This window comes from Limanda limanda, chromosome 12 (assembly GCF_963576545.1).
Source record: "Limanda limanda chromosome 12, fLimLim1.1, whole genome shotgun sequence".
NCBI lineage: Eukaryota > Metazoa > Chordata > Actinopteri > Pleuronectiformes > Pleuronectidae > Limanda > Limanda limanda.
Window position 1 is genome coordinate 20,915,131 of NC_083647.1, and position 144,179 is coordinate 21,059,309.

Below are 144,179 nucleotides of genomic sequence, written 5' to 3' on the forward strand. Positions count from 1 at the left end.
GAAAGTAAGGAAGGAAATCTGGGGTAAGGTAGTAAAAGCAGAGACAGGGATTTGTGATGAAGAGAGAGAGAGAGGTGTCAGGAAGAGGTCTGCAGTGAGATGGAGAAATAAGTAAAGCTAAATAAAAATGGAGTAAAAAAACACAGTAAAGCAGAGAGACAGAAGTGCAGAGAATTGAAATATGACAGAGTCGGGAAAAGCTAAACGCAGCTCGACGGCTTTCAGCCAATGACTTTCTTTAAGGATAATATTTTTGGGGGATTGACGCTTCAGATAAGCAGATTTTGTGCTCACATTCAATCTGCTTTATTGTGGCCAATCGGGTGCCAAAGTTAGAGGAAGTTGCAAGTAGAAGACGTCCCTTGCACAGTCACGGGGACCAAGAGCTCTCCAGCGTAACCAACTCTAAATCCTGTAAATAATTTGAGTTGAGACTGCGACTTGAGGTGGAGCAGGTTTCACTGAATGTTTCAGACACAGACAGCCCCGAGGCGCTCCAGCGAAACCGCATGCTCTTGCAGTTTGTATTAAACTCGATATTGACCCGACAACAGAAAACCAATATACACCAGAGTTGGATATTCGCCGAAAGGAGGGAATGATAGAATCCTACACGAGAAGTGAGGGGGAAAGATAGATAGATGGCGGGAAGATGGAGTGATGCATGGGGACAGTGATGAGTAAAATGGGACATGAAGAGGTAGAGAGCGTGAGATTGGGAGAGAGCGGGAGAGGAGTGAACTGGGTGGAAGACAGAGATCCAGCGATAGGAGGACAGGCAGAGAGAGGGAGCGGTGAATATTTAACTCTGTTTAGTTTTCCATCTGGGCCCTTGGCTCCTTCTCCCCTCAGGCCTTCTGATCGCCTGCAGGTCAGTGATGACAGGAGACGTCTCTCTGTGTGTGTGTTTGTGTGTGTGTGTGTGTTTGTAGATTTCACCATCCCTCACTTTTCAACACAGTGCCTATAATAACCTTTAATCACCTTGTGTGCGTGTGTATTTGCACAGGAGGAAATCAGGGTTATTAAATGTTCATGTGCAGAATTATGGGTCCAATCATCGCCGCTGTGTGTCTGTGTATGTGTGGTTATGGATAAACTAATAAAACACTTCATTACCGAGCAACACTTCAACGAAATTGCTCATAAATTCACTTCAACGCAAGGTCTCATTAGTCAAACGAATTCATTTTAATTTGCGCAGTATTACAAAAAACCTATCAGCCTTCAGTGGCAGCCTTTGGAAACTTTCTGAACCCGTCTCTTTCAAACGCATCCAGGCCTGGCAGAAGTTTCCACACGTTTTTTTTTTTTGATGCCTTCAGAAATGGTGATTCTGGAAAGCCATGAAAGTGCAGAGAGACTCATCACTGGCTTGTCTCTGCAATCTGTCGTCCCAACAGGCCTCGACTGGTCCCACCCCAAGATGACGTCTCCCAAAAACAAAGCCAAGAAGAGGCCGCCCAAAGACAGCATGACGCTGCTGCCGTGCTTTTATTTTGTGGAGGTATGTGTATATAGGATTTATTGATGAGTCACCTTTTTATATATATATATATACATATGCTCTATGTGTGTATATTGATTCACTACATTAACTGACCCGACAGATAAATGACTTGTTTTATAGACTCTGAGCATCAGTGTTTTGTGTTGATTGTATCTGGTTGCGTTGACCTCTACTCAAAGCAGTTTGTTGTCTTCAGGAAATATTATGGTGTCATCACCTTCTGTGCGTGTGTGTATTAGTTATTGTGATAAGAGCTGAAGATAAAGCAGTGGATGACTCACTCCTTTCCAAGCAAATATTAATGCTGGTCTCAAATGTCCTTGATGTGTCTTTGTGTGTGTGTGTGTGTGTGTGTGTGTGTGTGTGTGTGTGTGTGTGTGTGTGTGTGTGTGTGTGTGTGTGTGTGTGTGTGTGTGTGTGTGTAGCTCCCAATCGTCCTGTCCTCCTTGGTGTCCTTGTACTTCCTGGAGCTGACAGATGTGTTGTCCCCGGCAATGGTGGGCTTCCGTTGCCATGACCGCGACCTATCCATGCCCTACATGGAGACGGGCGACGAGCTCATCCCGCTGCTGATGCTGCTGAGTTTGGCCTTCGCTGGTCCTGCGGCGTCCGTAAGTCCGTCAGGAAGGGTTGTTGGGTTGGATATCGAAGGGAGTCACGTGCACTGTGATAGTCCCAGTGTTGGTTCCATAGGCCAATTTGTCCTTGTTACTCATATCTCTGCAAATTAGATAGATAACGACTGACTGTCACTTGTCATTTGTAAAGACACAAATAACTCATCACCTTCTACTTAGCTGAAGCGAATAAATGTATAAAACACAAATTCCAGCATGTATAGAAATCTTCCAATAGCAAGTACAGAAACTTAAATCCTCATCACTGGTAAAGACATTGTTCATCGAGACCATTAATTCCACAAATACACACAAATTCCTTTATTGTTAGTTTTAAAGGTTATTCTGGCAAAACAATAAGCAATTATCTACCTATTTTATCAGCCAGCACATTAGGAAGAATATTCATTTTCATTTCGACTAGTTTCTAGGATTTTCGGCTCTACTGAGTCACCAGCTAGTCCCTAAAGTCGCCTCTTGAACAAATGCCACTGCTGGAAATTACACTGACGCAGGCGTTTCAGACAGAACCAACAAAACACGGAGCTACACAAAGCTAAAAAGCTTGTCGAGTAATAATTCCCCCTGGATTTGTCACTGAGCAGCGTTTGATCCGTCCTTCATGCAGAAATGATTTAACGGGAATAACATCTTCTCATATTGGAGTCGGATAAAATCGTACGACAAAGGATCAGCGGGCTCCTGTGGTTCTGTTTTTTTTTTCCAGGGATGGTGTCGAGGTTTATGAGTTTTACGTCACACGGAATCATCCACACACAGATCACACAAACACGTAAACGTACAGCGTCCAGAACCCTCACAAAGCAAATTCAATCTCCCCTCGAGGAAGGAGGAATCGATGGACACATTGATAAATACACACCTGGACATTCCAATACACACCACAGCTCCCCCCCGACCCAGTCAATACACACACACTCATCCATCAGCAGCATGGAAAGCAGCAGACCTCTCCAACACTCATCTATCACCCTGATTGGAAGTGATCACTATTCGATAGCAGCCGCGCCTGCATTCTCTCGCCCAGGTTCTCGCTCGCTGTAGATCAGCGTCACAGATGTAGAAATCTGACAGAGCACTTTTCAACCTCCTTCTCCTCTCCGTCCACTTTCTATTTCAGTTTCTTTTGTTTTAGTCTTTGTCCTCCTTTATATTTTCCTCTTCTGCATTTTCAAACACAGCATTTTTTTTTTTAAATGGGCTCATTCCCACTCTGTTCCTCTCTCTCCTCCTCCATCTATAGATCATGATGGGCGAGGGACTGATGTACTGTATGCAATCCAAGCTGAAAACTTGTCCCAAGTCAGAGAGCAGCATCAACGCTGGAGGCTGCAACTTCAACTCCTTCCTACGCAGGACTGTGCGCTTTGTTGGTATGTGCAACTTTTCTTTTTTTGGGCGGGGGGGAAGAGGGGGGGAGTCACTGTCACAGTCTGATCCACAGCATTGAACAAGGCACAGTGTTAGTGGTGGAGGCGGCAGGGACTCATTTGGCTTTATTTCCCCATTGACCCTCATTTGGTTGGTGAAAAAATACCGTCTGAAACTGCATTTATATACCACACTATCAAAAATACTGTATTTAAGTTCATAGGTCAATGAATTTGCAAATTGTAGATGTGTTTTTCCTCAAATCAATTTTTGTTTGTCCTTAGCAGGAAGCAGGGTATTGTTTTTTGGCCCTGCATGTGTGTGTATATACAAAATAAATCAAGAAAGCATGGACAGATTTTTACCAATCTTCCTGTGGTCATTACTTGAGAGGGTATCTCGGGATGATTAACATTCGGAGCTAATCGGTCAAAGGTCAAAGGTCCAAAACCCCCATTTTCCAAGATATATCTGCAAATAATAGACAAATGATCAGAAAATGATTTCGAGGTATCACTGCCTCCTGTCGGACGATAAAAACAACCCGCAGCTTCTGTAGTAATTTATGCATGACGTCATCATCATGATGTCACTATGAAGTCAGTAAATGACCAAGTATAGTGTGGTACATCATTAGCTTTAGCAAACCAATAATGTTAGAAACACATTGACATTTTATTTCGATTAACCAACCATTCGTCATCCCTTCATTTTAAACGACATGATCACAGTATAAAATAAGTGCAACCCCTCCAATGATGTGATCAGTATCCAAACAACTGAAATGAATTATGCATGGGGCCACTAGGATTACAGCGTCAAAGCTTGATGGTGGAAAATATATTTTCTTATGGTATATTTTGGTTTTAACTAATGAAAACCTGTTTTTATGATGCAAATCAGTTTACGCTCAGACAAATTATTCCCCCTTACCGCCTGTGCCCCCAACTTTGATCCTCTTTAAAGTGGGGAAATGAGCTAATTACATGTATTAAATGAAGGGTGACTTGAAACGAGCACGATATCATTCTTCACGGGAAATACCCCGAGGCAGACTTTGAGCTTTGAAGTGAAAAGAGGTAATTAATTCACCTTGCCAGATTTCACTGTCTGCTGAGAAACTTCATAATGGAAGGAACTCGGCGGCTCGTGGTGTCACTTTGGGTTGACTGCCGGTATTCGCTCAGACAAACAGCTCGATCTGAGGAAACCACCGGGGGGCTTTCGGAGCGTTTACCATCTCTCCCTCTCTCAATCTGTCTCCCTCTCCCTCAAGGTGTTCATGTGTTCGGTCTCCTGGCAACGGCCCTGGTGACAGATGTCATCCAGTTAGCAACCGGTTACCACGCCCCGTTCTTCCTCACCGTGTGCCAGCCCAATTACACGGCGCCCGGAGTGTCATGTGACAACAACGCCTACGTCACGCAGGACATCTGCATGGGGAAGGACCAGTACGCCATCATGTCGGCCAGGTGAGACGTGCACATGGGAAACAACAGCAGACGTTTGAGGGCGCGGCACAAAGCTTCCATATCCCTGCAGATGATATATAAGTATAAATAGGCTTTAAAGCAGCTGCACAGTATTACTCCGTGTACTACCTTGAAGGAGTAAAAGCAACTACAAGGCGAGGAGTCATCAAAACGAATTTAAATTTGAAGAGGATTACAGGAGATTAAAAACCTATTAGGAGTCAAACTGTGATTTTTATATCTTACGCAATATTTACTTGTTAATAGAATTCTTCTTCATAAAGTTAAGTGTATATTTGTCCAACAAGACGAACAGAAGAACTGATGCTTTCCCATTGAGCCGATGCTGCAGTGTCTCACTCAGTTTGGCTTGTGAAGATGCTGAGTAACACAGACACGGGTCAGACAAGCAAACAGGCTCCAACACATTAGAAAAAGATTACAGCTAAATATAGTTAATACAGGAATAAGCCTCGTACCACCAATTCACATTTATATGTCTACTTACTAATTAATTCCTCAGATCCTCACCTTCAAGGAATAGTTTCCCATGCTCAGTTTGTGTTAGAGTCGGTTAACTTAGAGGTAAATGCATTTATACATCTTTTTTTGGTATTGATGAGACTTCGGCACAGGATGCAGGATCAAACCACCGACTTTCTGCTCAGTGGACGGCCCACTCCCCCCTGAGCCCCCATACAAAAATGTTTTATAAGAGCTTATGTGACTGACTGATTTCAGACAAGCACCGAACTCTTTTCAAAACTTAATTTGTGAGAACACAGATGTCAGAGTCAGTTGTGCTACAGACATTTTCCAGAACGATTCCTGCCAGCCGCCTCTGAAAAATGTCCGGAAAATGATAAAAACAGAAAGTATCGCTGTGTGTGTTTTGTTTTGAGAAACATTCGACTCCCCAGATATCCACTGTCTACACCAGTAGTCCCAAAGTGTAAGTCATTGTCCCCCCAGAGGGTTAATCATCATCAGACGATAGCTGATGGGTTTCTATAAAGTCTTAAACCCCAGTCTTGACTATCAGAAGCCGTTTTCAGACATATCCTGCAGAGGATCATGGGGAAAATTGGGTCCAGACTTTCTCCAGAGTTTGGCTTTCACACATGAATCCTGCTGTGTTCTCTGGACTATCTGTGGACTTTATATTCGGGGGCAAAGTGGAGAAGGTCTACAGAAACTCTGGAGGCTCTCACTCACATTTGTGTTCACACTTTCACACATTTTGATATTCTATTTTATAGTATTTTATACTATTTATTCAAATTTTGTTTTAGTTTTATTGGTTGGAATTACTTGAGCATTGCTAGAAGAGAGTATTTGACTCAAGCATTTCATTGCCAGCAACTGCTTAATGTTACTGTTGTGCATTTGATAATAAACTCTTGAATCTTGAATTTTGAACATACACCGGAGGATCTGCGAGGTTCAGTGCAGTTCAGCAGATCTTTGGAAAACAAAAATGTAACAAGTAATAATCTACTCACATTTAAAGGTTTAAAGTTAAAATGAGTCCTCAAAAAGACTAAACACACAAAAGACTTAACACACACACTCACACACAGACACACAAACACACACACACACACACACACACACACACAGAGAGTTGTAGCTCGGCTTTGTAAAAGGATAAACACTCAAGAGGCAAATTTAATGAGATTTTCTAAAGTCTGAATGAGCGTCTTTGACCTTGAACCCTTCACTCATTCTCCCCAAATGTTTCCACTAATGCACCATTGTGTTCACGTTGTGTTTTGCCGATGCACACATCCAAGGACGCTCCCTCAGTTTGACAAACACTAAAGTCGGGCAGCAGCACGGGTATTGTGTCAAACACAATCGCAGACAACTGGAGCAACTGTGACAGTTTCATTCTGGTTTTTTCCCTCTGCTCTTTCATACCTAACTCTCCCTCCTTCTCTCCCACCAGGAAAACCTTTCCATCCCAGCATGCAACACTGTCTGGCTTCGCCGCCGTCTACATCTCCGTAAGCACTCGCCCGCCTCCTGTGTTTGTGGAGCTTGATGTATTTGCATCATATGTTTGCACGTTGCGACTGTGTTTGTGAATTATGTGGTGTATCGGATGTACGTTATGAATAATTAATTTAGTGTAACCAGTGAATCCAGTTAGATTTATATTCTTTATCGTTTCTTTCAGGCAGATTCTGGGGACTATGTTCTTTTCTCTATCTGTCAAATTATCGGCGCTCATGAAAACTATCCAGAGGCTTTTCTTATTTTTATCTAACATCGCTGCCGGCGTCCTAAAATAACTTCCTGCATATTTTAGCAGGAATTAAATCACTGTCATCTCGTACAAAAGATCGGAATTGTGTTGCATTATTTGCTCACGGAGAGATTTTCCAGATTGCAGAATAACCCTCGGGCCAAACCGCCATTTAAATCTCACATTAAAAAATACAACGTGAACTTTTGAGGTCAGAATATCAATTTTTCGTTAACCACGTTATCGTTATCGTTACGTTAACTGCTGACCTTATTCTGAATGAGGCATTATCTTGATAAGGATGCTTACATGAGTTCCATTTGTAATCTGGTACATGTTTGTAGTCTGATTTAGACGTCAGCAGTGGGTAACTTGTCATGAAACTAAGGGGGATGGATGGAAATGAGTAAATTAGAATGAAATTAAAGGTATTGTTAAGTAATAGAGTAAAAGACTTTGGTGCTCAGACAGCAGCAGGAAGTAGAACAGCCGTCCTATGAACCTGGTTGTTTGAATATGAAGGAGACACTGGTAGTGATGATGAGGAACAGAGTACGAAGATGGGACGTCTGACGGAGGCTTCTGATAGGACGGTTGAAGTTGAGTTATCTGTTATCCAGAGTTGAGGCGCTGCAGGTTCCGGTGGTCGTCGATCACGAGCCACTGAGCCGACAGCTGAACGACGGGAGGGAGAGAGGACATTTAAAACTGAGACAGCTTAGATCGACTCCAGGCGAGTGTGTCAGGTCGGGATCGGATGGAAAGAGACACTGAGGTAGAGGAGGAGGAAGGATCTGTGCATGTGACCAGAGGAGGCACAAAAAGTCAAAGATTTCCTGTCTCATCTTTCACTAAACTTCATTCTAATGCGATTGATTTGAACATAATACATTATAATGAAATTTAAGTCCGAATAAAGCAAACGTCTTCATTTGGTGGTCATCAGAATACGATATTTATATGGAAGTGTCCTATCCAGACTATTGTCTTAATCAAGTTTATTTCAAAATCAATCCATCTGAATTGTATGAAAAGCACTTTGAGCTGCATTTCCTGTATGAAATGTGCAATATATAAATAGATATGATCATTATTATGAGAACATTGCTCTCCTGGCAACAGTGTAGTCAGTGTTGCATCGTAGTGCAGAGTGTGGGAGCATTCCCCATCCTGCAGTCCGGTGCTGACAGCAGCAGAATGTGAACTGTACAGAAGAGCAGCCCTGTCATTTCTACATACACACACACACACACACACACACACATGATGCACACACACACTCCTCCACCAACGCCTGTATTCCAGCGAGCTCCTGTCCATGTTGCTGCTGCCTCCCTCAGCCCAGTGTGTGCTCATTAAAGCTCAGCAGACAGATTTGTGATCAGAGGGAAAAGGCAGCAGCGGATCAGGAAGGCAGCTGTTACAGTTACAACTCTGTGCTGTTGTCAAATATCAAACAGGCTGTTGTTCTGATTATTTATTTTTCCCACACACGGAGACATGGATCTCCCGTGTTCAGACCTTTGAAGGGAAGTTGTTTCACTTGTTTCCTTTTCACAATCAAAGTTTTTCTCTTCTTGATAATTGTTTGATTGCGTAAGGAAGTAACCGAGATGTCCTGACATGTCGCCCGGCTGACATATATATTTTTTTCCCACTCTCCCTTCGAGGAGTTTTATGCTCAGCACCAGACGGACACGCTTGTTATTTCTGCAAAAGCTGCTTTTCTGTCACTCAGCTGTCCCCCACTTTATATAATGGAAATGTGGAGCGCATACAGAGAATGGGACTGCACATATATATTATTTATCTGCCTCTCCTGCTTCTCACTCCGGTTCAGTTTTTACTTTCCAAGCAGTTTCATCGCAGTGACCTAGTGAACAATTTCACGAAATCCTCAAATGAGTTGCGTTGGAAACAAGTGAAATCATGTCAGCTGGTTGGATTTTAAAGGTTTGGATTTGTCTTTATAGGTGTAGTTCAGGGCGGCATGTTGTAGCAGTGGTTTTCACCCACCAGGTTTGTCTGTATTGAGTTTGCCTGTTCTCCAAAGACATGCAGATCTGTGTTTGGTTAACTGGAGATTCTCAAGTGGCCATAAGTGTCCAATGCTGTGATAGATCAACATTTTGGAAAAATTCACTTGCTTTCTTGAAGGGGAAAACAACCAGTACCACTCTCATATCTGCGTGTTAATTCCAAACGATTGAGTTTCTCTTATCATCCACGGGAGCAAGGGGCCACAGCTCGCCTGGCTCGGCCTTACGGTAATAAAATCCGCCTCCCAGCTCCTCTCAAGCTCACTAAATAACATTTTATATCTTGGCTGAGCACACTGAATACCTCTGGGTGTTCTCAGCACTGGGTGGTTGCCAGGAATCAGGAGGAGGCCTCAAGAAATCCCTGCTCAGGGACAAAGAAGACTCCTGCCATCGAAGATCGCAACTTTCTTGTTACAGGAAAACTGTTGAGATATAACATGACAATTACTTAGTTTTAGAAGAGCGGGAAGGTGGATTCTTTAAATCAACAGAGTTAAGCTAGCTGGTTCCTTTGCTCTCTGTTTTTAAACTAAGCTAACAGTCTCCCACCCAGAGTTAAGAGCATCAAAATGCTCATCCAAACTTATTCTAGATGAATTACTACATTAATAACAAAATTAAAGATGCACGGGAAGACATTTCCGTGAGATAATACCTCCTCCATACTGTTATTGTGTGTGTGTGTGTGCTTCTTGCCGCAGTGTGTCTTCACGCCTCCTAATCTGCCCGTCTCCATTTTGTCTAAACCCCTCTTTTCCCCACTTTCTGTGCTCTCGTCTGTCTCCTGCAGATGTATTTTAACGCCAGCATCAACAGCACAACCAAGCTGCTGAAGCCGCTCCTGGTGTTCGCCTTCTGCATGGCGGCCGGCCTCTCCGGCCTCACGCAGATCACCCAGCACCGCAGCCACCCCATCGACGTCTACGTGGGATACCTCATCGGAGCCGGCATCGGCGTCTACCTGGTCAGTTTCACGGGGTTCACGGGAGAGTGTACGACATCAGACAGGAATCCGATTGGCTGGTTTCACGATAGACGAGTAAACAAGTGAAAACGGGCTGGAATTAGGGTTGCAAAGGGGCAGAAAGTTTCCGGTAAATTTCCGGAAACTTTCCATGGGAAGTTAAGCTCGGGAATTTTGGGAATTTTGAAAAAAAAAAAAACTACTGAAAATTAAATGCTGAGCAATAAAAACATCATTCAAAACTCTATTTTAAAGATGTATGGAATGCAGCACACACTGCACGTTGAGTTTCAACCCTCCACTGTGCATTCTTCCATCACATGCACAGATAATTCCCAGCATCCTTCACTCTACAGCAGGGCTATTGAGGCCTGCTGTAGTGTGCAGGACTAGTCAGGTAAGTTTCCATGATATTACTGGGGAAAATATATTAGCATGCTGATTGAGGATTGTTCATCTGTTCATCTAGCCTATTTCCATTCAACAATCCATCAATTGTAAAATATGTTTACAGACGATTCCAATTGTTTGGCTAACTATTTATATCTCTGGCATTGCATTAGTGTTTTTTTACAAACTTTTTTCTCATCTTATTCTACAGAACAATGCCACGTGCACTCTCTCATGTGTGGAGACATTTCACCCAATCCAATGTAGAAGGAAAGGCTGTGTACATTTGCAAATACTGTGCAAAGACCTATGTTAAGAATGACACAACGATGCAGAAGCATATAGTCAAGTGCCCAAAGTTTCCTCAGGGCTCAAATCAGCCTATGACAAAACAAAATGTTTATATTTATGTCTGTATATGACAAGGTAAATACAGTTAGTATAAATCAGCCACAACATTTCCAGTTTATTCCCCTTAATTCCCGTATATTCCCGTTTATTCCCGTTAATTCCTATGGAAAGTTTCCAACTTTGAATATTCCTGGAATTTTGCAACCCTACGTGTGAACAAGTGAAAACGGGCAGGAACAGATATCAGGCTTTGGTTTCATCAGCATACGCTTTGTGCGTTTAGCAATTTGTTTCGTCCCTGGGGGAGAAGTTAACAGTCAGTGTGGAGCGTGTTGGGAATCACACCACACACGTAAATAGATTTTATTTAATGTCGTTTTGCTGTGACTGAATTGTGCGATTGTTGTTGTGTTCTCACACCATCACACCATGTGCTAACAACCACAGCTCTCTCTCATCACCTCCCCTCTCTGTGTGGCTTCACTTTCTTTTCTCTCAGCACTTTTTTTTTTTTTGGCAAGTTATATATAGCCTTTTTCTATTAAAGCAGGGAAGAGAGAAAGAGAGAGAGAGGGAGAATGAATAATCCGATAAGAATTCTCCGCAACAATTTCACACTTCGGTTTGAGAAAACTTGTCGTTGCTCATTTTCCTTGCTCGCCCTCCTCCTCTCCCTCTTTCCCTCTTTTTGCTTTTTTTTATTCATGTCATTAAAGGATGTATTCTAAAAGAGAGAGAGGGGGGGGGAGAGAGTGATTCATGCTGACCTCAGACTAAACAAGTGGAGGGAGGAGAGATGCCTACTCATGCACTTACTCCTCGCTAATAAGAATATCCGACTTTTTTCCCCCCTCCGAAAAGATTTAAGGAAATACGTTTTCATGCTTCATTCTTAATTGAACATGCTGAGTCCTTATATATCCTTTTCTCCTTCCTGCCCCCCCCCCCCCCCCCCTCTGTCAGGCGGTGTACGCAGTGGGAAACTTTAAAGCGTCGGACGAAGATTCTCCGTCTCTGCAGAAGCTGGCCCCGGCTCTGCAGAAGGACAGCCTGCGGGTGCTGAGCCAGCGGAGCCACGACTCCCTGTACAGGAAGACCCCCCGGGTGTCGGAGAGCCGGGAGGAGCTGGGGGCGGGGCTGGGGGCGGGGCTGGGATCCGGGGCTCGCAGTAAGGTGAGGAGGGAGAAGGCGTCCCTGGCCTCCCTCAAGCGAGCCAGCGCTGACGTGGAGCTCCTGGCGACCCGGGGTCCCATGGGCAAGGAAACCATGGTGACCTTCAGCAACACGCTGCCCCGGGTCGCCAACGGCAACAGCCCCATCTCCCCCTCCGACGAGCCGGTGGGCACGCAGCGCCACATGACCTTCCACGTGCCCTTTGACCCCCAGAAGTCCCGGCAGCTGGTGTCGGAGTGGAAGCAGCGCTCGCTGGAGCTGCGCAGCCAGAGCTCCCGGGACGAAGAGGAGGAAGAGGAGGAGGAGGGAGGAGAGGAGGGAGGAGCCACGGCAGGAGACGCAGGAGACATGGGGATGCCCTCCTCTCTTTACCCCACGGTGCAGGCCAACAAGGGCATCGCCACGCCGACGGGAGTCAGGATGGTGGTGGCCCCCCCGCTGGTTCACATCCCCGAGGAGGCCTCTCGACCGCCGCCCGTGTCGCCGAAGAGCGCCAAGACCCGGGCCAAGTGGCTGTCACTCACAGAGGGGGGGTCGGTGAAGGAGCCGGGACCGGGACCCATCGCCGTGTCCACCCCCCGGGTTCCCAGCATGCAGCCCACCCAGCCGCCCAGTCAGCACCGAGTCACTCAGGTGAGGAACATTATTATAACTTCATCAGTCATGTTGTCATAATTCAAATTCAGCTGGAATGGAGAGGAAAAATATAATTTGTTGAGGAGAAGAGATTTGCTGCCACTATCAAAACGACACGTCTGTGATTTATTTAGTTGAAGTCGACACAGAACAACACGAGTCGCGGACGTTTCACTGATTAGTTTCTGATGTCAAACTCTCTGACAAGAGTTCAAACGCTCATTATATCAGAGTTAAATCTTATTTAAAGGCTCTTGAAGGATATTTAGTATATTACACTTTAAAGCAGAGGTCTTCAACCCTAGGGGGTCCACGGAGGTACTGCAGCGGTTGTCGCAAAATTGTTGGTTGATTAGACAATTCTTTTTTTTTCAAGCAATTTTTTTCCAACAAATTGAATGGTCTTTAAATACACATTACCATGAATCCAACATACTATAGCAAACTGATAAATGGAGGCAGAAGACGTAATCTTTCTGTGTAATATTTGAATAGCTTTGTATTGATTGCACAATAACAGGGTAGCTATGTTTATACATGGCACTAGGCCCAGTTTACTAAAAATGCACAATTTTATACAATATATATAGTAGGGGGTCCCGGGTCTATCTCTCCATCAGTTTGGGGGTCCTTGGCCTGAAAAACGTTGAAGACCCCTGCTTTAAAGCGTTAACTGTAATACAAGTCCCCGAACACATGAGTTGATATTGAGTTCATAGGAAATGTGTGATGTTCTGTCATTTTAGTTTGTTATTTCCGTCTCTTTGGGTTTTCGGCTTCCTGTTTTATTTTGTAGTCTCGTGTTCCTTGTGTGTTGTTTCTGTCTGCACTTCCTGTCGGTGATTATCTTCCTCAGTCCTCATGTGTTTCACCTGTGTCTAATTGCCCTGCCTTCCCTCTGTGTATTTAAGCCTCTGTGTTCCCCTTTGTCCCTGGTCGGGTAGTACTCGTTTAACACGTCTATGGTTAGTCTCGTCTTCTCGTCCAGCTTCCCCTGCTTCTCTTTCCTTGTTCTCCGTGCGCCTTGTCGCCAGTGATTACCTGCTAGTGTTCCTGTTTTGTTTTTTGTCTTGTTAAAAGACTTTTGTTATATTAAATTACCTTTTATTTTATACCTCTGCATCCTGGGTCCATCTCTCCCTCAACTTAAGGCCGGCGCGTGCTTCTGCGTTTTCACGGGCCCGGAAGCGCAAGAGCACTTCCGGCCCCTTACGTGCTTATGTGCGTCGGCCAATTTTTCTAACTAGACGGCAAAGCTCCGCAAGCGTCACGTAGCCGGCAAGGCTGTGATTGGTCTGCTAACTACATCATATCCGGAGTCGCATTTCCGGTTCATGCCCGATAATACCGGCGGAAACCACGGAAGATTTAGAAGAACGAATATGGACCAAATAGAAGAGCGTTTGGCAGAAGAGATCCGAAACTATGACCACTACTATAACCCGTCACTGACCGGCGGATTTGTCTGCAAGAAAAAGGCTCTGAGGAGCCGCTGTAGCGATGTAAATAAACGACTTCGACAAAAAACATTACTCTGCCTAGTGGTCTGTCGGGGAATTGCATGGCAACACGCGCAACGGTTGTAAAACCATGAATGACGAGTCCTGCGTCCCAACTACGTGAAAAGCCGCAGTCGCCGTTGCAGAAGCATGCGCCGGCCTTAACCATGACAAAATTTGCAATAACAATTTGCAGATTTCATTGAGTTGATGGTGTTTCATTCTGACTGATGAGGTTTTTCTGTCCTGCAGGTGATAGCGATGTCGAAGCCGCAGAGTCACGGACCAATCAGCTCGTCCGCCAAGACCTCAGAAGGCGGCTCCTCCTCCGGCGGCGGCTCCAACTGCTCCGAGTCTCCGTACTACCGGATCCCGTCGGACCGGGACAGCTGCAGCGGCAGCAACCCGGGCAGCATCGCCGGCAGCGGCAGCATCGTCACCATCGACGCCCACGCCCCCCACCACCCGGTGGTGCGCGTGTCGGCGGCCAACGGGAAGCCGTGGGAGTGGAGGAACACCATCAGTGGGAACATGCTGGCGGCGGCGGACACGGCGGGGGGGGGGGACAAGCACCGCATGTCGCTGCAGCGCCAGGACAACCTCAACCACTACCGGGACTACCGGACGCTGCCGATGAAGACCGACTCGCTCGGCTCCTCCTCGGCCGAGGGGGGGCCGGAGCTGCCTCCTCCTCCTCTCCCCACCTCCACCTCCCCCCTGCCTCCCCCGCCTCAGATGTGCTCGTCCCCTCTTCCACCACCTCCTCCTCACTCCTCCTCCTCCTCCCCCCTGCCTCCTCCTCTTCCTCACCCGAGCGTCTCTCCGCTGCCTCCCCCTCTCCCTCACCCTTCCTCCTCCTCTCACATGCCGCCACCTCCTCACCCGTCCTCTCAGATGTCCCCGCCCCCCCTCCCGTCGTCCTACCACATGCCTCCACCTCCTCACCCGTCCTCCTCTCCCATGCTCCCCCCTCCTCCTCACCCATCGATCTGTCCGATGCTCCCACCTCCTCACCCCTCCGCCTCCATGCTGCAGCCTCCTCACCCGTCCTGCTCCTCCGGCATGCTCCCCCCTCCCCCCCACCCCGACCTGCTGATGGAGGCTCACGGCCAGACGCTGTCCCGCTCCTCCACGCTGCCGCGCCGGCCCTCCGCCCGCAGCCACGCCGAGCAGGAGCACTACTACAAGGCCATGCAGAACGAGAGGATGTTATAATGACGGTGACACCGCTGCCATATAAGTGATTGTACTTCAGAAGACTCGTCTGACAGAGACAGTGGAACATTGTAGGTGGTGGCGGAGTTAGAGAGTGGTGATGGAGAGAGTGACTTTGGGGGAAAAAATGACAAATAAGGTGAAGAGACTCTGAATCCAGAGCGGCAGCTTGGCTCACAAGGCTGGAAATGGGGTGGACAGCAGGGGTGGACGACTCTGAGGGGGGGTCTGGCAGCTCACACACTCAGCAGGGGATCTGGTTTACCCCCCCCGCTCGCTCGAACTGCCCCACAGCGCCGGCTCAACAGCCCAGACTGGGAAAAAGAAGGGAGGGATGAGGGAAAAAAGGGGGCGTAGAGAGAGCGAGAGCATTAAGATCCCCAGTTCACCTCTGGTTCCAGCACACACACTTCCTCCTCCTCCACGCTGCTTCCAGTCCCGTTCAAAGCCAGGAGGGAGGGAGGAGGCTGCAGCTGAGAGAGAGAGATATCACAATGAACAGTCAGGGATACGCTAAATCCAGTTTCCCCTGAGAGGGGTAAGGGGGGGGTGATAAGACTGAGAAAACAAAACAACTACAGGCAATACCAGCCCTCCTTAAAGTAGTGCAGCTGTCTGAGGAGAATTCACCCTCGTACCAGCCGAGAAATCTCATTCTTCAAAAAAAACACCCACGAGATAAATGAAAAAGGGAAGAATGCGATGATGACAGGTTCAAGTGTCAAGAGAAATAAATAACAGCGACAAAAGCAAATCGTTTTACCTCTCTGAATAAACACGCCAAATGGGAACTTTTGTATTTGTTTGAAAGCAAATCTATTCACTAGAAAGAGCCGGCTAATACTCGCCTGGCGTCCACACTGCAGATGCTGAAACGGAGAAGTTTGGAAACGCCACTGAACCCGGTGCAGCATCTTAGTCTGGTCAGGCAGAAAGGCAGATGTTTGGAATCCCCACCCGCCTCCGAGCGGAATCAAATTTGCCTTATTAGAAAAATGATACCAAGACTTCTGGTTCTCATTTTGTGCCGTGAGATCAATTCCCAAATTTATTTAGCAAAAGACTGTTTAAAAAACGATCTCGATTCCAGGCCCACCTGCAGGTTTTACTTTGAAGCTTTCAGCTGCGTCTCAAGGTTTTCACCAGCAGATGCAATTATCTCAGTTGCCATGGAACTGTGTGCGTTGAAACCAAGATGAAATGCAGCTGAAAGCTACAACACAAACAAGCAGGTGGATCTGGAGCTGAAACTGTTTCATCAGCTGCTGTTCGAAAAAAGTCAAGAATGGATTTTAAACCAAAAAACTGTAAAAAATTCTGTGAAAATTCAGAAAATTATCGATTTTAGCTTCTCAAACATGTTTAAAAAGATGTGACATTTACTGATTAATAGCTAAATTTATCTATTACTTCATAACTTATAAGCTACTGCAAATAATCCGTATTTGCATATATATATATATGAAATCCACTCTGAGCCGATAACTACACGTGGAAATGAAGTGTGTGTTCTTCTCGCTCACCTCTGCCTCTTGTGTGTATTTATACCATGTTGTATAAAGTCCTCATCTGATATTGATCATTCCATATGTTACCCCTCCATCATTTTATACATCCAAGTTTTTTATTCTTATTTAAGAAGACATTCCATCCAATGACAAGTGCTTTATTTTAAATCGTACTTTTAAAAATGTTAATGGCCGACTCACAAACACACACAAGTGAAGAATCCCCCCCCCCCCCCCATGTACCACAACCTCTGGAAGATGTGAGCCGTTTTGTAAAGTTGTGCTGAGAAGAGGAACAAGTTGTGTTTTGTAGTGAAGCCCCTGAGAGGAGGAGCAGGTAGATAGCGTTGCTTGTCAGTTTGTGCTGCATGTGTGTGTGTACGAGCGCGTGTGTATTTTTTTTTTTAAATGAATAACTTCTGCGCCGTTTCCGTCGACAGGAAGACGTGCTACATTTTTCAGTGCTGGTGATTATCGTCCTGGTTTTCCCCATTTTGACTGTAAAGATACTTGATATTACCTAATATTATTAATACGATTATTATTATGATTATTATCCTGCAGTCCTTTTTATGGGCTTGTGTTTTTCTATCTGTGGTTGATGTGTAATATTAATATCCTCATTGAATAAAAAAGACTTCTTAACTCAGGTTTCCTGTTGTGTTACTGCAGCAGACACACAACTCCACACGCTGGGATCGGGCTCGTTACTGGAGCCACTCTGGTGAAAAGAATCTTCTCCATCGATTCCTCTGTTTTCATGCTTATTCATACTGTCGTGAACACATCTACATGCCAACATACTAACTCGCACAAGCGCAGACACACACACGCCAGATGGATGCAACACATGCACACTGGCAGTGCAACATTCGCTCCTTTCCGGCAGTGGACTAGTGTCGGATTTCCATAATGAAATCTGCCAGAATGTTGGTCAATCCCAAATGACCTGCAGGGCTGCAGCAAGCACCACGTGTGCGTTTGTGCGTTTGTGCGAGGAAACAATTGTAGAATTGTGTGTCTGAGTCCATGCACAGGCTTTTTTCTTTTTATAAAAATGTTTTTTGTTGATTCAGATATCAATTAGAGCATGATTCATGTAGGTTAATGTGGATTCATTGTGCAGATACTCACTGGGGTTTGTGTGTGTGTGTGAAAGTATAGTGCACGGCCAGGATGTCATGAGGTCATCTTTTCTTCTCCGATATGTCAGTTTGTCGATTTTGTTTTGTTTTTGTGTTTGTTTCGGCATGTATGGATGCACGTGTGCGTGTGTCTGTTTGTATTTGTGCATGTGTGTGTGTGTCTGTTTGTATTTGTGCGTGTGCTGATTCTGTGGAGCATTGAGCTGTGTGATGAGGCTGTAGAGGCAGTGGGGGGTACAGATGGTGTACTGAGGCCTGAGGACAGTCGGTCTGTCCGTGACTCACACTCAGCAAGCCAGCAGCTCTCTCTCTCTATCGCTCTCTCTCTCTCTCTCTCATTTTGGTGGCCCAGAAAGCCTAACACAACAAGTGTGTATGCGTGTGTGCGACTGTGGGAGGCAACAGAAAATGCGGACGTAGCTGTACGCACGTGTCTATTTTTGTGACTTTGTTCCCGTGTATATGCTTTTATCGCTCCTGTGTGCACATCTTTCCGTGTATGTGTGTTTGTTAGTGTGTGTGTGTGTGTGTGTGTGTGTCTCTGATGTCCTTTTCCAGACTGATTTACCGCCACGGAGCAGCACAAAGGTCTTTTGTCCGCGGCTTCACTTTTATCTTCCGCTCTGTGTCACTATCCCTCTACCTACTGTCATCTCACCCGGCTCCTCCAGGACCTTTACACATGGAGGAAGAGGATTTGGAGCTTTGGAGCTTATATACTGATTTTCCTCCAGCTCTGGGTTTCCTGAGTGACGGATTAGGATGCAAGAGGGTCACAGGGATCATTTCACTCTCAGTCGGGTTGATGTAGGAGCTGATTCTCCCCAAAATCAAGTATTGATCCCTTTATAGCATGAAAGATTGTCAAAATACAGCTCTCTATACAGGGATTGGTTATAATGACAATGCACCCACCCATCAAAGAGTCTGTATCAGGGTTCATTCCTGAAATGGAAAGTGTTAAACACTTCAAGGGCTTCACCAATTATGAAAAAGGAGCTAAAGTGCTGGTTTCGTATTCCCTCGGCGAAATGGTTGTGAACATTTTCAGCCTCAGTAAATTAAATTCGGTCTCATAAGGGCTTATTAAGGCCATGTTACAAATCCAGTCATTTGTGGAACCACCAGGCGCAGACCTTGCGGTGCAGAACCCTTTGGATCCCCGACGATAACCGGCCTTAATGTGCCAGGCAGCTGTCTGCCGCCTCAGCCGGGGGGGGCGGCCGCTGACATTTGTCGGCTGCTGCACGGAGTCAGGAGCTGTCGGTTTGAATGCTTGTTTCTATTAAGAGGTCTGTGGCGAGAAGGTACTTTCATCTCTTAAGAAGCGGGTGAAATTCGCCTAAAACGCCTGTTTGAGGACACCCAAATTATATTGAAAGCTGTTCTTGAACCATTTGCAGTACATGCATGATATTGGTCTCTTTTGAAAGGTAACATTCTGATCTTCCCCCCCAACAGATCAGAATCACTCTAAGTGCTACTGGCATTGAGTAATAGCAGTTGGCACACAGTGAGGTGGAAGGTTTTTATTTTCGCCTGAATATTTTTGGTAAACAGATGCCTGCTAGATGACTCTAGCTGGGACTTATGAGCTGGAAAACACACTGGGACCCTAGCATGAAGCCTTGACTAGCCCAAGTTCAAATTTGTTAACAATACCACAGAAAATGTTGATATCCAGAGAGCTGCTTTGTTTACTTGCTAACAGAAGTTATAACGGAAAATAAGTCAAAGTTGGCACGTGGCTGCTGGCTACTCTGAGATTACGCATCAGCTGACTGTGGCTATTCTTTGATGAAATAGTGTGTTATGGAGTGATTGTGTTACTGGATTGGATCGTCTGGACCTTTGGCAATGTACCAACACCGTTTTTGTTGGAATGTTATCGACCTGTGGATTAATATGATGCTTCATAGGTGAATGTTGTTGACTATCTTAATTTTTTTTGAATGTAAGTTGCCTGACTGTTACGCTGATTGTACCGGGTGTGGTGATTGGATCTTGATATGGTTTACTTCAGTGGAATCAGAAGAATCTTAGCTTTCTAACGATATGCATTAGTACCTAGCTGTACGACGCAATTCTGTAAATAACAATGTTTGACGCTGATCAGTAAAACAGCGCCTGCTAGGCGGCCGTGGGAGGGGTGTTTGCTACTTAGTTAAAAAAAAGGAAAATATCTACATTTGATTATTTCTGATGTGTGCAAACACACTGAGGCAGCTGTAGATTTCCCTGAGCGCTACTCTCAGGATGTGTGGCCTCGTGGTCGGTCTGTAACACGCAGGCTGGAGGTGATAAATGTCTCACCAGGCCACAGGTTACACAGTTACAGCCCAGCAGGGACTCTGAGTTTTACAGGGTTGTCTCCACCTCACAGAGCTGCTGCTGCTGCTGATTTAAACGGACTTGAATTTTTTCCGACCACACTGATTCCCTCGATGGTCTTGACATGCTCCATTTCTATTTTCTCACCTGAACCCGAGCGGGGGGGTCAACTCGTAACTCTGGGAGTCGGCAGCCATGTCGGCAGCTCTGCGAGGCCGGAGCAGTGCTGTAGGCAAAAAGCTGATTTAACCATAGACTGTTCATAAAGATGGACGACATCTCAGCTTTCCATAAGTGAAGCCAAAGCATCTCGAATGCCACCTGATGGCTAACCGCAGTCTAGGTCATTAATTCCACCTCCTCCATGTTAGTGGATGGGCTCAAAACGAAAGTTCTTCCCCTTGGACCAACATAAAACATTACTTCAATTGGAAACACACCAATTAATCAAGTTTTTCTGATTGAATTCATCCAATGTTTTATGATAACTCATTAACTTTCATGTGTGTGCTCTTGCAGAGTATTGAACATCACGAGTCTCTGCAGGGACGTGAATATCTGTAACACATCTCACAGCAGTCAATCTAGTAATTATATTTAAAGACTTTCACTCAATACAAAGTCGACCTTCGTGTGGTGCAAGAGGAGAATTCAGCGTAAATCAAATCAATTATGATTAATCCTCTTGGGGCCGTGAAATATAAAAGCAATCCATGTAAGAAGTGATAAGATATTTTTCATTCTGGACCAAAGTGACTCACATTCCCATCACTAGGAGCTGAAACTGAGCCATAATTGTGCTGTAGGCAAAAAGATGATTTAACCATAGACTGTTCATAAAGATGGACGACATCTCAGCTTTCCATAACTGAAGCCAAAGCGCCATGTTAGTCAACAGGTGGCCTTTGAGCCACCTGTTAGTGTCTAGGTCATTAATTCCACTTCCTCCATGTTAGTGGGTGAGATCAAAACAAAAGTTCTTCCCCTTGGTCCAACATAAAACATTACTTTAATTGGTAAAGCCCGCTCCCAGAGCTGGTTTTCATTATATCTGCCTCGTGTTAAGATTAACTTGGGGAAGACAGCTTTCTGTTATAAGGCACCCTACATTTGGAATGAGGTCCAAAAATCTTTAAGGTTGTGCTCATTTGTTTCATTGACGGAGTTCTTGAGTCTGGTCTCATGTACAGCTGACTTCTCCTGCAGTGATTGTAACTGCTAGTTGACATGGCCATAGTATTTTATACTGACGAATTGTTTTATACCTTGTATTACTGTATATATATATATATGCATATTTATTTCATTCTTATTTATTCAATGTATTAACTCTTCAATGTATCAACTTTTTATTGTACCCTCGGCACCATTGTAAATGAGGGTCTTGTCCCTCAATGTGTTTTCCGAGGCTTAAATAAATATTCAATCAATCAATCAATACACCAATTGATTAAGTTTTTCTGATTAAATTCAGCCAAGGTTTTATAACTCATTAACTTTCATTTGTGTGCTCTTGCAGAGTATTGAACAACACAAGTCTCTGCAGGGACATGAATACCTGTAACACATCTCACAGCAGTCAATCTACTAATTATATTTAAAGAATTTCCCTCAATACAAACTTCAACCTTGATGTGGTGCAAGAGGAGAATTCAGCGGAAATCAAATCAACTATGATTAATCCTCTTGGGGCCGTGAAATATAAAAGCAATCCATGTAAGAAGTGATAAGATATTTTTCCTTCTGGACCAAAGTGATTCACGTTCCCATCACTAGGAGCTGAAACTGAGCCATAATTTCAAAAAAGATAAAAATACATGGCTGAAAATCTGCAAATAGGGATGCTTCTAAAAAAATCCTCGAGTCCTGACTTTCATGTGACAGCGAGAGAAACACTCCACCAGGCAGAGGATGAATTCAAGTCTCTCACTCGGCTCCTCCAATTATACTTCATGTGTCTGTCTCCTCCAGCTCTGACAGTCGAGGAGATAAAGCAGGAAATGGAAAACTTCTCCTGCAACATATTCACATATTCCCCATGAACGTACACAACAACGCACTCAAAGATGTATTATATATGAAGACAAACAATCCTCCTGCACACGCACACACACATAATCATGTAACGATTTGCATACACAGACACACACTCCCATCCCTTCTTGTCCCCCCCGAGCTGTTTGTCTGCATGCAGAGATTCGGTGCAGGGTCTTTGAGCTTCAGTGGGCTGATGTGGCCGTGGCCTCACACATGCATGAGTACGACTTTACAGTACGTGGCTTCAACCCCCTAGAGGCGCAGCCATGGGTAGTAACACACTGACACAGTTATCAGACCAGACTAATTGGGTGTGCGACTCTGTGCGTGTACACGTGTGCACTGGGAACCTTTATAAATGCATGTGTGTGTGTGTGTACAGGCATGTTAAATGGTAAATGGTATTTATATTGCGCTTTTATGGGGACTTGTCTTCATTATGGGGACAAAAAGCAAGTAAGTCATTATATTTTAAGGGGAAGACATGTTTTAAGGTTTGGTTAAGGTTAAGGTTAGGAAAAGGGTCAGTAGTTACTATGGTAAAGGTTACTAGTCTCCAAGAAATCAATGTAAGTCACTGCAATGTCCCTTGTAGTCATGGAGACACGACCGTGTGTGTGTTGGGGTGTGTGTGCGTGTGTGTGTGTGTGTGTGTGTTACCCTTTCATGTATTTCCCGGGAACCCTGTATACAGTACAGGGCTGTCTGTTCTCCTTCACTGCCCCCTCATCTCTAAACCCTCTCCAAGGTGGATTCAAGATATTGTGCGGTTGTGTGTGTGTGTGTGTGTGTGTGTGTGTGTGTGTGTGTGTGTGTGTGTGTGTGTGTGTGTGTGTGTGTCTGTGTGTGCACATACAACCATCTGCTTTAGTATGTTGTGTCCTGTCACGCATCGATAACGATCGCTCATGAAACATGATCACCTCTGTCCCTGTGCACCGTCGTACCTCTGCTCCTGTTCATCTTCTCAAGTTTTATAAATACACCCCCTCCCCTTGCCGGAATAATAAAAACTGTCAGATGTGTCAGAGTGTTTCTGTGGAAGCTCTTGGCAGAGGATCACGCTCTCTCACAACCGTCTGACCCACTTTTCACTCCTCACATCCCCACAGTTAAGATGCTGAGGGATATTTATGCTTTAAAATATACCAAAAGAAAAACACAAACATTTAGCCAAGTCTGCAAAGCAAAGCTGCAAAGCAAAGTTTCCCTGTCACAAACAAACGCTACGCTTCATCAAATCTGCAAATAAAAACGCCTGCACGTATATAACGAAGCTTGCACGAGTGTTCATCCCAATGAGCAAAAAAAAATTAAGTATGAAATTAAAGAAAAGACAGTCTCATCGTTAATCCAGTCTAAATCAGTCGGCCTGGGAGCGTGGATGTAATGAGTAAATCAAAGCGCAGCTCCTCTGTGCTTGTGCCCGGGATCCATCCCATTTCATATCAGCTGCAAGCAGAGGAGCTGAGACAAAGATTGCATTTGAATACAACTAAATGTGTCGCACTTTTTTCCTTGTAGGCATCACATCAGGAGAAGTGAATGAGGGTATTGGTTTGCTGCAGAGACAAAGAGGGAACCAGAAAGCATACAGCACAAGGAGGAAGGATGGGAAGGAAACCAGTTATGAAGAAAAGGAAGAAGATGAGAAGAAGAGAGGAGATGGATGTGGCGCACAGACGAAATAATGATCAAAAGTGTGATGCACGAAGTATGACATGGATGCATGGGCGAGAATTAAAGAGGGATGATGGAACAAATGAAGGGGAAAGAAAAACATTGAGGCAAACGGGACAAGAGAGGAAGGAGTGGGAGGAACAAACGAGGGGATAAGGAAACAAATGTCTGGCACAAGGAGGGACGAGAGAAACGGAAAGGGGGATAGATTTAAAGAGAAATGCAGGAGGGAATAAAAACAAGAGGCAATAACAAGGAAAGAGCAAGTGGGCGTTTAGATGTATGAACCGAAACAGCAGGAGCCAAGGAGCAATGAACGTGTATGAATAAAGGTGGGAGAAGCTAAATGGGGATGAATGGAAGAAATGAGAAACTGTAAGGAAATCGGAAAAGAAAGAGAAATGGAAGCGAGAGAACAGAAGTGGCTGCATGAATTGGGCGAAAGAGAGAAATAAAAGAGCTGCCACTCCGCCGTGACTCCCAGTCGGGTCCTGTGATGGATCACTGGCTTCACCACGATTCTCACTGACCTGCATTAAACTAACCAATTAACACGTTGTCACATCTGAGGCCAACTGGATCCACCTCCGAGAGGTGGAGGCCGCTGATATCATGGTGATGGTGTGTGAGAGAGAGAGAGAGAGAGAGAGAGAGAGAGAGAGAGAGAGAGAGAGAGAGAGAGAGAGAGAGAGAGAGAGAGAGAGAGAGAGAGAGAGAGAGAGAGAGAGAGAGAGAGAGAGAGAGATTTTTTTTGATTTTTGAAAAATAACTTTATTAGGTACTATTTTTTAAACAATACACATTGAAACACCTAATAAGTTATTTTAAAATACACATTTGGCCATAAATAAATAAATAAAAGAAATCACACAAGATAATCAGCATAAACAAGTTCTTGATTTGTCACAGAACATAAAACATCTTGAAAACACCACAGATCGTTAAAAGAGTCCAGGTCACCTGCTGCTTTATAAAAAACGAAATCAACCAATATTCTGGATTTTATCATGTTGACACAGACAGGGACCGACTCAATGTGGACGTCTTGCTCTACCTTCCTCTTCCTGGTTATATACACGGCCATCTTAGCCTGCCCTAAAACAAAGTTTAAAAGCTGGCTTTTGTGTTTTTGTTGGCGAGTGTATTTAAAACCATAAATAAAACCCTGCTTGTTGAAAACCTCTTTAAAACTGGTAAAAACAACTTGTAAAAACAGAAACAAACCAGAGAGACGGTGACACTCATAAAAACAGTGAAAGAGAGTTTCCTTTTCATCACAAAATGGGCATTTGTCTTCCACTGTGTTCTTGATTATTGATAAGAAAGTGTTCACCGCCATGATGCCGTGGAGCAACCTCCACTGGAGGTCTCCGTGTCTCTTGCTCAGTGGAGGTTTATACAACGACCTCCACTCAGGTCCGGTTTCCTGGGCTCCAGTAAAGTAGCTCCTCCAAGGAGTGTCTCTCCGTCCGTCCAGTTTTTTAATGTTAAGTGTTTTTACCAATAGTTTGTATAGGTTTTTTCCGGAAGCTCCCTCCAGGGAGACCGGGCGAGCCGGCTGTATCAGAGGTCCAGAACATTCCTTTAAATCCAGTGCCAGAAAAGAGGCGGGGAAAGGGTCCTCAACATTGGGAGAAATGGACCCATCTTTAAAGGAGTTTAAAAGCAAGATGTCTTGATCTGTGAGTCTTGTCTTCCAGTGGTCCAGCACCCTCTTCATAGTTCGCTCTGATCTGGTCCCCAGTTTGTTGGTCAGCCCTGTGGGATCTTCTAGTTCAGGACCAGTTAGCTCCACCACCTGGCCCAGCGTAGAGATCCCGGCAGCCTGCAGCAGTCTGGAGAGGGTGCCTTGTGCCCAGCGGGGGGGATCTAGAATGGTCCCATACAGGACAGGCTCCTGCAGCAGCCAGTGCAGGGAGTCCCCCTGTAACCTTCGCTCTTTTTTTAAAAGGTTCCAGACTTTAAACACACTCTTATAAAAACCAGGAAGAGATGGTGAGACTGTGTTGTTATTGCTCATTAAAAACAGGCTAAAATCTAGACCTAGGCTGTTAAAATGTTGCAGGATGCACCGGGATAGAGGTCTCCACAGAGCGTCCCTTGGCCCGGTCAGTAATCTTTGGACAAACTGAAGGCGGAAGGTAGCACCCCTGCTGGCCAGGTGGACCAGGCCCTGCCCCCCCTCCTCCGTAGGAAGGAAAAGGACACTCTGTGGGATCCAGTGCATCCTGCCCCAAAAGAAATCTATTAAAACCCGTTGTACCTCTGCCAGGAGAGAAGGTGGAGGATCAACACAGGCCAGCCGGTGCCACAGGGTAGATGAGACTAGGTTATTTATAATTAATGTCCGGCCTCTGTACGACATTTTTGGCAAAAGCCACTTCCATTTTTTTAATCTACCATTAACCTTTTGTAGGACATTGTCCCAATTCTTCCTCATGTGGGTCTCATCTCCCAGGAAGACTCCGAGGTATTGGAGTCCTCCTTTCTGCCAGGCCAGACCTCCAGGCAACCTGAGCCGATCCCCCAGCTTCTCTCCAACCATCAGAGCCTCGCTCTTCCCCCAGTTCACCTTTGCAGAAGAAATCAAATTAAAATCATTTACAGTATCAGATAAAAAATCAATGTCTTTTTGTGTATTCACAAGAACAATAAGATCATCTGCATACACAGATAATTTAAAAGATACACTGCACCGGGGGAAACACACGCCTTTTAAAACCTTCCTTAACCTATGGAGCAGAGGCTCGATGGCCAGAGAGTACAACATCCCAGAGAGAGAGCAGCCCTGCCTCACCCCTCTGTTAATGTCAAAAGGAGCACTCAGCCCCCCGTTTATTTTAAGAACACTCGCAATGTCTGTATAGAAGACCCGGATCATGGCTATAAAGCCTGGGTTGAACCCAAAAGCAGCCAGAGTCTGCCATAAGTACTGGTGTTCAACCCGGTCAAAAGCCTTTTCCTGGTCTATGGAAATAAGACCAGTCTCTATTGCCAATGAACTGGAGAGGTCCAAAACATCTCGAATCAAAGTGACATTGTCACTTATGAGCCTGCCGGGCACACAGTAAGTCTGGTCAGGGTGGATGACGGACGCCATTACCTCCCTTAGTCTGAGGGCCAGAGCTTTGGACAGGATTTTGTAATCCGTGCACAACAGAGAGACCGGCCTCCAGTTCTTTAGCTCTTGTAGGTCTCCCTTCTTCGGCAGCAGGGTGATGACGGCCCTCCTGCAGCTCAGAGGTAGCCTTCCGTTCTGTAAACTGTCATTTACTACCTCTAGCAGATCTTGTCCTACGATTTCCCAGAATGACTTAAAGAAATCAGCAGGAAGGCCGTCTATCCCCGGAGCTTTGCCGCTCTGCAGGCTCATAGTGGCTCTGTGCAGCTCTTCCTTTGTAATTTGTGCGGCTAGCTCCGTGTTGTTGCTCCTGCTTACCTGAGGGAGACCATTCAGAAAGCTGCTGTGCACATCTGGATTACTTGACCACTCACTCTTAAAGAGGTCTCTATAGAAACCGGTAGCACACTTCCTGATCTCAGACACGTCTGAGACTTCAGAGCCGCTACCCGTTCGTAAACAGTGAATGGTCTTCCTTTGCCCATTTTTCTGCTCCAGACCAAAGAAGAACTGGGAGGGGGCATCCATCTGCGAGATGTTCATAAACCGGGACCTGACCAGAGCTCCCTGTGCTGAAATGCCCAGCAGGTTGGCTATAGCCGACTTTTTGGTCTTGAGGGAGTCTAAATGCCCTCGATTTCCTGTAGAAGCTACTAAAGATTGTAATTCTTCTACCTGTCTCTCCAGATCTTTCATTGTCCGGGTTAAATCTCTACTGACATTGCGAGTGAACTGCTGGCAAAGTTGTTTTATTTTAGCTTTTCCAATGTCCCACCACTGCTGAATGCTACTGAAGGCAGGCCTGCTCTCTCTGTGGGAAAACCAAAACAACTTAAAAGCATTTCTAAAAGCCTGGTCATTTAAAAGAGCTGTGTTAAAATGCCAATAGGCGCTCTTTAAACGAACATTTCTAATAAAAACGGAGCAAGAGACTAAACAATGATCAGTAAAACCCACAGGCTGAATAAAACACCTTTTAAAAATATTTAAATGGTGTTTAAAACAATAGAGTCGATCCAGTCTAGCCAGGGATAAAACATTGTCTCTTGCATGGCTCCAGGTGTATTGCCTGTGATTACTGTTAAAAACCCTCCACACATCACAAAGTTCATGTGCCTCGGTTATCTGATTCAGCCTGAGACCTGATGCGGGATGTGGCTCTAAGTGATTCCTGTCCAAGGTGGGATTTTCTGTGCAGTTAAAATCACCTCCTAAAAACATAAAATCATCACCACTACAGTTTTTGACAGTCTCATCTAAAATGTTTAAAAGTGCCATCCTGTCCACTCTATTGGTGGGTGCATAGACATTTAAAAACACCAGCTTTATATTCTCATATTCAGCTTTTACTTTTAACAATACACCTGGAATAATCTCTTCTGCAATAAAAGAAAGTGGTAAAAAACTCCTGGCAAAAAGAATCCCCACCCCCCCACTGCAGCTGGACTTATGACTTAAAATCGCTTCTCCATTAAAAGCCCTCTTCCATTCACACTCAATGTCCTCGGTACTGTGGGTTTCTTGTAAAAACATAACATCTATCCTGTTAATGTCCATAAGTTTAAAAACAGCCGCTCTTCTAAAATCAGCTCTGGCTCCATTTACATTCAAAGTGCTGATTTTAAAATCACACATGGATAAAAGATAAAGAAAAACAGTCAGAAAACAGGTCAGTAAAAGAGAAGAGTAAAAAAACTTTCTAACACTCGTCATCATCAGTGACTATTTCGCAGTTAACCCTCAACATGAGTTTCCGGAGTCTGTAAATCTCCTGGTCTGTTATAAAACCATCGCTGCCTGTTTTCCTGGTGAGCGGTTTAGCGGACTTTAAAAATAGTTTTAAGTCAGGGAAATGATCCTTAAGTGATGGTAGCCTCTGGCCTTTAGTGGTTTGTAGGAATTTTTTGATGTCAGAGGGGGGGTATAGGCCCTGGGTGTCTACCTGAGAGGGGGGGGATACACACCCCTGGCTGGACCTCAGCCCACGGCTTGCTTTGCATGCTTTTGCACTGCTGTGCCCTGACCCTGAGTTTTTCCGTTTTTGTGTCATTTTAAACATTTCTTCATCACTCATGCCATCATCCATCTCAGTTTCATCTATATCAATTGGTTCTGGCTGGCTGTCGGTTTTTTTTCTTGCCTGCTCAGAAACACTGTTCACAGCGGGGGTTCCCCCCTCGACTCCCACCTCCGGGAGCGGACTCTCCGGGGCTTCGGAGGCTACCTCAGTCTCCAGCACCCCCCCCTCCACCAGAGGAGCGGGAGGCTCTGTCGGCGGAGCCCCGCCAACAGCAGCCTCGGGCTGGGTTGCTCGCGGAAGCTCCCCGCCAGTGGCAGCGGGGGCCGCTGCCTCAGCGGGAGCTGCCGCAGCGGTAGTGACGGCCGGAGTCGGAGCTGCCATAGCCGGGGCCGGGGCCGGGGCCGGGGCGGGGGCCGGGGCCGGGGCGGGGGCCGGGGCCGGGGCAGGGGCAGGGGCCGGGGCCGGAGCTGCCGCGGCCTCCGCCGCAGCTGCCGCGGCAGCCGGAGCTCGACGCGCTCCACCCTTCCCCGGGCAGGAGCGGGCCAGGTGCCCCTCCTGCCCGCACTCAAAACACTTCATATTTTCAGATGTCACAAAAATCACATAATTAAACCCCTCAATTTTAAACGAAAAAGACATGTTCATCTCCTTGGTGTTATCTTTGAGGACCATGTAAACTTGTCTCCGGTGACTCACTACGTGCCTCAGTTTGGGGGATTTGCTCCCCAGAGACACCATTTTTATTCCAGACACAATCTGGCCGTACCGGGACAATTCTTTGGCCAGAGTATCGTTTTTAATGAAGGGGGGTGCATTGGATATTATCACCCTCGTGGCTGGGTTTACAAGTGGGAGAACATGGTTAAAAGTCCCGTGGATCACCACTCCCTTCTCCACCACCTCGTTCACCTTTGTTGTGCTATCTAAAAACATGACAATAGCTCCGTTCATTCGGGAGGCCGACCTGACCGAGTCACAGCCGACCACCTCTCCCACAGCCAGCGCGGCTTCTGCCACACTGCATTCCACCGCGGGGATCAGTTTGATTGCATGTCGGCGAGTCAGACTCTCAAAGTCTGCTGCCACTGCCGCTGCCACAGGCATGCTGCCTGTTAGCACAGGCGCACACAGGCGCGCACACACTCACACACTCACACACTCACACAGCAAAACTAATCTAAACAAAAAAAAACACAACTAGAGAACTAAAGACAAAAACAGATAAACATACACCTAAATGATAAAGCTCAGTAAAGTTAAGTCTTAAACCCACAATACCTTTCACACTCACACACAGCTCTCAGCTCCACGCTCACTCCGCCATGACAGAGAGAGAGAGAGAGAGAGAGAGAGAGAGAGAGAGAGAGAGAGAGAGAGAGAGAGAGAGAGAGAAAGGGTGGTGTGGGAGTAGGGTTGCAAAATTCCGGAAATATTCAAAGTTGGAAACTTTCCATGGGAATTAACGGGAATTAACGGAATAAACTGGAAATGTTGTGGGTAATTATACTAACTGTATTTACCTTGTCATATACAGACATAAATATAATCATTTTGTTTTGTCATAGGCTGATTTGAGCCCTGAGGAAACTTTGGGCACTTGACTATATGCTTCTGCATGGTTGTGTCATTCTTAACATAGGTCTTTGCACAGTATTTGCAAATGTACACAGCCTTTCCTTCTACATTGGATGTGGTGAAATGTCTCCACACATGAGATAGTGCACGTGGCATTGTTCTGTAGAATAAGATGAGAAAAAAGTTTGTAAAAAAACACTAATGCAATGCCAGAGATATTAATAGTTAGCCAAACAATTGGAATCGTCTGTAAACATATTTTACAATTGATGGATAAATGAATGGAAATAGGCTAGATGAACAGATGAACAATCCTCAATCAGCATGCTAATATATTTTCCCGAGTAATATCATGGAAACTTACCTGACTAGTCCTGCACACTACAGCAGGCCTCAACAGCCCTGCTGTAGAGTGAAGGATGCTGGGAGTTATCTGTGCATGTGATGGAAGAATGCACAGTGGAGGGTTGAAACTCACTGTGCCAAGTGTGCTGCATTCCATACATCTTTAAAATAGAGTTTTGAATGATGTTTTTATTGCTCAGCGTTTAATTTGCGTAGTTTTTTTTTTTTTTTTTCAAAATTCCCTAAATTCCCAAGCTAAACTTCCCATGGAAGGTTTCCTGAAAGTTTCCGGAAATTTACCGGAAACTTTCCGCCCCTTTGCAACCCTAGGTGTGAGACGGATGAAAGTAGAAATGCACCTCCATTAGTGTGGACGTTTGCGGTGGCGGCCGAGCGACGGTCGGTGTTTAACTAATGAGGCCGGCGCTTTGCACATTCCCTCATTATTCGCCCCCGTGGATTTAAAGCCGCAGCAGTGATGTGCATTTATTCTGTGCCTGCTTAAAAAGACGAGGGGAGGATTAAGAGATCGGCATTTAAAGACGGGTTCAGGAGGAGACCAAGCGTTGGGCCTTCCATTATTCATGTCTGGTGTTGCGGCAGTTATCCCGGGCGCCACGGAGAGAACGTGCAGAGAAGAAGGAGACGAAGAGGAGGAAGAAGGACAAAGGGAAAAGATGAGAGGACAGAGGAGGTGTGGACGAGGTAAAAGGAAAAGAGGGTCAGAGAGACACATTGTCTTTTTGATGTACTTCGGTGAAACGGCTCATTACAAGCACAAGAATCTGCAGCTCCTACACACACACCCACACACAGACACACACGAACACGAGAGTGAATACAAAACCATCTGCAGCGACTGACATTATAAAACCCACAGCGACGGGCAGAGGCAGGTGAGACAGAGAACAGAGGGAGAGAGGAAGAAGAGAGGGAGGAGAAGAAGAAGGGAAACACTTTGGCATTTTTCTGGCCCAACGCACTGAGGGCATTCCAGCATGGAGGATACTCTTTTTACTGCACCTCCTCCAGGCCTCCGTTTGCCTTTCAGCTCACCACTTTGAGTCCCCCCCCACCCCTCACACCTCCCCTTGCTCCCCTTCTCTCTCTCTCTTATCCATTCACTTTCTCATCACCCCTTCCTCCCTCCCTCCCTTCCCTTGCTGAGGGTTTACACCCGCCTCCTCCTCCAAATTCCGCTCGCTTATTTTTCATTTTGGGTCATTTCTTTCCCCGGCGATGTTTATTCATGACGAGGTTCTGAGAGGGAGATAAGACGCCAAGTGCTGAGCTGGCCCCAAGGGCGGAGAGGGCTCCGAGTCAGAGTGTGTGTGCACTGACTCACACAAAAACACACACAGACACACACACACACACACACATCAAGAAAAGGCCCAAATGGTTTCTGTGTGTGCCCACAGGAACCCACACAAGCGCAAGTTGTGCTCAGAGGAGCTCACACACATATGCTAACCCTCCCACACACACACGCACACACGCACACACACACACACACACACACACACACACACACACACACACACACACACACACACACACACACACACTCACATTAAGAAAAGACCCAAATGGTTTCTGCGTGTGCCCACAGGAACCCACACAAGCGCATGTTGTGCTCAGAGGAGCTCACACACATTTGCTAACCCTCCCACACACACACACACACACGCACACACACACACACACACACACACACACACACACACCTCAATGTTTGGTGTCTCGTCACGTGTGGAGCTGATGTGTTTTTTTGTACGTAAAACGACACAATCGTTATCAGACTGAAGCCGAGCTCGCTGTCAACCCTTTGCTGTTTGTTTGTCGAGGGAGGAAAATCATTTTTTTTTTTAATTTTTTTTTTTATATGTCAGCACCAAAAACATGGCTGACCCTCATCTGTCAGCACTGCTTATCATGATATCATGCTACACACACCCCACAAGGGAGGCTGCGTCTCTTCTCCAAATCCTCCCTCCCCTCCCACGCGTTGCTTGTGTGTATTTTTTGCCTACCTGGGGCTTCTGTATTTGCGCTCGTGCACGTTTGCTGTTACAATGGCCAGAGGGACCGGGGAGATGGAAGTGGATGTGATGCACATGAAGCGAAAAGGAGACGCAGAGAAAAATGAGGCGTTTGTTTTCCCCGGGAGAGGCTTAAAAAAATCCTTGCTGGAATCCCAAATCTGCTCAGCCACTTCCCATTTTCCACAGCGTGCTTCTAAGTCCTGAGACAATACACACCCATCAGAAACAATGTCTCCCTTCGACACCTTCTCCAAAAACTTCTCCCGAATCCTGAGAAGCTCCAGGGCCTGAGCCGGAGCTTTGGGTTCTGCCAGTTTGATCACAAAGGTTGAACTCTAATTAACACTCGCAGGTTTTTAGTTCAGGTTCCACAGAGTTCAGGAGAGTTTGGATAGTTTGAATATCTGTGTCTTGTCTCCACAGTGATGAGGATGTGCAGTATGCAGGACAACAGAAGAGCCCATACACCCCCACGTTAACAGCTCAGGATGCATGCTATTGAGTTCGGATAAACACAATGAACTCACGGCTGAACCTTTACGCTACACAACACTAACACTTGTTTCCACAGCAACTGAATACGTCTTGAAACGCCGCAGAGACACTGAAATGCAGTTGAAACCATTCTATTGTTTTGCATTTGTTAACGACGACTCAACACTTAAAGCTTCAATTTCACCTAATTCACATAATGGAGGAATTCAGGGTCCAGTGTCCTGCCTGAGGAGGAATGAGGATCCAGGGATTGATGACCTTTTAGTTAGTAGAAGACCTGCTCCACCTGCTGAGCCATTACTATCCAATCTAATTCACTTTTAAACCAGAAACATTCATGTGTTTTATTATTTCACACACACACACACTCATGCACAAACTTATAAAACAAAGTCCTGGGATTTGGGCAGTAGAGGGAACTCAATATTGACTCATTCATAAATCTAAATACTTGTTCTTGCTCCCACCATCACCAGTGGATTTACAGATGCAAAGGATTCCAGGACCAACCAGAGAACATATCTTTAACACGACCACCACCTGCTGGAAGTCTGGTGCAGGTGCAACATTTTTTTTGGATGTTGGAGTGAAGGAATAAAATACAAAATGATGCAAATAATACTTTCTTTATTGTTTTTTTAAACGCTGAGATCAAACTAGTGTATTTGAAATTGATTAAGGTGATATAATAAGAGCAGCCTCACAGTCTCAGAGGATATTTATGTAACAGGGTGAATTCCCTTGTTGAGTCTGACCCGCTCCACCACTAGATGGGGGAGTGGAGCAGCAGAAGTGACACTATATATACGGTCCTTTCTCCTCGTGTGGTGGCTGCAGACCTGGACCTGGTCCCGGTCTATAGGATCTGCACGTATACACCCGGCTCCTCTCCTCCTGGAGCCCGGAGCAGACAGCCTGGTTCCCCGGCACGTCACACGATATAAGGCCGGAGGAGGGGAACCAGCTGGGTGAGGGTTTGGAGAGGAGGACCGTTATCTCGCAGCCAGGGCCCCATTATCTCCAGCGTGCAGGGAGGCGTATCCCCTCTTTCGTCTCCCCCCCACTCTCTCTCTCCCTCTCTCTCTCCCTTTCACCCACTGTACTGACTACAACCTGCTGGAGACGACGCCCCACGGTTTACGCACCAGGACCACCGTGCGTAAATTCCTCCAGAAGGAAAGCATCCTCGTTCGGTCTCCTCCTCTCGTTCCTACCCGGCTGCATCACCTCAGCATTACCAGGCAGGCTTCCTCTCAGAGGAGGAGGAAGAAGCAGCAGTAGAGGAGGAGGAGGAGGAGGAGGAGGAAGAGGAGGAGGAGGAGGAGGAGGAAGGGGTGGCAGAGTATTCCGAAATTGACGCTCAGAAATAAACAAGACGACAGACAGCTTGGTTTTGGGAGACGTCCGCGGCGGGGAAGCGAATCTGCATGTGAGTAAAAAAGTCGTGATTTGCAGTGTTTTCCAAGAGGAAGAGCTGCTTTTTGGAGGATTTGTCCAGAGGCAGAATGTGTGTGCAGCTTCCCGGCGGCAGCAGCATCCTCTGGTGCAGGCATGCAGGGGATGAGGAGAGGGAGATGGAGACAAGGGGAACCAGAATAGAAATAAGAAAACCATATAGATGCTATCTGTAGACTCCCTCCCTGTGAACACCATGGGGCGAGGTTACAACTCCGAGGAGGCGCAGCATCCTCCGAGGGACGCGCTCAGAAATAACATGCTGCTTTTTTTTAGGGGGGGGGGTTATCATAGAATAAAAATGGCTGCATCGTTATTATGTCATGTCAACATCCTCCAGGAGCCGCTGCACCGAGCTGTGGACGACAGGTGGATCTGGAGAGGACATGTTTGTACGCGTTAGATGATCCATCGTGTATCATCGATCTGTTTTTTGAGAGCTCAGGGTTTTTCAGGATGTCTGAATGTTCCAGTGGCGCCAGAGAGAGGGAGAGAGAGAGATGAGGGAGAGGAGGGAGATGCTGCTGTGCATGAGCCCGGGAGGAAGAGGAGGGTACGACAGGGGGCTCTGGTGCTGTGATGGGAGCAGCCTGCTCCAACATGGCGCGCTTGCATGAGCTGATAAACCTTTGGGCCATTACATACTCCTGTCTGGAATTTACACTGTGCAGAGAGAGGGGTGGGCACGCTGGGTTTAGTATGAGATCCCATCATCAGCCTGGTTTGGCTCCAGATGACTCTCAGCTCTCTGGTTGCCCCTGGTGATGGAGTCAGCTCTCTCTCCTCCACCCTCTCTCTCAGAATATCACGTAGGCTTGTGTTTATGTTGTGGAGCTATTTTCCACTTGTGGTGATGTAATGATATTTGATCACAGCAGGTTACAAGCACACAAAGAGTGTGTTTATGTTTGGTCCGGTGTCCATTGTGTCTCTCCAGGGTTTTTTTGTGTCTGTCCTGTGAGCCGGTGTCACTGTGTGGACAACACCTCTGTTTACAAGGCATCAGCATAGTGTCCACAAACACGACACACCCATTATAGTTGAACTGGTGTGAGTCCCTCGAAGGATGCAGGACATCAAGTTTCTGATTATCACTGAAAACAGCCAGAGGGACCTGTTGGATTCCTGGAAATGCTGCAGGGACGAGAAGTGAAGTGAAAGTTAAGGAGACACATTTCAATTCCCAGTAACGTTGTGTTTCGGTGAAACGAGGAGAAGGAGAACTTTCTGCACTCTTTGGTCCTTTGGTTGCGATATTATTTACCGTGTTACAGTTTGGATCCTGGATCATAACCTCAGTAATGTGACATGACTGGATTTAGTGTCAGCGTCTTACTAAATTTAACCTCTGCTGTTCCCTAATAAAATAGAATACATCCTAAGACTGTAGCTTTGCCATAATACATGCAGGTGCTTATGTACGTGACCTTTGAGCAGACATTAGAAATTATGTGTTGGAAATATGTCGACTACTGACGAGTTCTTTTAGTTTTAGTGAGAAAATACAAATCTAAACAACCAAAGGTGGAAGAATGAACCTCTGCTGCTATTTGTGGTTTGTTCTGTCATTTTGTCATGTGTGTGTGTCTGTGTGTGAGACATGTCAAACCCACCATAGGCCTCATCCCGGCCGTGTGCGAGCTGAGGGTCTATATCCGCTCGGCTGCTCTGTGTTGTGTCAGCAACTCGCTCTGGAGCTGACAGCACTTGTCTTGTCCACCCAATCATCGTCCGGCATCAGGACTCTGGACAGCCACATGTCTGTGTGTGTGGGGGGGTTTTGTGTGCCTGTATGAATAAGTGTGTGTATCTGTTTGTTTGAATATGTGCAGCCTATTGTGTGGTGTAGTCTGTTTTAGCATTGCACGCCTGAAACAAAAAGATGGATAGCGTGCACGTGTGTGTGTGGGTGTGTGTGTGTGTGTGTGTGTGTGTGTGTGTTGACTCCTGCTCTGGCGTGCCGGGCACTGGGATGGATCTGCTCTAACCAATCTAGATAAAGCTAAATGGGCTGGTAAGCAGAAGGTCACTCATTCCTAATCTTGGACTGTCAGTGAAAAATGTGGCCGAGTAAAACTCTTTACGACCAACTAGTGCTCCTCAGTAAACGCTCTGAACTCCAGGACTGTGAAAACACGCCGAGCCGCTCCTTGAAGTGAAAGTGTGGAGCTGTGTTGCTAAAAGCAGCACAGACACACAAACAGCCCTGATAAAAACACTTAAAAAAGGCAAAGGACGTCCAAGTGACATGACGGTGTCGCTGCTGATAACCAGGCAAAAAAAAGCTGCTTTGGCACAAATCCATCTCTACAGCAATCTGCAAGTCAAGTCACACCACGACACATGGATCACGTGACTCATAGTATGTGGGAGGGGTCTTTTAAATCCACAAAGGACACGAATGGCACATCCCCAGTCCCCTTATACAACCACATTTAGATTAACATTGACAGTGACATTAACAGTGGTAGGAAAGATTCCTGGATCCGCCTTGTGATCCGGATCGGCACCAAAATTTCATGGGTTCTCTCGTGACTTATGCAGCATCTTGCCACCAAGTTTTGTGGAAATCCGTCAAGTAGTTTTTGCGTAATCCTGCTAACTAACAGACAAACGCGGACACAAACTTATTATCACCTAACTTTGCGTTTCCCCTCTTTACAGCATCTTTCAGGTCATTGCTTTAGTTTTGCAGATCACAACTTTACCATCATCTGTAACCCATTTCAATTCAATCCAGTGATTGAAACCGTTATTTTTTTCAACTAATACTTCATAATACTCGTACAGTTTTAAACCTGCCTTGATTGGAATGGGTAGTTTGAGGCGGTGGACTAGTGGCAGAAACTTGGACTATGGGCAGAAAAGGTCTCTGGTTCGTCTCTGGTTCGACTCCACGGAGAAACAACAAAAAGACGAATCTGGATTGATCTGTCCAAAAATCCAAGAGGATTCTCCCTACCCTGGCTAGTGCCCCTGAGCAAGGCACCTTCCTCCCCCAAGATCTGCTCCCCGGGCGCCGTACATGGCTACTCACTGCTCTCTGTCCTGCACCAGTTTTGCAGATCACAACTTTACCATCATCTATAACCTATAGCTGCTTGAAGCCAGATATTTCCTCTGGAGGCGTTAGCGGACACGTACAGATTTACTCCCGATGTTTCTCTGCAGCTGCTGATTCTGTGAATACGCAGCAATTGTCAAAGGTTAAAGGTAAATCCTATGATATTTAACTTTTAAAATAGCAGCGATCCTGCTACTTCATGGATGCAACATTTCAGTGGCACAACCGGGCGATACAACATGATTACCAGAGGACAGCCGACCTCCTCATGGGTTCACATCCTGCTCGGAGCGAGGAGCCCACGAGTGATGGATCCTGCTAATTACCCTCACCGACCTCGCTGTCATTAAGGAACCCTTTATGCTTCGGTTATAAAACCAGACCAGTAAGCCACCCCTGGAAAATGAATGAATGCTGTGCATTACAGTTACACGTGCTGGAAGATGATATTGCTGGGTGGAAGAGGAAGTGGAAGTAAAAGCGTTGCTTAGCGAGTGCAGCGATAAGGAGGAACAGCTTGGCTCTGAGACGTGAGATATTATTAGATAACGTGATGCACTCCACCTTGCCCTTTTTCTGTCTCTGTGTTTTTTTTCTTTCTCTCTTTCGATGAATCTCTGACGTCTCTCTTCCTCCTGGGTAGTCACTTTTTCTTTCGATCTCTCATTACATCCCTTCCGTCTTAACCGCTTCGTCATGACAGATAAGGCAGAAGAGGATTGGGTTTTTTCACTCTCTTCCCAGCAGATCGTCTGTCTTCACACAAATTGTCATTTTTAGCCCATAAGTCCCTTTAATCTCAGAGGGAAATGTGCTCGGCAGCAGCACGTTTGTTCATTTGTGTGTGTGTGTGCGTGTGTGTGTGTGTCTGTGTGTGTGTGTGTGTGTATGTGTGTGTTGGGCCCCTCCCTAAACTCATGTACACCCACACTCATATGACGATCATCTGTGTTGTTGCAGAAATGCTATCAAAAGCACTATTGATAAGCAGCAGAGGGAAATAATCCATCTTTTTTGCACTGTAGATAACCTCTCACACACACACACACACACACACACACACACACACACACACACACACACACACACACACACACACACACACACACTGAGAGACACACACATCTACACATCTGGCTTAAGGGAGAGAAGGAGAAGGAATATTAGATCTTGTCCCCGTTGTAAATGAAGTACATAGAGTATTCTTTTCAAATCCCAGAGGAGGCTGGACAAACACACTGAGCATAAACAATTGCTGGACCCTCTTGAGAGCATTAAGTGGGGATTGGGATCTTGCCATGATGGGAGGCACCTATGTGGCCTAATGGTTCCTGTGTTAATGTACCGAGGCCGCTCCAATAATGCGAGTGTGTAGGCTTCCTATTCCTGCATCCGGATATACGGAGTTTGCTGATTGACCAGGAGGTAGAGACCACACGAGACTCCACAATGGAGACTCATATAAAAAGCAGTGCTGTCAGCAGGTGATGCTAATGTTGTTACTTTGCTTTTGCAGCGTAAAGCAGACTGATGATTAGAACTATCGGACTTCTCCTCTCCTCTCCACCACCAGCGATCAGGTGACGGTTTTTTCTAAAGTGCGATCCAGGCCAGGACATTTAGAGGGATTCACTCAAGTTGTTTTATAGCATTGGCTACACTTAACATTCAAATGGAGGCAGGCGAGAACACCCCCTACAAAGGAGACATTGTAAAAACCCCAGCCGCTCTGTCTGGAGCAGATTCAAGACTCAGCTCTTTTGTCGAGATTCCCGGTCGTGGAGCCGTTTGTTTTCGCTGCGAATCTAAGAGACGACCACCGGAGCAAAGGGCCCGGGTGTAAAGGTTCCTCTAACGGCTGCTGGAAGCTCGCTCCACAAACTATTCCACCGTGAGCTGTGTGTCACGCTTTGTTTGTACGGCTGCAACTAAGAATGGTGTTTCATTCCTTTACGTAATCTGCAAGCTGTTATCTTGAATTGTTGTTTAATTGTTTTGTCTCAAACAAACGGATTCAAGCTGCTCGAGATGACATCTTTATATTGCCTGTGTAATTCAACCAATACGATTTCAGTCATCTGCTTTTCTGGCAAGAAAAGCATCAAATCTGTACATTTGAAAAAGCTGGAACATGCTTATTTGGCAGATTTACTTAATCTTAATTAAACTTAATTATTAATCTTAATAATGTATTTCAATTCAATCCAGTGATCAAAACCGTTATTTTTTTATTACTAATACTTCATAATACTCGTGCAGTGCCTGTTTTAAACCTGCCATGATTGGAATGGGCAGTTTGTTTCAGTGGCACCGAAGACGCTTTGCATTCCACAAACTGAACTATGGAAACACTGTGGATCGATAATATGCGATCAGAGCTGTGGACTCAGGATGTGTAAGAATGAGCAAGCAAAGACCACGACAGCCACAGATCTGCAGTGTAAAGCTTTACTGTAGCAGAAGTAACAAAGGTCGAGTGTGGTCAGGTGGAAAGATGCAGTCATAAGGCGAATCTGTGAGGAAGGAATCCAGGGAGAAGAGACACAGGGCGAAGACGTCTTTGAGGAGACTCACGAGAGGCTCAGCAATCGTTCTGGCCACTTTCTGAAACCGATAAGTCAAGACATGCCGATATGAGAAAGTGGGAAAGATAGAAAACAATTTTGAGTGATTAAATGAATGGAACATTATGAATGACTGACCTGTTTTCCCCGCATCTGAACGATTATTGCATCTCAACCTGCTCTAAAGCTGCTTTGAGGACGTACACTGAACTCCACAGTTGCTCCGTATTTTCTCCGGAGGACATGAAAGCGTGAACGCAAATGTTCGAGGGAGATGCTAAAATAAGAAGTTTCTGAGGACTCGGGCCTCCTAGTATAAAGTAAGAAATCCAGGAGAAGTCAACGTGACTCCTGTCTACAACTGAGGTGGTTTGAAACAATCATAAACACTTTTGTCTTCTTGTTCTGAGACTACTGCAGCTTTTAAACTGGTCGCTCCTGAAATCTCGTGAGAAAATGGTCAACATAGTGAGGGGGGGGAATTATAAAGCATAAGAAAGCACTGGTTGTAGACGTCAATAAACATTCAGAGCCCATTGGCTATAGAATAAAGATGAGTTTGCCTCTGGGGGCAAGGGCCAATATTTTGGGGCTTCCATTGTAGACAGCAGATATCTGGGCCAAGACTCCTTCCTCTGTTCCCTGTTCCCTGTTTACAGTCCGACGAGTTCCTATGAATCAAACGTTTTAGGCCCAGACAACATTTAAACTTATCTCTACTAACAGCTGTCTGCATATGAATGCTGATACATTAAAAAGCTGATGCATTTATAGTCTCTTTTGCTCTGCAACCAAACCCTGTTCAAACCCGATTGGTCAAACTAGAACCAGAAATGGAAAGCAGGATGCTTCCGGCTTCAAAATCTTATCCCTCGCCGACAGATTCTCCGTATTCACATGAAGGATCTGTTCATAGAGATTAGAGGAGAAGTGCAAAGGTTGCCTCATCTCCAGCTGTGCCACTGTGGTTTTAAAAATCACGAATAATCCAGGTCAGTTCAGTGAACATGGTGCTACAGTCAGCCCGTTAAAAAACAGTTGCACGATGCATTATGTGGCGTCGGAGGAGATTTGTCAAGTCCAAAAATAATGCAGCGGTGTCACCGGGGTCTGAAGATAGAAACTCTTCGGGTTGGGGTTACACTTAAGAGATGGGAGAGATGTGAGAGTTCACCCGGCAGGGAGGGTCTAATCATAATATGGTGTTTATTGGCATTCTGGATTATCTCTAATCCTCCTGTAGCTTCACTGATGTTCGGTACTAAGTTGTGTCAGAGTAAATGTCAGGATATTTCGGTCTCTGCTTCTTTGCTCTGTCCCCGTCAAATGTAAGAGCATCGCTAAATTACAGGATGGCTTTTATTTGTTTGTCTCGGTCTTAGTTTACAAAAAACAACAACAACAACATATTCAAGATACCAGCTCATTAGCTCGTGGCCAATTGGAACAAATTGAAAAGTCAAACTGACTCTCGGTCCTCGGTGACCTTCTCGCTGCCGCCCACGTGTCTGAGTGAAGCTTCACATTTGTCCTCTCGACATAGATGTCACACAGCGTCTCACCCTCGTCTGTCCTGACAGGGCTGTTATTTGTGGGGCGACCCCGGGGGGGTAGAAAGGAGGTTTTGCCCTCTGACCCCTGGAATACTAACATGTGACCTCAGCGGACTTCCTCTGGTTTTTATTGGCACCGCACTGTTGATGTTGGGCATAATGTGTGTTGTGCTTCGGAGTAGAAGTCGCTGAGCTGCCTGTGTGGTGGAGGAGGACGGGGTGGGTGGGTGGGTGGGGGGGTCGTGGCCTTGCATGCCGGCCTGGGACGAGTGTGCGTGTGTGTCTGGGTGAATGTGTGACAATGTGTGTGTGTGTGTGTGTGTGTGTGTGGCCGGAGCAGATAGGGAGGGGAGGGGGGGGAGTATTGTTGTCCCTGTGCTCTTTGGACCTGAAGGAAGGAAGCCGTGGAAGTGGGGAGTAGAGAGAAGGAGAGAGAAGGAGAGAGAAGTGCCACTCCAGCCCGGCGAGTGTGAAGGGGATTCGGGATTAGTTTCCTTTTCCAGAGTCGCTCCGTCTCTGAAATGCAGCGCCCGGGTCATTAAGCTCAAGAGTCAGTTTCATAGTCATCTTTCTCCCTGAAGAGGCAGACGTTTCTGTGCCAGACAGTTCTATCCGTGTGTGTGTGTGTGTGTGTGTGTGTGTGTGTGTGTGTGTGTGTGTGTGTGTGTGTGTGTGTGTGTGTGTGTGTGTGTGTGCGTGTGTGTGTTTGTGCACGCTATCTAATCCAAGAATAGCTAGAAATCAACACCTTCTCTGGAGTCTTTCTAGATTTTAAGAGTAATATATAGTGATTTTTCATTAAATTTGTCCTCCACCTCCCTTTTCTACTTTCCATTATAGCGATAGAAGTTTGTTTGGGTGTGTGTGTGTGTGTGTGTGTGTGTGTGTGTGTGTGTGTGTGTGTGTGTGTGTGTGTGTGTGTGTGCATGCTATCTAATCAAAGAATAGCTAGAAATCACCACCATAGTCACATCTGGATTGTTTCTAGATATTAAGAGTAATAAATAGTGATTTTTTATTATATTTGTCCTCCACCTTGTTTTTCTACTTTTCCATTATATCAATAGGAGTTTGTTTATGTGTGCTTGTGTGTGTGTGTGTACCTTGATCACATATTGAATATTTCCAAGATTCAAACAGTAAAGACTCCAGTGATGTCATTTCTCTACCTCCCCATTAGAAAGTTGTTTTTTGTGAGTGTGCTGATGAGTTTCATTGCGGCTGCACAGTTTCCATTAAACGCCTCTCATTGAACACCTGAGTGAACACATTTCCTTTTCAGAAAAGACACTCGGGAGGTTATTAGAAGGCGCTTGCCATCATCGTCTAACTGGGGCCATTAGAGGATTTTTTTTATAGTTTTTTAGTTGTTTCTGTGAAATGCAGCTGCTGTGAGAGAGCACCTCCGTTCATCTCTCTTTTCTCCTCCGCTTCAGGCTTCGTGACGAACCCGTCGCTCGAGCTGATCTCACTCTCTGGTTTCTGAATGGTTTGCAAGAATGTCGCTTATGGGCCAAAAAGCCTCAGAATTCCTTTCAGTGTGGTTCACAGTCATTTCCGATCAGAGATCTCTTTCAGTATTAAGATCCATTTAAAACACAGCAGTGATTAGGTTACACTAGAGCCAGACCTGTTTATTGATCGGACGATAATCAGCCGATATCAGCCTTTTATGGTCGTATCAGTATCTGCGTTTATGTTTTCCGATATGAAAAGATGTGCATTCATGTTTATATTCTATAGATTTGATTGTTTGTTTTTGTGCTTCACTGGTACAGTTCTCATTGTAAACCTGCCTGTTTGGAATGGACTGTTTGTCTGACCTGTGGTTATTGAGCTGCACGCATCAGAGACCATCTTCAGAACCACGATGCATCAGTGTCAAATTCCAGATTGTTTGTGTTTAACATAATCCTAGATTAGCGGTGATGAGATTTTGTGTAATCTGCCACTCCTAACACATAGAGTAGTTTGTCTTCTCTCGTGCACAGTACACATCAGTGCAGCGTGCTCCCAGATCGTCTAACATAAATAATTAATACAGTGTTAACAGACTTTTTGGATCATATTGGTTCCTCACTTACAAAAAACTACCTTAAAAGGTTTTTAAAGTCTTCAGCCAACTCACTGTAAGGAAACCCATATCTTCTCACCTTGGAGAGTAGAGTCGTAAATCCAACCTTCAACATCCAACATCCAAGCTCAGCAGGATTGTTATACATTTAGCGCCACAGGCCTTTAAGTAATCACTTTTAGGGCTTTTCAGTGCAGATAGAGAGTGTGTGTGTGTGTGTGTGTGTGTGTGTGTGTGTGTGTGTGTGTGTGTGTGTGTGTGTGTGTGTAAACTGCTGGTGCCAGAGGACCAGGAGCACAATGCTATTAGAGGAGGATGCTGGTGAGCAGTGCAGTGCAGTTAATGTGTTCCTGGAAATGCTACAGGAACAGTGCACTCAGCAGGGAATAAGGGCCGGTCATTAGCCGGTTTCCCCCGACTCTACACCTGACATGCTGTCAAAAACATTGATAGTTTTAGGAAGTATTGGTCTTTTGTCCGTCTGACGACTAAGAGCACTGAGCCTCAAGGTCCAGACTATTCTATCATATTCTTATGTCTCTGCTGGTCCTTCCTCTCTGGATGTCTTTCTTTCCCGGTCATACATGTCATTATAATGTAATTAACTACGCTGCAAAGATGCTTGTCTATGTGTCTGCTTTCCTTTCTCCCTGTGTGTCCATCATTTATGAGAGGTGGTGGGACTAAGTGGCTTTCTGCACAACTTGCACAATGAAGGCAGGTTTCTCAGTTGTCGTAATTGAAATTATAAAAGAAAACTAAACGATTTTAAGTTTGAATTAATTGCACCTGGCAAATAAGAAGCTATAGCTCAGAATATCAATATACTGTATATATTGAATTGAATTAACTCCGCCAAGGAACGTTGCTTTTTTGTTTGTGTTGTTTCGTTAGTTAGCAGGATTTTGCAAAAACTGGGGCATGACCCAAAGAGGAACCCATTGAATTTAGTCATGGAACCAGGATTTGTTGTCTTTAACATTGTTCAACATTGTTGTTGATTCCTCATCTTCAAAATAATATTCATGAGTGTGTGTAATTTGTTGCAGATCCAAATTGAAACTAGGAGCTGTATTGAATTTAAATGTGGTTTAATAAGGGGATTGTTGGGCCTTGGGGGAGTTTCGCAACATTAGTGCACTTGAGTGATATTCTGCTCATGTTCGGTTTGATAAGTACTCACTGACCTGATGTTTCCTTGTTATTGTGACATAAAATGTTCAGGAAAATACAAGTTATTGGTTAAGTTTTCATTAGCTTTTGTTTGTTCATGAGTTAGCTGCATTACACAACAACTACTGGACTGATTACCACAAAACTTAGAGAAAGGATGCGATATGGGTCGAGGAAGAACCTATAGAATTTTGGCAGAGATCCAGATCAGGGGGCGGATCCAGGACATGGCGCTATTGGGTGTTAGCCTTGCTGGATGTATGTGCTTTCCTAGTTAAATTATACATTTTTCTTAAGCTTTAACATTTCCAGTCAGACGAGGGTCTTGTGTCTAAGCTGAGTTCTTCTTCGTCTGGTTAAGCTGGGAGTTCTTCGTCTTTCACCAATGACAAAGCAAGTTTCACAGCTGATATCTCTTTCCGAGGTGATTGACATTAATGAGAAAACATGTAACCTGCTCCATCGGTGCCTCCACCCTCCTGGGAGCTGCCTCCTCTGTGCTCAGACTCAGGGTGACCTCTCCCGGCTCAGGATGGTCAGTCTTTCAATAACAGCAGAATTCAGCCAGAGCTCCCAGACCTGATGAAATGATCCAGATGCACAGTGTGCGAGCTGCTACGCTTCCACAGAAACCCGAGGGCTGGGCGGGAAAGGAGATCCAGAGATATAACAGGCTATAAAACACTGTCAGCCCACAATTACAACACAAAATAACATCTTCACAACATAATTAACTTTTGAAATCCGAGTTAATTTAGTTATTAGTCGATGTATTTCACTTTTGATTAGACATATTCATCTCGGTTTAAGTTGTCTCATCTCCAGAAACAGTCTTTCTGTTTGTGCTCGATCAGTGGGAACGGAGAGAATGAGAAAGAATGCAATCTGTGTATGTGCAGTATGTGTGTTTATGTGTGCTCTCGATCAGATGATTGTGGTTTCCTTTTTTTCCCCTCACGGGCTCCATGTGATGGCGATATGAGAAAGAGAGAGTGTGTGTGTTAATGTGCATATGCAGAGAAGCCAGATATGTTCACAGGAACTCTGCTTAATATAATAGACCCCTGAGGTTTCCTGTCAGTGCGACAGCTTCATCGGTTGGACAGTGACTAACAAGCATAAAACCCGACGTATGCTTATCTAGGTCCTGAGAGGAGCTGGGAAAAACCGGAGCAATCACACCAAACCCTACAGCAACAGTGAGAGAGAAGGAATGAGGTCCTCTGAAATGCTGAGGTTTTTTTCTTTCTTCATTCTTCTCACAATTCGAGCTTTGTGAGAAATGATGCAAGCAAATTCAAATGGTGACCGTGGGAGTCCTGGACACTCATCAGAGGCAGTGACACAATCACACAAGTTCAACACATTGTGCTGGCAGTGGAGAGGCGTGGGCGGAGAGTGATGCCGAGATGTTTTATCATAGTAATTTTCGAAGGGCTTTGGACCAGTGCAGAGACACAAGGATCCCATATGTGTCGTGATACAGAGTCAGCTGCGGCTGGAAAAGGCAAACTGTGTCGTGTGGTTTTAAAAGACAGATCGTAGAGTTAACAGCTGAGACTCTGAGTCAGTGGTGTTTGACATTTTGTTATCAAACCAGTGCTTTTGTACAGAAGGAACTATTAAGTGTCTTCACTTTAGGGTTCACGCTGATTTTAAGTTCATCCTATGGTCAATTAAGAGTCTCCAATTAACGTAACCCCATCGTCATGTCTTTGGAGTCTGGAGAAAGCTCCCCCCATGAGGTCATCCATTTGTCTTAAATGTAAACTTGTGATATCATAACATGGATGGCGATTATAGCCATTATCGATTAATCTGTTTTTGGATATTGATAAGTCTTCTGGCCCACAACAATGTGGTAAATGTACATCATATGGACCTGATGTCTCCCAAGGTTCAGTTTTTTCCAACCACAAGTCTAAGATATTCAATTACAGTGATTTAAAATCTAATTTTAATATCTGCCACTTTTGTGCTTGACAACAGACTTATCAGTTAACAAAATAGTTTTTGATCAACAAAGGTAATCAGCCCAATTTCAGTCCGAGAATTGTATCTGATATATTGGAGAAATGAAAGATCGGCTGCACACAGTACAGTTTGCACAGTTGTCAGATACAAACTGCTTCTCTCTTTTTATCATCAGACCACAGCTTTGTTTTTGTCAGCTGACACATCTCATGCTTAGTGGGAAAAGGTTGAATACTGTACATACTGCAGTGTCATGCAATGCATTACACTGTGAGTACACTGTTAAGATCACACAGTTCTGTGGAAAGAGACTGTGTTGGGCACTTGCACATTCATTTCTACACAACATTAATGAAAACTGGACAAAGTTCATCTTTTAAAGCAGTGTCAGCACAATCCTCTTCAGAATTTCATGGATTCTTTCTTGCGAAAATATCTTAGAAATCGTTTCAGTATTTTTTTTCGTAATCCTACCAAGTAACAGAGGTGTATATCTATATCTCATCTGATGTTTGATGTGGTCCTGTCATGAGCAAGTTTTATCACAGACAGAAAAGAAGAACGAAACTGGATGTAGGATATATGGCTCTTTTGGGGGAACAGCATGATTCAGTCATGGCAACAGTCGCAGTCCTTTCCCTCCTGGCCTCAGCTCCGCTTCCGTCCATCCTCCATCCCGGAGCTGTGGGTCTGGAACCCATTAGAGCAGGAATCTCCAGCAGCGCCCAGCTAGCACATTAGCATGCCCTCAGTGAGAGGGAAGAGAGACACTGACTCTGTGCCCACAGACAGATACTTAACCTCAGTCACTGGGAAGTGGTTGGAAGGTAAACGGCCGGTGAATGAACGTTACGGCTGAGAAGGGTTGGGTGTCACTTTGTGTAATGTCAGATGTTGGTTTTCATGTGTGGTTGTAACCTCTCTCCCTCTCTCTCTCTCCCTCTCTCTCTCCCTCTCTCTTTCCCTCTCTCTCCATCAGGATGGCTGAGGTGTCCCAAGAGGAGAGAATCCAGGCCATCTCTGTAAGTTAGTTCTACTCACACTGTCGCAATAATCTCTCATACACAAACACACAGACACACACACACACACACATAGGGGGCACATCAGGCCACGCTGCTCAGTGTATGAACAACAAATCATATCTGCTTGTCAGGATCTGACTGCGCGTCCTAATGGCTCAACCTTTTAGATCCCATCTCCTTCACCCATTAGCGGACATCTAAAGCTAATGCAGTAGCTCGCTGCCTTTTTTTCTGTCTGTCCTTGTGTCTCTCAGTGCGTCTCCTCCTCCCTTTGCTCTCCATCAGTCGGTCTTTAGTACTTTAAGCCTCTTATTTTTCTGCGTTCTCTGACAAAATATATCTATGTTTCTTTCCAGAATACTTAGATATATTGTGGTATATGAAATAAGAGACGGATTTTTTATTAGAAAACATGTACAATTTGTGTCCGACAGTGACTAAAACTAAAACATTTGAATTTGGTTTGTTTTGAGTGGGCACAGCCTAATAACTGTCTGTGACTGGACAAATAAATACACAAAAATGCTTTGATAAGTTTCCCCTCTAGTTATAGATTGCTTTAAAAATGTGAAACCCGAAAATAAATCGAATCAAAGTGATTTACACTCATGTAGATGTACTTCATTACGTCGCACCACAGTGTGGAGACTTGGTGGGAAAGTATTTCTAAAAACAACCTTTACTATTAGTATTACTATGGCATAATGCAAAGCAGCACTGGGCGGGCCCGAGCACATGCATTTTGAAGCGTTGCATGCGTTTTGCCTGAAAAAAATAAACAATGACTGAGGAAATATTGACACATAGACCAGTTCAGGCTTGGACTCTGATCACGAGACAGAGGTTTGGTGGTGATAGGACAATGCACAGTGGACTTATGACAACATCGTCTCCTTTGGCGAAGGATGAACCTTCGCCGTAACTCAATGTTCACACGGTTTGAGAAATGTACCAATTCTGAGAGAGAGACGTCACCTTTGCAAGACATCAAGATTCCTTTGATCTATGACTACTGTCACTGCAGGATTGGAGTTGTTTGTTTATGGCTCAGCATCAAAGGATTCATCATCTCGGAGGGCACCGTTGAGCCATTTGGGACGCCCATTGAAAATTCCTTCAGAATAAGAAATTGTCACCACTTTCTAACTTTCTGCAAATTTTGGTAAGAATTTGAGCATGGTAAAGCCCTCAAAAAGCAAATCATTTGCCTGAATAATAATAATAATCCTTACAATTTCAATAGGGCCTCGCCTGACCTTTGATGTCAGTGCTCGGGCCCTAAAAATTATGTTTCTCGTCAATATTCCAAACATTTTCCCCAGTTCACTTGTATTTGAATTGGAGCGTATGAATACACGTTTATTGTAATACACCATCTGATATCTGTCTTCCCCTTTGCATTCACAATTACACCTGCAGCCATTCAAGTTTAACAATTATTCATTAGCGTTAAAACCTTGGCAACGATTATAATGTTTCGATGCTTTTGGACATAAAATGTCAGAGTTTGATATTTAATTCATGAACATCGACAGTATCCAGCGCAGCGTGGTGAGAACACTGGAATAACAATGCTCCGGATATTATTGTGTCCACTTTGTGCAGAGAACACAGAGTAATCATAGTGTTTCTGTGCGGTTATCAGGAGAAAAGGAAGAAGCAGATGGAGATCGAGAGCAAGAGGAGGCAGCTGGATGATGACCGAAGGCAACTGCAGCATCTCAAGGTACAAACACACACCTCAGCATGCACAGACACACACACACACACACACACACACACACACACACACACACACACACACACACACACACACACCTCAGCATGCACACACACATTTAGCACATGGCCTATTTGTTCTACTATACTTATGAGAAAGCTTTAGTTGTAATAATTTTTGGAGAATATACAAACATGTCCACAAACATCTGGAGCGCTTGTTTGCTTCTGTTCAGGAGGCAGCGAGTAAATGAATCAAGAGGAAGTTTGCAGGTTTCGCAGCCTTGTTGAGCATGTTCAGCATTTGACTTGACCAAAGACAAGGTAAAAAACGAGTATATGACTGGAACCTGTGTGTACAGTCGTCATCTTTATCAGTGTGATAAGAACTCTTTGACTTTTTCATGTGCCCCATGTCCCATCTGCTAACATGGAGGATATAACAGGTTTGAGACCAAAAATAATTGCCCCTGTCTGCAGCAGTAATCACTCCAGTCTGCACATCACACTTAGTCTCACCAGGACTCACTTCCTCCTCTCTTTCAAAACACCAACACCTTCCTTTGCCTCATGCTTTTTATGTGCTGCCTTGTTGGCTGTGAGCACATGTTTCCAGTTTACCTGTTATTTCCACCTCGGGTCAGCACATGCTGACATCACTATATGAATCAGCTCCTGGGAAGAATTCCACCCACAGCTCTCTGATCAAGTCTATCAATGAAGAACGATTAAGTGTTGTTTTTAATTTCACAGAGCTCCGGTTTAATTCACAGCATCTCGAGAACTGAGCTCTATCGACCGCGGCTGTGCACTCTGGATCTGTAAGAAACACCAAGGGAGGCTGGGAAGTAGATGTTCTTAGCACCTTTCAGGTGGATGAGGAGGGAAGAGTAATAAAGGTTTCGTATTGACCGGATTGCTCAATGTAGCACTTGATTTACAGTATACACACAGTGTGAAGGGTGGGATGGACGGATAGAGAGAGAAGACTAAGGTTTAAAAGCAATCACTCTTTATCACTTCTCATTTGCTGCTTATCAAATCGTTCTAGGGGTGAACACATTTTAATATCTGTATCTTTTTGCCTGTTAGATACAGGCATTTTTAATATACATATACTTTTTGCCTGTTTGGAAGGGACAGCGAGGGACTGTTAAAGTGAAGGCGAGTAAAGATTGGCTGCAGGACTCGGTCCACAGAACCCTGAAGCTGCACAAAGAGCTTTTCACCTGTTTAGTCAAAGTTCGTTGAAGCTCGACTCATTACACAGAATCCTGATCTAGAGAATCAGTTGTCTGGAATCTGTGACCTTATGATAAACAACGTCTCTTTTGTTGATGAGTCCCAGCCGCCGCTGCTCCAGGGTGTTGGTCGCCTATTTATCCAACTTTTGTAGATATCGAGCGTATCTGTACCTCCTTGGGACCTTAACAATACGCGTGCTGAGTGTGAAGCCAATGAAATGAACGGTTCTTGAGATATTCAGCCCACAGTCAGATTAGAAAGTTGTTTCTGTAGAAAGTATCAGACCAGGGTTGTATCAAATCGTCGTAGATGTAGTTTCATTCCAAAGTGTCTTGTGTTGTCTTTGCTTTAGATCTTTTTTTTCACTCGCCCTCCCCTTGACTCGCAAATTCCACCGTGCGGTGTTGACGAACAGCCCTCAAGTGCGTTAAGTGAACGGCAAAACTCTTTGCCAAATTCAACCTTAAATGTAGCCACTGGAGCCATTACACTGATGTTATTAATGTATGCAGAGAGAGTAACCTGACCCACTGCAGGACTCTCTGTTACTCTTTCCTGAACTTCAAACGAACTGATGGTCAGTCCGGTGTTTTACGGGAATCCGGCCCCGAGTCCGACTCCCACCCAGCAACATAAAGCTCAGCGATTCTTTACACAGAAAATATCAAACCGACAGTGTGAGATACTCCCGAGCTGCTGCTGTGTTGGAATGTTCAGAATGGACGGCAGATAACGCCGACAGCCCCCCCAACACGCTGTTTATTCACACGACCACACACACACACACACTCCCTAAAACACACACGCATTCAAATCTGTATGCATGCGGACACACACACTCATATCAGAGCCAAGGTGTGTCAGCACTATCAAAGCTATTTCAGCCACGGACAATTCAGCGGGTCACAGATAGGAGCAAAGGCCGTGTGTGTGAGTTTGTGTGTGTGAGAGTTCGTTAGTGTGAGTGTGTGTCTGTGTAAGTGTGAGACAGAGTTCAGTCAAATGTGCATTTCTGGTAAAAGTGCTCGTGACCTGTTCTACTGCCCTCGCGTGCTCCCACTTTTTCTATTTTCAGAGTATACTTTTGTAAATGTGTATCTTTATGTGTGTGTGTGTGTGTCTGCGTGTGCGTGTGATCGTTTTGTGTGTGTGTGTGTTGCTTCATAAAAGAACACAGAAGCCTCAGACAATGCGGAGGGCTTTGGCAGAGGAAACAGATTTTTGTCCCACTCCCACCAACAGGAAAGGGCTCTTACACCCACCGCACCCCGCTTTCGTCCCACGCGCACACACACACGCACACAGACACAGACACACACACACACAATCACAGACACACAGAGGGGAAGTGTAATCACGCTGTACAGGAGTATTAGAAGGCTCTTTGTGCATACCACAGCAAGTATTCCTTTTCCAGAGGCCGACATGTGTAGAACTCAATAAATGTCTCTGTTAACGCACCACATTTTTATAGTGGTGTACCTGCCCATCCATTAAATTACACTCATACAGCATCAAACACACACACACACACACACACACTCACAGTGCAGACAAGATGGTGACATGTGGTATTACAATGTAGTTAACACAGAAAGCATTAGTGGGACTTCTGGTTTTAATTAGCAAGCCATGGCAGATATAGTCATGCAAGTAATTAAAACTTCTAAATGTCAACATGTCATTTTGAAAACACGCAGCTCATAGAGAAACATATTATGTATAATATTCCACAATGAAATATTATATTTAGTCATCAAAGTTGTCAAAGGAATAGTTTGACATTTATGTTCAGATTTTAGCTCTTTTGCCGAGAGTTATTTGGGTTTATTAGCTTAGCATAAAGACAGGAAACAGGTGGAAACTGCTAGCCGGGCTCTGTCTACAGCTCACTCATCAGCCTAAGTGTAAAAACAAAGTGTCTCCATAACTTTTAACAACTACACTTTATCTGTTCCTGCTGTTGTTCAGTGTTGCCACTCGACACATCTTTTCTTTTTGAATGCTATGTGGATGAAACAATAAGACTTACACGGACTGGATAACCCTTATTTTGCAGAAACTGAATTTTGGACAGATGCTAAATGAATTGTGAACTGAAGCTCCTGTCCCTACAGCTGTTCTGTGTGTGTGTGTGTGTGTGTGTGTGTGTGTGTGTGTGTGTGTGTGTGTGTGTGTGTGTGTGTGTGTGTATGTCTGTGTGTGTGTGTGTGTATGTATGTGTGTGTGTCACAGTTCCGCCCTTTGTCTGCTACGTTAGCAGCTTTTACTCCAAAGAACAATGGCGAGAGAGAGACATAGCTTCAGCACTCCAGCTTTACGACCATGCGTGCAGACTGGTGTGTGTGTGTGTGTGTGTGTGTGTGTGTGTGTGTGTGTGTGCGCATGAGTGACTGCATTAGTGATGTCAGGCATCGGGTAGTAAGGTGTGGCGAGAGGGCGAGTGAGCAAGACTGAAAGAAAGTGAGAGAGAGGGGGAAGCAGGGTTGGATCGAGTGCCCAGGAGACCGGGGCTGGGGTATGAGCAGTGTAGAGTTACACCGTGTGAGTCTGTGCTGTAGAGCTCTGTGCAGCTGGGTGTCTGCAGCTGAATTCCTCAGCGATGAAAGTAAGAGTAAAAACTGAACAACAGCTACTTTCGCGCTTAGAAACACAGCAACACAAACTGGGGCGGGACACGACACAACCTATAAGTGGAGTTCATGAACTCCATGGTGGATAGAGATTCACGCAGGAGGGAGGAAGGGGTGGGGGTCGAGTCGGAGAGGGGAAAAAAAGCAGGGGGAGGTTTTTAGAAATTCTTGTTGCATCACTGGAGAGGAATTCACATCAAGCACCGGTCCAGATTTTCACTCAGACTCGTGAAAACAAGAGCTTTTTACTTGCACTTTTCCATATGGCCAAGCAGGGTTGTGTCTCACTGCACGGTCCAACAGCTGCGCTGTTATATTTACCTCGGAGCACGCCAACTATTTGCTTTGATATTAGCTTATCTGCAGGAGGGAATGTGGATGGGGGGGCCGGATAAAGATACAGAGTTGTTTGGAAAACGATGAACGAAATAAACATCGATTGAAAAAGAGTCGAGGATGTGGAAGGCAAGAGAACAGTGACAAATCCATATTGGAACAAAGTGTGGTTGTGTTATTCCTGTGTTGTGTCCATTACTATTAGTTTTTTAATTAGAGTGCAATAGATGTAACTTAATCTAAAGTCATTATAATTAGGATATCCACATTTATAATCATTAAATCTATTCACAGTTTGTACATTCAATGAGTCAGTTGAGACATTTGTGTTGTTATTATCCAGTTCCTGGCCATGTTTGACATTTCTATGATGTGAGCTGTTTTGTTTTTATGTTCCAGTGACTTCTCTAGATTTCAATTAAGTATAATGACAGAAATTACATCGTATTTTGGACTTTTTCTGTTCGGTGCCAGAAGCCTTGATGCTCTGGCTGGAGGCCAAAGTCCACTTGGCAGCGACCAGTTGGCAGGAGCTGAAGTGTGGGACAGAATCGCTGAGTGGCAGCAGTCTGTAGATATATTCTCTTGTAGATTATAGCTAAAGGGCTTGTCCTTCTCTCCCAGTGAAAGGGCCACTAATCTCTTTCTGAAATAAATTACACGGAGGTGAAAAAAGGGCCGATAACGTGTTCTTGAGAAGGAATTGATCAGCTGCTAAGGGAGAAAGATGCATGATCAAGGGTTCTCTGTTGGATGCTTTTAATTGTTTTCTTATCTTTTGGCATAGAAGCATGAGGCATTAATACACCTACACAATAATATGGTTATTAAGTAAGAGCAATCCCCCCCTTGTGACTCTCCCTGAGGTTTTTGGTAGCTTTTATTATTTTATTATTTATTATTATTTTGAGGTAAAGAGGGTGTTCGGCCCTATGACGCAAACTGTAATTTGTGGGGGCTATACAAATAATATTTGATTTAATTTTGTTAAAGCACACTACTGTATACACCCATACTCCAAATATATGGAGATTCCATGCTGTTACATTAACATTATTACCCCTTTTTTAACCGAACTGCAAAAAAGTCATCTACCTAATCGCATTGCGTTGTGTTTATGTTGTTGTGTCTTTATTTGTTGTGTCCACCTGCAGTCGAAGGCACTGAGGGAGCGCTGGTTGTTAGACGGAGCTCCGGCGGAGGAGGAGACTCAGAAGCGTCTGCACGAGGACGAGGTGAAGACCAAACTTCTGGAGCAGGTCATCCTCAGGTCAGCAGCTCATAGTCAAAACCTCTATGTGTCCAATCTGTGAAAATCACTGTCCAGAGCATTGTCTTGTTTGCAAGGTTGAGAAAATACAATCGGGCCCCAGAGGTCAAATATGTGGTGTTGCTGCTCTTGTTTTACGGTAGAACTGTAGGCGTGAGAACAGTGGTGCAATACAAATGAAAACTGTAAACAGCAGGAAGAATGGAGCTGTGTTATCTTATATACGACACTAGAAACAGAAGTGGTAGATGTCCGTCGCTGTGAGATGATCTGTCGCCCCCGTCTGCAAACAGGGATGATGATGCTTTTGAGGTCATGTGATGTGTGATGTCCTGAGAGAAATCTCAAGAAATGTACTTCCATCCAGATATTACAGTATTAATACACCAATGGTTGTGATTTTGTCCCATTTATTTTCGTGTGTATGTCCTGGTTCAACAACCAAGCATGTATCATTTATATGCTCAAAGTGTTTACTCTTCATCACAGTATGATCTCTGTAATTAGCTATATTCATTTGAATAATGAAGTGTGGGGGTGTGTGTTTTTGTGTGTGTGTGGGGGTGTGTATGTGTGTATGTGTGTGTGTGTGTGTGTGTGTGTGTGTGTGTGTGTGTGTGTGTGTGTGTGTGTGTGTGTGTGTGTGTGTGTGTGTGTGTGTGTGTGTGTGTGTGTGTGTGTGTGTGTGTGTGTGCTTGTTTGTGTGTGTGTGCTCAGGCTGGAGCGAGACATTGAAGAACTGGAGAACGAGGAGCCAGAAAACCAGGGTGTGGCCAAAGAAAATGGAGGTAAGTTTGGTATCCATGGCAACACATGATCACGCAGGAAACCATGGCAACCCGGCCTTAAGACCAGTGTCAAAAAGAGAGAGTGCGCTAATAAGGGCCTCTTCATTGGCTCTATTAAATTCTTCCTCTCCGCCGGGGGCCATTAAAACAATATTTCCTTTCTTTCTTTGTCTCTCTGAATCCCACCCCCCCCCCCCCCCACTGGACCACCCTCTTTGCCTCTGCACGACCCTAACCTCTCCATGATACTCTGGTGCCCCCTGCAGGTGAAAATGGAGTAGTGCAGACCTCAGGTCACACCCCCAAGAGAGAGGTGACAGGGATAGAAGCCAAGCTGCTGGGTCCCAGTCCTGACCTGGCCAGTGAGGACAACCCCGTCACCCTGGTGTTCATGGGCTACAAGACCGTGGAGGAGGAGCAGGAGAGCCGCACGGCCCTGGAGGGGGGGGACGGCAACGTGAAGGCCGAGTTGGTTGTGATCGAGGATGGAGAGGCGAAGGCCGGCGGAGAGGCGGCCGCCGACGAGCAGGCTCCGCCCAACGGCAGCATGGCAGAGAAGGAGAAGGCCAACGGGGCCGGGGAGGAGGGAGAGAAGGAGAAGGAGAAGAAACAGACCTGCAAGTGTTGCACGGTCATGTGAGATGTGTGCATGTAAATGTGTGTGTGTGTGTGTGTGTAAATGTGTGTGTGAGTGTGTGTGTGTGGATGGGGACACACCTGCATCTGTGTGAGTGTGTGTGTGTGGATGGGTACATACATACTTGTACATCTGTGCAGGCATGTGTCTGTATTTGAAGTGTGTGTGTGTGTGTGTGTGTGTGTGTGTGTGTGTGTGTGTGTGTGTGTGTGTGTGTGTGTGTGTGTGTGTGTGTGTGTGTGTGAGGACTGGGGGGATATGACAGAAAGCAAAGTACACAGCCAACTTACCAACAATGAGAGCCAATACAAGCTCCAGCTACAACAAGAACCACAAAGACTCATACGTACACTTTACTCGGTATACTTTCTCTGATATGTATTTGACTTTTGATTTCTATTGATATTTTTCTATTTTTCTGTCTTGACATTTATATTGTATTCAGTATGTATATCTTTATTATGGGACTGTGTACTGTAAGTTCATTGTTATTATTGTTGGGGGAAAAAAACTGTAATAACTGTATTAGCTCTCTGGATTGTACTGCGAACCCACTTGGGGGGGGGGGGGTCTGGAAACTTTAAACCATTTAACAGCAAACTATGAAGGACACAGATACTTAAATATATATAAATATATATTTGTCTGTGTAGGCCTACCAACTATTTATCAGTCAGTTTCATATTACAATATTGTCTAAGATATTATTTTGAATAGTATTTTAATATATTGATATGAAATTATGTTTTATACAATGTATTTATTGTTTTTGGTTCTCTATACCATCCCCAACCATTAACTGCATGTTAAAGCTTGTAAGCACTTAGCGTAACAATCATCACAAGTGTCCGTGCTTTCTTAGACTCATATGTGCTCATAGCTAAAGTCACACACGTGTTTCTATCGGTAACAGTGAGTATCATTTGCGATGTTAGAGATATGCATTGACTTTTAATAGGAAACTACAACACTGACCACGTTGCAAACTGCATAGACGCTGTACGTGTTCACGAGGATCACAGCTTTTGTCTTTTTCTTTTTTTCGAGTAAGATGGACACGCTTAACAAGCCGTTGCACAGCAACTAGAAATGCTTTAAGGATTTTTGCTCTCTCAGCCGTAGAATCAATGTAAATCTTATGAGGTAGCACTGCATGAAGCCTGGCAACATTTTTGACTGTCTTTGTCACTTTTGTTCGGTCTTTTTATTCTGTGCTGTCACGTTCACATGAATGTAAATTCCAGGGGTTAAATTGGGATTCGCGCTACCATGATAACAAGAAGAGGCGAGTTCGCCCGGCGTAAAAAAAAAACTAAAGAAGAAGAAGGTTTTTGTCTCTTTATCAACCAAATAAAATCTGATGATTCTGTAATTTCCCTGTGTGGTGTTGGTCGGCTGCTGGTTTCTGTCCTCCTCCGCTCCCAGTTTAACCCCTGACCCCCCTCGTTATTACTTGAATAGATTTTCAGTTAGTAAAAGTTATTCGATAAATTTGAAAAGACTTTGCTGAGAAATAAATACTCATTTCTTGTGACCTTAAGCCTTTTCAGCCCTTATGAAGGGCTCAGCACAATAAGATGAATAGTTGTGCCCAGGTAACGAAGGTTTTTAGTCATCGCTGCATTGGAAATCGGTTCTATTCTGTAAGACAAACCATTTTAAACTATTCAGGCTGCAAGAAAGACAATTTGTGCATTTACACTATAGCAATTTAAAGCCTTGAAAGACTATTAGCAGCATTTCTGTCCCTTATCTCTCCCTCAGTAGAGGTCATGCATGGTCTGGGTCAGTGAGACAAAGCCAACAATGCTTCTGCTCCCCTCTGGCTCATCCTTATCTCTGACTCATCATCTCACCGTCACCGTTACCTCATCATCATCATCATCATCATCGCCCTCACCCAGCCCCGCCTTCCACGCTCTGAGACACACAGTTCATAAACCTCTGAAGTTGGTGCTAATCCTGAGTCTCGCCTTTTAACACTCGCCATCCACCAACTCTCGTCCTGCTCGTCCCCGATGTCTTGCTGGTGAAGAGGGTCCGTGGGAATCTACTGCCTCCTGCTGTGACTCGCTGAAGAGTCTTTTTGCAACCTTCAGTACCAGATGCATTGACTCAAGTCCTGCCTCTATTTACCACCAGAGAAATGATCCCTTCTTACATTCCTAAAGGAGGTCGACAGGCGTGGATGGATGAATTAGAGTTAATGCTTTCCATACGTACAGTTCCACTTTAATTGTACAACTTGGAGCTTTGTTTCTGTATATTGACTCTCATCTTTCTTTTTCTTTTTTTTCATTTCCTATGGCCTCTTTGCAAGGCAGTATATTGTATTTGATGTGTGTATTTTTAAAAGAGACAAAAATAACATGTTGTATTGTTGGTGCCTTTGTCAGATTCAGTTGGCTGGACGTGTCTGTCTGCCGCCATTTTTTAAAACCGGGCTTTTTCTTGCTCTGCTCAGTGTCAGGATGACCCACTGGAAACACTGCCTTCTCCTCCAGAGGGTCAGATAAACAAGTATAATAGATAATTGTACTAATACATATACATAAGTGCAGCTTGGATGGTAGGTAATATGCAGACTGTTGGTTTCTTGAAAGAAAACTTTGTATCCTTGTATGTATTCCTTATTTTTTATTTTACAGTTATCAGGAGGGATACAAACTTCATGCAAGAGACCAACTGTCAGTCTATGTATATACAGAATATACACATGCATATCTATGTGTATAGCTACAGGGCAAAAAAAACACAAACATGTAAAGTTGTTTAGCTAAAGCTTTGCCTAGTAGTGGGTCTCTGGGACAGCAGCAGGAAAAGCAACCAATGCCTGTTCATCTATTCTGTGGTCGTCTAAATGTTTAATCTGAATAAAACTACTGTTTGTTTACAGCAAGTCAAACAAGTGTGTATGTGTTTAAGAAAATGTGTGCACGCTGTGGATGAGCTGCAGTTAATGATGTGTGTGGTGTTTAAGCATCTTAACTGATGGAGTCACAGATGGGTAGAGGACACACAATTATACACACATATACATATAATACATACAAAACCTCCTACTTTTATACTGACACAAAATCTAGTAAACAAAGAGATGTACAATTGAATGTCGCTTCATTATAGAGGGAATAAAGAGGCTTAATAAAATATGAATACTAAATAGAAAGAGGACATATTTAAATCATGAAAGAGCAGTGATATATTTCTCATTTATGGGATTTTAGCTTCAAATCTGAAGACACAAATTGACCTGAGTATTTTGTAAAGTGCACTTTCCAGAATAGGCCACTAGAGAGCATATGTTTGCTGTTTTGTAAATAGGTCTCATTAAGTCTTGACAAATGTACTCTAGGGCCAGAGTGTGTGTGTGTGTGTGTGTGTGCGTGCGTGTGTGTGTGTGTGTGTGTGTGTGTGTGTGTGTGTGTGTGTGTGTGTGTGTGTGTGTGTGTGTGTGTGTCAGAAAGAAAGGGTGCATTTGGAAGACAAAGGGGAGGCATTGAAAAGGGGCAGTCAACACTGCAGCTATAATTACATTTCTTTATGCTGCAGCTACACTGTGTCTGATAAATAATAATCATAAAATTGTCCTGAGCCCGTTATGAATGTGATATATTTTGTTTGTGAGTTCAATCTCTGTGATCTCAACATTTCATTGACGTGGAGGAAAAACTGTTCCACATCACGAGACAGAGAATATATTGTGTGATGCTTTTTTAGGTCACACCCCTGACAATGCTTTTCCACACACACACACACACACACACACACACGAAAAATATTAATGTCCTACATCGGACCAGTGGAACATAAACAGTCATGGGGGGGATGGAAAGAAAATTAAAGGTTTCATTTCAAATCAATTTGCAAGGGTGGAGAGGAAATTCAATTTCTGGGATCACGAGACCCAACACAGAAATTTGTTGAAGGATGCAGCGCATAAATCATCCCAATCAGTCCTGAAAGGTCTAATCAAAATCAAATTGCTGCTATGGTAACAAGTACCGGTAAATTACCTTATCCTCTGTGATTAGTTTGTCAAACGTGAGCCTCTGCGATTAGCCGGCAGACACAAATTAAGATAGACAACCGATTTAACACGGGGAACCTATAAAATGATATCTCCTTTAAAATCCAACCTCCTTTAAAAGGATGAAATCAAGATGTCGTTCCCAATGGTGCGACAGTGTTTTTTTACACACCAGCTGACATCCAGGGCTCATATATTTTTCAGGAGCAGAAAACACACATCACCAATGTGTGACTGGTGTCATTAGCAGCCTCATCTTGGTTTGTGTTACTTCTCACCTTCTAGCTTCAGCTCTTCATCTCATTTCCTAACACGATGAGACAACCCGTTTAGTCCGTTTCTTGATATTCCTCCTCCTCCTCCTCCTTCTTCATATAAACCACCAAGACTCAATTACAAAGGGCTATAGGCAACAAAATTCATTAGGATACATTAGGTTTTTCCCATCTTTAATTATGACTGTACATATAATTCAATGCACATTCCCTAATTGGAATCTCTATACTATCATGTTTTGCTTCCAGTTCGGTAGTTTTAATATCACTGATTCTGTTTAATTACAGAGTGTGCGTGTCCCTGTTGGCTGTTTGCGAAGTGAAAGTGTGTTGTGTGTGTTGTGTTTATGTCCTCAAACACTAATCTCCTCTGGTTAAACTGCCAAGCTTTTGTTTTACTTGTTTTAACTGTTTACTTTTGAATCCAGCACTTGTGTGGGCGTTGCCTTTCGCCTGACTTAGAGGTGTGTACGTGACTTGTAAACTGATTGCTAGTGCCTTTTTTTGATAAGAAAGCATGCGCAGCAACCCAAGCCGATCAGTTCCCCTTCTACCCTCTGTATCATGTGTGAAAGTCTCAGTGAGAATATGTCCCTGACATGACTCTTCTCTGTGTGGACAGTAACCTGATAGAGTATCAGGACAATTACCATCTTCATTGTGTTGTCTCCACCTAAACCAGTTCTGTGGTTCACACCTCACACTGAGCCAATCAGTCTGGGTGGTTTCATTTGAATAGGTCTTCACAATGCTAATCAGGGAAACTTTGTTATAATCAGGATTATCCGTTTTTCTTTTTTTTGCAAGCGTTCTAGATCTATGTCATTGTCATCGTGAATACTAGATGTGTGTATTTTCTGCCTTTACATTCTGTTTTCTATATTCAATGCTCCAAAACTGATACAATGGGTTAATCTAATATGTAATAACTAAAGCTTGACTCTCAAAATCCCTACTGACTTTTCTTTAATAAAAAGGTGGAATCAATGAAGCTTGAGTACAAACATGAGGTTTTTGCATTTTGAGTGTTTTCAGTTAAATTGTTTTTCATATTTAAACACAGCTTTATGTCAGATTAAAATATTGTAGCCAAGATTGATGCTCTATTCTTGTTAAACCACCCAATTAGAGTAATAGTTAACACTTGCTCCATGCTGCAGCTGGCTGAAAAAACATGAACACAAGTTATTAAAAAGTTATTGGCATTTCCTGTCTACATCATGTACTTTACTTAACTAGCCTAATTGAATAAACACTTCAGTCTGAGTCCAGCCTCTCAAGTGTGAAGGTTCAACAACTTTCTTTGACATTAATTGTAGTGAGCTGACTTTTAAAACTTCAGTAGGAAGTTTTTCACACACAGTTAACAATTAATCTATTATAATCAATAAAAGAATGAGCAGATAATGACAACAATCATTGCAAATGAGTATAAATTGACATATCTGGGGACCAGCAGACATTTAGGCTGAAATCATGGTGTAAAAGACACCGTTTGAGTTTAATATGAATGTTAGTTGCTTATGGACACATGGACGACACCACAGGAGCAGTGTTTATGTTGTTTATTCGACATTTGACAAAGTGGTCGACATTTACTTCAATTGTATTGGGTTGGGCCGCAACGCTGTTTCCCCCTGAAACTCCACAAGTGTTGTGTGGACTCCAACAATTCACCCACCACCTCCATCGATACAGTGGTGAATAGATAATGAGTGAATATTCATTTTATCACTGAACTATCCATTTTCTAATGGCTGCCACCAGTTGATGTGGTCAGATGTTAGGATGTTGATGTGAGACACAAACTGAGCACAGGGGGATTTATTGTGTTACACCACCTTGTTTGAAGTTTATTAGCAGCCAGACTAAACGTGTATTTAACAGAACACACGTCCTTGTTGTGGTTTACCGTGTGAATCCAGGAGTGAATCCTCCATCACGTATTAACAACTCACCTCTGTTGTGATGAGCTGGAAATTTGCCGCGGCCTCCTTTTTTCCACCCCCCACCACCCCCCCGCGGGAATGACGTCCGTCTTGTCCAATGGCGTGTCGTCGCCGATCCCAGCCCCCGCCCCCTTTTGGCCTCTAACCCAATCAGCGCTCGCCCCTACGCCATCAGCCATTTTGTAAGAAAATCAAGCATCTGCGCCGCCCCGTCTTCTTCTCAGACCTGCAGTTTGTTTCTTGTGCAATGGACGGGTAAGTGAGGAAGAACCACTACTTTACTCTCTCTGCTTTTCACCCGGGGGTCTCCACCTCACGGCCGGGGGTCTCTTCGGGGTCGACCCGGCTCCATACGGCCGCTCGGGTCCGGAGTTTAACCGGGAAACTTTTACGCGAAACTGTTTCTCTTCCTCCACGCAAACATGCAACAGTTAGCGGGGGCGCGCAAGCTAACATGCTAACTATGCTAACCATCCGCTAGCTCGACCAATTTGTCGCGTTTGTGCGATCGTCACTTCTTTTTTAAGAGTGTTAATAAGTTAAACGCGTATTTGCCTTTGTAGTTTCACATCCAACGTGTGTATTCGCGTTGTGTCGTGGGCTGGCTCGGACTTTTTTTTTAATAAACAATGGCTTATTTTGGCGAGCTGCCCCCTCGGTAAGTTGGTTGCACGGGAACTAGCTAAAGCAACGTGTCTCATTTCCGCATTCATTTGTCTGCGGAGCTCCAGGGCCATGTTGAAGATGTCTGGCCCAAACTGTGCACGCTGATTCGGTCGTAGAGTTCTATAAAAACCGGGGTTAGGATCCACAATAGCACTTTCCACCTGAATCTGACAGTAATCGTCACAGTACTCGAGTGGAAAATACTCGAGTTCGAATCCAGCGATCCGACCGAATTCATCTCGTCGATGTTCGTGCAAGTTTCTCACTTTGTGTATTTCATGTCGTCCACAGCCGCCTAGACGCTGACTTGTACCCTCTGGGATCCGGCTACGTCCCTGAAATCGAGTAAGTATTCCAGAGTATTCATTACAGGTTCTCTTATCTCGACGAGGGGCTCGATTTCCTGTTTGTTTGTTTCACCACTCTTTGTTTTTCTGTGGATGTGGGTCACCAAAGTTTACAATTTCTCTTATTGATTTAATTTCCTGTCTAATCGAGATCATTTTTCTCTTCCACAGGAGTGTCCATGACATATCAGTTGGCACAAAGGTAAGCAATATTCACCTATCTTTGTTTCTTGTTGCTTTCCCTCATTTAATTTGTTGTAGTACACAACCAATACTAGGATTTAACATTTTCCTGCACTTTTTTGCAAGTACACCCCATAGTTTGACTCTTAAAGCAGTTTACGAGCTTTGTTTTGTCATTTATATTGCTGTGTTTAGACCCTAGCTTCAGATACGTTTTTGTTTTATTTACATGGATTTTACAGATGTGTCCCATTACAGTTAAATAAAGTATATACAAGAAACAAAGCTTTTTTTAGAGTTTACAAGTCTGAGTTGAAATGGAAAGTAATAGAGTAAAAGTTGGAGACGTGGGACACATTTAGTTTGCAAGAGCTTCCCCTATAATTACAGAAGTGCTGCGTAAAGCCATTACTCAACGTGTAATGAGTTTGGAGCTGCGTACTGGATCACCTTTTTAAATATTTATGAAATTCCGCCAAATGGTCAGCACCCCAAGACGGCAACAGCTTGGAGGTCTGTGAAAATGCAGTTTTTGATAATTGGAATTGAATAGATTATCTGAGGTGGGGCTTTACGTTCTCTTTCCCTGTTTCTGTTGGGTTGTGTGATTGCTTTGGGGGGAAATGAAACTTCCTGTTTACTTTCTGTGTTCTTTAATAGGCCAGTCACTCTTACTGGAATGTTAAGAAAGCACCCGAATTTGGTCATAGTGCTTGATACTTATCCTCTCTTGTTTCTGTCACAAGACCCGTCGACCAGCATTAGTAAAACAAATCGACAGCAAAGTTTTTTCCAATGATCATTCTGTGCAGCTTATGTAACAGAAGAAGCGATGTTTATGTGTACTTGTGCAAACGTGTTGGAGTAGGAAAACATGTGTTTTTTCACCGCTGGTTGTTAACATGTGTACCCATTATAAAAACCTGTCCAAGTTGTAATCCATGGTAACAAGGCCTATGGCAACTATGCGTTGGAGGGGTAATTGATCTTGACTTAAAGCTGTAACCATCCTCCTGGGCAAAGGTCTTCACACTGTTTAAACAAGCCCTCTAATACATACACCCACCCGTAAGAGGGACACACCCCACCCCCCTCTATTCATTTGAGTTTGGTCTGTTTTCCGACATGATCAACAAAGCACCGTGTCACGGGTTGGGATTTTCACTCCTGGGGTTTTTCTCTTCTGCTAAAACTTGTCCTGTTTTTATGGATTTGATGTGCTGTGGTAAAGATGATGCAGAGTTATGGAGCTCTGCCACGCTGGAATCTGTAATTATTCCGTCTGGGCAGAGCGTCTGGCATTCCGCGGTCACATTCCAATCTTCCCCTCCAGCCCCCCGGTGAGGCACAGCGCCCTGCCCCCCTCCAACGACTGATCGCACTGAACAAACATGTCTCTACCTGTGCTGCCCTCCTTTGTGCTTTTCTGGAGGGAGAACCTCCCTCCAACAACCCTGCAGGGGCGAAATAATGTTGCGTGCAGTCTTAAGCACAAAGGAATCATCTCAGATTTAGTTTCTGTGCTGGATCCAAAGTAGCTTTTCTCTTTGATGCAATGAAACCCAGGTGTATGGATCAAAGGAACCCCTCCAGGTCTTTTTCCCCTTTTAAGGGTCCTTCCTATATTGTAGGAAGTGCCTTACCATTGTGTTGTCACTTCCGGAACCTTGAAACTAAAACCACAAATATATCCTCTTATGGATATTTCAACTTTAAAATGGAACAAGGGGAATGTGTTAAAAGTGAGATATCATTAAGTTCAAAGGATCTCCATTGTCAGCAGGAGGAAGTTACTCCAGTGCCAGCCTGTGAGCCAGCAATGTGTCATCAACCCCCGAAGGTTACTATTATACTGTCAGTGCTCTGCGCAAACAAAGGATAAAACCAAGTCGATATACATTTAGTGGGTGGGTGTGGAGATGGGTTTGGCCCAGTTTGGAAGTCTGCTAACAAACCATGTATTTGTTCTTTCTTTCCTTCTTTGACTTTGTAACTTTTTCCTTTGTACTGCTCTGCAACATCAACCACTCCTTTGAAAAACGCGTAGATATATTCTTCAGTCGGATGCAACACAGCCTGATGTTCTGTGTGTGACTGGATTCTTCTGCTTTGTACTGTGGGCTGCCTCAGCTCTGTGGTTATTATTAGACTGAGGAAGTAGGGGGAAGAGAGAGAGAGAGAGAGAGGGATAGAGAGAGTCTCAACCAGAACAGTAACTACCAGTCTCCAGTAGGATGTGAAGGAAAAAGCCTGGAAGCTGGTCTGATCTCACTGCCTCTTCCTGTTAGGAGTTGGTCTGCTGACTGATAAGGTTACGCCTCCTGCCCATGTCTATTGAGTCAGGCTGGAGCCACTTCCTTCATTTCTCATGGCTCGGATCTGCTCCTTTATCAAGCGCAAATATTGTTTTTATATTTCTTCCCACCAAGTAGAACACACAACCTTGAGCTACACCTACTATTATTATAGGAGAGATCTTAACAGTATGTTGACTTACTATTCCTGTTGAGACAAGCTTCTTCTAGTTGCACCCATTGCTTTCTAATCTATAATTGTCCTGACTTGTAGAGACGGTGCAGTCTGTCTGGATCATAGTAATCTTACCCAAGTGATTGTATTTCATGGATGCATTTAATTTGCCAATATTTAAAGAATTTCCAAATCTAGAAAACGCAGCAAAAAGCCATTGGAATGTCTCTCTGCGGTTTTAAGTTCATGAGTTACGACAGCAGACCCTTGTGCGTGGGCCTCAGTGAGAGAGTCGGCAGAGTCAGCCAAACCATCTGGAAGTCAAAGGGTAGTTTATACTACTGCTTACAGTGCTGCATTCTCATAGCAACTATCTCAGTACCCCACACCCGCCTCTTTCCCCTCTCTCGGATTACTTCATTCCTCGCTTTTGTGAGCAGACTTTGTTGCCTGACTGGAAACCCCACCACAGCCGTGCATATTTAAAGGCCAGGATTCACTAGGTGGAGAAGAATACTCACAAACCTGTATGACTGGTTGTAGTTAAAACACTGCAGGGCCCTTCAACCCCCAGAGAGTCCTCGGGGCTCCATATGTGTGTGTGCTGTCGCGTAACAATGCCCCTAGTCTCAGCCCGAACAGGACCATCATTGTAGAGCGCTGTAGAGCTTAGGCTGCTGAGCCACTTCTTGTGACTGCAATACTTCATCTCACACAACCACAAACACACACACGATGACGAGAACAGCCGTGAAACAGCATTTTATATCTACTGAAGAGAGTGAGAGAGAAGCTGGACGCGGCTCATTCAGCAGACACTGAGCCAGTGTGAGCCGGGAGTATCTCTGACTTGTTTTCCCATCCAGAGGGCTCCAGTTTGGTATTGCCCTTCATTACTGAATTGAGAGGATGAGTTTTAATGACTGACAGCTGTTGACTCGTGTGCCCGAAGCTGAATAGTAGCTGTTCCTCGACACTGAGGTGCAAAATTATCATATTTTGTCACAAGAGAAAGATATGATGTCTTTAATTAGCTTTTACTGAATGAGATGGGGGAGGTGAAATGTACCCGCTGACAAGCTGGGCGACTGAATTCCTCCTGGTTAGCAAGGTGGAGGTTTTCTCAAGCGCGTTTGCTAGATCCTCTTCTGGTTATCAGATTACTTCCTCCTTTATCACACAACGGCTCTGTAACAGGAGCGCTGTACTCTCCACCTGTCAAGCTGTGCCCTCATTGTTGGATGCTCTGAAGTAAACCATTGTGTTCTCTCCTTCTGCAGAGGGGATCCGACGAACTCTTTTCTTCCTGCATATCCAACGGACCCTATATCATGAACGCAGGTAAGGGGGGGGGTTGCCAGGGAAGGGTGAATCCCTTTTTTCCCTGAATTGCTTGGCGTGTCTGTGTTGTTTGTGTTGCCATGACGATCAATCCATTATTCAAGAGGAACCAGAGCCTTCTGTTCCCTTCCTGATTGTATCTGCCTCTTGTTTTCCCTTGCAGCCAATGGCAACGACAGCAAAAAATTCAAAGGTGACGTCCGCAGCCCTGGTGTTCCGTCACGTGTGGTCCACGTACGCAAGCTTCCCAATGACATAAACGAGGCCGAAGTTATTGGCCTGGGATTGCCCTTTGGGAAGGTCACCAATCTGCTGATGCTGAAAGGGAAGAACCAGGTAAGGAGAGAGAACCTGTATGGCTTGCGCTCATTTTAATTTTTTATGTCTGGGGCACGGGATCAGATTTCTAACAATTTGTCCTGACCTGAAAATGACAATTACCCTTTGGCTACACCCTTGTGGTCTAGTGGGAAGAGACACAATTGGTCTTGCAGAGATATCCCTAAGGAAGACGGTTTATCCCTTCTTCATTAAGTTGGGTGTTATTTTACCAAGTTCTATGTCAGACCCAATAGAGATCTCATCAAATTTGGCTAAAAGGAGACAAACATTGCACTTAATTAGAGCGCTTTTACAGCAGATGTGCAAAATCCAGAATGCTCACTGAACATTGCTGCAGGGTGCCATCTCATTGTATGTGTTGGGAGCAATAGATTTAATGTACGTCTGTGGTCTTTCTCTCCAGGCGTTCTTGGAACTGAACAGCGAAGAGTGTGCACAGACGATGGTGAGCTACTACTCCTCTGTCACTCCCGTCATCAGAAGCCACCCCATCTACATGCAATACTCGACCCACAAGGAGCTCAAGACGGACAACTCTCCCAACCAAGTGGTAAGGGCCTGTTCTCACATGGTTTTCATATTGGCTGTTTTGTCCAGAGGCTTAAATTAGGTTAATCAATGCACTACAAGTTAAAGTGTAAATATAGTGCAAGGTGACATTTTGCCAGTTATTTTACAATGTGGACAAACCTGCGCCAATAATTACCGTAGTTAACTGTTGCATATCTCCATTGTTGTTAAGGAATTCCTTTTGCTTTTCCCCCTTAGCGTGCGCAGGCCGCTCTGCAGGCAGTCAATGCTCTGCACGGTGGTGGCATGGGAGGCATGGCCATTGCCACAGATCCAGCGGCCATGGGACAGGCAGGGGGTCAAAGCCCTGTTCTCCGAGTCATCGTGGAAAACCTCTTCTACCCCGTCACGCTGGATGTCCTACACCAGGTACAGGCAGTTTTATTACTGTATAGATATAGAAAAACTCTAGCAAGATTTCTGTCGTGGTTTAATTGACATTTTGTTGTTTTGAAGTCTTAAAACAGTCTTAAAATGGATTACCAAGTGGCGTAAAGTCCTAAATCTACTTGCCCTAAGCTGAAGCCGTCCACCCACTCACCTACTTAAAATATATTTTGATATTTCACTGTTTTTGCATTTGCCTCCTTTCTCCTGTCATCATTATGTTACTGAGAAATAGAGCCTGTGCCTCCCCAGGTCCATAGATAAGTGCAGTTGTAACTCAAACTAAAAACTAGCCAAACCTCCCTCCCTTATCCTTAACTTTAGCTGTTATAAGTGTGGTAAAATGACATTCCTAATAGGCCATATCCTCTCCCCAGATTTTCTCCAAGTTCGGTACAGTGCTGAAGATCATCACTTTCACTAAGAACAACCAGTTCCAGGCTCTGATCCAATACGCCGATGGCATGACAGCTCAGCATTCTAAACTGGTAAGACAACTTGTTGCAGGATGTCTCAGTCTGAGGTTGTTAGCATGATGTCATTGCCTGCTTTGCCGTATTTAGTAGTATGAAAACTGGTTATGCAAAATGAACCAGACTAAAACAAACAGTTGCAGTATTTGTTTATTAAAACAAGAAACTTTGGTTAGTTACAAATGTAAAACACCTTATGTTACCATAATCCTAACGTTGCTTTTTATCTGTCTCAGTCTCTGGATGGACAGAACATCTACAACGCCTGCTGTACCTTGAGAATTAGCTTCTCCAAGCTGACCAGCCTCAATGTCAAGTACAACAACGATAAGAGCAGAGACTACACTCGACCAGACCTCCCAACTGCAGATTCACAGCAATCTCTTGATCACCAGACCATGGCCGCCGCTGCATTTGGTGAGATTGGATATACGTTTTCCGAAAGTTTGTGGTTATTGTCCATGAAGTTGTGTACAAATAATTCAGTTGCCTGTGAATTTGGTCATTAAGTACACATTCAAAAGAAAAGCTTGTTCTCTTACTTATCATGTTTCCTCTTGTTTAAGCTGCTCCAGGATTAATCTCGGCCTCTCCTTATGGTGGCGCTCACGCCTTCCCCCCAGCCTTTGCCATCCAACAAGGTCAGTACATCCTATTTTCCCCATAAGGCTGACAGTATTTTCTCCAAACAATATCTAATCTAGTACAATCAATTCACAGGTCAGTTTCCAGGTCTGTCCATGCCTGGAATGCCTGGTGCCCTGGCGTCCCTGGGTATGAGTCACGGTGGCATGGCAGCCGCCGCTGCAGCCGCCAGCAGGCTCGGCCTGTCAGGCCTCACTGCCACTGGGGGACACAATGTCATGCTGGTCAGCAACCTGAACCCTGAGGTCAGTAAACTCACCCCGGCTAAGCAGCTCTTTATCCTGCCTCCGTTGGGCGCTGTGCAGAGAAACATTTAAGTAATGCAGTGCCCTTTGTTTCACTATGATTCTTGGCCGTGGCTCCATTTGTTCAAGAGAAACCAGTGTTTCATCGCCCGTGTCCCACCTCCACCCCCGTGTGATTAGTCCCACTGCTCCGACCACTGTTTTTTTAACGAAAGGGGGGTCGTCAAGTCGAAACCTCTTCTCTTTCAGGATCCTCTCTGTGTTTGACCAAACCTGCTGCATTTCTGACCTGCCACTTTGCTCACTGTGAATTTAAAGTTTATTCAAAACACTAACTTCCTTTTTATTTTTGAACTTACCATTTCATATCTTCATTTTTTGTCCATTAGTTGAAATCATTCCTGAGTTGTTGGAGAGACAATATTACTTTTTTTCCTTGTATTTATTAGACACACACGTCCATTTAGTAGAATTTCTCTAGTATAGTATTTAGAATGTATAAGTAGTCGGTCACACTCATTACATATAGTGTAGCCATTACAGTAGACCTATACATATCACTTCTACATTTCAGGAGTTTTAGGGAAAACTATTGTTTTTTTAGATTTGTATGTCCATATAATGTAATTTAAGAAGAGTTAAGATAAAAAGCCTGTAATCTAAAAGTACATATTGTCTCTGCCTTTTTCTGTATTTCATTGTTAATCTTTTTTTCTCTTCTGTTTCTTCTAGTGTTCCCATAGTGACAATGCATTTTAATTTAGCCAGTTCTACTGTCTGAAGCACTACATTTCTTTGTGTATACTGACCTTGTTTTTACTTCCTTTTTTCTCTCTCTTCTTTCTCTGTCCCCCTCTCCCTCTCTGTTTTTTTGTTTTGAAACACCCTCACCTCAACCCTTGCCAACTGACTGCACGCCCCATGACCAATTGTTCCCTCTGTCCTCCTCCTCCTCCCCTCTGCCACTCCTGTTAATACTACGACCACTCCTCCTCCCATCCATCCAACGATCTCGCTCCCTCATTCATTGTCCCCAATTTGGACACCAACCACAAATTGAAAACAAAAAACACAACATTGGCACTTCTCCGGTCCCCCCGATTTTGCCACCATCTGTCCTTCCACCACCTTCCATTTCTCCACCTCATCTATTCTCCCCCTCCTCCCCTCATGCTGTTTGAATCCTCTCCCCCTCTTTATCCTCTCTTCATTCTCTTCGTCCCTCATGCCTCTCCTTCCTCCATGGTACTGTGGCCTTCCTGTGGACCTCGCTGCCTGTGGCCTGCGGATATGTCCCGACTCCACTCCACTGTCCTCCACTCCGTTCCGTCTCTTTCCCTGTCCCCTGTTCCCTCTCCCTTTTTGGCCCCCTGCCCCGCTGCTCCCCCTGCTGTCTCTAAAGAGCGTTACGCCACACTGCCTCTTTATTCTTTTCGGTACGTTATCATCCTTTCATCTCCTTTTTTTATTACTACTGTTACCTGGCAAGGTGGGCAAGTCTTGTCTCATGTTGTTGGCTTTGTTATTTTTTTTTTTTAACCACTGATGGCTCGTCATCAGGCTTCAGGGCTATGAAGGGTGGGGGTGTCTGTGTGTTGTGGGGGGTTTGGATGACCGGTTTTGGTTGATGTGGGTTTGTATAAGGGAACTAAGGTGAGAGCCCCTCACAAAGCTGCAGCATTTCATTTAATTTTTTTAAAACCCCTTGTTTACTCTCCATGGGCCGTTTTTCATATATTCAAAGAGCTCAGCCCTTTCATTTACATATTGCTCCACTAAATAGAAACGATACGGACGATTTTGGCCTGAAATTAGGCAAAAACACTTTTCTAAATTCTAAAGCATCGCCCTGCGGAAGTGGAAGAAAGTCAAACAAATTATTAACTCATTGCACCATCCAATTTTAGGCCATTAAAATTCACTAAATTTAGTTCTCAAGATATTTTTTTCTGTGGGTGCCTCGAGTCCTCAGTTCAAAGAAAGATGAAATGCTGCTGCTCCTTTAGTGCTTGTGAGTTGACATGTTCCTCGGACTATGTCACCATGTTACTCTTTTGCAGTTTGGCTCAGTTACTCTAATGTAGGTATGTGCATGCTCAGTTTACTCCTGCACGTCGCTCTATCAGGCCCGGAAGTTAATCAAGTAATCACCTTTTTCTTGTGTAGATAGATTTACCTGATCAGAAACGCTCCTTGATTTTTATTTATTTATCGCCCTCTTCAGATCTTTAACTCCTCCCCCTTCTTAAGCAGACGTGTTGGCTTAACATGGCATCCGTGTAATTGTTATCTAAGGGCGGGTTGTGTAGGTCTAGTTGTAGAAATTCCACTCAGAAGTGACCAGGACATTAGTGACTAGCCTGACAATTACCTTTCAATCATACATTGTTCATGTAGTAGCAGTATTAGGAATGAGTCTGATTTGACGGTTTAAATTGTGTTTGTTGCTGTGATTGGTTGTGTGGCAATATGTTCATGTTGTGTTGGTCTGTTGCACGTGGATTGTAACACCTTCCTCTTCCTTCCTAGGTGTGTATGGCGACGTGATGCGGGTGAAGATCCTGTTCAATAAGAAGGAGAATGCTCTGATCCAGATGTCTGATGGCACACAGGCCCAGCTAGGTAGCTACCCCCCCCAGACCTGCAACACACTATTTACTTTCTTTGATCCGGCATCTTCTTTCATCTTCTCTTTTGTTCTTCCATGCATTGTTCTCAGGCTTTATTCAGTTGGTCTCTACTGGCCGAACAGTACAGGTCCTTCTTTGATAAATAGCTGGTTCCCTGTTTCTTATTATGTACTCGTTCATTAGTTTTACCATATCTGAGTCCGCCAAGTGTTCAGAAGATCTGAATGTAGAAAGGATAAGGATGGAGTTTAGATTAAATTGATTAAATTAGCCCCAGCGGACTGTTTAAATACTAATAACTAGAAGGGCACTCGGAGAGCACGCATCTCCTCCAGGGCTGATTGGCCACTTGATCACCATATTGCATAGACATCTATTGAGATCAGATACATGTACCATGTACACATTTATACTAATTGCTTATATTAAACAAAAAACCATCCTCGTGTAGAGATATTAAACCAAAAGATTACAACTAAGTAGTATTTTATTCATTTCAAAATGTAAATATCTATATGAAATGGTGAAAACTGACATTTATAGACACGGTAAAAAATATTGCAATGGTTTTAAGCTCTCATTCTTGCAATAACAGATTTTGATCAACTAAATCCTTGAAAAAAGGTTTTCTGTGTTAGCAGCTAATGAAAACCTTTTTGCCCGGTATGTTTGTGATTGTTATCTAAAGTGTTGTGTTTCCTGTCGTCTGTCAGCTATGAGCCACCTGAACGGCCAGCGGCTGCACGGCCGAGCCATGCGTGTGACGCTGTCCAAGCACACCACAGTGCAGCTGCCCAGAGAGGGCCACGAGGAGCAGGGCCTCACGAAGGACTACAGCAACTCACCGCTGCATCGCTTCAAGAAGCCTGGCTCCAAAAATTACTCCAACATCTTCCCACCCTCTGCAACACTCCACCTCTCCAACATTCCGTGAGTTCTGCGGCAGGAGCCTAATTCACACTCCCACTCTCAGCCATTGAGCTCTGAGCTTTTTGCATCTTCTCTTTTTTTCTTCTATTTTTAGTGCTTTGGATTAAGTAGTTGAGACAGTGTTTTCTAAACATTGTACTCTAGAGGTGGAATTTGTTGATTTAATCATGCCTCTTGTGCTTTTGTTTTAAACACACCTGTACAGAAACACAAATTCAAATGAGTAAAGGGAATTTCCACCCACATGAATAACTCGTATTGATTCTTTTCTATTGTTTTTCCCACTGTCTTCAGGCCTTCAGTGGTGGAGGATGACCTCAGGAGACTGTTTGCCAGCTCAGGAGCAACAGTCAAAGCATTCAAGTTCTTTCAGTGAGTCTCAAACCATTTACACTCAATTCTCCTGATTCATGTCCTTAACAGCATAGTGAAACTCTTGTTTTTCCACCACAACACATCAAACGTGGAGCCACCCACTTAAACAATACATTGTTTTCTTTTATTCCACAGAAAAGACCGCAAAATGGCCCTGATCCAGATGGGCTCAGTCGAGGAGGCAATCGAGTGCCTCATCGAGTTCCACAACCACGATCTTGGAGAGAACCATCACCTTCGAGTGTCCTTCTCCAAATCCACCATCTGAGTGCCTTCCCTTCCTCCCTCCAAATCTGCTGCCACTTGAACGCTACTTCTCTCAAGTTCGCCTTCAGTGGAAATAGCAACCATAACACATCTGTGGCTGTGTTTCTGTGCAGGGTGTTGCTCCCGAGACCACAATTCTTAGTCATTCCACATCGTTACTAGGTTTGGGCATCAGATTTGATCAAGTCTGCTTATTGATTCCAGTTATTAATTACCAATTGCAAAAGAGCAAGCATAAAAGACATCAAAAACTGAAATTATATTGAATAAAAATATTGCTAATTAAGAACAAATCTGCCTACTATTACATTAGTGTTTCACCATATGTAGACATTTTCAGGAGTCATTATTTCCCCCTGTCCACTTCTGACCAATATTTGGCTCAATCAGACCCCGACTCCCAGACATGAGATTATTTTGTCGGGCACTATCGTTAAATTACAGATTATTTGCCCCCAATAATGGAAATCATCTCTTCAGTTGTTTGCAAAAATGCAGAGGTGTCAACCAAAGTGTCTAAACTTTGATTATACTCAATTTGTTTTTGATCAAATTCAGATTTTTTATTCAAAGTACTGTTGGAAGTAGATCCCTGGTGCCCAAACCTAATAATCGAGTTGTTCCAATAAGTTCTGAGTAAGATCCTACGAAAGGGGGCAACACTCTGCATCGAAACATTGAAAGTATATCGGGAGGTGAAGCCGAGGAAGCTGATGAACTGTCGCGTTAGGTCACATCGCTTAAAATCACAAAGAAAAGACCCTCCACCGCAGATTATGTGGATGAATCGGATCAGACACACTTCAGCATTCCTTCTACTACCATAGTTGTGTCGATATATCTGTGTGTGTGCCTTTTTGAAATGCCACTTTGAACCTGATCGGCCAGTCGGTAATGGGTTGAGACCCGGATTTTGTTTTTGGCTCACAGACCCAACAACTCATTTCCCAGTTTAACGTTTTGGTTTTATCTTCTCGTAACTACCCACAATTTCCTTTTGGGGGAACCATACCACTATCTGAAGTTGTCCTAAAGAGAGTAACATTGGTCTTGTGCCTTACTTTTCCCCAACCAGATTGCCTTAAGCATTGCTCTGGCTTCATTTCGAAATCATGCGGTTCTCAAATTGCCTTTTTTCCCTCCTCCATGCCTATTTGGTGTGTACCAGCATTTGTAAAATTGGGGAAAGTGGCTTCATTCTGTTTCTTCTTATGTAAGGATTTGTATGCATATAGCCTCATCATATATATATATATGTAGAAACTATGAATGTAAGTCAGTTAGATGCCTAATATCCTTGCTAGGTGATGTAGCTCTATTAGGTGTATTGTGGCAGGAGTGCAGCGGTATTCAGGCTTCCTGTCCTGCAGTCCCCCATTCACCTCCATCAGTCCTCTGCAGGGCCGGGGGGGCGTGGCCGTGGGCCTCATTTAACCATATTATGTTCATCTGTATGTGGACGCGTATATTCATTTATCTTTCTTTTTAAATGTTAGCATTTACATGTGTATCACTTCTAAGCTTAACTGGTAACCTACATGTAAGTGGCTGGGTTTGATCATTATCACAGTGCCTTGACTGCTTGAGTCTTAAATCAGAGGCTGAAACACTTAGTGGCCTGGTCAGTTGATTTTGTTGTATACCTCTAATTCAACTGTGTGATCTCACCTGTCTGCAGAGATGCCTTTATCCCATTATATTCAGGTAGCCGTACCTGTGAGAGGGCAGCTGGGAGGCATTCGTCAATCGATAGCAACAACGGTCTTGGACTGTGTCTACAAACCCAGTGTATTTCTCTTAAATTCAGGATTAACAGGATTACAGGGTGAGCCAACCCTCACCCAGCCCCTGTCTGTGTCCACTTACGCCACAGTCAGGTTCTCTAGTGCACTTTTCCTCAATGATAGGTCCAAGTTGGCACCGTCACGCTGAAGTCTTAAAACGTCACATTCCTGCGTGCCTCAAGCACCAGATCTCACAGCCTGGACCACTAGTCTCGGACCAGATACAGACACGCTCTGTCTCTATTTTTGTAAAAGATTGTTATGCATGATTTAACAAAGCTTCATGTAGCTGCAAACGGTTATTGCTGTTAAGGACCAAAGTATCTTCTATCCCTGCTGTTTTTGTAGTGTTGTGATTTCTTAAAGGGTTTTTGTCACATTCCTGCTATTCCACAAAAAAAAATAACCAAGGCTTTGATTTTCCTTGTTTCTGTTCCCCAGAACAGCTTGGAGCAACGTCACAGAGCTAAATGAGTTTTGGGTAACAACGTATACTGTACCCCTTTTGTTTGATTGACTTTACAAAGAACCTAATTTGGCTAGCGCTCGCTTTAGAAGGGATCCCTAATTGATCCTCAGTCCTAGCTGTGATGTTGACAGTGTAGATTATATGCCTTTCAGTTTCTGTTTAAAGCTTTTATTTTTCTCTCCTTTTTTTTATATGGGGGCGGGATGGGGTTATTGTATGAAAGCGGGATCGATGGTTGTATATATTCGTGTTTTTGTACCACAAAATCATTTGGATTATATCCACTTTACGTTCAAAACATGTATATTTTGATAAAACAATACAGACCTATTGAGCTCTCCGGAGCTGTAAAAACAACAAAAAAACTTTTGTAACACAAAGACATTAAACCTATCTGAACACACAGACGTGTCTCTGTATGTGCCCCGCTCCCCTCCCCCCCACCACCCCTCGCAATTCTGTTCTTGTCTCTTGCATCTTCTGCTGCCTTCAATAAATCTTTAGTTTGTTCCCTCTTTCATCTGGCCTCATTTGGTTTCTGTCTCTTCCTCTCTGTCCTGTGGACCTGCTGCTCTGTGTCGGTTAACAGCTCGTGTAACACTTTCCACATTTCTCATCCTGTTGTACTACTGGTGATTTTTTTTAAATTTTCATTTATATATTTTTAAAATCTTTTACTATATTTCCAACTTTGTACTCATCCCATCTGAAACCTGACTGACTGCTCATCTGGGCTCAGCTCTGCTTTGATGAAACTGCTGCCACGCTGATGGCAGGGTGGGGGAGTTAATTTGATATGCAACGCCGGATGTTCGCCATTCTCCATGATTCAGAATAATCCTCCTGTGCTTAGCTTCGACCTTTTCCAGTTTTTAGGAGATCCTGTCTTACTCTCAGAAGAAGAGGAGAAGAGTTGCTGTGGAGACCAAGTCGCTGTATCCCATCAAATAAAATATTAAGAGGGAACACATAAGTAACATTTCTAGCAGCCATGGGCATCACCAAGTTTGTCAAGGAGAAGAGTCCCATCCACAGAGTAGTTGTGTACCTCCTGAACCACCAGGGGGAGGTGTTGCTCTCCGGTGGTGCAGAAGGGCTGTTGAACAGAGGTGACTTTACCTGCCACTCACAATGTCAATAGTTAGTGGCTTAATCTCAAGTGCCTGCCCGGGCTTTCTGGCGTCATTCCTTTTTTCTTTCTTTCTCTGGCTTACTCACAAAGCAGCGCAGAGGATTAACCTCGGATCTTCTCGACTTTTCGAAAAAGGGACAAATGAGGGAATCTGGTCCAGTGGTGTTTGCATTCGAAGCTGGATTTTCTCGTCTAATCCCAATAGCTTGTGGAGTGTGGTCTTAAACATTTGAATGAATCTCCCAGAAAGAGACACTTGTTCTTCTTCTGTTATAGCTTTGCATAAGGAGGCATGCTTGAAGGTCACATTTAAAAACAGACACCAGACTGAAGATGTACAAGAAAAACTAAACATGAGAAAACCCAGATCTCAGCAGAATGTTAAAAGACTTCTCATATTTTAATGTTGCCCCAGAGTCTTTAGTACATGTTGGGCTGTAAACATCTTCCCTGCCAGTGAGGGAAATGACTCCATGGCAGCAGTCTGATCCTTTGATCTGCTTTGATACCTCAGACCCTTGTTTACTCGCAGCCTTTTTAGAAATTCACTCGGCATCAGGTCTCATTTGGAGCAGAGAGCGGCCCAAACGGAATATATCGGAATGCGAGGAGATTGCATAACTCCCTCATAACTTTTATAGTTATCCAAATTCCAGAATTTATTGGCTCAAAAAAATATGCTGCTTGACAAACTCAGACTGATTAAATTCAATTAACTGAAACTGGGTGGTATCTGCGGCAAGGGCAAACTTTTTATTTTCCACAATCATGATCCAAAGCCCCACTGTGCACATTCCTAGCTCGGTTACACCATCACACTATCTCCAAAACTTGTCTTTGTACTCTTAACTACTTCAGTGTGTCCTCTGCACCCCCACCCCGTCTCCCATTTGTTTGCCGGATCCAGACCCTTGGGATGTCCCTGGCCTCATCCGGCGCTGACTAAATGCAACCATGTGGGGTGTGTGATTCCCAACACATCTGGCAACATTTATTTACATCAGCCCTGTGGTCTCTAATCAAGCAAATACTGGCAAACATCAAGGCCACACACACACACACACTCACACACACTCACACTCACACTCACACTCATACAAGTGGAGGCTGAGAGGTGGAGCACGTGGTTCAAGAAACTGATCCTGGAGGTAATTCATCACATGTTCAATGTCCACAAGAGACATAATCACCGAGGGCCAGAAACCCACTGGATGTCTGATGCGAGACTTAAATGTTGGTCAAATTTAAATGGATGCTTTGTTAGTCAACATTAAATCCTCTTGATTTGCGGTTTAACTTCTGGAGCCAGGCAGATCATTCACATGTCCACGAATTTATCTCCCTTCAGCAGAGTTGAACTGCAGAGCTATCACAGACTTAACCAGCTATAAATTCCGGGGCTTTAAGACCCTTTTTACGGAGTCGTGCATCCATACTTACTCACACTAATTTGGATTTAGGATCACTTAGAGAAGTCCCTGGTAGCAGAGTCTCTCCCTGCTCTGTTTAGTCTGCAGAGCTTACATGAGACTTAGCCTCACGTCGAGAGGGACGGAGTCAAGGAGGAACAGGCCCGGAGCCGGGGTGAAGGATGTCTCAAATCTTTAAAAAATACAAAAAACCAGCCACCAGGAACCTATCCACCTGTTTACATATGCACGCCTCAGACAGATGTTGAATAATTCATCCAGAGAGGCGGACAACATGCAGCTGTATTTGGGTTATGGGTGGGGGGTGCATGGGTTTGCCTCCCTACCTGAATTTAGCAGCCAAAAATGATAGGCATTACTAAGGCAGCCAGAGCAGGGCCGAGTGAAACTAGGACAGTTTGCATAATGGATCCGACCGAGAGGCACAATCAGATGTGAGAGATGGAGCCGCAGAAAGGTTCCTTTTAAAGTGATATCATGGAGCTTTTTGGAATCGGGCGTGACAAGTCCGCGTGTGATTATTTATTTATCGTTTTTTTTGCAAAACAGGAGCCGGAGGAGTTTGTACACTGCAGAAAAATCCTTTGCCTTTTCCCAGGGATGGGATCAGAAATCTGGTTTGCCGCCAGTCCAGTCATTGTTCTTTATTCTTCTAATAAACAAGCCTCTTACTAAGGGTCAAAGGTCACCAAAGATACCTCTCCACGGGATACAGATGTTTTATTCAGGTCCCAGCTCGTGCAGATTGGAAGCGAACAGGAGGCGAAGGACATATTCACATATCTGTGTCCGGGGCTCTCAAAACTCAACAACACATTTTTGGAGACTTTATTTTCCTCTCTTTTTGATGCATGGGAAATACCTTTTTCTAAAGGTGGTGTTTGGCTTTGTTCAAAGCTTTAGAGCTGATCGTAAACAAGGAATGAATAAAATGAGCTGACGAACATATGAATTGTCTTTCTCTTGATTCATTGTTCTGAGTGATGCCTCTTCAGGAGAGTGCAGCTTAATGAATGGAATTCTCTTGTTGCTTCTTTACTTCATCCTTCTCCTCTTTACTGGCACATTAGGAATAAACACTCGATGGAAACAATGCAGCTCCTACTTCTCTCTCTCTCTCTCTCTCTCTCTCTCTCTGAGTGAGTCTGAATGCCTAAGATGGATATGTCTGTGCAGAGGCAGCAGGGGGGGGCAGCACTCTGTCATTCACAGCCATCAGGGGCTTTATGGCTCACAGGTTTTAGACTTGGTGCTGCCGCCGCTTGCCCTTTGGGCCTAATGGACACTGATGGAAAATGACTCCAGTGTTCCAGCGATCCATCAGACGCCCTATTTCTCCTCTCTCTCTCTCTCTGTGCGTGTGTGTGTGTGTGTATGTGTGTGTCTGAGCCTCATCCATCAGGACGCAGCTTTCAAACTCTTCGTGAACTCCTTGGAACAAGAGGAAAACACGTCCTCTGATTGCGCATATTCTTAATTCCCGTCGCAATAAAATAAAAAGCTTGAGTCCACTTTCTAAAAATACAAGGACACATGTTTAATTGAGTTGCACGGTTCCCTCCACCATGCACTTCCAAGTTGAGCATCAGCAGGACGCAGTGAGTCAGCCAAGCCCCATGCGTCCCCGGAGGGAGCGCGTCGCAGCTCGGCACGGCACAGCACGGCACAGCTACAGACCCCGCCCGCGCAGAAAGAACAGAAAGAAAGAGAGAGAGAGAGATATGGGAGCGAGAGGGAAGGAGAGAGAGAGACAGGAGGGGGTGGGGGCTACTTAGGCTGCACAGAACCAGGCTGCAGGAGAGCGTTTGTTGCCGCCGTCGGTGGAGGTCGCACCGGAGCACGTTGGGATTAAAGCAGCGTTTACGCACGGAGAGAGAAGTGGAGGAGAGCCGGTGGCACCAGGTGGAGGAGCTGCAGGAGGAGAAGCTGCAGGAGGAGAAGCTGCAGGAGGAGAAGCTGCAGGAGGATATCGCAAAAGGAGCGTGTGATCGCATGCGTGGGATGTATTTCCTCCAAATGCATGAAGAAGAAGGAGAAGAAACCCTCCAGTGGACCTAGTTTTTGTGCAGTGAAGAGATTTGTTTTTGTATAGGAGCGAACCAAAGTGTGCGTCTGGCTCCACACGAATTGTGGGTGCACAAGTATGACGGCTTGTCCGGACGCTGTTTCGTGTCTGTTGATGAGTAAAGACAGAATCACAGACCTCGGATGAGCTCTGGGAGGTGATTGGGGGGTCTGGGTCTGGGTCTAGGTCTGGGTCTGGGTCTGGGTCTGACCCATAGCGCATCCATCTCCTGCGGCCAGTGCGTAATGGGAGAAAAGTTTCGGAACCTTTCCCAGGAGACGCACACGCAGCTTCCTCGTCTCTAACATGTGGATCCAGAATTCTGAGCAGGACCAAGTTTTGAAAGTGGATTCCAATTCGTCCAGTATGACCTGAAGCACCACAGGGGTCCATCGGAACTCCCATCAACCAGGAGAAACGATCCATGACGCGGTTTGTCCAAAGACGCGCAGACGGACATTGATGATCTAGAGAGGATTTCTCCTCCTCCTCCTCCTCCTTCCTCTTCCTCTTCCTCTGCAGGAGCAGCAGCAGCAGCGGTGCATTGAAAGCCTGATCCCGGGTATAGAGAGAGGTCGTCCTCCCCCCCCCCCCTGGAGGTCTATGATGTGGTGCCAGCTCGGGCGGAGGGGTGTGATGGAGGTGCTGGTGCTGAGCGTCCTGTCCTGGGTCTCCGTGTGGGCGGAGGAGAAGATCATCTTCGACCGACACGCGGTCTACTGGAACAGCTCCAACCCCAAGTGAGTCCCGGAAGCTGTGGCTGTTTGTTAACCTCTATCTCTGCTTTTCTTTGCCTTTTACTTCCTGTTTGGGCTGAATATTGTGTTTGCAGGGTCACACACACACACACACACACACACACACACACACACACACAGATGCATTCAAGTGGAAGAGTGTGTTCAAGTGTGTATACTGTTCATGCACTCTGGATATTTTGTCCTGTGGCACAGGGAACCTTTTGTTGAAGACAATGAGGGCATCTTGCCTCCTCTCCCCATCAATGTCTAGAGATTTACCCCCCCCTCTCTCTCTCTGTCTATCTCTCTCTCCCTCTCTCACTCTCATTCTCGCACACACACACACACACAATCACAAACAAACACACAAAGAGCGTTAACCTGTCTTTCATAATTCCAGTGCCTTTATTTCCCTGTCAATTACAAGCATTTGTGCAAAAATCAGATCCTTAACACACAAAAGCAAGCAAACAAACAAATAGCCGCACACACACACACACACACACACAACGTTAAACACACAATACATGCGTGTGCATGGACACACACAGGAACACACACAGGGTCGTTTGTAGCCAGGCCTCTCATTGACATGGGGCAGAGCACACTTGGTCCGTCTGTCTAATGGTTTGTGACAACCTGGTCTGCCTCCCTCTTTCTGACTCGCTCTCTCTCCCTCCCTCACTTTCTCCCTTTCGCTCTGGCTTTCTCACCCGTCCTCTTTCTCTCAGTCTCTCTCTCTCTCTCTCCTCTTGTTTTTGTCCTCCCTCTCTCGCAGGTAGATAAATAAACAGTGCTCCCTCTCCCTGGCTCACTGCTGAATTAGTCTAAACTAACGGGTCTGTCTCTCTCCCTCTCTCTCTCCATCAACCACACACACACACACACACAGACACACACACACACACACACACACACAAACACACACACTGAGCTAACAGGCCCGTCTCTGACTGCATCACTCCTCCACAGAAGGCTTCTCAAATATTTAACAGGCAAGGGGGAACATTCTCTCCCTTTCTCGACGTCTCGTTCTCTCTTTCGGTCTTTTTGGTTTCTCTGTGCCTCATCACACACACACACACACACACATACACACACATATGCACAAGGACCTACACGGTGCAGACATCACATGGCACATTTAGGCTACTGTATGTGGCTGGTTGCGGGGGGGCGCTGTTATTCCGTCAGCATCATACAGAGAAGTTGAAGCAGAAAGAAGCCGCATCAAAAATGCATTGCTACTAAAGCCATGAATCTGAGCTCTGGAGCCCTGGTGAGGTTTGTTCCCCCCCGTTAGACGCTGGCACCGCCATTGCTCACGCTGCGTCGTTTTCCTGCACTCGCTCACACACACAACTCGCTCACACACAACTCGCTCACGCACAACTCGCTCACGCACAACTCGCTCTCGCACAACTCGCTCACGCACAACTCACTCACACACAACTCGCTCCCGCTGTACTGGCTAGGAACCCGCCGCTGACAACATTCATCCTCTGACTTTAATCTAAACCTAATTCTCTTTGCAAACTTTGAGGATTATGGCGAGTGGTGTGAGAGACGGGTGAAAGGAGGAGAGGAGGAGACGGACATCGAAAAACCGTCCTTGTTAAATTTACAGGGAAATGTTTGTTTTTTTTACAGTGTCGATTTTATTTACGAATGTTTTTCGCTTAAATTGTGCAACTGTTTTCACGGACAAGTCGTCAAACAGTGTGAGAGAGAGAGAAGTAGTCGCACAATCTGGTAAACAACCTCAAGGGTTATTGCTAATTTATTGGGTAGAAGAAATAATTAATTCAAAATCTAAAAAGTATTATCAGATTGTGGGTTTTCAGTGTGGAGCTTGTTTTTGTGTTTCCCAAGCTCGGGGTCAGAATATAGATGCATGGTGCAACAAAATTAGTAGCAATCAACAAATGCACTCAAATAACGGAAAATATTTAAAAAAGTAAAAGCCCTACTGATTTACGCATATGAATAAAAATATCATTAATATCATTTTTTTATCCTGGGCGTTTGTTAGAAAGATCGTTTCCCCTTACAATTGCAAGACAGTAATTGACACATACAGTTTTTATACATTATATTTAATCGGCAAATTTACAAAACATTCAACCAATTTCATAATTCAAACAGTCATTCAAATATATTACAAAATCCAATTTCCTCCAATATTAAAACAAAAAATAACAACATACGACAATACATAAGTAAATGACTCTGGGTATGTTTCCATTTTGCCGGTGCAGTAAACCATCATCGCACACGATCCTATAATTTTCATTCTCTCTGAACGTATTTTCATTTGAAAATTTCGCGTAGGTTGTTTCCAACGCGAAAATAAAATGTAAGAGGTCTCACTCGTCTTTTTAGTAACAGGACGATTTAGTCACGGATCACTGCAGACAAGCTCGGAGACCAAACCACAGTAATAATGCATCTCATCCAAACTGAGGAAGCAAAGTGACACCGAAACCTGTGAGAGTGAACATCTGTGCGTCTGGATCGAACACACAACACCGAGCGCACACAGCTTGTGTTGAGCCGTCAGGACTCGTTGCCCGTGTCCACCAGAACTTGTTCCCGCCAACTCGGGCTCGACAAGGGCGTTCTCTCTGCAAGGTCACGAGTGCCGACTTGGAATTCGCAGAAGTGATAATCACCCGCTGCTTCTCGGGCGCCGGGCGGTAAACTGTGTGTCTCCGAAAAACAGAGAATGGACGGATGGAGGACTGCAGGAAGCGATGAGTCACAACCCAGTGGAGGGAACTTTTTCTGAAATGGTGCCAGGGATCAAGCTGGTTATTGTTACTGCAGCTCTACTTTCAATCTGACTTCTCCTCAACACAAGCAGAGAGCGCTGCAGTGAGAGATCCGCGAGGACGATTCCTCAGTCACTTGATTATTCCATCGATCCGTTTTATATAAACAAGCTGATTTCAAATGTAAACCTTATTTTTCAGAGCTGCCGCACTCGATATCTTTTATATTAATGATGAATCAAATCAATACGTGTGTGGGAAAGTTCTTCTTTGTGAATTATGATGCGGCTCTGCAGTGTTTTGCTTTTCTCACCTGGAGCTGTGTTTTATTCTAAACGCTCTGTCAAGCATTTTCTGGGCTTGCAGATTTTTTAAAAGTGTAAATTAATCTAAATTACGAAAGCGTTGCATTTTTTATTCTTTGCCCCAGATGTGTGTATCGAGCCATTGTGGTGATTTTCATCTCTGCCAAGCTGGTTGTGTGTTTGTCTGTTAGTTTTCAGGATTACACAAAAACTGCAGGTGTTTTTTCACCACTAGGTGGAAGGAGGCCAATTGGGTCAATGAAGAACACATCACATTTTCATGCAGGGAATATTTTTATTACTTTCTTAAATGAGATAAGGTGGTTTTCAGCATTTCTCCTTGATTTCTTAGAAAGTGATTCACGGATCATGATGAAAAAAAAATTACACAATTTGGGGACTTTTATTTATGAGTGTGTAGAAGTTAAGATGCGATAAAACCTTATTGATCCCACTCAAGGGAAATTTCCTTTTTGCGGCAGCAGACAAATCACATCCAAATAAAAAACCCTTGGATCTAAATGTGGTTTCATCAGAGGACAGCTGGAGGTGTGAGCCTCTATTCTAGTTTGGAGGTATTTATCCATATTTTCAAAAATGAATGTGGGGTAGATTTAATCTTGTCTGGACTGAAAAACAGACATTTGAAATGTTTCTAACTGCGGAGACATCGTCCCGGTTACTCCCACAAATCTCCGAACCTCTATTAGAGCTACCTGCTCTCAAAGTCGTCCCAGATGTGTGTATCGAGCCATAGTTGTGATTTTCATCTCCGCCAAGCAGGTTGTGTGTTTGTCTGTTAGTTTTCAGGATTACACAAAACCTGCAGGTGTTTTTTCACCACTAGGTGGAAGGAGGCCAATTAGGTCAATGAAGAACACATCACATTTTCGTGCAGGGAATATTTTTATTATTTTCTTAAATGAGATACAGTGGTTTTCAGCATTTTCCTTGATTTCTCAGAAAGTGATTTACAGATCATGATGAAAAAAATCTTACACAATTTGGGGACTTTTATTTATGAGTGTGTAGAAGTTAAGATGCGATAAAACCTTATTGATCCCACTCAGGGGAAATTTCCTTTTTGCAGCAGCAGACAAATCACATCCAAATAAAAAACCCTTGGATCTAAATGTGGTTTCATCAGAGGACAGCTGGAGGTGTGAGCCTCTATTCTAGTTTGGAGGTATTTATCCATATTTTCAAAAATGAATGTGGGGTAGATTTAATCTTGTCTGGACTGAGAAACAGACATTTGAAATGTTTCTAACTGCAGAGACATCGTCGCGGTTACTCCCACAAATCTCCAAACCTCTATTAGAGCTACCTGCTCTCAAAGTCGTCCCAGGGTGAAACTTACATGAATTTTTCAACGTTTTTTCCGTCGCCACCACATCGAAATTATATACCCGTCCCCCCTCCCCTCCGCCCCCCTTCCAATGTGACAGAACAACTTTGGGAGAGGTGGAGAATTCTGGGTGAACTGACCTTTCACAAATTGACATTTCACCGGGGCTGTGGACACTGTTGCTCCATATCTCCCACTGCCGGTGATGTTTTTTAAAATGGTTCCGGGTGACGTCTGTCTCTGTCCTCTCTTGTCCCGACACAGTCCCCTCCTGCTCCACTTTTCTCCTGTAGGCTGTTCGTGGGTTTGTGTGTTTTAATTGTGTTTTCTCTTTACCTGCTAATTAATGGTGCTGTCGGTGCGTCGGCAGCAGCGCCTTGATCTCAATGAGACTAACCTGGATAAGTCAAGATGAATCAAATGAGTTAAACAAATGTTCGTGCTGGAGGGAGGAGGCACGCTACAAATTGGCCAAACCCCTTTTTGTATCAAGCGGCCGGGCTCCCGACAACCCGATCTCTTTCAAGGTCTCGCAGGATAATAGAAAATATATTAGATAATCCAATTCAAACAGCTCCGGCCGCTCCTGGTCACGGCGGGGGGGAAGAACTCACACACACACACACTCGAGTAGTGTTGTCCGTCCTCCTGGTGCGATGAGATACGTGGAGCCGCACAGGAACAAAGTACCGTAACACACATTATCACAACAATAGTGCGACACTGGAGCAGGATCTGGAAATCTCCCAGGCCCACATAAAGGGATTTCTGTCACATGCAGACAGGAATACAGGAGAATCGCACACAGACACACACACACATACACACACACACACACACACACACAAACACACACACACCAGTCGCAGCCAGATTTGGGTCACAAGCTCACACACACAATTGCATACAACCAGAATGGCTGTCTGCTGAATACATGGTTAGGCAGCCTGCATTTATCTATTTACTCACAGCTGTGCACACACACACACACACACACACACACACACACACACACACACACACACACACACACACACACACACACACACACACACACACACACACACACACACACAGTCAGTGGAAGCTAGATACAGGGGAGACGAACGTGCACACACTGATATGCTCGGACACCCAGACTGGCTGTCTGTTGGGTAAAACCCCTTTTTCCACTTGCTGGCTGGCACACAAACTGCATGGGCACGCACGCACACACACACACACACACACACACACACACACACACACACACACATTGGGGACCCTTCTGGCTCTTAAAGCTTTCAGGTGAGGGGCTTTGTTCACCCCGAGCAGCTAATGTGCTCAGAGCAATGGTTTCTTCCCCCCCCCCGCCTCTGCACCCACACACACAACACACGCTCAGACTCACTCACACACACACACACACACACACACACACAAGCTCTCACTGGTTCAATGGTCCAGAAGGAGCACCTTATCTAATCCCACGGTTTATCCTTCAAAAGACTTTCTTTTCCTTTTCTCCTTTGTTCCTCCATCGCTCCTTCGCTTCATCTCTGTGTCTTTGAGGAACTCCGTGTCAGTGGGAAGCGCTGATGGTTGACGACACTCATTCTGTGGGACAGAATCCATCTCCTTGGAGACACACACACACACACACACACACACACACACACACACACACACACACACACAAGGAGAAGTATCTTATACACCGAGCACCCACATACACACTTCATATGTACACACATGTTCATGCACACGTATCCACACACACACACACACTGGAGCACACCAGGAGTCCTTCCGTCTTTCTGTTGTGTCCCCTGTGGCGCAGAGTTATGTGTGTAGTCACTAGCACTTCCCCGGCCCAACTACACACACACACACATACACAAACACACGCACACACACACACAGATTTGCATCCCATTTACATGTAGACGTGTAGTCCCCCTCTCTCAGTTGACAGTTTGTCAGACTCAAACCTGCCCCTGGGTTAAATCCATCTTACACCACCACCACCACCACCACCACCACCACCCACTCCAGCTCTCCTTCCCTCCATCCCCTCTCTTTTCTTCCTCCTTATCAAGCTCTCATCTTCCACTCTGCCCTTATCTCTCTTCTCTCGTATCACCACCTCCCCCTCCCTCCCTCTCTCTCTTGTTCCGTCGGGATATGTGCTTAGCATGTTTTCTTTGTAAAGGACCTCTCTCTGTCCACGCGGCCTCAGGCAAACTCCGTCTCTGAGTACACACGCAGAAAGCCGAGCTACATCAGTTTACATGTTCTTGCTGTGACCTACAGGAACAGAGCGGTGTCTGTGTTTGTGTTAAATATCAGCCGTGCTGCAGCTCTCCATGAGAGACGCGGGTCTCAGGAGTGATCCGCCGGATCCAGAGCTGCTCACACTGAGCTAAATATGATAGTCGGAGTAATTAAAGTCGGAGCTCCTGCCTCGCAAATTATTTCTCCGAGCTCAGCAGGAGAGACGGTTGCGTAAGGAGATGGAGTGTGGCTGATCTTAGTCATCAGCGGATTCAATGCGGTTGATTGGCAGGAGGAGGTCATGTGAATATTCAGACGCATTAGGGTGGAACAGTTTGTCTGCTGATGTTAAATGCACTGCCAATTCCTTTAGTTACAGGGTGAAAGTCAAAAAGTGAACATTTGACGTGTGGTCTCTGTGAGTTTGATCACGTATGGATCGTGTGAACAGAGCCGACACGTGTGTGTGTTCAGTGCAGTGAACAAACACACACACACACCAGCACCGCTGACCCCTGACCTTCAGATCCAGGAAACACAGAAACAATTTGGATATCGGCACGTTTTGGAAAAGTCTCATTTGTCAAGTTACAAACCAGACAAATGTTTTTTTAATGATCTCATCAACAAATAAACCAAGAACACGTAACAGACAATTCAACCACATTCAGTCGGGTTCTGTTAATGTAAAAAAGAGTTAAGAGTTAATTTAATAACTGAACTTTTTATCTAATTGAACAACCAATAGTAAAAATATGCTGCGGCTCTGTAAAGCTGCACCTTTAGCTCCTTTTCCTGAACCTAGAATCACTATTCACTGCTTCACTATGTAGGTACTTCTGTATAGAGGATTATAAAGATAGATAGATGGATACTTTATTAATCCCAAAGGGAAATTCAGATCATCCAGTAGCTTATACAGTTAACACTTAAACACCTCACTGACATAAATACAAAAATCACATACGGAGAATATATATACAGATACAGGAATGGAATGCAATGATGTGATTGTGTCAGTGTCCAGTAGGGAAGTGTTATTGTGCTGCTGGAGTGGAAAGTACACTAAAATATATATATATATATATAAAACAACAAAAATATATACATATATAAATATATAAATATATAAGAATATGTAGTGGTAAAGTCCGTGCATGGGGCTAGTATAGCCAGTAAAGGGATGAACAGTTGGTTGGTATATAATACAGTGAGCTAATCGGAGAAAAGAAGAAATAACGGTAATGACGTCTTTGTTGAAGGATTATAATGAACAACAGTATTTACCAAGGGCTTCATCTCAGTTTAACATTTGTTGATTGCCACCAAACACTGATTTATTCAGACATAAACCAAAGTGCCGGACAAATTAGAGTTTTGGCCTCATGATGGCGCTGCACCAAATTATACGAGTTGACCGAAGTTTGTATAAATTATCCGGGAGAGCATTCGATTGTTTGTCAGATGGATTCGAAGCGTGTCAACATTTCACGGCACTCAGGTCAATTAGCAGTTTTACATTACTGAGAATTGAAAATCTTTGTGTTTTGGTTGTGACGCCCGGTTAAACAGCAGAAGCAATCGACTTTGTTTGTTTTTTTAGAGCAGACGTATTGACTTTTCCACCGCTGATTACATTAATGACGGTTGCATTGCATGCGCTGGTTCCAGATTCAGACTCCCAGTGCATGCTGGGTCACCGGCACGGCGTCGGTGATGTGATTAATTGCGAATGTGCGTTCCCTGCGATGACAAGCCCGAATGTTTGTTGTGAGAAGGAACAGTTTGAGGACAACAACGTGCGATCATGGGTGAAATTGACGAGCCTTTTAGTGCTTTCCCTTTTATTCTACAGACCAAAAATATAACGTGCAGAATATTTTATTGTGAAGAAAAACTGGTCGCAGTCCTAGACTTAACCTTTAGTTGTCAACCACTCTCAAATAAACTGGGTTAAATGTTATTTTTCAAGTTGAATCCCAGTGAAAACACAGTTTCACAGATTTCTGCTCTTAGTTTGGACAAATCGCAGACAAGACATATAAAATCAAACTGCTTATTGCACAATTTTAAAAATGACTGCGTAAAAATCAGCTTGTAAATTACTTATGTTCTGTATCTTTTATTAAGAGGACCTTTTGATCTCTCTTCTCTTTCTCCCGTGTCACTTGATCTTTACATCTTCCTAACAAGCCGACCTCAACCCGGCTCCTGTTCTGATTTTCTTCCGCCACTCATGTGTCATTTATCTGTTAGAACTGGAAGAATCTCTCCAGCCCCTTGATTTTTATTCCTCTGCGGCGGTGACATTATCTCAAATATTCTCACCTCATTTTTAAAGATGAAAGGTTTTGTTCTTTCTGTTGTTAACGGTTGTGGCTCTGAATCATAATCCCGGTCGTGGGTTCATCCTAAAGAACATCTCCGCCCAGAGGCAATGAAACCAGACCTCTCCAATGCATCTTTCACAGGAAGGTGCCCCCGTCTCCCATCCTGCCCTGGAGTGTCTGTGCACGCTGCACAACATCATCATCATCTGATCTGCCCACAGGAGGGTAATGATCTGTTTAGTATGTCAGCAGCATGGCCACGAATCTGTAATGTGACACGAAATGTTTACTCAACTTTGGGTTGTTCACGCGGAGGAGCAGGTTGAAAGATTCGAGGACAGATCCGACGCTGCTGCTTCTGTTGCTATCCCCCCCACGCTAATGAGGTTTGTTGATGTGAACGACTGTGGCAGCGATGGCGGCGATGATGCAAGCGCTCGGAAACAACCTGGGGAGCTCCCGGGGAGTCGATGTTTTTAATGGAGAGAGAAAGAGAAAAGGTTTTTCGCCGCCAGGAGATAAAGTCAGTCAGCGAGTGAGCCGGGGGTGTTAAGAGGAGCCGGAGAGGCCAGCAGCCGGGATGAAGGGATGAAAGCATGAATAAGAACGGACAAAATAGCCAGATACCAGCCCGGAATATGAAAGATGCCAGGCTGCACTCGATACACAATGGGCTTTGTCATTCCTGCTCCATCCTTGTTTCTGCTCCTCTCTAATACTCCTCCTCAGGTCGCTGCTGCTTGGGCTGATTGTGTCGGCCGAGCAAAGGAATAGGACTCGTCTTCGGTTCAGTGTGGGACTCTGATGGGACCCCGAGCTGCTCAGTCCTCATATAGAACCAGCTGCAGGCGGATAATAACACATAACACTATTGTCTGGCCGAGGCGTTGCTTTGGCCCCAAGACACGACAAAAAAAAAAGACAGAAAAAAAATGTGAAGGGGAAATAGAGAGATCTGCTTGAGGGATTAATATGAAGAAGGACAAAAAGTTGAGTGTACGACAAAGACGAGACCATTTCTTTATTTCTTTTTCCTTTTAAAACAAGACGAGGGCTCGTGGCAGCTTCAGAGCGAAATGAAGGGAGGAGAGAGAAATTAGGTGGAAAAAGAGAGAAGAGAGTGAAAGTGGAGAGAATCAGCGGCGGTGAGAGGAAAGGAGGCAAAGGCACATTACTTCTGGAGGTATGAGTCAGGCGAACGTGCAGCGGTGGAGAGGAAGCAGCTAACAGCAGCTCGGGTGGATGGTCCCAGCAGGTGGGTGTCGGGGGGGCTGGTATTACAGGGGAGACATTGGCCTTTAGCGTGGAGCCTCAGCCAACGTCTAAGATGCCCTCTGGCACTCACAGCGTTTTACAATAAGAAAGCTGGCATTTAAAAAAGAGATGATGCGCTGAAGAGGTGGAAAGATGCCCCACCCCCCCCCCATCTCTGTGTTTATTTCCCTCAAGCCGTCGGACTCAATTCAATTAACAGCTGACCTGGTAACTTTCATGCTGAGAGTCTCCAGCTCTTTAATTATTTACTCGTTTAACAAATGATTTTGGCAACTACGTTCATCCTGATAATTGTTGGACCCGTGTTTTATGACTAGGGTTGCAAAATTCCGGGAATATTCAAAGTTGGAAACTTTCCATGCAAATTAACGGGAATATACGGGAATTAACAGGAATTAACAGGAATTAATGGGAATAAACTGGAAATGTTGTGGTTAATTTATACTAACTGTATTTACCTTGTCATATACAGACATAAATATAAACATTTTGTTTTGTCATGGGCTGATTTGAGCCCTGAGGAAACATTGGGCACTTGACTATATGCTTCTGCATCGTTGTGTCATTCTTAACAAAGGTCTTTGCACAGTATTTGCTTCTACATTGGATGGGGTGAAATGTCTCCACACATGAGATAGTGCACGTGGCATTGTTCTGTAGAATAAGATGAGAAAAAAGTTTGTAAAAAAACACTAATGCAATGCCAGAGATATAAATAGATACATTTAAAATAGTGTTTTGAATGATGTTTTTATTGCTCAGTGTTTCATTTGCATAGTTTTTTTTTTTTTCAAAATTCCTAAAATTCCCGAGCTTAATATACCCGTGGAAAGTTTCCGGAAAGTTTCTGGAAATTTACAGGAAAATTTCCGCCCCTCTATGACACATTATTTTTCTCCTTGTCATCCTGAACACCAGCGTTATGAGACTCACACACATCACGTGCATGTGTGGGAGGAACCACGAAAAAATCCTCTTTTCATCTTTGTCCAGAAAAACAAAACAAAAAAATCCCCAGTAGATTTTCAAACAGCAGGAGTGAGTCAAACAAAGGAAGGATGGAGTGAGTCATTTGCATTGTAATCCATCAGACAAGGCAGAGGGAAACGGAGGGATTCTCAGCCAGCTACCTTGATTCCATCCAGAGCCGGGGCGCCGTAAACAAACCCCTCATTTTACACCACGCTAATGGGACATAATAAGGCAGAAACAACAGATGCTCCAGCGCTGCCAGGATTTTGTCGCTACTTCATTCCGAGGGTGCTGACTAACTCGGCCCCTCTGATTCCTACACGACTCCCGGGTTCCCGCGTGCACGCCACCTTCTGCTTCGGCGCGTGTGTAATTTTATCGGAGCTGCAATTTTCCTTATTACCTGCAGAATAATCCTCACCTCAGGTCTAATCCTGGGCTCAGCCCGACTCAGAGGGCTTTATATTAGAAAACTGGCCACTAATCTGATGTGCCTCCAGATAGGGAGCACGGGAGCAGGCGATGATGACGGCGGTGATGATATTGATCCCTGTGAAACCAGAATGCACTCAGCAGAGTGCATGAACCTCCGCCAGGGAAAAACCATCCTGCACATGATCGTCTGGCTCTCATAGGAATATAAAGGTGAAGAGGAAGTGGACGGATAATGTGATTTTGTTGAAGCAACACCGACAAATGGAAGTTCCCACATTATCTCCTCACCACTGTGCCGATGGAGGTGGTGGGTGAAGTGTCTGAGTTCACAAAACTCTTTTGGAGTTTCAGGGGTAAACAGCGTTGCAGCCAAATGCAATACAATAGAAGTAAATATTGAACAATTCCTCAAACGTAAAAAATAACCTAGAAAAACACATCAAATGCCTCCATGCTGCTTCTGTGGTGTCGTCCAAGTGTCCGTAACCCCTGACATTCAAATCGGAATGGTGTCATTCACACTGTGCTTTTAACCTAAATGTCCACAGTTATCCTCAGTAGGATATCAGAGGACACTAAGGCAATGAACATGGTGTAAATGATTGTGTATTTAATTGAATTTGAATGTTTTTAATCCACATCCTCACCAAAAATTGAGTTGGATCCACGCAAAATGTAATGCCTTCATTCTTGACCCAAGTCACATCCATTTACCAGACTGAATGGAGATCTGTGTAGTACTTTTCGCATAAATTGCTGTGAAAACATGACTCCTTCAGGCGAGGTCGTGCTGAAGGTGATTCCAAACTAAAGAGTGAGAATGAACGTATGTCTGCAGATGTGAGATTTGTTATTGAGGCTAGAGAATCATTATTATTGCCGAAATCCAGGTTAAAAAAAGCTTGTCTTCGGACAGAGTCAACATAAATTAGAAACTCTGCACCTCATACATCACGGCTCCGGGACAGGTGCAGATCCATTCAGTGCTCCGGAGTTGCAATAGTTCATCTGGAGTTGCGGAGGACGCTGACAGCCTCCGGGACAAAAGACCTTTTTTACAAAGGTTGTTCTCGGCCATCTGCATTTTAAAGCACCGGGCCGAGAGGGGGGGGGCAGGAGCAGCCTGATGAATATGTCCAATGGCCCGAACAGTCCTCGACGTCCTTAATGTTATTTACACAAACAAAATCATGACGATGATGCTGATAATGTTTCTGAAGACGACGGTGATGAAAGCAGCGGGGGGGGGGGGTAACGACGGTGATTATAATTCTGATGAGGGTGATGACAGCGATGATGAAGATGGGGACGATGATTGCCATGTTTAATGGTTTCATGTGATGCTGATTATATTAATGGTAATGATGATGGTGTAATGATGATGATGTAATGATGATGATGTAATGATGATCGCACATCATCAACAAAACAGAAGTTTGTGTCCAAAAAACCTGATGAGACATTTGGAATCATCGTCATAACCGTTTTTAATCACTGATGATTAACAGTGACGGGTCCATGTTGTGTGACAGTGACTGCTGGGATGATGAAGAGGAGGATAGAGGAGGAAATGATGGGTATGATCCTATGATGATGAAGAGGAGGATAGAAGTGGAAATGATGAACATATTAATGTGATCATATGATGATGAAGATAAGGATAGACATGGAAATGATGGGTATTATCATATGATGATGAAGATGAGGATACAGATGGAAATGATGGGTATGAGGATATGATGATGAAGATAAGGATAGACATGGAAATGATGGGTATGATGATATGATGATGAAGATGAGAATACAGATGGAAATGATGGGTATGAGGATATGATGATGAAGATGAGGATACAGATGGAAATGATGGGTATGATGATATGATGATGAAGATGAGGATGGAGGTGGAAATGATGAACACAATTAATGGGATCATATGATGATGAAGATGAGGATATAGATGGAAATGATGGGTATGATGATATGATGATGAAGATGAGGATAGAGGAGGAAATGATGGGTATGATGATATGATGATGAAGATGAGGATACAGATGGAAATGATGAACATAATTAATGTGATCATATGATGATGAAGATGAGGATAGAAATGGAAATGAAGGGTATGATCATATGATGATGAAGATGAGGATAGAAATGGAAATGAAGGGTATGATCATATGATGATGAAGATGAGGATAGAGGTGGGTATGTTGCTGATGCTGAAAGACATGATATTGATGAGGAGGAGGAGGAGGAGGAGGAGGAGGAGGAGGAGGAGGAGGAGGAGGAGGAGGAGGAGGAGGAGGAGGAGGAGGAGGAGGAGGAGGAGATGATGATGATGATGTCAAAGATATTATGATTATCAAAGAGTTTGGAGATAACTCACAATGATGAAAGCTCATTATGAGTTTCCACCTCTGTGCTGTCCTTCCTCCTCCCTCCTCCTCCCCCATCTCCCCCATAACTCTCCCTTCTTTCTCTCCCTGGAGTTTTGCGAGAGGAGATCACTCCATTAAGATTCTTCTTCTCCGTCTCTATAGAAAATGACGAAGGAGAGATGAGATGTAGGAACTTTATTAGTTTTCTCTTGGAACGGAAATGGGAAACGAGGAGACGTCTTGGTTCTCTGAGGCGTCACCTCCAGCTTCCTCACGCAGACGCACAGGAGTGTGATGTTACAAATGAGGCGGCAGATTGTACATTTCTTCCATTGTGTCCACACCTCATTGTGTTGTGTGTGTGTGTGCGGCTGTCAGTGTGTGTCTTGGTAGTTCTGTGCCTGTTATATGTGGCTCAGGAGTGTGTGATGGGTGGGAAAAAAGATCCTTACACCAGTTTGAAGAGCCTAATCAAAGGCTGGCAAATTGTCCTCACCTCATGTGTAGTTCTGAAGCTCCTCTTCTTTCGGCTTCTTCCTTTTTTCCCTTCCTCCGCTCGGTCCTCTCATCCCTGATTACTACAGGAGGCTGCAGGAGGCCTCTGTTCTTCTCCGAGCTTTGTGTTGACATCCTTCATAGCTGCTGCTGCATAGAGGAGCCAGCTCCCTTAGAGGAGGTTTCAGCCTCTGAACAAACACGGCTCCGACAGAAACTGCGGCTGTCTGCACTTTTCTCTTTCTGTTTTATTCCTCACACTGTGGATGTGCACGGACACAAGTGGCTGACGTGTGGCACCAATCATCCCAGAGCCTCAGGTGCAGCCACAGACAGGTATAGAAGGAAGGAAGGAAGGAATGGAAAAAGATTTATTTATAGTTGGCGCACAATGGTGAATTATATTTGCCGAATGTGAAATATGGCTTTTTTTTAGATGAGGAGGTGTTATGAAACAAGAGGATAAAATGTAAAATGTAAAGCAAGCAACGATGCAATTTTGAAATTTGAAAAAAAGTGTGGAGAGAGAGACAGAGAGAGAGAGAAGGCAGATAGAGTGAAAGAGAGAGAGAGAGAGAGAGAGAGAGAGAGAGAGAGAGCAATTTTGAAGCAATTTTGAAATTTGAAAAAAAGTGTGGAGAGAGAGACAGAGAGAGAGAGAAGGAAGATAGAGTGAAAGACAGAGAGAGATGGAGTGGGAGAGGGAGAGACAGAGAGAGAGAGAGAGAGAGAGAGAGAGAGAGAGAGAGAGAGAGAGAGAGAGAGAGAGAGAGAGAGAGAGCAATTTTGAAGCAATTTTGAGATTTGAAAAAAAGTGTGGAGAAAGAGACAGAGAAAGAGAGACGGAAGATAGAGTGAAAGAGAGAGAGAGGGAGAGGGAGAGGGAGAGAGAGAGAGAGAGAGAGAGAGGGGGGGGGGGGGGGGGGGGATGGACACGGAATCCCAGGAAGAGGTGAGCCGGTGGAAAAAGTGCAGCTGAGGATGAAAAAGAAGAGCGTGAGAGACGAGTGGGGGGGAGGAAGAGAGATAGAATTGACAGGAGGCGTGTCTTCCTGTCTCTGGTGCAGTGAGGACTATGAGCTGTGGCGTCTGCCGGTGGTGCTGCATACTCTCTGTTTGATCAGACTCACTTCAAACACCCGCGCTGACTTCCTCTCGCCCAGAGTTGGGAGACGGGCGGTTTATACACTCTCACCGTGTGTGTGTGTGTGTTGTGTGTGTGTGTGTGTGTGTGTGTGTGTGTGTGTTGTGTGTGTGCTGAGGAAAGCGTTATTGATGTTTTGTTGATCTAAAATGGGTCAACCGACTCAAAACAAGCACAACAAGCGTCTTCGGCGGCTGCCATGTTGGATCCTGTTAAACTGGAGCTTCCTCGCCGCTCTATGAATCGGCGAATGGCGTTGATGAATGACCCCGAGTGTGTGTGTCTGTACAGGTGAGTGTGTCTGTGTGCGGTTGGTCCTGTGTGAGCCTGTGTGCTTGAGCGCTATTATCCCTCCCCCGCCACTCGTTTCACCTCTGTTAAGTTGTTCCCCATTTATAACCCTCCACCTCTTCTTCATTTCATATCTTCCTTCTCCCAGTTTGCTCCCAGTGTGGATCCCAGTGTCTCTGCTACACAAAGCTCTGTCCTCTGTCCTCTGTCCTCTGTCCTCTCTCCTCTCTCCTCTCTCCTCTCTCCTCTGTCCTCTCTCATCTGTCCTCTGTCCTCTGTCCTCTGTCCTCTGTCCTCTGTCCTCTGCCCTCTCTCCTCTCTCCTCTCTCCTCTCTCCTCTCTCCTCTCTACTCTCTCCTCTCTCCTCTCTCCTCTCTCCTGTCTCCTCTCTCCTCTCTCCTCTCTCCTTTCTCCTTTCTCCTCTGTCCTCTCTCCTCTCTCCTCTCTCCTCTGTCCTCTCTCATCTGTCCTCTGTCCTCTGTCCTCTGTCCTCTGTCCTCTGTCCTCTCTCCTCTCTCCTCTGTCCTCTCTCCTCTCTCCTCTCTACTCTCTCCTCTCTCCTCTCTCCTCTCTCCTCTCTCCTCTCTCCTGTCTCCTCTCTCCTCTCTCCTCTCTCCTCTCTCCTCTCTCCGCTCTCCTCTCTCCTCTGTCCTCTGTCCTCTGTCCTCTGTCCTCTGTCCTCTGTCCTCTGTCCTCTCTCCTCTCTCCACTGTCCTCTGTCCTCTGTCCTCTGTCCTCTCTCCTCTCTTCTATCCCTGTTGTCTCCTCCTCATCTCACTAACTCCTCCCCTGCAGAACCACCTGACCCGTCCACGCCTCCTCGCTCGCTCCTCACCTCCTGCAGGTGGCCTCCTCCTCCTCATCTCGCTAACTCCTCCCCTGTAGAATCACCGGACCCGTCCACATCTCCTCGCTCGCTCCTCACCTCCTGCAGGTGGCCTCCTCCTCCTCATCTCGCTAACTCCTTCCCCTGTAGAACCTCCAGACCCGTCCACACCTCCTCGCTCGCTCCTCACCTCCTGCAGGTGGCCTCCTCCTCATCGTGCTGCAGTACTCGCACACTGTGATCTCGCCACGTCTTCTTCTTCTTCTAATTTCTCGCAAATAAAATCACTCCGGCGCAGTCATCACGTCGCATGAAAGTTTGATTAGGAACATTATTGAAGACGGGATCAATGAATTATTGATCGGAGAGGTGGGAGCAGATCAGACACAGGCCACAAACTGTGTATTTGCGTGCGGCTGATACTGGAACATGTGCAGGACTTTGTACAGCAGGCACGTGTTCACTTGTGGGAATGTGTGTAATTGACTATGCATGCTCGTGACTGATCAAGCATCTGTGAGTGTGTATTTGTGTGTGTTTGAGTGTGTGTGTGTGTTTGAACCTGATCTTTCTCATGGGCCTGGAGCTGATAGTCACTCAAAATGCTCTTTGATGTTACACTACAGACACTTAAACCTACATGAACACGTCAGCTGCTCTGTGCAGGCAAAACAGAACTGATGACCCCTTTTAATTTTTCACTCCCTCAACTAAACAATCCTGTGTGTTCCTGCACAGAGTTTGTCGCACAACACCCTGACTGCAGTTGTGTAACGGTTGGTCAGTCTAGTCAGCTGTGGGTGGAGGTGAGAAGGATTCTGTGCTGGATAGGTGTTAGATGATATTTAAAATAAAATCATGCACAGGGGAATAAAAAAGACCAGACTGTGAGTGAGTCTGTGCGTCTGTGATGTTGGTTTGATAACTCACACTCTGAAAAGACACTGAGTGAAAACACCTGTCGAAGCAGAGGAACATCAAGTCTGCAGGAAGATACTGGGATGTAGTGACTGTGAAGTCTGTAATGGGAACGTTGGGGAGCTTAGTTTGATCGTGGGAGTGGTTCCACAGTATCAAGGTCCTGTTGATGCACGTGCTCGACCAATCAGGATGTTTCACCTTGTTTTTATAGCATCAAATAACAAATTAAAACCAAACTTACTGGAACCATGAACATCAGTGTGATAAGAGCTACCTAAAATTTATTTGGTGTGCACTTTTAACTTTTTTTTATTTGATCCATAGCCCATGTACTAACATGGAGAAGGCTAGGTTTATTACCTATACTGCAGCCAGCCACCAGGGGGCGATCAAACTGATTTGGCTTCACTTTATGTGCCGTTTCTGCTTCTCCTAGTAGCTAATGGTCAGTGTCAGTGATGGAATCTCAGAATTCCTCACCCTGAAGTGACTGTGAACAGTTCAAACTTAACCATGTTTAAAATTTGAACTCATCCAGATCTGATAGAGTTTAATAATTCTGATTATAAACAGACACAGATTCTTCACAAGAAAGTAGCATTTTCCCTGTTAGTGTAAAGTTGTTTCCTTCGGTCCTCTTCTTATAAAGTATATTGTTTGTTTTATTATATATATCGGAGTTATTACAGAAAGATAATCACTAATGGCCTAAGCTTTGGTTTTGATAATGTTTCACTCTGCAAGTTAAGTAGGTTAAAACGTTTGCAGTTTCATTTTTCACCTGGTAATAGAGATGTTTGTTGAGAGATCAGGCAGAAATCAAAGTTTAAAAAATCTGTGACAAATCATCCAGAAATCTGCCTTATTTAAAATTCTGAATGTCCATGAATTGGAACAGAGGAGAATAAATGTCCCTTATTATATTTGGAGTTTCCTGCAGATGGAGTTAAGGATGGAACATTTTTATACTGGTCACACATTTCCCCTCCACAAGAAAACGGCTGGTGGAGCTCCTATTAGTGCGAGTGGGTTTTTGTGGTGACAGGATAATAAATCCAGTGTTCACCTCCGTCCCTGTAAAGTGGGAACAAATAGGCCATGTGTGTCAGTGACTGGTCTTTTATTTAGAGGGCCTCTTTGTCGCCTGGCCCTAAACACACTCTTACCACAGCATCTGGGGAGCTACTTAGCAAACAACTCGGAGCCAGTAATGAGGAAGAGGCTCCGGCTCTCGGCAGCGCCTCCTCTGTTGATGACTCTGTCCTGGGTGTCTCTCGGCGGTGATACCGGCCGACTGCTGCCGTCTGCATCCTAATGATTCGCCCCTGGGACTCTCACGTTATGAGCAGAATATAATTCTCGCAAAAGGCAACGCCGGAAAAAAGTTCTGGGCTGATCCAGTTCAAATAGCTCCGGGCAGCCGCCGCAGATCAGAGCTTCCTGTGTGGAGGTGTTTCATGCCGGGCGCACAGCCCGAAGCCGCACTGCTGGGGGGGGGTCGGGGGGTTCGAATCCGGCTTCAGAAGTTACTGTCTCTCTCTGTTATTGAGGGGTTGGATGTGAAGGGGGCACTGTTTGTGTAACCTTGTTTGAGTGCAGGGTCGATACGTCTCACAAGTACAAGCACAGGAGCTGAAACACTAATGCAAAAGTTACAACGCGAATGCAGACGTAACAACACAACTACAGAGGCCTTAACACAACTAGAGAGTCAACAACACAACCGCAAAAGCCACAACACAAATGCAAACGTAACAACACAACTACAGAGGCCCTAACACAACTAGAGACCACACAACACAACCGCAAAAGCCACAACACAAATGCAAATGTGACAACACAACTACAGAGGCCGCAATTCAATAGCAAAAACCACAACACACATGCAAACTTGACAAATAACACAACCACAAAAGCCACAACATGAATACAAATGTGACCGCACAACTACAGAGGTCTCAACACAACCGCAAAAACTACAACACATTTAAAAGTGACAACTAACCCAGCTGCAAAAGCAACACCACAAATGCTAAAGTGACAAGAAAAACTACAAAAGCCACAACATTTAATTTAAATTTTTCTCACATTCATTTTTGTTGTGTTTCCTTTTTGTGCGGTTGTGTTGTGGTTGTGTTTGCACTTGTGTGTCACGCCTCAGCCGTCGTACTGTCTGCGAGCCACTCTGAGTTTTTTGTTCCCTTTTTTTTAACTAAACACCATTTGTCTCTCATGATATCTACTTTTCCTCTTTTGTGATTCACGCTTTACTTCTATTGTGTGAGTTGGGATAAAAAAACACACTCAGCCACTTCCACCCTCAATGATATTACGTCTCTGTGAAAATGTGGAAGTCAAGAAGTCATTCAAATGTGAATGTGTGTGTGAGTGTGTGTTTGCATGGATGTACACACACTTGCTGTAGTTGTGTATTTGCCTGTGCACACGCTGAGGGAGTGTGTGCAGAGCATGCATGAGAACTGCAGGGAGATCACAATAAACCCATGACGATTCTTATTTATATAGATGCTGATTTATAAATGGATCTAAATTCACTGCAGAATTGAAAACCAGCCTCTTGTTACCATGTTGGGACACAACTGCATAAACATGATCAACAAACCGTCTTCTTCTTGTTTCACAGCAGCAGGTTTGTGTGTCGTGCAAAATCCAAGCAAGAAGCAGGAGTGTGAAGTCCTTCAGAATAAAAAACGGGCATCAAAGCCGAGAGTCTCTCAATTTTGCTTTGTCCGTCCTCCCTGCTGGTTTCCACTGGTTTATTCATCTGTCTTTTCTCTTCTTTTTTTGTTTTCGCTCAATTCCCCTGAAACCTGTTCAGGTTTAGTCGGGTCTCTTGTCATGGCAGCGAAAACAGCATCTGACAGACGAGAGATTCAGGATTGAAGATTAACTTTGTGAAGATTGTTGAATAAACACTTCACCTCAAGTCAGGAAACAAAACCAAAAACAAAACAATGAGTGAAGTGGATGAAACTAAACTAAACATCACGAGACGGAAAATGTGAGATGAAGTTTAACCAACATATTCTTATTCTTATTAAATTGAACAACCTGTGAAGCCAGGGGAGTTTGACCCACATCTGGAATTTACAGTAAAATTTACTCTAAAGTGCATTTGTGGATCTAAACTAATCTGTCATACATAAAATATTTCATGAAGTGGATAGAAAAAAGGGATAAAAGCTCCTCTCATCTCTCAAAACAAACTGATGAAGCAAACATGAAGTGAACAAAAAAAGAAAAATAAGATCAAAAGATAAACTGAATTAGAAAAACAAGGATCTAAAGCATCAGAAAAAAAGAAATAAAAAAACCAGCTCGTATCACAGTAACTGCCAGAGAATCCTGGACAACTCTCAATCTGAAAAATATGTTGTTTATTCTCAAGACGCCGGCTCTTCAGAGACGTGAGGAGTTTTCTCCTGACAGCGGTGACAGGCAGCAGGTCCTCCCCCCCCCCCCCCCCCCCCCCACAGTGAGACGCAGGTTTCTCGCTCACGTCTCCGAAAGCACTTTAGCTTTGCTCGCTTCCACCGAACGGACAAATCTGAAACGAGGTTGACGCTTTTGGGAGGTAAAGCAAAAAAACAGATGAAAATTTGTCCCAAGATGGTGTTTCTGTGTGTGTGTGTGTGTGTGTATGTGTGTGGGTTTGTGTGTGTCTGTGTGTGTGTGTGTGTGTGTGTGTGTGTGTGTGCACCTCCCTCTCCTGAGTCGTCCTCCAGCTGCAGAGGAGAGAACTCTTTGAACTGTGAACCACTGAGCATCGCAACAGCAGAAAATGTTGCTAGGAGCGATTCCACCGTCCAGCTGTGGACCTGCACTCAACACACACACACACACACACACACACACACACACACACACACACACACACACACACACACACACACACACACACACACAAACACACACACACACACACACATGCACACCCAAAACAAGCCGGAGTGAGTGTTAAGGCCGCACTTGTCAAGGTGATAGACACTTAACGGATGTAACCTCTTCCTCCTCCTCCTCCTCTCTCCATCACAAGGTTCCATGTTACGTATCAGGGCCGCGTCATCTCCTTCTTGCTTTGCTGCCATTTCTCTCCTCCTCTCCCTCCATCTCTTCTCTCCCCCCATCTCTTCTTTTTTCTATCTAATGCATAAAGACAGGGTGGATGTATAATTCATACCCTCTCTGCCAGCCCTGCTCCTTTTGCTGTGTGTGTGTGTGTGTGTGTGTGTGTGTGTGTGTGTGTGTGTGTGTGTGTGTGTGTGTGTGTGTGTGTCGCCGCCATTACCCGTCAGGCCCAGAACACAGACTCACAGACCCAAAGCAGCAACGCGGAAAGAACGGGTCATCTGAGTGTGTGTGCACGCGTGTGTGTGTGTTCATGTGCACACGTGTGTTTACATTGATATGAATCATGTATAGGCGTGGGAACGCTCGCTTGCTGACTTTTCTATATGTTTCATTACGGGACGCAGGGTGAAAGGAAGCGTGGGCAAAATACAGTTTGACGTCTGTTTTCCTTCGGCGTGTTTATTGGCTCTGGGACTCGTGTTTATCTGCGGGTGGCGTGCGCTCCCGTGTGCCGCTTACGAAACTGTAAAAGCAGGCCAGCGCTTGCTCTCTGAAGACAGACATGCTTCTCTGAGCTCGAGTTTCTCTGAAATAGAATTTGGGAGGGCAGGACCCACCTCTCTTCTCCACTCAACCGTACACTTACTCATTCCCTCTGGGGAGGAAAGAGGGAGAGAGAGAGAGGTACGGGAGTGGGAGGAAGGAGAGAGGTAGGGAAAGAGAGAGAGAGAGGGGATGAAAGAGGGAAGAGGGGCGTAAAGTGCAAAGGAGGGGAGAGGATGGATGGAGGGAGGAAGAGGGAAGTGAAGAAGAGCAGGGCGAGAGATGAAAAAGAGTGGATGGATGGGTGACTGCTACACGGGGGGGGAAAGTACAGTCAGTACTGCATTCAGATACATACGTAGTTTTACTTGGAGTATTTCAACTAAATGTACATCATCAATTAGATACTTTTCAGATTAAAGGATAAATCTGTCAATATTAAAATGCAAAAATAAAATCTGTGAACTTAGGCTGGAGTTGTTTGCCGTGTGACCTGGTTTAAACACTTTCTGTCCTATCAGTGAAAACCACACAGTGCCCAAAAATACAATACAACACAACATTACACAAGTAACACAAGTAACACAAGTAACACAAGTAACAAGCAAACTCAAAGTATTAAAAACACAGCGACAAGCCTCACGGTTGGACATTCAGTTTCAGACGTATATATATATAATGCAGCAGAAAATAGTCCCCAACAAATACACAATTTAAATACCAGAAATTAAACTGAGGTTTGTATTAGTGACCTATTTATGAAAATGTACTTATCCTATGATAAATGTGCTACTTGTCTAATCTTAAAGCCTCTAAGCCCTAAAACCTTAAATCTTGAAATAGCTTTGTTTGCACAGGGGCAATTTGGGGGTTCAGCATCTTGCCCAAGGACACCTCAGAATGCACAGGAAGACAAGCCGGGAATCGAACCATCGACTTTTTGGGGTTAGCGGACGACCCGCTCTATCTCCTGAGCCACAGCTGGCACTAAGATAAGATAAGATAAACCTTAATTAGTCCCACAATGGGGAAATTAGCATTGTGCTACAGCAGCAAATTAAGGAGATGTAGACGTGAAAAGCATCAGTTAAAAAAAAAAAAAGTAATATAATTCTGACAAGATCCTTCATCACAAACTAAATGTTTATTAATACGCAGCAAAAAATAGTCCAGAACCAATGCACATTTAAAAAGATGGAATTTAAGATTGCAATTGTGACCTGGTCATAGAAGTTAAGATAAGAGGATCCAATATAAGATAAGATGAGATGAGATGAGATTTGAAATTTGCAGCATGTTACAGCAGCAAAGTGTAAAAATAAAACGCATTAAAAAAACTAATAAATAAGTAAACATGCAATATAAACAGGGAAATATAACAATTGGAAACTTGAGATTTATGAAAATAGCTAAAGTATTTATAATGAAAGCATTTTCATGAGGAACTAATGGATTTGGGGAAATGGGGAAAGATATCTTTTCTTATATATTGTTGGTTTATATCTTTTCATGCGGTGAGTGGATAATAAGAAAATAATAACAGTTTTCTCCAGTAGATGCACTGAGCCGTATACATATGCAACTTAACCACCAAACATTTAACTGGGTCAGTTGTGAATTCTCCAGTTTGACCTGCATCAGTATTAAAATGCTAATGTCGATGTATAAGTAAAGACAGATACTGAGTAAGACCTGCAGTCTGAAAGTGCCTCGAGTACATTCCCTTGTTCATCCTTTTGTGCTTCTTCCATCAAAGTGAAATTTCGAATGCACGACTTTTCCAGGCTATTCCAGTATTTTTTAAATATCCGAGCACTTCTGCAGATGCACGTACAAAATGATAGGAAAGAGCTGCCGGGTGAGAAAAGAGACACGGTGGAGCTATAGGTGCGGAGAGCCGGGTAATGGAGAGGACATGTACAGCAACACAAGGAGAAAGCGCTGGAGATGGAGGAGAGAGGAGGTGAACGCCACCAGAACACGGAGAGGGAACAAGATAAGAGCAGGGGAGAGCGAGGAGGAAAGTGCCAGAATACATGTTCTGGTGAGGGCAGGCAGGGAAGGAGAGAACATGCAGAGACAAAAAGAGAAAGAGGGAGAATCAACTCCTTTCCCCTCTAATGGGTGAGTGAGCATCGGGAACAGTCAGCTGAGTCCGTGTCAGGAGGAGAGGAAGCTAAACGAGAGCAGAGCTTTACATGCACAGTTTAGCTGACCGCAGACTGCCTGCACACTAATGGACAACAAGCAGAGTGGGGGGGAGGAAGGAGGTGGAAGAGAGACTTGGGGAGATGGTTCAATTGAGAAGGAGAAAAAGGAGAAAAGGGAGAAAAAGGCACCTTCATGCTCTCTACTGTACGATTTAGTGAGGATTCGGGGATGGAGTCGGCTGCAGCTCATTGGCTGATAAACTGCCGACAGAGCAGGAAGAAGAAATACACACGGGAGATGATTAGATTAAAAAAAAAGTCTCCAAACTCATTTAGGCTAAATCACTGCTGCCGTTGTAGCTCCGCTTAAAATGAGAGGAGAGGAGAGGAGGAGGGGAGGAGGGGAGAGGAAACGAGAGGAGAGGATGAGGAGAGAAAGGGAAAGGATGAGAGAAGGAGAGGAGAGGAGAATGAGTGTGAGGATGAGGAGAAGAGGATAGACGAGAGGAGACATGATAATGAGGAGGGGACAGGAGGAAAGGAAGGATGAGGAGAGGAAGAGAGGAAGAGGTGAATGGAAACGAGAAGACAGGATGAGGGTGAGTAGAAGGGGAAATGATGAGAGAAGGAGAGGAAAGGAAAGGAGAGGAGAATGAGTGTGAGGATGAGGAGAGGAGACATGAGGAAGAGAGGAAGAGATGAAAGGGAACGAGAGGAGAGGAGGAGGAGAGAAAAGGAAAGGATGAGAGAAGGAGAGGAAAGGAAAGGAGAGGAGAATGAGTGAGGAGAGGAGGATAGACGAGAGGAGACATGATAATGAGGAGGGGACAGGAGGAAAGGAAAGGATGAGGAGAGGAAGAGTAGAGAAAAGGAAAGGAAACAAGAAGAGAATGAGGGTGAGGATGAGGAGAGGAAGAGAGGAATGGAAACGAGACGAGAGGAGGAATATGAGGAGAGGAGGAAATCAAAGGAAAGGAGACAGGAGGAGAGGAGAAAGTTTAACATATGAGGAGAAGGACTAAATGTGGACACAAGGAGAGAAAGGGAGAAAGAAGAGAAAATACAGGGAGACGGGAAGAGGCGAGAGAAAGAAGTAGAATAAGGAGAGAGAGAAGAGAGGATGAAAGGAAACGAGGGGAGATGAGGGGAGAGGAGGAGAGGAGGAGAGGATGAGAGAAAAGGAAAGGAAAGGAGAGGAGAATGAGTGTGAGAATGAGAGGAGAAGAGGATAGACGAGAGGAGACATGATAATGAGGAGGGGACAGGAGGAAAGGAAAGGATGAGGAGAGGAAGAGAGGAAAAGAGGAAGAGGTGAATGGAAACGAGTGGAGAGGATGAGGGTGAGTAGAAGAGACGAATGGAAACGAGAGGAGAGGAGGAATATGAGGAAAGGAGGAAATCAAAGGAAAGGAGACAAGAGGAGATGAGAAGGACTAAATGTGGACACAAGGAGAGAGAAGGAGAGAAAGGGAGAAAGAAGAGAAAATGCAGGGAGATGGGAAGAAGTAGAATAAGGAGAGGGAGAAGGAGAGGAGAGGATGAAAGGAAACGAGTGGGAGCTGAGGGGAGAGGAGCAAATGTAGGGAGACGGGTCAAACACGAGAGAAAAGAGGGGAATAAATATAAGAGGAGAGGATGAGGAAAGGAGAGAAGGCAAAGTTACATCAAAGTGCTGTTGGCGGTAGAAACGCTTCAGATGGAAGCGTCGGCCTCATGTTCGGAATTTCAAAGCTTCCACATTTCTCGCCTCCTATCCGGGGATCTAAGTGTTTTTATTACTTTGAGGGTGATTCCCCCCCCCAGCCCCCCCCCCCTGCAATCGGGAGCAGATGACCGTGGCTGATGTTATTCAATAAAGCAAAAGACAGAAACTGCATGAGAGCAGCAGCTTTTCTCGAGGAGAGAGAGGGAGAAGTGAGGGGGGGGGGGCGTCTCCAGGCTTATTTAGTATTTTCACCGACTGTTACTTCAGTGGACGGAGCGGTGAATCAATTTTAAAAAACCTTAATACCGACACCAACATATTACAGAGGGAATTAAAAGCAGGAGCAGGTCAGCAGGAGGTGAAATCATTTTCCAGCCTTGTGGAGTTATTCACTTGTTATTTTCTCGTCTGAAACGTAATTATCTTTTCTCTGGTGCAACAATATGTCTTGTGTTATTGGAAAATTCCGGAAGAAAGTTGAAAAAATTTGGGCCGGAGTCGTTATTTCTCTTATTTTAATAAAGAAGAAATCAAATTTGGGTAGGAGGAGAAATAGATAATGCAAGTACATATTAGAATTCGAGTCCACGTTCATTTACCGAATAGTGATGATGTCTCTGTGGGACAGATATGCAGCTAATAGAACGAGCCGGTGTTCACACTCCACTCATATTGTCCCGTCTGGGTTTCGTTCCTCCTGATATTTGTGTTCTTCTCCTAACAAGACACCAAACATGTCACTTTTGAGACGCTGCCACATTCCCTCTCTTCTGGCAACGTGCAGGAGGCAGGACTCTCTGCTGAGTCTCATTATCCTCCATCCTCTATCCTGTGCATCCTTCTGAACACTACCTGGCCCAAGGTTGTCCATGTGCCAATTTGTATTAAATAATGATGATAATAACTTGGTTTTATATAAAAATAATAATGGTCTGTCCAAGGCCATGTTTGGTGAAGGATATTAATTTAGGGAGAGGGTTCAGGGAGGTTGTTCTCATCTCACACTGGACTCTGCCGTCTCTTCTCGTGAATGTGGGGAAGGTCGGTGGTTTCACACGAGAGGAACTCACATCGTGCACTAACATGCACGTGCGGCCGGAGCACCGACCAAAACCAGAGAAGAGAGAAGCTGAGCTGCCGTCACTTTGAAATAGAAAAGAGTTGCGGTGGTTGATGGCTCGTCTGGATGAGCGGACGCCCCCCCGGTCACGATTAACTGTGGAAATAGTTTTTCAAATATCATAAATTTATATTTTAAATCATGATAAAGTCTGGATTCTAAGACGAAGCCAGTAAGATACCTTACAGGGTAAAGGTGGTAGCCTGTAGCCTCCTAGACTTGAAACTAGAAAAATATCAAACTTCTCCCAAACAATTAATCGTTTGCTGCTTTCAGACGGAACTCCGGAATTTCTCCTGAAACATTTTCCAGAGAGGCTGTATATGAGAACACAAATTTCCAATTCCTGCAGTCCAAGACATTCTCTTGAGTGTTCCCTCCCTCCCTGGTACAATGTCCGGAAAATGTCAGAGTAAGTCCACGAAAATTACAGCCCAGGAGTGGGCGTGTTTACAACTTTTCTTTTTCACAAGTGTGACGGACACAAAACAGTAAAGAACACAAAGACAAACACCTGCAGGAGGAGAAAGAGGAGTAACACATTTGAAACACTGATGAAGACTTGGGAAGACAATGAGACTCTTGGTGATAAGAAGTTGGACAATGTCCTGGTGCGTTCTTTTTATGAGAAAGGCAAAGTCCAGAGAACGTCCAGAGTTGTTGTCTGAAAAAAACAAAGAACACAACTCAGCCAAAAGCCGACTGTCGTGAACAACAAGCCTGTGTACACTTCATCTTCGAGTGCACGGGGGCAGGATGCGAAGGGGAGAAAAGAAATCTCTGCAGATAGGTAGCTTCACAGAGAGAAGAGAGGTGTCCCCCCCCCCCCTCCACCCTCCACCCCCATCGGACAGTTTAGAGTTTCCTTGTCAGTGTAACTGAATCGCGATCTATTTAATGGACAGCAAACAGACGGGAGAGGGACGATACATGGAAATCAGGCTGGATATTGAAAAACGATACTCGGTGCTGAGCCTCTGCAGCAGCTCTCCGTATCACAGAAAGTAGGAGCTGACGGAGAGAGAGAGAGAGAGAGAGAGAGAGAGAGAGAGAGAGAGAGAGAGAGAGAGAGAGAGAGAGAGAGAGAGAGAGAGAGAGACAGAGAGAGAGAGAGACGGACGCTTCAAAAGTGTCTCCGAGTCAATCTAGTGTTCCCATGCCGCTGTAACTAAATATCTCTGCAGTTCATTGACAAAACGTGGAGGAGAGAAGAGCCGGATAACGAGTGATGAGTGGAAAAAATGAAGAAAAGAAAAAAAAAACGAAGTCGCAGGAGACGTAGGAATCCTCTCAGCCTCATTTGTGAGCTCTGGTATTTACTGCTGCTATCAGATGTGGATTAGAAGCAGATCACAAGTCGTTTTATCTCATTCACTCACTGAGTTTATTATTAAATCATCACTTGTCCTGGAGAAAGCTCCCGTCCTCGGCAGCGTGACGTTCTCTTATTATGACTAATTAGGTTGCTTTAAAGACTCTGTCATGTCCAATAGATCTTCTTGTCTGGTTTTGAGCAGGAACAAGCGTTTTTATTAACGTATGTCTCATCCTTATATTTCATCTGAACGTCAGTATGTGGGCCGCTGCTGTTTCAGGCCAGACAAGAAGTGATGACAGAGTTGGAAATGTGATGTTCGGTGAGGAGGCTCGTGTGGGAGGTTTTTATATCTCTCGTCTTTCCAAAAGTGAAGTAGTGTTGTTTTCATATTGACTCCACTGCAGCAATAAACACAAAGTAATCACATTAAATATATTACAACTATTGTACGGAAGCTTCAGATGAGTATTCATGTCACCAGGGATGAGTTCACTTCTTCTGACAACTGAATAGTTCTTTATTTTTACAGATCTGTCATTTCCTTAATCACTACGGGGGCGGTTTCCTGGATATGTTTGTGCAACATGAGAGTAATTACAGGCAAATTCACAATTTCCTTTAAAAAAGCGCAGCACCGAGTAAATATGCATCCATTATTTATCTATTATGGGAAAAAACATTTGTATTCTCGCCTGTGGACAAATTCCACAGCACATTTTTGCATGTTGGTTTGACCTGCTGTGCAAACGAATGTGTAAACGAGTAAATCAGTTGAGTTCACCGCCCGGCCCTCCTGGGCTATATTTAGCTATTTCAAGGAAAGTAACAAGAAATTATCAGGGAAGCTATGGACTTTTAAAATTTAAGAACTTTGGCTGACGTGAAGCATCCATGTTTGTTTCATTTTTGGCAGCTATGTGCTAGAAATTACTTTATTATTATTATTATTATTATTATGTTATAATTCAGGTTCTACATTTAGCCAATTACAACATGCAGGACGACAACTTATTCCCATATTTTGTATGCATGTTTTATCTATATGTGTATTTTTCATTCCCCGTATGAAACCAAATTTAAATTCACCACATCTAGATTTTTATTTGGATCTGCAACCAAATTTACTCCTGAACTCTCTGAGAAGTTAAGGAAAATGTGGAAAACGCTTTATCTTGCAGTGTTGTAAAGGTGAAAAACAAAATCCTGGATCCTTCCGCTAATCCAGATTCACACCAAAATTGAATTGGTTCTTTCTTGACCCATAAAACATCTTTCCACAGATTTCCGTGGGAATCCGTTCTGTAGGTTTTGCACAGTCCTTCTAAATTACAGGCGAAAACACAAACGTTATTGATCAGACGGTTGCTTGAGTGTGGATGAAATAACAGTACATATGTTCGATATGGCACTACAGCCAATAAATCAGGATTTTGTCTCATATGAAGAGGATGTAAAATGTGAAAGTGTCTCCTTTAAAATTCTAAAAAGTTTAGGAGGAATCCGGCCTGTGATGAAATTACGCCTGCGTGTGAAATCAATAATGCAAAACAAACAAACACTGCTGTGATTACATTAGAAAAACCAGTGGAGAACATCTGCAATGCAACAAGGTTAGTGAGTTCACCCCATCTCCAACACACACACACACACACACACACACACACACACACACACACACACACACACACACACACACACACACACACACACACACACACACACACACACACACACACACACACGTGCACACGAGGAGAAAAATTTGTCAATAACAAATACTCAGAGGAGAAGACAACATGTTGGTGAGGGAGGGAAGCGGTGGGAGAAAGATGGAGGAGGAGTGAGGAGAGAGAAGGGGGGATGGGGGGGAGGAAGGAAGGGGGAAACAGGGGTAGCGGAGCGATGGGGGAAGACAACAGAGGAAGAAGAAGAGAATCCATGCATCGCTCCGCTGGGAGCCACCGCTCCAGCGTTCCTCCAGACCTTCAAGTCAGAGCCGTCTAACACATCAGAGAAAACACTGCCTCACCCCCACAACACACACACACACACACACACACACACACACACACACACACACACACACACACACACACACACACACACACACCTCCGTCTCTCAACACCCAGAACAGCTGTCAGGTACCTCTGGACCCCTCTGCTGTGTGTGTGTGTTTGTTTGTGTGTGTGTGTGTGTGTGTCTCTGTGTGTGTGTGTGTGTGTGTGTGTGTGTGTGTGTATGTGTGTGTGTCGTGTAACTCCATGTCATACATTCAGAACACATTTGCATGGAAGAAATTCAAATCTGATTATTTTTAATTAGTTGTATGTTTTAAATCCAGTTTCAGGCTCCAGAATATTCACGGCCTATTTATTAATATGAAAACTCACAGAAAATCATATTTTAAAGTATTTTAAAGGGGAGAAAAAAAGAAATAAAAAACTAAATCTGGGGGAAGATTTGATTTTCTCCCTCTGAATATGCACATGCGATGCAAACATGAAGCATTCTGAATGTTCTCGTCGTTACTTGCAGGGAAGCAGCTGCATAATCAGCAGCTCATTTGCGTTTTACGTCTTGTTTTTTCACATTTATAAAAATAATTCCTGAGCTGTTTCTGCCAGTTTTAAAAAAATAATACTTTCAGATGCACGGAGACGGAAAATCTGGCAAATATAATTTATTCTTTTGTATATGTCGGAAAACATTGACCCTTTGGTATCTATGTTGTGAGCCTGTGTGTCTCTATAGCATTCATTACTATAAATATATAATATATATTTAATTTATATGTACTGTATGTGTATGTCATCAGTGTTGCTGCATTTAATTTCTACAGCAGAGTATTCATGAGATTCTGTGTTGTGTGTGTGTGTGTGTGTGTGTGTGTGTGTGTGTGTGTGTGTGTACAGTATGCACCATAAGGAGGATGGTTAACGAGGCATTAATGGTCTCACTGTGCTTCCTGTCACTTTGAGTCTTGTTAGAGGCCGTTTTAGTTCTGCTAGGCTAAATCAATACACAATAGTTGTTACCTTACAACACACAAACACACACACACACACACAAACACGCACACACAGATGGAAGCTGTTGGAGGAATCGCTCAGTCAGCAACAATGTCCAATCAAGAGCTGGTTAAATAGATAGAGAGAAGCTGTTTAGAAGATGTGTGTTTGCGCGTGTGTGTGCGTGTGTGTGTGTGTGTGTGTGTGTGTGTGTGTGTGTGTGTGTGTGTGTGTGTGCGTGCGTGTGTGTGTGTGTGTGTGCATTATCTGCTATATTGAAGAAAGCCAAAGACAAATAACTTGTTGCCCCAGTTGATGAACGAATGGTGCTGCTGGATTTCACATGCTGCTAATTCATCAATAACCTTTTAGTTTAGCTGCCGATACGTGTGTGTGTGTGTCTGTGTGTGTGTGTCTGTGTGTGTGTCTGTGTGTGTGTCTGTGGTAATGTGTCAGTCGTTCTGTGGCTGCAGACAAAAGTTCAAGTTTTGCATCTCAAGACACTCACACACTTCGACTGCTCGTCTGAAGCTGCGCCAAGTGATTGCTTCAGAAATGAACTCTCTTTCACCTTCTTCATTCTTTCATGCGTTTTTTTAAAACGTCTTTAAAAAAAACCTATTTACTCTCGTTGCATAAATTCCCGGAGCCTTTTATCCGACGTCCCGAACAAAACAGCTGCAACAAAACATTTTAATATTACCTTCCCGATAATTAGGAAATACATTAGGTGTGTAAAGCTCAGGGTGGCTTAGCCGTGTTGACAGGTCGTGTTCGTGGGGCGCCGGTGCAGAGAGCAATTAAAAATTCATACTCTGCTATTTATGGAGCTGAATTCTCCGTGTTATGCGAGGGCGGACCACTCGGCACTTTATAAGCCGTCCCACCGTTATCTCCCAGTGTGTGTGTCTGTGAGTGTGTGTGTGTGTGTGTGGAGGAGATAGTTGAATTTGTGTGCAGCAGAATGTGTGTGTGCGTGTGCGCGACAAGCATTTGACTTCTAAAGACATAAAAAGCCACGAATCAATACTGCTAATGAGAGTCTTAGAGCCGGGAGAGGAGGGATAGAAAACCTCTCACCCTGTTCTTTCAATTTGTCTTTCCCTCCCCCTTTCCCACCTTCTTACCTCCACCCTCCTCCCTCCGTCCCTCCCCTCCCTCTCACTGTTCCTTCCTCCTCGCTCCACCTCCCACTTGCGGTTCTCACCATTTTGTGTCTTCCCTTCCCTCCCTCTCCTCCCTCTCTCTCCTCTCTCCCTTCCTGCAATTTCTTACACCCACAAGTTGGCGTCAGGTGGCGGTAAACCGTACCATCATCTCCTCTCAAATGCACTTTGCTCCGCTCCTCCACTCACTGACAAATTGAATATTCCTTCTAAACACTTTTCCAGGAGTCGGAGGCATCTCATGTTCTGCACGTCTTGGCTCCGGATCCACACATCGTGGAAACTCACTGTTTGTTTGCAGCCAATTTTTTAACAAAACTTTCAGACGGATTCTCCAAAAACTCCGCGGCAGCCTCTCGCTCTCGATTCTGTCAATTATCTCGTTTATCCTCTCAAACCCTGAGCATCGAGCCGGCATAAATTGGTGTCAGTGTTACATTAACAGTGTGTGCTAATTCAATTTTTGGAGCACAGCGTTAGTTGGAAAGTCGGCGCTTCATCAGAGCGACTTGAGGACCCCCCTTCGCCCCCTTCGCCCAAATCTGTGGCACACGAGCGGCGTTTTCGCAACATGATGAGATAATCTGCTCGAGCTCATTTTAACACATTTCGCTAATCAAAACAAACACTCGTACATGGGAGGGCTCGGTAGGACTTGCAAATTTATCTGGAATTTGCAAGTATTGCTCACTGTCGACAGGAAGATTGGGCCTGAATTGCTTTAATGACACGAGACCCCCAGAGATAGTTTTATGGCACTTTCAGAAAGTTGCCGGGTTTACGGGGGAGTTATTTGAAATAAGATCAGAGGATGAGACGTGTGACTTTGAGTTGTTGGTTTGGATCAAACTCCAAAAGTGTTGTGGTTTCCTGCTTCATTTCTAATAATGCAATATGTCTTTTTCGTCTCTGACCGGAAAAACAATTATTTCGTTAAAAATGTGCCATCGCTGAAGTTCTGTCACAGAGTAACAAAAGTCTCCCAAAGCCAAAACTTCGTGGAGTTTGCAGAAGTCCCTGTGACTAACCACACATTTTTCTGATGATCGCTTTATTCGAGAAAACCGAAGTACAGACATCTATATAAAATCTATGCAACCGTTGAATACAGAGATGGTTCTAGGACGCGAGTGAGTGGTGGATTGGACTTTGACATCATGGAACATTGCACACTCAATGAGAGACGTCCACTGCACCATAGTGTAAAATAGAAATGTGCAGGTCAAGTACAAAATGGATTAAAGTACTTGAATTTTTTTATTTTAGTGCAATAATGTAACTGTAATGCAGATTTGACCTTCACTGTGTTAGAATAACCAAATGTTTGCAGAAACCTGCCATAGAATTCCATCCATAGAAGAGTTTAAAATTTTTCAATGCAATATATTTCAATAACTGATCAAATGTTCGTAGCCTAATATCTGCAAATAACTATCGCTGTCAAATAACTATTTTAAAAGCAGAATGTTTCTCTCTCTCTGTGCTGCAGCAAATATAAAGTATAAAGTAACAAGTAAGTTTGATAAAGCAAATGTATTCATGTTCTTCTGAATGGATCCCATTGAACCAGGGAAGGTCGACTCAGGTTTGCAACATGTTCTAGCAAAGACGTAAAGTGACCGGTGGCTGTGTGGGCTCGAATTTGCAAAACAGCTTTAAGAATAAAGCAGCAAAGAAGATGCACATTAACAGCGTCTGAGGACAGATGATAGTTTGTGGACCGCGCTGCACAAAGCTGAGGTGCGTTTGACAAATGGCTGACCGGGCACGGCGGCGTTTAGAGTTATTAATAAAACACAGACGCTGTATCGATCCGTGACACAGGCGGGCCGCGGCGCTGCCTCTGATATGGATTTACATACGGCCCGCTGTTCTCTCTTATGGATTTAGTGGCAAAGCCGGGAGTGCTGGTGAGGCTTTGACTGATTGGGGCCGCCGAAGGTGTGAGGAGAGGTAGAAAAGGAGGGAAGAGGAGGTGAGAGAAAGATGTATTTACTGTTTACGAGACCAGCGAGGGCAGAAGGGAGATGCCCCCCCCCCCCGGGTTCCCCTGGTCGTCTCGGTACACGCGGCGAGCTAAGCGGAGCGGACAGGTGTCAGCGCCTCGGTGAAGTCGGCCTCCCGGCGCAGCTATCAGGGGCTGGAGCTGTCGGCGCTCAGTTAGAAACTCCTAATCACTTCCTCCGACTCCCGCGAACCTGCAGCCGTCGTTCATCATCGTCCACCAGACGTCTCGGAGAGAGCTTCTTAATTTATTGTGATTATGACACTGTTTGCATATAAATCATCGGTAATGATAGGAGCCGTAATTTGGGGGGAGGAGAAAACAGAGGAAGGGTTTGACGACTTTTCTTTCTCCATCATCGTCTTGAGGAAGATGAGGAAGAAGAGGATCCCACGGCTTAAGTTCCTCCACGACTTTCAAACACACACACACACAAACACACACACACACACACCAAGCGCACATGCACAGCCCATCTCCTCTTGGAGCATGAAGGCACGTGCAGGGGTCCAGGGATCACCCAGAATGCTTTGCCCTGCATTGTGGAGCTGTTCCTTTCAGTGCATTGGAGGGGGGTGAGAGGCTCTTCTTCGCCAAAAGATGGGTCAGGCCCTTTCACTGCCAGCATCCTTCTTTCACCCAGGCCTCTGTCTCCCAGGGCAACTCTCTTTCTTGTCTCCCCCCCCTTCCCCTTGCATGTGTGTATATCTCTGAATGTGTGTGTGTGTGAGTGTGAGTGTGAGTGCGAGTAAAAGAGGAACATGAAAGGGAAAAGCGAGCTCGACGCCTCGCTGCCAAACCTTCTCCGGTTTCCTCTCCACGGCTAATCTGATTGGCTCCTGTGATGCTCCGACGGTGAAAGGACGGCGGGATTGGACGCTGCCGGCGGGAATCGAGCCGGCAGTGGGCCGGACTTGGCCGCGGGTGTTTGGGGATGAGGCAGGAATTTGGGCGAATTTCCCCCCCCTATAGAACTGTTTCGGAGGGAATCATTATGTGTACGTTGAAGCGTCTGTATAGCGTGTGTGTTTAGATTATCCCCACCCGGTTCAAGTGCCTCATTTGCGTGTTTGCGTGTTTGCGGTTCTGCATGAGCCTCCTGTCAAACTGAAGGGCAGAGGAAGCTTTAGATTTCGGAAGGGGGGGAAGAAAGGACAGAGAGGCCAGCGGAGAGAAAGAGGAAAAAACTATCTCCGTTCACCCGATTTAGGATTACCAAGAAAAGTAGGGGTAGGGGGGGTGGTCGGAAAGAAGGGGAGACGGAGGGTGACAGAGGGAGAGGGAGGAAAGAAACAGAGGGAATTAGAGATGTGGAGAGGGAACAATGAGTCTGGAAGGAATCCGGATGAGCAGACCAAATGGAGAGGGAGGTTGGGGAATCTCAATCCTGTTAATCGTCAGGTGCGTTGACAAGAACGTGACCAGACGAGAGAACGGGTTCATGTCCAGAGTCAGAGTTTAAAAAGGGTTTAACTCGTGTTCTCTCCGTCCTCTCTGTGATCTGCTCTGTCCCTCATTCCGAATTAAAGTCCATGATCTGCCACGTTTGCATATTTGCTATTTGGCTCGAAAACACAAAGTTCAGCGTTGAAGCAAAAGGCGATCAGGAGGTATTACAGTTCATCCTGAGGGGAACCAGGAGGCTCAGCTACAGTTTATCCCAGAGGTTTTCAGAGGAGCTGAGTGCAGGCCAGTCAAGTTGTTCCACACCAAAGTTGGAAAAGGGGGTGAAGTGGTTGGGTGGTGGGGGGGTGAAATGTTGAAATAGGACAGGGCCCTCCCTGGGAAGCACAAACCATCGCAATTTGTGCTTGATTGCCTCCTCCGTCCGCACAGATGGAGAGGTAAACAATGAGGCTAAGAAAGAATCCAGGGTTCAGACATGTTCATTTGTGGTATTTATGTGTATGGAAAAACATCCGAAGAGGACGAGAAGGAGGAGGAGGAGGAGAAGAGACCCAGCAGTGTTTGTGGAAAAGAGGCCAATTTGGGATACCAATGGAGAAAGTCATAGTCTACTGCATTTTCTGTTGTATGGTTTGTACACGTAGGATGAAGCAGTATTCACATTGTGAGTTAATCCTAAACACCGTGATGTCTTTGAACGTCTCACAATGCGACGTATGATCATCAATTTAGAGCCGAGACCAAAGCTGGAGCCATTTTTATTTCACATTGAATTTAATTATATTCCCATTTTATTTGTATCGTGCCAAATCAAATTATACATGATCTCATGGTACTTAACAAAGTGAGGTCGAGACCTTGGAAATTATAGGGAAACCCAACAATTCCCACAATAAGTAAACACTTTGTGGAGAGAAAAAAAACTGGATGGAACTTCTAACAGAACCGGATTCAATCGACTGGTTTTGGTGAGCTGAGGAATATGGGGTTCATCGGTCATCTTTCTATTGGTAGAGCCCACAGCCCTGTTCATACTAATGTGGATATTTTGCAACACAAACTTTTTCCCTTGCATTGAAACCTTTTGTCCAAAGTCACTAAAACAGATTTTGACAAACACCTTCCAAAGTGCCCGTTTTCAAAAGCCTCGGTTTCTGAGGATTTTGGCAATGTGGCGATCACAGCTTATTTCACATCAAGTTCATTGTGTAATCAGTGGCGGTTCGTCATACAGGGCGCTGGGGCGCCGCCCACCCTACAATTTTGAGGTGAAAAAAAAAAAAATAAATAACATGTCAAAAAACATTATATATCAAATAATTTAATAAGAAATGTACTGTTTTAAGGCGTTAAATGTGTGCCGGAGACCGTAAGCCCCTGTCAAAAACCACTTAATATATTATATTTGGTAATATATTTGCCATTCGTTATCACTGAGAGAGAAGCCACTCCTCCCTGTGGGCGCCGGGCAAGTGGAAGTCTATGGAAGCCAACAAAAGGGGCAGGAACATTTGAGCAAGGACAGCTTCTCAATGGCGGATGACAGTTCGAGCCATGGGCGCACTTCACTTGCGCCTACAGCCAATGAAAGGGTTTCTTATACATCATGCTGACAGGACTGTCCAATCAGAGACCTTATCACTGATCTACAGGAGCTGCATAGTTAGCACATACTTTTAATCTGCACGGAGGTGCAGCTCCGGTCCCGGAGCACTGAGTGAGACAGGTAGAGGACAGACAGTGGACAGATAGAAGCATTGTTGTTTACTGTGTCGTGTGTGTAGTTTTATCGATCAGTAATAATCAGCTGAAATTTTTAACCACATGTTAACGTGCATGGGGACGTGCTCCTCCGGGACCGTCCCCGGGGACGTCCCGGTCTCGGTCACCTCCCGGAGCACCGGAGCACCTCCCCGGGGACCGGGACGTCCGGGACGACCGGGACGCGACCGGAGCACCTCCCGGGTGCACCTCCCTCCGGTGCTCCGGAGACCGGGACCGGAGCACCTCCCGAAGCACCGGAGCACCTCCCCGGGGACGTCCCGGAGACGGTCCCGGAGGAGCACGTCCCCGGGGACGTCCCGGTCCGGGGACCTTCTCTGGAGTGTTTTTGTGTTCTAGTCTCTACGTAGATATTTTGCAAAATGGATGATTAAATATCCGTTCAAATAAGTATCTGCAGTATTGCAAACGAGGCTTAATAAAAATACTGCATTGTGTGAACCCAAGGGTTGTCCACATCATTTTGACCGTGTGGCTCTAGTTGCTTTTGATTGAAACCAGGGGACCTGCTCAGTGGTTTATGTTACACAATAGGGACACACCTCTGTGAGCTGGTGAACATGAATAATTGCAGCAAAGCAAACAGTCATTAACTCCGCCACACACAGAGAATCAGCAACAAGATGTTTAACACGGCAAACAGTCCAAATCCAAACAGTGTGAGACAGCAGAGAGAGTGAGTGGGAGAGAAAGAGAGGGAGAGCGTGTGTGTTGAAGCGGCAGAAAGGTGAGGGGGAGAGAAAGACAATAAGAGAGGACAAAGGAAGACGAAGATGAGCAGTAAATGAATAAATAAGAGACGCGCTTGCCAACTAGGCAGAGTAAGAGCAGCAAGGATTATAGGACGTGTGCAGATGCGGAAGGAGAGAAGAAGAGAGATGGAGAGAGAGAGAGAGAGAGAGAGAGAGAGAGAGAGAGAGTGGTGAGGGGGGGGAAGGAAACGAGAGAAACAAAGACCTCACAGTGTTGGGAGTGCTGCTGGGCGTCCTCGGAGGAGAACAGAGCAGAGGAAGCTGCAGGTCTTCATGGATGTGTGCATTAGCTGGTCCTTGAATTAGCAGGTCCCAGAGGTCGCTCTTCCTCTTCCTCAGAGGTTCCTCTTCCTTCCCCGTGCGTCTCTCGCTCCCTCCATCTCTCCATCTCTTTTAAAGTCATCCCCTTTTTCCTTTCTCTGTATGTGTCTATCTCCACCTCTTGGAATGTCTCCTTCTCCCACACAAACTTTATCTCCATCACACACACACACTAAAGGCAAAAATACCAAAATAGAAACATCTGCACAGACACGGCAATGCACAAGTTATGCAAGCATACACAGACACACACCCACGCACACACACACAGACACACACATAGAAGCACAACAGTGTTTTCTTTCTCACAGGCTCAAACAGGCTTTCCAAACCTGGCTTCCTTAGTCGGTCCCCAGATGCAGAACTCAGCATCAGAACAGGCTCTTCTCTTCTTATCCTTCTTTACTTCCTCTTCTTTGTCTGGTAGAAGGATAAAAAACCCAAACTAAAAAGGGAAATTGACAAATTACTCTGCCCCGTCCCCTGCTCTGCCGATTTCACCTTCTCCTCTCCTTTTCATCTCTTCATCTTCCTCCATCTCGCTCTTCTCTTTCCTCTTCTTGGCCTTTTCTCTCGTTCTCTTCCCTTTTCATTTAGTCGAGGTGAAACTCTCATGCGCTAATATGCAAAGCAAGCTTATTAAAATCTCTTGTGGGTGTTTCATCTGAGTGTTTTTCGTGTGGGGGGGAAGCCTTTGAGAAACTTCTTGGGATCTTAACACTGTTTCTGAGAGCAACTCTGGTATTTTGTTTTTGCAGAAATATACTTGTGAAGCTTTACTGAGTTACTTTTCTTGCCTTGAGCCTAAGTTTCACTTCACTGGAAAGATTCTACAGAATGAGACGAACACAGAGTCGTGCACCTCATTCGTGTAACTGTAAGTTGTCGCCTCTAAATGTCGCACAAAGTTCAGTCTGATGCTTGTTTGAACTGTTTTTATTCATTCCAGCACAGTATGACAACTGTATATGAGTTCACTGAAGTCACCAAGGATTGTTTCTGTTCTTTCAGCAAGTTTTTACTCATTAAGTTTAATGCTGCGACCTGCTTGTTGAATTCAAAATGTGTGGAGCACTTCCTGTACTCAGTGTTGGAGGAGCTCTCTGGATGAGATGCATCTAGACATCGAGAAATCTCAGAAATCTCCAAACCACTCTGGCACAGCTCTCCTTTTTAAACCTGCCTGTTTGGAATGGGCTGTTTACTTTGGCTTGTGGTGAAGCTGGTTGCAGTTTTTTCTTTCTGAAACTGTAAAAGTGACCTGCAGTGATTGAGCCGCGGTCAGTGAAGGTCGACTGCCACAGAACCCTGAAGCTGCTGCACAAAGAGCTGTTCACCTGTTCATTCAAAGTTCAGTGAAGCTCGACGATGCAGAACAACGAACTGGAGAATCAGTTGTTGTTGCCGTTGTTGAGAATGATCGGCAACACACTTACGTTGATGAGCCCAAGGACGTTTCTAACATGTGATGAACACGAGGCAGAGAGAATGGAAAAGAGGAGCCATATACGAAGACGAAGAAGATGTAAACTTGGAAATTCAAGAGCTTTTGGTGATAAGGGCCAAACGCCAGGGACATTTTAAACAAAAACATGACTTCCACAGCAACTTTCATACATTCTGTCCTGCTTCCTGATGATCTACCCAGAGGAGGATATGTGAGACACTTGTTCAGGGAGAGAATGTTCCACCAGTCAATGCCGTGTGTATTTTTCTCAGGACAGCTGGCACAGTGAATGGAAGCCTCTCCACAAACCTCAAAACCCCTCCTGCTCCCTCTTTGCTCCTTTGGCTGCATCCTTCACCCCCCATTCAGCCGAGTTGGCACGGTGACATGAAGCAAGAAGAGACAGGGGGAGAGTGGGGAGAGGGGAGGGGGGGGCTCTGCTGGTGCCGGAATGTAGAAGAAGAAAGGCGTATCGGTTGCACCTACAGCGAGTGCCAGGGGACAGCGGGCAGGAGTCGGGTCGTTAGCGAGAGGTTCGGCTGGAAACTGCTGCTCGAGAGCCGCTGAGCTGGAACCAGAGATGATAAGAGAGAGAGAGCTCGTTATGATGAAGAGCTCCCGGAGGAGTGATCAGTCCGGGAGGGTCGGGGGGGTTCAGGGATTTTTTGTTTGTGTGCGAGTCGGACTTTGAATTTACTGTCCTGGTTTTGTGGGTCTGTCGACACGCAAGCTGGAGTCTACTGGTCTGGTCTCCTCATTTGTGCAGGCTTGTATGAAGGGATGTCACGAGAACCGATACTTACGATACCTTTCGATACTAAGATAACAAAACACAGACGATGCCCATTTTATTTGTAGCACCGCGAGCTTCGATGCCAGCAGCTGTTAGCCACTTAGCATTAGCATCGGTGCTGCTCCACTCGCCAGACGTTTACATTCAGAAAACCAAGATGGCAACTGCGATTGCAGCGATCGCTAACCTCGACTTGTTTATAAAAAAGGCACAAAGAGTCGTGTATGGGACTTTGCGTTTGAGGCAGATGACCATCGCGTCACTCACATACGTCCGCAACTACCTTATAACCCACAGTATATGCGCAAGCACATTAAACTACCGTATATGTCATTAACAACATCCAAAGAATGCACTTTTGGAATCTTAAAAAATCTCTATTTTTTTTACCGTGGTATCAAAATTGGCATCGAGAATCGTGTTATTTTACTGGTATTGGCACCGACTACTGAATTTTTGGTATCGGGACACCCCTACTTGTATGTGTGTGTGTTTACTTTGACATTTTGGCCGGTCCTGTTTGTGGGACTTGGGTGTTTTGGTTTGGGTCACAGTTAGGGTTAGGTTGGTTTATGGTAATCTTGTCTGACTATAAATTAGCCTTTGGACCCAAGGGCCAATAATGTGGGTCTTCTGATATCCAAGGCCAGGACTCAATCTTCTGTTTGTCGTTTACAGGCCAACGAGTCCACACAAGTCTCACGTTTTTGTAGGTGTACAACATTTTGGATTGTCTCTATTAACATCTATGAATGCAGATAAATTAAAAAGCAGATATCCTTTGCGTTTTGGTCCTGTGCTCCGTCTCTTTTGCTCTCCACGCTACTAAAGCCTGCTCCAACGTGATTGGTCAAACCAGACAAAGACACCAGGAGGCTTCAAGCTCTCAAATGTGTGTCCCTGCATATGCACATGCAAAATCTGCTTATAGAAATTAGGGTAAAAGTTAGGATTAAAGGTTATTTCGGTGTGTAGGTAAAGGTCAGTAAAGGCAAGTGGCAAGTACAGAAAAACACGTGTGTTTCTGCATCTGGGCTTTACTCTGTTTAAGTCTTTGTGTGCCTCTATGTGTTGAACATCTTTATGCGTGTCGGTAAAATGTGTGTTTGTGTGTGTGTGGCATCCTCCACATCTGTTTATCTCATTGTATCAGTCCCAGCAGTAAGGGCATGTCTTCAGCAAGTCCCAGTCTGCCCATATGTCTGCCGTGATCCGTGAATAACTCTGCCTGCCAGTCTCAGACAGGGCCAGCCCTCTGCTGCACACCACACTGCTTTCTGACACACACACACACACACACACACACGCACACACACACAGATGCTAATACTTACCCGCTCTTATTTATGCACACAGGTATTCACTCATCCTCTGATGCGTACACTCATACACCCACACAAGTACAGACACAGATGTGTGCAGGCGCAAATTCTGCTCAGGTAGATAATTGAGGCAGGAGCACAAGTGTACACACGCACACACACACACACACACACACACACACACACACACACACACACACACAAAGGCACACAACTACTACCCGCACCTGCACTCACTCACACACAGAAAAAAAAAAATCAAATCGCTCACAGATGGGTAATTGATGGAGAAACACAGGCAGATATACACATAAAAGCCTCTCACTCACTCACACACACACACACACACACTCACACACTCACACACACACACACACACACACACATGCACGGCAGCCCCTCCAGCATCACTCCAATTTCCACCGGGTTAGAGGACACGGAGGCTTTTGACATTGAGCACAGCCGAGGGAAGTCGTTTATACGCTTTAATAAAGTCTGATAATAAGGGCGAAGGTAAATAGGGTGAGGTTAATAAGCTCCGGGCGAGAATCTGTGTTAGAACACAGAGCTGAAAAAGCGAAACACACCCGGGTTCAGGCAGATCAAAGTCTTACATCAAGATTGCTCCTCTTGGAGAATAAACCACAACAAATTGGCGGCGGCCGAGGACTTCTCTCTGATTCCGACTGCGATAGGATCAATTAGCACTTCAAAGCCGCATGAGGGTTTTTCTCCGGCTATCTTTAGAAGCCAGTAGGCGTCTTGCTAGCGTTTCTGTCAATAAACACTCAAAGTTTCTGTGGAGAGACGGGGGAGTTTGCTGGGGAATCGGCGGAGGAGAGGTTCAAAAAGCTTCCCCGGGGGGAATAGGAGAGGTCAGCGCCACCTTCATAATTGGCATCGTTGTAAAGATGAACAGAGTCGTGTGATTAAAATATGAGGACAGACGACAGACAGACAGACTGGCGGGCGGGAAAACTTGGCGGCGCCGAGATGAATTTTCTGTGCGTGGGACTGTGTTGTTTTTCTGTCGTAGATCCTGAATGTCAGACTCCTCACTGTCGACAGGAGGGAGTTATAATGATGAATAACTGTGACTCGGCTCCCTTTTGTGCCGCAGCAATCGGAAGATTTAGAGTCCGAAAAATCATCATCGTCAAACGGCATCGTAAATTATCGCAGTCGTCAATTCCAGACTGGAGCCGCTCCCTTCAGGATGGCTGTGTCCCGGGCTGGGGGGGGGGGGGTTGGGGAGGGCAGCGTGACCCCATAACATTCGGGCCTAGACGCTCTGATTGCCGCTGATTGAGATTAGATTGCGATAAAGCTCAGGAATCGCTCATGATTTCCTCTCCGGGCGCTTCGTCAGCTGCACAGACCGAGCCGCCGTTCATTATCATGGAGGAGCTGTAGACTGTTTGGGGAATCCAGGGGGGGGGGGGGGGGGAGAGAGGCTGGAGGGAGGAGACAAGGAGAAGGAGGAAGAGGAGGTGGTGGAGGAGAGGGGGAGGGGGAGAGGGAGGGGAATCAAAGCAAAGTTTGGTAAACTTTTCCTGAAGGTCGTCGGAGAGCGTGGCTGGGACGGGCCCCGGGGGGAGAGCCAATCAAAAGACAGCTTTGTCAACCAATCAAACGGCGAGCGGCGTATCATCTTCAATCCGCAAAAAACGCGCCCGGCGGAATAAAAGAAAAAGAAAAGCAAGAGCGTGCTTCTCTTCCTTCAGAAGGTGGAGACAGAGAGATCCTAACCTCTATCTGTGTTCTTCATCAGCCACTTCGACCTCCACAGCGTTTAACAGGCGTCTTTGACACAGACACACACACACACACACACACAAACGCACTCTGTCCCCATCTTTGTTTGTCTCTTCACAAGCACACATAGTAGGAAATTTAACGCTCACACACACACACACACACACACTGCTTGGTGCTATGGGGCTGTTTACATAAGGCCTTGCCCTGGGAAAGCACTGTCATGCTGCCAATGCTGCCAGCAGCGAAAGAGCAAATGAAAGAGAGGGAGAGTGCGGAGGGTGGGGGGGGGGGCGATGGAAGATAGAGCTTTGCCAGTCTGATGTGCTCACAGCCCCGGGGACCAGCGGTCAGTCAGAGTGAGGGATGAGGACGGATAGGAAGGAGGGATGCGGAAAAGGAATGCGAGATGAAAGGAGGAGTGTGTAGTCAAAGGAAATCTAAGCAAGAGAAGGGATGGATTTGGATGGATGGAGATACATGAGGGGGGAGGAAGGAGAGGCTGGGAGTGGAGGGGGGTGGAGGGGGTGAGAGATAGATTTAAGCGGAGTGAAGCAGGCCAAACTAAGCAGGGCAGAAGAATGGACCAACGGAGCAGCGAACAAAGGAGGTTAGGGAGGGAGATTGGCAGGAGAGGAAGGATGGAGAGACAAAAGAACCCGGGCAAGAAGAGGGGAGGAAAAGATGAGACGGAGATGGAGAGGGAGAGGGAGAGGGATGAAGGACCCGATTGGCTCGATGCTCCTGCTCTTTGCATCACGAGCTTCATGTTCACGCACAAGACGCAGATCGTCCACGTTCGCTCCTCACGCTTTAAATAAAGTTTATCCATTCAACTGGTGGGAAGGTGGGGGGGGGGGTGAACTGGTGTGGGTGGGTTAGGGGTGAGGTGTGGGGGTGAGGTGGGGGGTGTACCCAAGGTCAAAACCACTTAAGTGTGTCCCTCATTCTTCTTATGTAACCTCTCTCTCTCTCTCTCTCTCTCTCTCTCTCTCTCTCTCTCTCTCTCTCTCTCTCTCTCTCTCTCTCTCTCTCTCTCTCTCTCTCTCTCTCTCTCTCCCCCTCTCTCATGCATACTAACACACACACACACACACACACACACACACACACACACACACACACACACACATGGAGGCATACTAAATCAGGCGGGAGTGTATCGATTTAGCATGGTGTGCAGATTCCCACCGCTGCCCCTATACGCAGATTAAAGGGAGAGTGGAGGAAAACACACACACACACACACACACACACACACACACACACTTTCTCCCTCACTAATATACACACACACACACACACACACATTCACCTGCGCACACACTCGGTGAGGCAGCTTTTGCTCTCCAAGCCTTTTTTTCCTTTATCAGTGCAAGTGGGGTAAAGTCATTATGCATATTAATTTTACGCATATTTAGAATTAGTTCTCGGGCGTTAAGTGGTTTTGACAGTATTTTTCTAAACATGTGAGTTCGGAGGTGCAGCTTCTTTAGATTTAATTTAACAGTGATGTAGAGGAATGTGTGCATGTAGGTGTGTGTGTGTGTGTGTGTGTGTGTGTGTGTGTGTGTGTGTGTGTGTGTGTGTGTGTGTGTGTGTGTGTGTGTGTGTGTACAGACGAGTGTTTGCATAATGATCCTTCCCTTATGCCGCCGCAGCTTCTTGGGGCTCTCAGCATGCCAGCTGTTATCCCCTGCTGAGAGACTGCACATACACACACACACACACACACACACACACACACACACACACACACACACACACACACACACACTCACATGCTACACCTACACACTCACATGTCACACCCTCTCTGTTTCAACATTATCAGTCAGCGGTGCACTTCCGTGTCTTCCTGCAGGACTCTCTCCGAGTGAACTGTGTGTGTGTGTGTGTGTGTGTGTGTGTGTGTGTGTGTGTGTGTGTGTGTGTGTGTGTGTGTGTGTGTGTGTGTGTGTGTGTGTGTGTGTGTGTGTGTGTGTGTGTGTGTGTGTGTGTGTGTGTGTGTGTGTGTGTGTGTGTGTGTGTGTGTGTGTGTGCGTGTGTGTGACAGTGTGAGCCCTGTGTGATCTCTGTGTTCTCTCTCTCTCTCTCTCTCTCCGCTCTCCTCCGATACACTCTGTTCCCAAGCCACACCATTAGCGACACACTGGACCCTCAGAAATAAATAAAAAAAACTACTCCCGACTGCAGAACCCAAAAGAAGCTTTTACTGGCATGCTCCGCTCCGCTCCATTAGAAACATTTAAACTTATTTTTGTGAGCCTGACAGATTTTTCCTTTTTAAATCCTGGATTCTGCACGCAGCCTTCCACACAGAGTACGGGTTGTTTCCTCTTTCTCTGCATTTAAAAGCACTGGAATCGGGGTTTCCAGTAAAAAATGTGGGTTAGGACCTAGAGTTGCAAAATTCCGTGAATATTCAAAGTTGGAAACTTTCCATGGAAATTAACGGGAATTAACGGGAATATACGGGAATAAACGGGAATATACAGGAATATACGGGAATTAACGGGAATGAACTGGAAATGTTGTGGGTAATTTATACTAACTGTATTTACCTTGTCATATACAGACATAAATATAAACATTTTGTTTTGTCATAGGCTGATTTGAGCCCTGAGGAAACTTTGGGCACTTGACTATATGCTTCTGCATCGTTGTGTCATTCTTAACATAGGTCTTTGCACAGTATTTGCAAATGTACACAGCCTTTCCTTCTACATTGGATGGGGTGAAATGTCTCCACACATGAGAGAGTGCACGTGGCATTGTTCTGTAGAATAAGATGAGAAAAAAGTTTGTAAAAAAACACTAATGCAATGCCAGAGATATAAATAGTTAGCCAAACAATTGGAATCGTCTGTAAACATATTTACAATTGATGGATAAATGAATGGAAATAGGCTAGATGAACAGATGAACAATCCTCAATCAACATGCTAATATATTTTCCCCAGTAATATCATTGAAACTTACCTGACTAGTCCTTCACACTACAGCAGGCCTCAATAGTGCTGTAGAGTGAAGGATGCTGGGAGTTATCTGTGCATGTGATGGAAGAATGCACAGTGGAGGGTTGAAACTCAACGTGCAGCGTGTGCTGCATTCCATACATCTTTAAAATAGAGTTTTGAATGATGTTTTTATTGCTCAGCGTTTAATTTGCGTATTTATTTATTTTTTTCAAAATTCATAAAATTCCCGAACTAAACTTACCATGGAAAGTTTCCGGAAATTTACAAGAAACTTTCCGCCCCTTTGCAAACCTATTAGATCCCCCGGTATGACTCTTAGGCCCATTTTTCTTCCACCGTAACCTGTAATATAAGAATTTTAATTCTGTTTTAAAATAGTAATGACCAATCTCTAAGATTTTACAGCATGAATTATTGTCGAATAGCTGAAAAAGGTTTTTGATTAAATTAGTTTTGGACAGAAAACTTGATTTGATAACATTTTGTGATTTTATTCTCTGCAATTTAATTTTGAAGCTTCAAAAACAGGTTCCCAGGTGATTGACAACCCGACGCCGCGCTGACAGACACGATGAAGTAACAATAAAACAGCGACTCTGACAAAAGTAATTTAGGGGCTTTACAGTGGAGGATTATCCGGCTCGTGTAGTTTTTGAGCCGGTGCGAGTTGTTTTTCAGACACTTACGAGCAGGAATAGGCAGCAAACGGATTAATCTGGAGGAATTAAAAACGAGCTCTGATATCCACGACGCTGCTGACTGACTGCAGACAGGACTGATATCACGGGGAAAGAGACAGGGAGAGAAAGAAATGTGTCTTTTGGCAGAAACTCGAAAAACACACCCACTGGTTTGAGTGGCTACTTAATACAACTACTACTACTGCTAATACTAAATTGATCCCAGTGGTTTGTTCTTGAATCAGTAGAAGGATGGGATCATTATACTGAGCTGCTGTATCAGATGAAAGTAGATAAAGATGAATAAATTCAAAATTCAAAACCATCAACACATGCTGCACTATCCTTTGATATTGTTTTCAAGATATGTGTTTTCTTTGCACAGACAGAATACATTTCCCTTCTGGATTAATAAAGTATCCATCTATCTATCATCTACCTACAAGCTGACAAAATGAGGATAAAAAGGAAAAATACAATAATTAAAAACATACATAAGGACACATGATGACAGTTGGGGTGAAGCTTTAAAAAGACGAAAAGTTAAGTATTTTTACTTTTTTCAGTGTCCATCCGTTGATTTGTTTGTAGCCGCTGTTTTTATTTCTTAAATTTGGTCAAATCAAAGTTGTGCACATTCATTCAATCTGTTCCTCCTGACGCCGCTCGCCCTCTGTCTCTCTCTCACTTGCACCAACACACAAGCATTGTCATCGGAAACATCTGTAAACTCACAGAGGCAAACAACAACATCTGGTCTTTTCAAAAACAATTGCAAAGACTAAAACGTTTTTATTTGCGTTTCCAGCAACGAAGTGAGAACTGATCACATTTTCAACGGATTTTAATTTCGGAAGTGAACTGACGAACTTCACGTCTTGTGATCGGCTCGTTCCGATGATACAGATGCAGTCGCTCGTTAGATTAGGAACAGGTAACATGTTCCAGTGCAGCAGCTGCAGCCTGCAATAGGTGCTGCTTAGTATTCTGTCCTACTTTGTGTCTTTCCTTTGTGTCTTTCCTTTTCAAATCCTGCACTGAGAAAGAAAATCTGTTGTTTTTTTCCCGTCTCCTTGATAAATTTGTATTTGTTGCCGGGAGAATGTTTCTGGTTATGTGCCACTGAAGCATCGGAACGACACAATAAGAGCCGAGGCATCGATAAACCTCCGACAGCCTAATCCACAGTTGATTTAGTTAAGACTATTGAGCTATTGAATCTGGCTGCGGCACAACAAAGCTGTATTCCAAGATGAATTCATAAAGCCGCTTGTTAGAAATGCAGCAGGTAAGAGTGTTTTTGGTTTCTTTCTTTTCTCCTCCCTTCTTCCCTTTCTTTCATTTCTCTTTCTTTTTGTCACTGCACCCGTGGGACGATTATCGGCCGAGATAAATGAGACACTCACTGGGAGACCTTTACTTTTTGGCAAATTTAAAAAAAAGCAGTAGGAGTTTCTCTCTCTTTCTTTCTCTCTCTCTTTCTCTCTTTCTCTCTTCCTCTCGTTCTCCATTTCCTGTCCCTGTCCTCTTCCAGCACCGAGCTGTGTAACAAGAGGCTGATGGAATCACGGAGGGTCAGACTCTCACGCTAAGATCAATGTAACATGACAGGGGGCTTTTTGGCCAGGTATTTATAGACTGGCCTACAGCATTATGGTTTCTCTCTCACACACACTGACACTTCATTATCAGAAGCAAATCAAGTAACTGTCACGTTCCTGGCGTGTGTGTGTGTGTGTGTGCATGTGTGTGTGTGTGTGTGTGTGTGTGTGTGTGTGTGTGTGTGTGTGTGGTCAGGGATGTAGCGGAGCCAGTCAAGGAAAGTGGAAAAGAATGTTAGTGTCTCTCAGTTGCTTTTTCAGGCGGACCTTGGTCACACAGAGCATGTACTCAGGTGTGTGTGTCCGTGTGTGTGTGTGTGTCCGTGTGTGTGTGTGTGTGTGTGTGTGTGTGTGTGTGTGTGAGAGAGAGTGTGTGTACATGTGCAGATATCTTTGTGAGGACAATTTTGAGCCTAGAACTTACAAAGTGAGTCCTCCCTCACTTTTAGGGTTTGGGTTAAGATAAGGTTTAGGTTTGGCTAAATTAAGGGTAAGATAAGGTAAGGGTAAGGGGCAAGGGGCAAGGGAATGCATACAAGTCAAGTCAATTCTTATTTATATGGGACGTATAAAACAATTACCGTTGACCAAAGTGCTGAACAGGCTCGAAATGAAAATGAAAGAATATAAAAATAAACATAAAAAACAGAGGATAAATAGAAAATAGAAAAATCAATTAAATGTTAAACATCATGAATAATTGAGGATTAAAATATTGCACGACTGCAGATATAATCAAGGTCTCAAACTCGTCTTGGATTAAAAACCAGTGAGAAGAGAAGTCTCTATGCCAATTAGTGTCCTCACTAAGATAGAAGTACAAGTGTGTATGTGCGTGTAAATATATATATATATATATTTATATTAATAAGGACTATTGGGGCATTTATAAGTCAACAATAGCCACCTGGCTAATAGTTGTTCTCTGGTTTATCTGGACCAACCATCTGCCGGTAAATGTCATTTAAAGAGCAAATTTAGGAAGAAAATTGCTGGAAGAACGAGTAAGACTCCACTCAGCTAAACTCTATTTATAAACCTGAGGGCGCTGATTGGACAGTGCACGGTTAGTCTCCTCTTCATTGGTTAGGAACACATGAAAGAGTCAGAGCGCACGCACGCTCGAACACGGGCGAAAACGTGCGTGAGCCAGCGGACATGCGCAGCTAGCACCACTAGCTTAGGCATGCATGTCGTCTAATTAACATCCAACCCCCGAGCTGTAGCGTACAGTACAGACTAACAATAAATTCATCCTCTCTCTCTCTCTCTCTCTCTCTCTCTCTCTCTCTCTCTCTCTCTCTCTCTCTCTCTCTCTCTCTCTCTCTCTCTCTCTCTCTCTCTCACACACACACACACACACACACACACACACATGCACAAACTCTCTCTCTCACACACACACCTCCACTAATCCGCTATGTGTTTGCTGAGAGGCATTCCCCTTTCCTACCTCCTCCTCCTCCTCTTCCTTTCTTGCTCCCATCTCTTCTTCCCCTTCATCACTCCCCTATTAATACACACACACACACACACACACACACACACACACACACACACACACACACACACACACACACACACACACACACACACACACACACACACTAACATCCACCTCCAAACCCGCCTTAAGAGAAAAGACTTTTATGACTTAGGAGTCTTAACACTTTTTTGCGGGGTGGCTTAGGGGTGTAAAGGCGTGCGTGTGTGTGTATGTGTGTGTGTGTAACACTGTTAACGTGTGTGTTACAAATACACAACCGCAGTTAAATGTGCCAGTGTTTGTGGCCTGGTGGTTGTGTATATTCCTGTGTATATGATCGTGTGTGTGTGTGTGTGTGTGATGGGAGGAGATGGGGGCTGTTTAGGCTTCAGGGTTTAGAAGGATACAGGCGAGAGAGGAGAGGAAAAGAGGGAGAAGCTGCAGTGTGTTTGTGTACGTGCGTGCGCGTGTGCGAGAGGCAGCAACGCCGGAGAAACAGCAGCGCTAGCACTGCTTAATTAATCAACATCAAAAGACGGCATTAAAAATGAATGGAACCCGAAGCAACAGTTTGGCTAAAGTGAATTATTCAGGCGTGGAGCTTACCCCGCTGCCCAACATTCTATTAAGAACTGAAATCGTGTTTTTTTTTTCTTTCCTCCTTCTCTTGCCCCCATTTAGTCTCTGTTTGTAGCGGGCCTGCAAAGTTTGCAGCCGAGGATCAATGCACGCTTTCGCCGAGGGAATTTTTCGGCAAACAACTCTCAGTCCACTTTTTTCCGGCTCCTCTGTCTGAGCGGAATGCCATTAGTCTCACCGCTGACCACAGTTACGGGCCCTTAGTTCCAAATTAAGGCTCTATTCCTTTTTCAATTAATTGTATTCGAGGAAGTGGTTTCCAATTAAATGAAAAAGTCGCTGAACTCTGAGATGAGGAGATCTTTAACCTAAGTGAAAAATCCATTCTCCTTTCAATTATTTAACTGTAATTTGAATATCTAGCCCGATCACATCGAATTAAAACTGAGATAATACACATTTTAATAATGTATCCAGCGCTGTGTACTGTCCATCATGAGTCATGATTGTTAAGGGGGAGGGAGATAGCCGTCAGGCATCCAGCAGCTTCTCTATCAATTTTGTACCTAAGCTTAATTAATGTAGTATTCTCAATTCATTATTTAACATTGTCATCAGATAAATTCAACAGGCCTGCTGCGACTGGAAATCTATATCTGCTTGTTGCCAAATCCAACATCGTCCTTCAGACAGCAGAAAAATAAGTGAATGTTGAATTTTGACGACAACTTCTCGACAACTTCACTAATAAGCTGAGATCCTTGTGTAGCTTGTGTTCCTGGTGTGCGTCTGTTCACTCTACAGCTGGTCTGTCGGGTTCTGGTTCTCACTTCCTGTCATGGGATCGTCATATTCAGAAATCAGAAGATTTGAATATGTTTACAGCCTCTAATGTTCAGTAACCAAATAACTTTCCTCAAATCGCTGCAGCTCCTCTTTTCAGCCTCTGTCTGAAACACTTTGTAAGACCCTCCTTCTGATAAAACCCACTCTACTGATATTGTTCAACAACATGTGCAGGAAAGGTTTATCTCCATTCTCACTGTACCTGGTTATGCTTGAGCTTCTAGCCATGAATTATGCAGATGTTGGGGTATGATGACATTGCATGACATAACGATCACGCGGAAGTACGGGCCGTACCATTGACAAGGTGTTTTAGGTGTTTTCAGTCAGGCAGAGAAGATCCCATTACCACAGACTTTTCAACTTTGCAGAGCCTATTCATACACATAAAAACTATATAACACGCTAGAGGAAAATAAAAACTCGAAAGCATCATATGTCTCATGTCAGCCGGGTGCAGGCATCAGTGTCGAGGGGAGTGCAGAGGAGAGGACAAGATGGAGAAGTGGGGTGTCAGAGGAGATTTGGGGGAGATGAAGGAGAGGAAAATGAGGAGAGAGCTGGGAGCTAAAGCAGCAGGACTCGAGTCCGAGTGCCAGTCGCATCAAAACCAAGCATGAATCTTATTTCTATAGAACGGGCTCAGTGGCTGCAGCTGGAGCCGCATTTTCGTAAAATGTACTTTCATTTTTTGGATCTAAGACGCGTCTCTACCAAAACATCTCCGCTATGCAGCATCTTACTTGTAAATGTTTAATTAAACCACTGCTTAGCACCAAGTAGCTGCGAGAGAGAGAGAGAGAGAAAGAGAGGGGGGGAGAGAGAGATAGGTTGACGGCACAGCCAAACTGAGGGTTTGAAAAACCCCTCTGAGCATTTTATATTTATCTTTCTGTGTGTCTGTGTGTGTGTGTGTGTGTGTGTGTATGTGTGTGTGTGTGTGTGTGTGTGTGTGTGTGTGTGTGTGTGTGTGTGTGTGTGTGTTGGTTTTATCAAAGTCCCATCTTACTTACATATTTTTATCTTATTTTGCGCATTTTGTGATATGAAAGTCGACTCAAAGGAAACCATACTGTACCATAAGACACACACATATGGGAAACCGGTGACTGGAAGAAAGTAAGGTTCATATTCATGCACACACACACTAACACACAGACACACACAGACACACACATTCACACACAGACTTGCAATTGTGTGTGTGAGCTCCAGGGACACACTTTGGTTATTAACAGGATAGAGACATCTGGAACAACAGTCTGGGTCTGTATTTTTGGGGTCTTGTGTTTGTGTGTGCGTGTGTGCATGTATGCAATCCTGTGAGTGTGCATGAGTGTGTGTGTGTGTGTGTGTTTGTGTGTGTGTGTGTTTGTGTGTGTGTGTGTGTGTGTGTGTGTGTGTGTGTGTGTGTGTGTGTGTGTGTGTGTGTGTGTGTGTATGCTGCTGCCTTTTACTCAGCAGTCGACGAGATGAGTTCACCCTCTCCCCTGAGTGAAAAAATGGAAAACCATGGCGGTGTGAGTGTGTGTGTGTGTGTGTGTGTGTGTCTGTGTGTGTGTGTGTGTGTGTTCGTGCACTATATGCATCTACACTTTTGCAGCCGAGAAGTGTGTGTGTGTGTGGTGAAAGGAAAGGCTGCAGGCTTTATGTGCGAGAGTGTGTTTCTTTTCTGTTTCTCCCTCAGCGAATGCCTATTTCTAGATCGGTTTGAGGGTCAAGGTTTGGCCACCGGTGGAGAAAAGCTGTGTTCCCATTTAAAAGGAAGAAAAAAAAAAAGCTCTCGCTCTCTCCTCACAATGAAAAGAAGACCAAACACACATCATCCTCTTAAAGCCTTAACCCTTGCTCTGCCGTGCAGCGGCTCGCAGCTCAGATCCTCCCCAGACCAAAGTGCTGCAGCGCCTACAGATCCCGGAGAAAATAAAGGAGATAAAACATCAAATCCTGACGTTCTGACATTTTACTGACCATCGAGTCAAATGGTTGAAATTCAATTCAAACGCTTTTTGTTTGTTCGATCAGGCCCGAGGCAGCAAATGTAGTTGACGTAGTTTGACTTCATCGTGGAGAACGTTTCGATGTACATAAAGATGGACGATATGAAAGCTTCTCCCCAAAATAAGCCATATCATCTTGATCGACCCCTGGTGGCTGACTGTAGTATAGTTCATAAACCCCTGTTCATTCTTGTTAACACATGGGTCAAACTAAAAAAGTCAAAATACCATATTAATTTCAGGCTGTTTTCATCAATGATATTTATGCGATTGTTCATTTTTCTCATTAGTTTGATATAACGACGGGATGAAACAAGAAGTGTGGCCCCCCTGGTGGCTGACTGCAGTATAGGTCATAAGATGTATGCTCAAGTGAAACCTCTTGATTGACAGCTGAGACTGATCTGCCATTGGTCGAGCAGGTGTGCAGGCGGGACCCCGATACTGTGACTCCACTCCGAGATCGCTACTGCTCAGACTCCCAATGACGTCACCATCTCAAAATTGCAAGATCGGCCATATTCAGATTATTTAGGCGTCCTTATTGTCGGAGGAAGTGGAGACACATGGCAAAAAACATCAACATCAACGAACTGGAAGATCACTCCTTCTTCTGCCCCAGTCTTAAACCTCAGCAGTGTTTAAGTAGAATGTTCCATCTTCATGATTCATTCATAGAATATAATTCAGCAGAATAGTTTTTAAGAACCTCCTCAACGTGAGTAATGAACTATTTATCATCACCAGCTGTATGTAAACTCACCTTGCTCTGCTGGATGAGGAGTTCCTCCGCGTGAAGCGAGCGTCATGATCACGGGTGACTCACGCTCTGACTCACTGGTGAACATTCGCTTTAAATCCATTACGCTGTGAAAAGAAAACATGTGTGCAGCATCCGAGACGTCAGCAGCAGGTTTTCTGGAGGGAATTCTGAAAGCCTGGGTCTCCGCATTTATCCAGACAGATGCATTTATCCAGAGACCTACTCCTTAGTGATGTGAAGTGTGTGAATAACCTTTGTAGAGCACATGTTTGATCTGAAGAGGAATAGTCAATCAGATACAGGGAGTTACCCATATGTTATCCTTCAAAAATACATTTGATTTTAATTTCTAAAAGTAGAAAGAGACCAAATAGAGCAGGGACAAAATTCTGATTGCAAATGGCAGTGAAAATAAACATTGTTTTTATTGTTATTTGTTGCTGAAGCTCAAAATGTGACTTTGCCCTGATTAACTGTCCACAGTGATCTTGTCGTCTGTTTGGCACCGGATGAAACAAATTTGGTGACTGTGGGGAGCCTGGCTGAAGTAGAGAGTGAAACCTACCTGAGCAAGAGCTTTACCAACAAGCAGGCCTTCAAACCAGCGTGTATTTAACAAAAATATGGTGATTTTGAGCTGCTACCTTCAGCTAATTGGAGGTTTTCACTCCGATTGTTTGAAGAATAATTCTGCAGAAACTAATTTGGACATAAAACAGTTTTGTCTGTTAGACGAAGTCCAACTATTAGTTTTCATGATTTCACAAAACCTCATATATCGGCTTTGACGCAGGAAACTATCCCATATTATATTTGTTAAAATGCTAAAAAAAAAAACAGTCTCAGCAGAATTTAAATTACAGATATTCCGTTTTTGACAGTTTGAAGTGTAACAAAAATAATTGGCCCCCATTTCCTTCTCAGTGGCGTCACCTGAAATATATTTTGAATAGAAATAATTGATGGCGACATGTTCGGGGAAAAAAGTCCAGAATCCTGAAAATGGAAAAGTCACACATGATTCAATCTAACCCAATTAGAGTAAGCAGTACTGGTTTTAATGGGATGCATTTCCTGGCATTAGTCAAGTTAAAAGTATTGGATATAGGTTTATATAATTTGATTTGTCGTTTCAAACCTGTGTGTTGTATAGTTGCCTTTAATTATCAAACTTTTGGTAAATCCATGATAGTTTATTTATTTATTTATTCTTAAGACTCCTGTGCAAACATCAGGCCTCAGTAAACTTTTTACCTAAAGCTAAGTAACAGTATCTGGTAGCTGAAAATCCAGATATTCCTTCAGGAGTCGGTAGAAACCAAAAACAAAGCACAAACCTGACTCCAAATAAATGTTGCTCCAGGTCTCAAAGATAAAATATATGACTATTTTCTAACAGATGTGCAACATTACTTTATGTAAATTTTACCATTTGAAAATATGTTGGCGTCTACAACCAAATCTCCAAAAAAAATCTGTTTTTGCAGGTTTAATATCCGCCGACAGAACGCTGACAACGAATTCTTCACTTTATTGATCTGTCCCTTATGATGTATCACTCTGGCCACCTGCGAGCAAAGTGTGAATTATGTAACACCCATTTATACAGATAAATATCCAGTGTACATAATTAATCTGCAAACCAAGGGAAGTTCGCTTCCTAATTAAATCTCCACTTATTAACTTTCATCTCCCAACACCATTAGGAGAAGTTGAGGAAAAAAATAAATCTGAATACTAAGAAGCTTTCATGCAGTATTTAAATGTCACTGACAGATGAGAAATATTTTTTAGAAAACATCTGTCATGGACTCAAATCTGCTGAAACATTCCGTGCTGTAGTTCCACATTGATCCCGGCCACGTCGACACCAAATGGCAGCGTCGCCCTCAACAAGCCACGACTTCCTGCCGCGTGTTTGCAGAACGCCAGGGGATCCGCGGCATCCAGATGTGTTCCCCAACTGTGAATTTTAATGGCATATTCAGCTGCAGCCTCCATCACGGCTCAGCCTTCTGCCGGCGGGAAAAAAATACAGGGAAGAAAGATGGAGGGTCCTTTTGATAACGCTCATTCAGAAGCCAGTCGGTGATTTGCATTGACTCTGTGGTGATGGATGGAGCGAGACGAGTGTGTGAAAAAACATTACTGCGGGACATCTTCGCACAATTTGACTCCCAACACCCCCCACCCCCTACTCTGCACCCGTAGTGCGAGCATACTCCAACTACAGGGGGGGGAAATAAGCTCCCTACACACAACAGTAAGTTCTGAGATGTATGAAAGACGTCTACCATCAACAAAAGTAGCTCCAGGCCAGGTTGAAATCATCACCAAGATTGACTAATGTTTATGGATTTCTTGAGTGTGTGTGAGTGTGTGAGTGTGTGTGAGTGTGTGAGTGTGTGAGTGTGTGTCTGCGGGATATCTGTGACTATTTCTGAAGAAAAAAGGAGCGAGACGGAGGAAGAGAGACTCGGAGAGAGCAGCAGCTGAGCCTCTGTGGAGTTGTTTTGGTCATGGTGCTTGAGCACTCTGATTAATGCTCATAGAGAGACACCAGATGGAGAGAGAGAACGAGAGAAAGAGCATGCGAGAGAGAGAGAATGAAAGGGTAGAGTAGGAATATTTGGGGAGAAGAAGAGTCCCCTGGAAGGAGATGATCAGAGATGAGGGAGATGGAGAGAAAAGGACGGATGGAGGCGAGAGGTTCGGGGGCAAAAGAAAGGTTTCAACCGAGCACATGGAGATGATTAGAAAAAACGAGAGAAAAGAAGAGAAACTGAATTCAAATAAAGAGGAATATTCTGTAGTGCTTGATGTTTGCAGAGGTTCTGTACTGACCAGTCATCACTCATTCGTCTGCAGTGAAAATCACTTCAAGTGGCCGGTTGTGGTTTATTTTCTGGTCGTCCATCCATCCATCCACTAGAATGAGATATATATATCAAGAACACCTTATGGTAATTTCTTCAGCTGTGTCTAATGTAAATCTGAAAACACCAACGGTGGCAACTTGCACGTTCACGACAACGGCAACAACTGATTCTCCAGTTTTACGTTCCGAGTCGAACAAACCTTTAACAGGTTTCAGGCTTCACACGTCGTATGTGTACTGTTAAGAGCCCAGTGTTGAATTGATGCCATTTCAACAAGTGATGTGTTCCATAACATAAATAAACTTTGGATAAACAGGCGCCCGGCGGCTTGGAATCAGTCGAGCTTTACTGAACTTTGAATAAACAGGTGAACAGCTGTTTGTGCAGCAGCTTCAGGGTTCTGCAGACTGAGTCGGCCACTTTTCCAGTTTCAGATAGAAAAGCTGAAACCAGTATCACCACAGACCAAACAGGCAGGTTTAGAACAGGCACTGCTCTGGTATAAGTTCATCAGACTTTGCCTCATAAATCATTATAATCCTTAAAAGTGGAATTATTCTCCTCCACAGTTCTTGGGTTACTCGGTTTTACCCTCTTAGAATAATGGTGGATCATCGAACAGTAACATTTGTATGATATGAATATACAATCTCACTAGAAAAGGGTTTTAAATGTTGCTCCAAAACTGAACTCTCTTCACCTCGGTGTAAAAACGATTCTAATAACTTTTTAGGAGCCTGAACCTCCTGAGCTCTCCGCAGCCTGTGATGAGGAACCCGCTCCTGCTCAGCTCTCTGGGACTGTCTCTGAAACTGTGTTGTGTGATGTCAGGCGCTGCTCAGCGATGTCGGGACGTCACAATGAAGCTGCTGATGCTGATTACTGCAGGATTCACTGATTAATTCATGTTATGCAATGCAAATATAGGCCCCGAGCTAGATTCCAGAGGGTGACTGCCTGCACTCTGCACAACGGCTGGTATTAGCTTAAACCATACACCCCCCCCCCCGCCCCCCCCCCTCACCTGTCTTCAGAAAAACAATCACCAGAAGCTGTTCTCCCTTCAGTTTGCTTTCTTTTCTCTTTCCTCTACTTTCTTCTCTTTGCTTTTCTTCTCTTTTTTACTTTGGTACCCTGATTCTGCTGTCTGGAGGAAAAGCATTACTCACAGCAGGCGATCCAGCCTCCAGCTCCGGCATCAGCAGTCACTCAGCTGAATCGGGTGGGGGAGGCTAAACCCTTGTGCACATTTTGAAAGAAGCGAGCAGAGGCCAGAGAGCGCCTGATATATTTTTTTGGGGTGGGTGGTGGGGATGTGATTTGTTCTCTCTGGTGATTTATTCGGTCAGTTTTTTTAGTTTACTTGTGACAGGAATTACCCGCAAATAAAAAAAATAATTGCAACAAAAGTTTTCATTAAAGGCTTTTTCAAGGGCCGAGAGTATTCAGGCCGCCTTTTGTCCCCCCCCACCCCCCCAACACCCACCACCACAACACCCCTGCTTGTGAATACAATTCATCACGAACGCCTGAAGGCAACATCTGGCACAGGCGCCCGTTTGGAATCAAGGATGAACGGATTCAGATTCTGTGTTTTTTCATGTCTGCTGTTCGCTGACAAGACACATTTCTGATTAAATAATTCTAATAAAACAGAATTTCTCCCAAACCGCTCATAAGATAAAACACAAAGGTCAATTTCACTTTATTATTCTTGTTGACAAGCACATTTCTACCGAATATTCAACGCTATGACTTAACTGAACTTAAAGAAAAGCTGTGACTATATTTCACATTTAGTCACCTAAAGGAACACACGTGGATATAAACTGTGACTCGACTGGTTGGATCAGGCAAATAACCGTGAGTCACTACCTCTGGTTTAAAAGATCCTCACATGAAAGTTTGCCTGAGCGAACTTTTTGAGCATGACTCTACAAAAAGGCTACAAAGGCGTTCATTATCTTACCAAGCCGGGGAACAAGCCCGGAGAATAATCTTTTGGTGAAGAGGGTATAGTTGGAGATGTAACGTTTGCAGAGGAGAGACTTTTGAAAGAGGCAGAGAAGAGAGAGAAGAAGAAAGAGAGAGAAGAAGAAGAAGAAAAAGGGCGGAGGGGGTGGAATTTTGGGAGATCAGTGGCAGGGAAGAAGATGAGAAGATGAGAAAAAAGGGGATTGGGCCGGTTTTGGGTGCAGTGGGATTACTCCAAGATGTGGTGAGTGGGAGACAGGAATACAGAAAGACTGAGAGAAGGCAGCGCTGCTTTCTGATTCCAGCTAAGAAGCCAAATCCTCCTGGTGTTATTGCAATTCAGGAGATACAGTTCCCTAAATATTGAGCACATGCAATGGAAAAAACATGGGAGATCCAGGCTGTTTCAAGGAAAATGTATTAAAGCATGGTTTTTGTTTCAGGGTTAAGGTTTTAGCGATTTAGCTGCAACTAAAAGTACTGTGCTCACGGATAAACCCACCAAACTATTTACGTTTGGGAATTAACATTCGATTTTTTTTGTTTAACTTGGTTAAATACGAGAGGACCAAATACTGACTGTAAGTAGGAGGTGGTTAGAAAGTCAAGCTTCCACCTACACTTCTCCTTGGGAGGTTTCCCAGTGCTATAAGGGAACGGTATGCTAAGTAGTTTGTCGGATCATCAAACAGCATTTGAACCCCCCCCCTCACTACCATATGTTTCTTGGGGCTGCTGCCAACAATTTACTTACTTTCTGTAAACCGGAGGAAAACATAAGTCCAGGATTAAGCTGCCAGTAAACTCCGATAGCTTCGGAAACGCCGACGTTAACACGGGTCATTTTACATTTTCCGGTGACAAAAAGAAACAGTGCTGTTGTTTCTCTGGTGA

The 144,179-nt window shown here is 44.7% G+C and overlaps 4 protein-coding genes across 5 annotated transcripts in view; all 4 read left to right on the top strand.

Moving 5' to 3' along the window:
* Nucleotides 1-1,426: 1,426 nt before the first annotated feature.
* LOC133015976 (phospholipid phosphatase-related protein type 3-like) lies at nucleotides 1,427-15,509 on the top strand. Its single transcript, XM_061083275.1, has 8 exons — nucleotides 1,427-1,507; nucleotides 1,936-2,121; nucleotides 3,392-3,521; nucleotides 4,796-4,991; nucleotides 6,940-6,997; nucleotides 10,072-10,245; nucleotides 11,950-12,792; nucleotides 14,547-15,509. The coding sequence occupies exons 1-8, from the start codon at nucleotides 1,427-1,429 to the stop codon at nucleotides 15,507-15,509; spliced, it is 2,631 nt and encodes an 876-aa protein (XP_060939258.1).
* A 19,646-nt stretch (nucleotides 15,510-35,155) lies between these two features.
* Nucleotides 35,156-57,474, top strand: palm1b (paralemmin 1b). The gene is made up of 6 exons (XM_061083251.1): nucleotides 35,156-35,240; nucleotides 48,648-48,690; nucleotides 50,339-50,419; nucleotides 55,781-55,896; nucleotides 56,614-56,684; nucleotides 56,951-57,474. Coding segments are annotated over exons 1-6 (687 nt in total). The 5' UTR covers nucleotides 35,156-35,238; the 3' UTR covers nucleotides 57,325-57,474.
* A 6,292-nt stretch (nucleotides 57,475-63,766) lies between these two features.
* On the top strand, nucleotides 63,767-76,018 carry ptbp1a (polypyrimidine tract binding protein 1a). 2 transcript variants are annotated; one of them, XM_061082133.1, is made up of 16 exons: nucleotides 63,767-63,830; nucleotides 64,533-64,586; nucleotides 64,760-64,790; nucleotides 68,521-68,581; nucleotides 68,745-68,917; nucleotides 69,327-69,473; nucleotides 69,692-69,862; nucleotides 70,258-70,368; nucleotides 70,590-70,770; nucleotides 70,929-70,994; nucleotides 71,074-71,243; nucleotides 72,646-72,679; nucleotides 73,773-73,865; nucleotides 74,587-74,803; nucleotides 75,098-75,175; nucleotides 75,314-76,018. In XM_061082133.1, exons 1-16 carry the CDS (start codon nucleotides 63,823-63,825, stop codon nucleotides 75,444-75,446), a joined length of 1,728 nt encoding a protein of 575 aa, XP_060938116.1. In that variant the 5' UTR covers nucleotides 63,767-63,822; the 3' UTR covers nucleotides 75,447-76,018. The 2 variants fall into 2 exon arrangements, with proteins under 2 accessions (XP_060938116.1, XP_060938115.1); XM_061082132.1 differs by having other exon boundaries at nucleotides 63,768-63,830; nucleotides 70,920-70,994.
* A 6,925-nt stretch (nucleotides 76,019-82,943) lies between these two features.
* The window catches only part of LOC133016003 (ephrin-A2-like), an 80,108-nt gene continuing 18,872 nt past the window's right edge, over nucleotides 82,944-144,179 (top strand). The window contains exon 1 of the mRNA XM_061083299.1: nucleotides 82,944-83,065. Coding sequence (XP_060939282.1) covers nucleotides 82,962-83,065 — 104 coding nt within the window. The 5' untranslated portion in view covers nucleotides 82,944-82,961. The remainder of the gene's footprint in view (nucleotides 83,066-144,179) is intronic.

Bases quoted from the DNA above. Each gene is read 5' to 3' on its own strand.
- palm1b (XM_061083251.1), top strand. The intron at 48,691-50,338 runs GTAAGTTAGTTC...TGCGGTTATCAG, and splicing joins AGAGAATCCAGGCCATCTCT to GAGAAAAGGAAGAAGCAGAT. The intron at 55,897-56,613 runs GTCAGCAGCTCA...GTGTGTGCTCAG, and splicing joins CTGGAGCAGGTCATCCTCAG to GCTGGAGCGAGACATTGAAG.
- LOC133015976 (XM_061083275.1), top strand. From the start codon at position 1,427: ATGACGTCTCCCAAAAACAAAGCCAAGAAGAGGCCGCCCAAAGACAGC. The intron at 1,508-1,935 runs GTATGTGTATAT...GTGTGTGTGTAG, and splicing joins CGTGCTTTTATTTTGTGGAG to CTCCCAATCGTCCTGTCCTC. The intron at 12,793-14,546 runs GTGAGGAACATT...TCTGTCCTGCAG, and splicing joins GTCAGCACCGAGTCACTCAG to GTGATAGCGATGTCGAAGCC.
- ptbp1a (XM_061082132.1), top strand. The intron at 68,918-69,326 runs GTAAGGAGAGAG...CTTTCTCTCCAG, and splicing joins TGCTGAAAGGGAAGAACCAG to GCGTTCTTGGAACTGAACAG. The intron at 70,771-70,919 runs GTGAGATTGGAT...CTCTTGTTTAAG, and splicing joins CATGGCCGCCGCTGCATTTG to CTGCTCCAGGATTAATCTCG.